Source organism: Haliotis cracherodii, unplaced genomic scaffold (assembly GCF_022045235.1).
Source record: "Haliotis cracherodii isolate W230 unplaced genomic scaffold, xgHalCrac1.p SCAF_12, whole genome shotgun sequence".
Lineage (NCBI taxonomy): Eukaryota > Metazoa > Mollusca > Gastropoda > Lepetellida > Haliotidae > Haliotis > Haliotis cracherodii.
In genome coordinates this window covers 17,114,659-17,258,837 of record NW_027266267.1, presented here as the reverse complement: position 1 = coordinate 17,258,837, position 144,179 = coordinate 17,114,659, and the positions used below count along the sequence as shown (strand labels likewise).

The window sequence follows — 144,179 nt, the reverse complement described above, 5'->3', positions numbered from 1 at the left end:
TCTACTGTGTTATACTTACAGTATACAGGCCGTGTAATGGGGGTCTGGTGATGTTCATGTATTATATACCACTCCAAGTAACACTCTCTACTGTGTTATACTTACAGTATACAGTCAGAGTAATGGGGGTCTGGTGATGTCCATGTATCATATACCACTCCAAGTAACACTCTCTACTGTGTTATACTTACAGAATACAGTCAGAGTAATGGGGGTCTGGTGATGTCCATGTATTATATACCACTCCAAGTAACACTCTCTACTGTGTTATACTTACAGTATACAGTCAGTGTAATGGAGGTCTGGTGTTGTCGATGTATTATATACCACCCCAAGTAACACTCTCTACTGTGTTATACTTACAGTATACAGTCAGAGTAATGGGGGTCTGGTGTTGTCGATGTATTATATACCACCCCAAGTAACACTCTCTACTGTGATATACTTACAGTATACAGTCAGAGTAATGGGGGTCTGGTGTTGTCGATGTATTATATACCACCCCAAGTAACACTCTCTACTGTGATATACTTACAGTATACAGTCAGTGTAATGGGGGTCTGGTGATGTCCATGTATTATATACCACTCCAAGTAACACTCTCTACTGTGTTATACTTACAATATACAGTCAGTGTAATGGGGGTCTGGTGATGCCAATGTATTATATACCATTCCAACTAACACTCTCTACTGTGTTATACTTACAGTATACAGGCCGTGTAATGGGGGTCTGGTGATGCCAATGTATTATATACCACTCCAAGTAACACTCTCTACTGTGTTATACTTACAGTATACAGTCAGTGTAATGGGGGTCTGGTGATGTCCATGTATTATATACCACTCCAAGTAACACTCTCTACTGTGTTATACTTACAGTATACAGGCCGTGTAATGGGGGTCTGGTGATGTTCATGTATTATATACCACTCCAAGTAACACTCTCTACTGTGTTATACTTACAGTATACAGTCAGAGTAATGGGGGTCTGGTGATGTCCATGTATCATATACCACTCCAAGTAACACTCTCTACTGTGTTATACTTACAGAATACAGTCAGAGTAATGGGGGTCTGGTGATGTCCATGTATTATATACCACTCCAAGTAACACTCTCTACTGTGTTATACTTACAGTATACAGTCAGTGTAATGGAGGTCTGGTGATGTCCATGTATTATATACCACTCCAAGTAACACTCTCTACTGTGTTATACTTACTGTATACAGTCAGTGTAATGGGGGTCTGGTGATGTCCATGTATTATATACCACTCCAAGTAACACTCTCTACTGTGTTATACTTACAGTATACAGTCAGTGTAATGGGGGTCTGGTGATGCCAATGTATTATATACCATTCCAACTAACACTCTCTACTGTGTTATACTTACAGTATACAGGCCGTGTAATGGGGGTCTGGTGATGCCAATGTATTATATACCACTCCAAGTAACACTCTCTACTGTGTTATACTTACAGTATACAGTCAGTGTAATGGGGGTCTGGTGATGTCCATGTATTATATACCACTCCAAGTAACACTCTCTACTGTGATATACTTACAGTATACAGTCAGTGTAATGGGGGTCTGGTGATGTCCATGTATTATATACCACTCCAAGTAACACTCTCTACTGTGTTATACTTACAGTATACAGTCAGAGTAATGGGGGTCTGGTGATGTCCATGTAATACCAAGCACTCCAATTAACACTCTATACTGTGTTATACTTTCGGTATACAGTCAGAGTAATGGAGGTCTGGTGTTGTCGATGTATTATATACCACCCCAAGTAACACTCTCTACTGTGATATCCAACTCACGTTTGGGTATCTGAATATTTCTGAGTGGAGTTTTCTTCAGGTTTAACAAGCTGACAATAGATGTTTTAACGTCTTACACGCTCGGGCTCACACAATTAAAGTATTTTGCTCGTGTCCCTGACGGTGCTCGCCTCAACCCTCCAGTTCTGTTCAATACATACATATGCTCAGTGATGTTACCTGGTGGCCCATTTACCCTGAATACTGACTTTCCCCGGGGGTGGCTGTGCAGGAGTTATTACGCATTCAGCCGTTGACAGTCTCCCTGAATTAAACTGCTTCAACATGGCTTTCGCAAAGTTTATTCATGGAAGTCGTCAGACCCCCTTTACGAAATAGACAGTTACCGTTCATCGTGCTTGTTGGTGTATTTCTCATTGCACACTTGTGAAAATCCATATGACATTTACTGCAGCTGTTCAAGTATTAGATCAATGCAACACCTAGTGTTTAATACCAGCTTGTCAAATAAAATGTGCCACTTTGAACATGAATGACATAACATTCTATTCAGCGCTGAATAAACTTTATTTAATCATATTTTAGTTTAACGAGGAAAACTACATATAATGAATGGACTACAAATATACACATTGTCGTTTATTGTGCGTATGTATGAAGTAGTTTATATTCACAGTAAGTCCTTTGAAAGAGACCAGCCATACGTCATAGGGTGAGACCTGGGATTGTTTCCCTGCCTGGGTACAATGTGCGAGTCAATGATTTGTATCATGTCCCCCGCCAGTTTATACTCACTCACCCAAACACCCACCCCACCACCCAAGTACCGACCACCCGAGAGCTTACTGAATATAACGGGAGCACGCTAAACAACCACAACATATATTAGCCGATAACGTCAAGACCGACATAACAGTTTCTAAAGTATGTCAATAAGAAAGGCTTAGTAATGTGTCAGCTGCATGCTAATGCAAAACTACAGAAGATAGGCACAACAGCATAATGTCTAACTTGTGCTTCACTGCTTGCTGCAGTGTTTGAACGCTTTCATGGAGAGATATGGCTGTATGGGAGAAAGCGATTTAATGCCGTGCTCTCTGATATCAGGAAATGTTATAGTGGGTCGGTTTATGAATATTTGTTAACAACTGAGCAAATCTTATTGCCCTATGGACCAGAAGAATAAGGAACATTAATCTGACAGGACGTGATATAACAGAAATACTGTTCAAAGCGGCGTTTGGCCTAACTCGCTCACTCTACAGAAAGCTCTTTAACCAATGTTCATGTTGTCAGGGATTTCACAAACTTGACCGGGAACGAGCTGACAATGTGACTGAATATGACTTACAATTAATGAATATTTCGGAAACATATCCGGCCAATACCACTAAAAAGTAGTCAAACATTTTGCCTTTCGTTTCCTTGGTAAAGTCATTTCTGTAAAAGTCACAGCACAACTGTCTGAAAAGCTGAAAGTGTGTCGCACTAGGCATGTCATCTATTGTCTGATATTTAATAGTATGTAATTGATATTACCGAAAACCAGTTGTCAGTAGTTAAGATAAAATCCCCCCCCCCCCCCCCCCCTAAAATTATCCTTTTGCTAACATCTTTGGGTATAATTTCATACACCATATGACACAGGCTAGAGGGAAGCTCGACATTATAACTAGTTTTTCCCTTTTTGAAATTATATCCTACCTCTTCTTTACACATTAATCAGGAAAATGTAATATCATGGGTTAATGGCTAAATTACAATCAATTTTCGGTATTCTCATATATCTTCAACTGTGAGTGATGTTGTTTGTGTGACTACCCCCTGTTCAGTGTCGACTGCTGGGCTGAAATGAAACAAAGATGCAACCAAATGAGTATGCATCTAAAAGATGCGATTATCAAACACACCCAAAACTTAATAACTGGTTTACATACCTAAGGGTTTATATCCCGTGATAATATATATATAAATATGTAATTCCAGTTGTGTTTCTGTAGTTATACACATTTACACATAAAGACAGGGATATGGGATTAGTCATCAAAATGATGAACATCTATTTTGGGATAATGACTTGTATTTTTTGTTAACATGATCTGAATCCTGGCACGCCAAAGGGACATAATCTATTTAATTGCGACAATATTTACAACTGGGTTATTGGCAGGGGTCATTTCCAAACTGAACGGTCAACAAAGAAATCGGAATATACAGAACTTGGAATCAGTAAATAGACACAATATCAATGAAAAATTAACAAATTATATTGACACACACAATTTTAAGTCACAATTGGTCAGATATGTGGCAGTAGCAATAAGTAACAAGTCCAATAATAAATGTCAATGCCCTCACGAATGTCCAGTATTTGTCACCAAATGTCTTGAAAGAGGTACGTGCCTCGTTCTTAAATCTGGAAACAGTGATGGAAGCTGGTCGGAAGTCGGAGTTTTCAGATAGGTAGCCCGCCCGGACAAGCGCTACAGACGCAGTCGTGGTCGTAGAAGACTTTGAATAGCCCGCGTCTCACTCCAGAGCCATTCTTCTAGAAACTGTCATATGACGAAATCTCTCGAACGGCGTATTCTTCTGTTTGTCCACTGCTACAATGGAGTGATCAGATGTGTTACGGTATTTGTAGCACGTCATCAGTGCACTTAATAATATTGTCTTTTTGAATTAATGAGTTACTGAGTACATTCTAAGCATAGGTTTATCATTATATTTCACAGCTGCTTGGTAAATACAGATATGAATGCCTTTTCTGTATAATATTATCATACGAAACCCTACTGTGAGTAAAAGGCAAGTGTCTGGGTGCCTGCTTCAGCCTGTGCTCTTATTCCAGTCCATGCAGCTCCACTGTCTGGGGACTCGGGAACATCTGAACGGATATAAAGACATGTTAAAAACAAGAAACCACCTGAAGATCAATGTTCTTAAGTAATGATGCAATTTCATTTTCCAAAAGCACTACTATTGTTCACGCCTGAATGAATGTATTTTTTACGAAAATATATCACAAATATATCTAACAAAATCTTGATGATCTACATGTTTATGAATTCATTATGGAAGTTTGGCTCATGTCAAGAGAGATCATTTTCATCTGATATCTTGACTTCCACCTTACATGTTATGTCCTTCTTCAGTGACACTGTTTTGTTTCCTTTGTTTAGCCACACACTGGACAAAAGGGGATTTTACCCCTCATACGTTCCTATACAAAACGTAAATATTGAATGGAATATGAAACAACTTGGTTTTAGTACCACATATTCATGTCCATAGTGTTCCTATTTTATTTTACAAGTGGACACATATAAATAATAAACTAGTGATTTCTGAAGCGGAAAAATTAGGTTGTATTGATCCTACTTTAGTCACAAGTATCGCAAGCAGCCCATGTGACCAACATGGCTATAGGCTGTATTTGTGGTATCATAGTTGCTGTTTCCACTGCTACAATGGAGTGTAGTCAGTTCATGTTCTTCAAGTAAACTGGACATGCTCAACCAGGAACGTCTGCACGTGTTCTCCATGTACAAGGTTGCCATGATAAACATTGTGACGATGCTTCTCATTGCCGAGAGCGGTAAAGTGATGGTGTCTCAGCAGAACCTAGCAATCTAATTTACATCAATCAGATTAAAATATCAGCACGACATCGTGATATGATGAATAGAAATAGAATACAAACAAATAACAATCAAGCAAATATGTAATCAAGCAAGCAGTGCAACGAACTACTGTATTAAGTTAGAAAGCAGTACAGCAGCAGTCAACCAACCAAGCAGCCATCCAACCATCCAAACAATCAACCGTCCAACCAACCGACAAAACACTGAATAATAAAGAAAGAAACAAAATGAGGACGGAACGATTTTAAAAATAAGACAATACACAAAGGAGTTTTTAACATTTGTCAACGACTGGTGATATCCTAGAATATATATACTTACTACTAATATTACATCTAAAAACATAATTTTTTTATTGGTTGCAATTACGATTACAAGTAAAATATGTTACTTTCATTTGTAAATTGAATAGCATTATATTTTCTTAATATGCTTATACCCGAGCTGAGAAGATTATCTCGCACTCACCTTCAGACACTATCCTGACTGTGTAAAACAGTCCCTTGCCTACGCCATTGTCCCCTGTTAACTGATAGTTCCCGAAGTCCTGCTGTTGGAGGTGAGTAAGGTGTAGTCTGGCAGTGACTGAGATGTCGGAGACAGGGCTGGAGGAACCAGTGAGGTCCTGGCTGGTGCTGTTGGCTCTACTCCAGGTGAATGTAGGAAGGGGGTAGGCCAGGACTAACACAGACACGTCAACGTTACCACCCAGTTTAGAGGTGTACTCGAGTTGCTGGGGCATTGTCTCATCAAGTCGAGGAGAACCTGACAAAATGAATCAAAATTGTAAATATAACTGTAACTATGTATGAAACCAGATGGCTTAATCTAAATTTTCAAAACCTAAACACGCAATAGTCCAACTGCATGAGCCTCATCTGTGTCTGGTGCATCTAAGTTCTGTTATGCATGATCGAAGAAAAGAAGTAAACAAACAAGTCAATGCGGCCAAAATCAAGTATCAGGAATTTACATGTTTCAACTACTTATGTTCCTATAGGAAGAAGGAACAGTTTTTATTTAGTTGCTACACATAAGAACATTTCCACAGACTATTGCACCTATTTGCAGTGCAAACGGATGATACCAGGTTTGTGTCATCTCCGAAAGGGATACCCTGCAAAATGATGTCGATCATATTGTCACCTTAGAAAAAGAGTGGGGTCAACTGCAGTATTTGGGTCCCCACTTCGGGGGTTTCCGTAAGGCAACCGCTGCCTTCGGCAGTTTCATTACGGAAGCTGCCGAAAGCAGCTTCGCTTTTATATAAGCGCGCACGCGCAAGCGTGCCGAAATCCGTTAGGAGGCTTTTTTTTAGCAAAAAGGACCCCAAGAATGATCTGGACGTGAAAAGTATGGTCTAAAACTCCGCCCCTGTGGAGGTCGAGAGTTTTACGATAGAAAGTGAAGCCGAATTATTGTACTGTCAACTTCTTGTTGTTTGTGGGCGGGACATAAATGACGTAAGACGTCACGTGTCTGATCATGTGACTTTCCTTATTTGGACTACTACGAAAGCAACTTCGCTCATAACTTTTAAATTCATAAAGTGTGGCTTGTACAAATAAAACAGAGTCGACTTGGCGTACAGTGAAGACATCCTTGCATAGGTATGGGGCGAATGCGGGAATGTATGACAATTATTTTGTTCAAAACATTATCAGAAAAGAAATATTTCAGTTGTTCAATTGATCAGTTTCTAAGTTCACCGGCCGTGTTTACATTTATTAAACTAAGGAAGCAAAATGATCGTTTAAGAAAAAGATGAAAAAGAAGCAGAAAAAGAAATTGAACTAGGTCTAGATGGATCCACATACTTAGGTCCTAGAATCTATATGACAGTCAAAACGAATTCAACGTTTCAAATGATTTGTTTGAATGAGAAAGTATCTATCGATGATCATTTTCCTATGAAAATTCACATGCTTTCATAAATGAAGTTATACCATATTGCGATTTATTTATACCCCCCGTATTTTTCTTTAAAAATGTCATAAAGGTGGGGTTGTACCTGCCTTGAACCCCGCTGTGTTGTCCGCCCAACAAAATATATATGTAACAGAATGAACTTACCGTCGAGCGATTTATTTACCCCCCATTTATACTTTAATATTTCGACAAGGGGGGACAAAACCCCCTTGTACCCCCCGTGCGTTGTCTGTGGAAGAAAATACTGAACTGCAGACAGCGTTCGGTAGAAAAATGGCGGCCAACAAATCCTCTCGCTTCGACCGTAAATAAGGAACTGCGCATGCGTGGAACGTTTTTCATTCGACAACTTCCGTAAACACGTAAAAACGTTCCTTCCGAAGTGGGGACCCAAATACTGCAGTCTACTAAAATTCTGGATTGAGGTAGATACGTTTAAATGTTCTAACATATATGATATATTTCCTATTAAATTATTTTTTAATTTATTTGTGAAATGTGGGGATAAGACATTTAGGCAAAACGTAGGCATCCCCACGGACACCATGTGTGTTCCCCTTCTTGGTGATCTTATTCTTTATGCATATGATGTTCTGCTCATTTAGTTTGGCAAATGAAGACGGAGGAATACGGGAATAGGAATATCATAATCGGATATTTCTCAATAACGGTCAAATAGACAATTCAATGCCACTTATTTGTCCCCTGAACTTGAAACACAAGACACCAAGGAAACCGCCTCATATGTTTCATATTTAGATATATGCATAAATATTCTGAGTGGAAAAAAATCATAAAAGACTGCATGCCAAGAGGGATTAATTAAATTTTACCTGTAAGTCGAGCAATATTCCAGCAGTTCGAGCCTTTGGTGTGTACTTTTCACAATATTTAAGGTTCTATCGAGCATGCTCTTTCTCAGAAAATGTTCACGTCACATGATCAGGGTCACAACATGGAGGGCTTCAGGAAAGGTTGTAAAAAGTTCTATTGTAGACATGTGAAGGACATTTCCAAATTTGAGGCACAAGTGACCAAGCTGATGCAATTCACTATATGGACTTTGTTTTCCTGTGAACAATTGACCTGTCTTTGCATGTGTTTGCGTCGGCTGCCAACCATGCGACATAATACGCCCATCTTTTCGCGAACGCCTGGTATCATCACTATCTGCTAGTGATTCATAAACACATGCTCATGATATAGGCGGAATCGTACAGTCGACTCAGCTTTATGCAGACATTTCTATTGGATATGAAAAGGGTTTTGTTACTTTATTTAAATTATTGAGATACAACACTTGTTGGTTATTGTTTGTATATGTTGTAACAAAAATGAATGTTCTAACTAAACTGAAATATATAATGAGTACTTAAAATAACTCAAGTGAAAACGATTGAATTAGGTGTGAACATCACCATTCAATATATTTATAGTAACATACACCTACTTCATTGTTAGGTAGTGTTTTGATACAATGTTCTGCGACAACATATAAAACGTTGTGACATAATGACGAACTACATAATTATCAGTAAGCCGCGTTAACCGTATTTCTGTGCTGCTCCCCATGAACGATTTTGATATTGATATTGATATTGATTTGTCAATGCACACGCTATACGGTTACATATCAGGCTCTATTTTATCGTCTCAGAGTAATAATAAATCCACAAAGGCTACGTCAACAAGCGGAGAGAGTGCAGGAAATATGCCGTCACCGTCTTCCATCGTTTCCACTTATTATGTTGCAATTAATTAATGTTGTTTTTTTCCCAACAGAGTCTTCGTTATTCATATGACAAGCCAGTCAGAAAATTACAAGACTCCTCAAACAATCCAACATTGACACCGTCACACCCCAAAAACACCACTTGGAAGACAAACATCCAGGTTATAGGAAAACCCAAGTTAACCACCAAACTTCGACAATGTGAAGTACAGCTGTAAAAAACATACGGACAGCATCCCTTAGCACCAAAGGGTCAACTGACAAACAAGACCCCAAAATCCGCCATGTCACATACACATACACAGCAGCAACCCGGCCAAATGAACCAGAAGTTTAGCGCCAGTAGTAGCCACCAACCAAATAATAACACAATCAGGAAACTAACAGAAACGGAAAGCTTCAGCAGTCCATCATCAGAGACTATGATTAGTTTATCCCGTCATACTAGCATGACCAAATCAACTTGAATTACGTACATATTTTTGCTATTGTTACAATACCTAACAAGACATTTTAATTAAAACCATCTCATTGAAACCTTTCTTGTCACCTGATTTGTCACTACTCTGTAACCCTTACGTTTTTGCAGCGAAGCTGAAACATATGTGTATATGTAATTTAACCTAAGCTGAATAGCCTTATTCCAAATTCAGTTGTTTATCTTTTTTTTTATATATTAATATCTGTACCAAAAGAAATAAAAGCTAAAATCTGGATCTCAATCAGATTGCCTTTGATACAACAGATTCAAAATACCTTTTAAAGGCATAGGGAACGTTTACCATATCTGACATAATGGCCTGATGCGACTTTAACATATCTCAAACGTGTCGGGATAGGTTGCATAACTTGAATCAAGATGCATAGAAGGTAATTAGGAGATAAACCTACTGTGTTTCGAAATTTCATATAGTTCCACTGTAGAGTAGAGCAACAACGCTTTGAAAACGGTGCTCTCTTGCAACGCGTATCAACTCATGGTACAAAGGTCTGCAATCTTAGAACATTCCGAAAAGTGGTCAAAGGTAGTTACATATGCAACAATTATTGCTAAAGTTCGAGATTAAAAATCCGACAGTCTTGAGTGTTTCAAAATAAGTGTTCAAAACACATAGTTTTTCAAAAAGAAGTTGACAAATAACCCTCCAAACTTTGTCCAAAGATAGATGTTTTAATTACATCGCAACCTGCCGTGCTCTGTTTGGACTCACCAAGTAATTTCTTTCGAAGAGATGACATTTCTTTGAAATCGAAAATACCATTTCCATTGTTGGGGTGACAGATTGTAGAAATAGTTTGAAAAATGCTAAACGAATATATTTCTACAACAAACTTTATGAATTAACATTCTACTATTTATCTTACATGTGTAAGTCTGATTGGTTGGTGAGCAATTACCCCACAGTGAATAATAAAAAAAATCAAAATAAACGCCTCTCTACCCCGAACATTGATGTGTCAGAACTTGACCTACATCATGGCTACTCACACCTTGCAACTCATAATAGCTGACAATGTTGTTGTTTACATTGTCTCGGACAATTAAGTTACATGAAGCACGGTTAAGGGGCCATTACACCAAACGGCGATCGCTCTGCGCTCCTTCTGCGTCCTAAAATTTGACTAGAGCGCAGTGGGGTCGTCATACTCAAGAAAACTCTCTTTTGGTGTAATCGCTCCTACGACCGTTCTGCCTTCCTTCTGCGACTAAATATGGTACTTTTGTCAATGTCACTGCGTTCCCTGAACGACCTAGGCGTTCACTGTGCGATATTTCTGCGCTCCCTCTGCGTCTCCTCTGCGTCTCCTCTGCGTTCCCTCTGCGTTCCCTCTGCCTCCCCTCTGCCTCCTTATTGCAACTAACTACCGCGCTGCCACCCCTCTACGACCAATGGCGATCGCTCAACGACCTTTCAGCTATGCCTCTGCCTCCTTGGCGATCGCCGAACGACCATTCAGCGATGCTTCTGCCTTCTTGGCGACAGCTGAACATCCTGACTATAAAAGGCTCATCTGCAGACGATTTTTTATCTATGTCAGCTCCTGGTGACACAACTAGTGATGGACAACCAGCGCTTGAAAATTGCTATCATACAAGGTCATCAAGCACTGTTGTTACACCAAATGAGTATTGGTATAATGGAACGCAAACTGAACAGACGAAGAAGGAAAATGAGAACCTGGTGGGTTCGTCCATGGTTGACGCATCAAAGAAGGTTCCAATTCGGACATTATAGCCAATTGTTGCACGAGCTACGTTTGGAGGACGAAGGTTCATTTTTCAATTACCTTAGAATGGAACCAAGAATGTTTGATGAAATACTTCAAAGACTAAGCGCAAGAATATTAAGACAAAATACTAATTACAGAGAAAGTTTGGACCCTGGTCTTAAACTTGCTGTGACTCTCCGATACCTTGCTACAGGAGACAAGTATCCTTCGCTACAATACCAGTATCGTGTATCACGTAGTACTATCTCTGTGTTTGTACCAGAGGTTTGTAGAGCAATCCGAGAAGAGTACAAGAACGAAGTTGTCCAATGTCCAAGAAACCCAATGAGTGGAAGACAGTTGCAGATAACTTTACGAACCGATGGAATGTACCTCATGCATGTGGTGCTATTGATGGAAAACATGTGACCTTGCGATGTTCCCCAAAAAGCTTGTATTATAATTACAAAGGATTCTTTTCTATTGTGCTCCTTGCGTTGGTGGATGCTAACTACAAATTTCTATGGTGTGATGTTGGCGGGTTTGGTTCGATGTCAGATTCCCAGATATTTAATGAATTTGAATTGAAGGAATGTCTTGAAGACGATACAATCAATTTTCCAGTTTCGGAGCCTCTGCCACATGGTGACATGAACATTCCATTCTTCATGCTAAGTGATGACGCATTTGCTCTTAGGACATACATGATAAACCTTACTCTACAAGAGGACTGACTAAAGAGCAGCGTATCTTCAATTACCGTATTTCTCGTGGTAGACGCGTGGTAGAGAATGCTTTCGGCATTTTAGCTCAGCGTTTTCAAGTACTCCTCACAACAATGCAGCTGTTACCAAAATTTGTACAGGATGTTGTAGAAGCATGCATCTGTCTGCACAATTTAATGCGCACGAGATATCCAGCTCTACAAAATGCAGCACTTGATACAGAGGATGAGAATCATAACCTTATTCCTGGAAACTGGCTACAGCTAGTAAACATGTGTGATGTCGATCAAGTAGTCGGTCCCAACTGTGCAACACGAGCAGGAAAACAACAACGAGAGTATCTCAAGTTGTATTTTAACAGTGCAGCTGGATCTGTACTTTGGCTGGAACGCATGATTTGAACATTTATGTGACACTTGGTTTGGAGTTAATCATACTTAACTGATAAATTTTAAATTGGTAGCATTTTGTACATTTGGAAACGGTTGTTATTGTCTTTATTTATTATTTATTTTCTCTGAGTTACCAACATATTCCTCATTTGTTGTTTTTAATGTTATTAAGCAAATTATTAAAACAAATGTGTTGGGAATTAATTTTGTAACAAATGAAACATACTCTTAGAATAAGTGAAGTGAAACATGCTTTAATAAACTTTATTTAATCAGAAAAAGCATAGCAAGCATTGCTATGAACACCCTAATGAAAGTTTACAATAAATTGAACACTGAAATGAATAAAAAGAGAAAATAGAGATATTTGAAGTTCAAATATAATGCTAATTAAATGTAATAAAACAACACCAATTATTGAAGCATCAATACCCATCCGTAGGAACAGTCAACACAATATGTTTCCAGAATGTATATATAATAACATCAGTCGTTAAGCTTTTTTAAAGCAGGCAATATAAATATATTACATACTGTAAAACACGAGGCTTTATGAAGGCAGAGGAGCCGCAGAAAGGAGGCACAGGGATCGCCGAGGACGTACAAGAATCGTTGTGGTCGGCGAATAAAGGCAGAGAAGTCGCAGAGAGGACGCAGAGAGGACGCAGAGAGAAGGCACAAGGTAAACAGGATTACATCACAGATTCACATGAAGACCATTCAGCGACCTCTGTGCGTTCTCTCTGCGACCCCATGGCGATGCCTCTGCCTCCTTTCTACGTTCCTTCTGCCTCCGTTCTGTCTCCCTTGAGCGACTTACATCGACGGCGATCTCACTGCGACTGTTTTAAGCAGGTTCAAAAACTTTTCAGCGACAGTGGCGCTCTTGGCGATGGCTGAGCGTTCCCTCTGCCTCCCTTGTGCGCTCTACGCGACCGTTCTGCGACCCCTCTGCCTTCAACGCCGACCTGGCAAAACTTAAGAACGCAGAACGGTCGCAGAAAGGTCGCCGTCCGGTGTAATGGGGGTATTACAACTCGGTTCTATGATGTGATTCAACATTAACATGTAGATTCACTGGGAATGACCATGCTGGTACAATGTGATTACCAATGAAACTGAACAGCTGCAGACACGAGGAACCTAGCATTGACAATTTCAAGATTTCTCAGATTCAAAGCCAGCCTGTGAAAGCAAGGAGACGGTTGTGGCTCGGAAATAGTGGTTCGTGTATGATTTTCATGAATTACATTGAGTTTGATAAGTTGGACTTCAGTGATGTCGGGACATTGTTTTCATGGCCTTTCGAAGGGACGAGTGTTTTCTGATGGATGTTCAAATTCCAAATCCTTACCGTGGTGGTTGACGGATATGGCAATGAATATCGAACACAAAAAGGTTCGCAAACAACATGTTGTCATAAATAAAGGTTCTTCCAACACATGTTTATTGTGTTATAATTTACTTTCATCGTCCGTTGTTTCAATGACGATCGAAATTACCTATTCCGAGTCTGTTCACTTCGAACATGTCCCTGACAGTTTCATAAACATTTTATTTGTATGCAAAAGATATGCCTTGGTGGAGTCTTGTAATTTCATCACCAAAGCAGTCAGGATTATGGCCTACAACAACATATGGTCGCCAAAAACATCCGATATCAGACTAGCGTATTTCCTCGATTAGACGATATTCCATCTGTTAATTTCGCGACAGCCATCGACTTGGTATGTTTTAGAGACCTGGCTTATATAAGAGTGTAATAGAAGAAATATCGATACATTCCTAGTGGTGGTCGATCAGCAGCCAATTATTTTATGAATCAATATGTAGGCTATCGATGTATTCATGTGCAGGTTTTTTTGTGTGAAAAGACTCACTGTATTTAAAAGAGGTTTCCGAAGCAAAAAGGAAACCCTTTTTTACCAATCAGAATCAAGCATTCTTCAATGGCATGGTAGAAATTACTGATAAATTACAAAATCTCGGATGTTTTGTGAGAAAGAGTATCGCATGGTGATGGTAGCATTCATATTTTTACAATCATTTGTAGACAACTGTAACTGAAAATGAAAAACTCACATTTGACCATCAACTCCATCCTCTGGTTGACAGGTGTCCCGATGTTGTTAGTGGCAGTGCATGAGTAGTTCCCTCTTTGTCTACAGTCTGCTGACTCCAGTCTATATTCTGTTGTCAGGGAGTTATCTGCCCTTGTCAACTCCTCAGTTCCATTTAATAGCCTGATGATTGGCCTTGGATTACTATCAACCTGGCATCTTAAGGTCACTGGATCTGACTCGTTAACTGTCACTAAACCACTGAGGGAGTTGGCTGTAAACTTACTTACAGAGGCTGGATCTGAAACGTTTTTACATCAATATCAATTTGAAAAAAAGTAGAAACTGATACACATCTGGAAATATATGTGTAATGTCAACTCAGTTACTTTCTGGGGTATAGCTAAGTTTACTGATGTCTTTTAATTGTTTGAACACATATTTACAATTGCACTTCGAAAATTGTCGAATAACGTAATAGGAGATATTCACTGAAATATACCACTGTACCAATTACGTGAATACGCATTCTTGTGATTTCTTGTTCTGATTAGTATTGTTAACACTGCAGGAACATACATTTACAATATATCATGTTTAGTGTGAGGTTCAGCAACAAATTACTGCTGCATCAAAATGATTTTTGGCCCACCCCAAAAGTGTACCATATAGCATGTTTCAGAACACGGCACAAGTAACAGAAGTAACTCTTATCAATACTTACATATAGAACGTCTTAACACCACCAACAACGAAACACTATCATGAACAATTGTTCCTAATCACTGGCAAGGTTTGAAACAAATAATAACTTTTTTTAAATACCTCAAATACTACAAAGGATACACACTACTTTGTGCTTGCAAATATTGCGACTTTGGTAATGTCAGATGACTTGAGTGTTGCGTGCAGCTGTACGCCATTTTTAGCAATATTCTGAGTGTGATTGTGTGAGTCGCGAATGCTACAGTTAGAGCAGGAGAAGCTTATACCATAATACCATACTCTGAACATCACAACCACCTCCACAGAATCAGATCTCATTACAGATGTCGCCACACGAGGATTTGCGGTGTTGGTTGCTGTTCACACATATGTCCAGTATTCTAACAATGATACTTCCACTGTACATCCACTGCCATCTCCCTAGACTCAGAGCGTGGCAAAGCTGTCCCCCTACAAGGACTGAGGGTGTTGGTAGCTGTACACACATATGTCCAGTATTCTAACAATGATACTTACACTGTACATCCACTGTCATCTCCCTAGACTCAGAGCGTGGTAAAGCTGTGCCCCCAACAAGGACTGAGGGTGTTGGTAGCTGTACACACATATGTCCAGTATTTTAAAAATGATACTTACACTGTACATCCACTGTCATCTCCCTAGAGTCAGATCTCACCACAGATGTCCCCCAGCAAGGACTGAGTGTGTTAGTAGCTGTACACACATATGTCCCTGCCTGTGATCTCTGTATGTTACTGATGATCAGAGTAGATCCAGTCTGAGGGGTAAAGCTACTGCCATCTTTCCTTGTCCATGTCACAGTTGCTGCAGGTCTGGAGTCCACAGAGCAGGTCACAGTCAGGGTCTGTGTCTCGTTCACAGTTTGGGAGCTGAGGACTGAGACACTTGGTGGATCTGAGAAAAGATAAAAAGAAACGTACACCATATACTTGTGTAAGTAATTGACACTATTCTGTCCCTCTGTCACAGTCTTGGTGGAGGCAGCAACTGACATAGATGGGCTGTCTGGGTTAGAAACACAGTTAAGTAAAAAAACTAAGCCCATGTAAGGAAACATTATAAATTGCTTGTTATACAGTGGGTGAAACATTACAGAATGTTTGTAAACATTAAAAGTGAACACCCCTTTGCTTCGTGCATTGAAAATAAACACCAGGTGTCACAAGCATGCCATCTTTCCTTATTGACAAAGAAATAGTGAGATGCTTCGATCTATTTTCTACCGTCAGGTTATAGTTATATATCTAGTTCCCAACTGCATTGGTATCCTCCTACTCCAAATGTGTTTTATCCATTAGGTATTCAACGAACAGTAGAATCCCTCAAGGCACCTCAAAGTCATTACGCATGACTTCCGAGACGTCAATCATTGCAACCACTGTAATGTAGTTTCATTGGATAAAATGAAGTTCGATCAGCAGCTCGGAACCAGACATCAAAAATATGAATCAAATATTTAAAGAGTTAATACGAGTATGTGATATTGAGATTGTTTGCGTGAAAAATGCCTACTGTTTGTTATCATCCGAACATAATGCCTCCAATACTAATGTTTGGATTTATTTAACACTATACAAAGGAAGATGGTAAAGGCATAGCCAGAAGAAAATGTAAAAAAGTAAAGATGACAAAATCGTAAAATTATTGTTGTAAGAGTAATGGATACTCGAATCACTTCCGTCGGTAACAAATGTCCGTATCATCGGAAATCAGAAGGATTTTAATGCTAATAGTTTTTATTTGATCTCAAAATGTTTGTCCTTATCCGATTGTACATATGACAGCCATATTACCTAATTAACTGTAACCTTATTGTTGCAGGTCTCATGAGAAATAAGACATGCTTCATTGAAGTTGAAACCATGACATGTAATGATGACACAGTCAATACACATTTAATTTTCTTTTGAAAGAAACCATTGTTTTTATTTGCTATAAGTCACAGTGTATGTTATCAACACTCATGGCTAGAACGTCATCCTTGCAATTATATATCTATGTCTGCAAGAATATTTGTCCAAGCTATAGGATCGTGTCTTCAGTTAATACTGTTTAACAGCATACTTCGAATTTAGAATCTCTTTAAGACCAAAACACTGCATATTCGTTGTCTCTGAGACGACTGGGTTAATAGCCAGCTGACATTCTGGGAAACTAGCAACATGGTCATACACATACACGGAACATCCCATGTCACTGATGAAGCAGCTGATACGATGATATCTCAGTTCCCCTGAAAACATGTTGACTAACATACTTACACTGAACCACCAGTGTCACTGGCAAATATGTGGATCCATCGAGGCTATTGCTCCCCTGACAACATGTTGACTAACATACTTACACTGAACCTCCAGTGTCACTGGTGAAGGTGTGGATCCACCGAGGCTATTGCTCCCCTGACAGCATGTTGACTAACACACTTACACTGAAACTCCAGTGTCACTGGTGAAGGTGTGGATCCACCGAGGCTATTGCTCCCCTGACAACATGTTGACTAACATACTTACACTGAACCTCAAGTGTCACTTGCGAAGGTGTGGATCCACCGAGGCTATTGCTCCCCTGACAGGTATAGGATCCTCCAGTGGTGCTGCTGACGGAGCTGATGGTGAACACTGCACCTCTCACTGATTGGATAACAGAACTGTTGTGAGTCCACGTGTATGACGTCACTGCCGGGTTAGCTGCCGTCACCCTACATGTCAGCTGCACATTCTGCTGACCTACATAGACTCTGTGTGGCCGACAGGTGGCGCTCCCTTGTGTCTCTAGAACCACCTCTGCTGGATCTGTGCAGCAATAAACAAGTGACCATCTTACTCACTCATAACAAGAAAACTACCATCGCAAAGTCATTTATAGATGATAAAGGTATGAGAAATATGTGTTATGTAAGATATGTGGATCATCAATAAAATGGCAAACACTATCACATGTCACTCATTGTGTCAAAATAACTTTGAAAAAGAATGTTTGAAAGTCATTGTTCACATTTCAACATGATACATGAGCAAACTGAACCATTTGCCAATACCGTTGAACCTAAAACACAAGGTTAACTGTGTTCTTGATGATTTCAAAGATGTACAAATGGAGAATTGATAAGTATCGTCCAAAACACATATAACCAGAAGTATTGCACAAACGGGACAACAGTGGACATGTGTCCAAAATGAACATATTACAGGTCAAGGTCGTGAGAATCAGAACTCAATCTCGTGCCTACTGCCTTGAACCTCCTGTCAATGGTCGAAATCATAGTACGTGTATTGTTATGTTTGGGTTGTACATTTGGACGTTGCAGAGATCTCATTATTCCAAGAATTACATTACAAGTTGGTACCAAAAGGTGTCACGTTCATGCTTCATGTCTTGTGTTATCCCTCTTGTTGATTGGGTGGTTATTGAAAGACTAAAGCAAATGTTGCACATGTACTGTCACCATCAACAGCAACACTGACTGTCACACTGTCACCAGTGTAGACTATACACTTACACTGAACATCAACACTGACTGTAACACTGTCACCAGTGTAGACTATATACTTACACTGAACATCAACACTGGCTGTAACACTGTCACCAGTTTAGACTATATACTTACACTGAACATCAACACTGACTGTAACACTGTCACCAGTGTAGACTATATACTTACACTGAACATCAACACTGACTGTAACACTGTCACCAGTGTAGACTATATACTTACACTGAACATCAACACTGACTGTAACACTGTCACCAGTGTAGACTATATACTTATACTGAACATCAAAACTGACTGCAACACTGTCACCAGTGTAGACTGTATACTTAAACTGAACATCAACACTGGCTGTAACACTGTCACCAGTGTAGACTATATACTTAAACTGAACCTATTAGTACAGTATGAAATAACATCCGAACTAATAATGAATTATATACTAAGCAAATCGACCGTCATTTACGGCATTTGAAACAAAATGGGAAGTGTTTAGTTCATCTGTGCATGAATATCGACCATACACGAATGTCTGTTCATATTCACAATAGTATGTGTGTGATTCATCAGACATGCATCTTCCTCTCATAAACACTTACAAGAACGAGAGAAACATTGACAAGTTAATTAGTAACACGAAAACCTGGTATACGAGGAAGACAATATTACTTGAAATATCTATATAGCTAAACTATACACAGATCTAAAGTTCAGACAATTGAAGGCCCAGTACATCAACGATTCTGGGTATTTTTAAATCATGCATAAAATATTTTCTATGTATGACGTCACACATTTAGCTTATGTTTGATTCAATTCTCAAACCAAAACAATAGATCCCAGCACAGCGATGCCGCCAACCTAATCACTGCACAGAATAACTGGCTTCTTGTCATGTTTATATCGGAGGCGAATTGAAGAGAAATCTGGGGTGTTTTTCTTATTGATGAGTTACAAAATACTAATTGCCAGCTAGATTACAAAAGACATGCACTGGTCGTATGAAGCCAATCAAATTGCAGGGCAATCTCCTACCCAGAGTTAACTGTGGCCAGCATAGTACCCCTGCCACATAGTCACCTCTTACACAGTCCATTCAAGATATTGCATATTTTTTTCACTTGTTTTCGAGTGAGTGAGTGAGTGAGTGGGTTTTTAACAGTATTCCAGTTATATCACGGCGTGTCAGCTTTATGTGGGAGGAGAGGCCGAAATGATGCAGGTCTCTGACGTTTACCACTTCGGTGAAACCCACGAGCACGGGTTCGGTGCTGACAAACCCAGAAACATAATCGGGGTGAACCGGGATTCGAACCCACAATCATAGGTTTCTGGCGTGCCCAAGGGACGCTACTCTGCACAGCGAATCGCGGCGCCTTAGACGAATTGGCCACTCGTGCCCCCACTTGTTTTTGACTATTCAACACATTTAGATAAACACACATTGTGTATGTCATGAATATGTAATTTTCGTTGAGAAAATATCCTCAAACGTGAAAAACTATTTCTCTTTGCGTATTTATGCTTTTCTACATTTGCTGTACGGCTATTTCCAGTCATCGAAGACCTACGGAGAGAAAGCGATATGGTCGGCTTACTGGCCCTTTACAGAACAGTCCAAATTCTATTAATTGCATTAACAAATGGCTTGTGTATGGTGTGAAAACATTCTTTTCTTAAAGTCTGAAACAGGAGACTGGTCAGTGTTGATTAGATACTCTGTGATTGACAAACTATTTTGTTTAGAAAACAGACATGACCTATTATCTATCTATAACTTTGTAAATTAGCTTATTTCAAAGATCATTGATATGTATTTGCATCAATCTTCATGCATGATCTGCAACAGTGACAAGTTGAATTACTTCAAATAGTAACATATGCCGTTTGGATCCTAGGCTCAGATCTTGAGACACGTTTGGCTTGTAACAGAAAGACTGGTGAATCTGATACAACATTCAGAAGCCAATGTGAAACAGAAGAATGGGTTCACAAAGGAGACAACAGGGGTAGCAGACATACATGGATACGTTTAGAAGCGCATCTGATCTGACATGTCATTATTAACCTGAACTTCAGCAGACACAGGCTCATTTTTCTCTTCAGTATGGTTCATTTCATCAACGAAAAAACAACCTCTACAATGGTCGGTATGGGGAGGAGGGCGAGGAGGAACAAATAACACAAATGATTTTTACATATTCCAGGTGTTGTTGAGGCTCCGGTTGTTGTGGATACTTCTGGTGTTGAAGTTGAAGTTGAATTATCTGAACAGACAGAAAAAAACACTTAATCATTGAAAAATCATTGAGGCTGAAGGATTCTCAACCATGCTAAATTCAACAACATGATACAATATATCCTGCATTCTGTATCAAGTCACAGTATTCTCTCATTATCTACAAACAAACTGTTTTACCAATGTCCTGACTGACATAAACTTAATCATATGCAGTTCATAATGTGTTGGATCATGCATTTTTGTGTTGTCTTTAAACATAATGAACATTCGACGTCAAGTTTGGGAGACATATAAGCAGCTTTATTTTCCTCTGTTGTATCCTCTATGAACAGTTGTACTGAGAAATAGTGTAAAATATATCACAGGTTCTACCTTTGTGTTGGGAATGACCAATTTGTATTCAAATATGAACACAATTCACCAATTAAAAAAATACAAAAGAATATTTAAGATTTTTTTCTATACATTGCAATGAAAAATCTCCGGCAAAGAAAACAGCAGGTAATGAAAGCAAGCAAGTATTTAGAAAAAAACAAATGTGTCATTTCACAACTAGATGCCCATCCAGTGTCACAGTGTTCATTTGAAATATAAAAATAATCTAATCATTATTTTCCTTTGCTAGAAACACATACCTCATTACTAAATAATCTCAAAGTTATAAAACGTAAATACGGCTTGAATGCCGCCAGCTAGCAAAACCATTGGTTGGTGAGTCTTTTGCAGCTCATTACCTAAATTAGCATTTTCAAGCTGCAACTGCATGGGGAAACTCAATCTTTGTCATTACCAAACGGCAGAAAACGTTCATGCACCTACAGATGCCAGTTATGCTCTCATTTGGTCTCCATGTCCAGCTGTGACCTTCTAAGAGGCCTTAGTGACCTTGTGATGTCCACTGATGAACAATTGCCATTATAGTCACAGGTCATTACCATTACAAAGTCTACGTGATGGCAATTACAACTAAACATATTATACAGTGAGAAAGTATTACTGTAGTTATTTGGTCTAGTAAAGACATCGTTCCTTTCATTTTGCTATTTCAGTTTCTTTTCAAAGTTTCAGGAAATTTGTTTCAGTCATTACCGTCACACAAATCCATTACCGTTACCATTTATCATTACCCTTACACACGCTTTTTATGCATTATGTGCTTATACATATCACTTGCATTATGCAATGGATGTTATGTATCAATGAACATTATCCCCACACACTTGTCTGTGCTATTTTCACTGAAACAAACAATGCACTTTTTTACCTAGTTTCCACATAAGCAACTGTGATGGTATCTTCATCTTATTTCAATATATCAAGAGCTTTATAAAAAAAGAGTTAAAATCAAGTAAACTGTTAATCATCAGATATCAGAAGTAGGTTATGTCACTGCAAACAAAAATCGAGACTGAAATAATATTGTCTGCTTATTTTCTGTATTCCAGTTTGTACTCTAGTGGTGTAATGACCAAACTCTACCCTCCTAAAACTTCTACATGTCCAAACTTTGTACATATTGTTGACAACAAACTGCATGCTAATACTGCGACAGAAGTATACAAGTGTGACATGTCTTGACGATTTGGGAGATAGCTGAAACAGATGTAAATACAATAACAAGACTGTATAAAGATTCAGGGTGCAACATCACTCCCCCAAAGACTGTTTGACAAGAGGGATGACTTCAACTTTCCAATTGTCAACTTTCCCTTTATGTTTAGTAATATTTCAGCAGCCCGAGCCTTTGGCATTTACATGTCACACTTTTGGAGACCATTCGAGCTTGCTCATTCTACCAAGATTTCAAAGATCGTCATACGATTCTTGATCAGGAGTCTAGTCGTTGTCTAGTGGTAGAGTGTCCGCCCAGAGAGCATGAGGTCGGGGGTTCGATCCCCTGTTGCGGCATACCAAAAGATGACAAAATATGGTACTTGTTGTTTCCGGTCGGCTCGGAGTCAGCATATTGTGTCTGAGAGGGTTATTCATGTTAAACTGCCACTTGGTGTCTAAGTGTGCTAGCACTATAAAATAGGCATCAGTCCGGATCAGAACAAACACTCACACCTGCTTGCATGTCGCTATATATAGGTACAATACTCTTGGACGCGACGTTAAACCCCATTCACTTCACGTTGCTCAGAAGTTGTTGATCAGGGTTACAACATTCAATCCGTCAGGAAAACTTTCAAAATGTTTGATGGTAGACATTTCCAAATTTGGCGCATCAGTAACAAAAATTATGTCTAAAATATTCCCTTTTTTAACTTGATGTTCATTTGGGTTTTTTTTCAGGTGAACAATTTACTTGCCTTTGCGTGTGTTTTCGGTGGGTAAAGGATACGCTCACCTTTTAGCGAACACTTGGCTTCATGAATATGGAAAGGGTTTTGTCGCTTTTATTCCACAACACCACGTTCTACTGAATTATATTACTCAAAGTTTGCTGAGGATCAAGTTTGATGATATCAAAACATCATCCAACAAATAGTGATTGAAATATCCAGGCACACAATGATCTGGTAACCCCTATAGGACCTCAGTTTCATGATGTCCGATGGGTGCCGCCGGTGGGGCAGAATACTCTCACCTTTTCGCGAACACTTGGTATCATCATGAATTGATAATGATTCGTAAACACATACTCATGCTATAGTCAGAATCAGATATTTCTTATGAATATGGAAAGGATTTTCTCGCTTTTGTTCCACAATACTAGGTTCTACTGACTTATACTACTCAAAGTTTGCTAAGGATTAAGTTTGATTATATCAAAACATCATTCAACAAATAATGATTAAAAAATTATTGGGTAACCTCAATAGGACCCAAATTTCATGATGACCGATGCAATTCCCTATTTTGCCCTCACGGAACGCATTCACTCACATCCCACAAACCCGACATCACAGGCAAGCATGTTTGGATTCGGCTCGGGTACTTTTCACTGATGAATCGAGACTGTTTAGACTTCACAGATCGCCGTAGCCGAGTGTGACGTATACTAATAGAAATGTTTCAGGATTCCAAAGTAGACGAACATAACTGTTATGGAGGGGGTTCAATCATGACTTGGGGTGGGATAAGTGGAGCTGAAAGAAGCGATTTCCAAGTCCTACAGCGGGATATGATGACAGATGTGACATTTTCTGTATGTGTACGTGTGACCGTATGCTGATGCAATCGGATAATGCACTTACCCATCGCAAACTCTACAGGAACTCGGCAATGCCATTACTCATGTGTGGAAGAGTTTTCTCTTGGCAACCATCAAGACACTTACTGGGAGCATGGGCCGATGGTGCCAGGCTTTGATCGCATCACGTGGGTCACATACAAGCTACTGAGAGTGTGTTTTTGGACAATAAATTTGTTTTGATGATTTATTAACGTTTCAGTTTTCGTCAGATACTTTCGTTTTGACGGGTGATCCGACTGATTAATAATCACATTTTGTTTGAAGGCATTGTTCATTAAACATGTCTTCATGCAATATTTCCTTTGGCCCTTTCAACAGATGAACACAAGTCGACGTATTACCTTTTTAAGTGGCGATTCTTGGCAAATTTTGAGTAGCATACTTAAATAAAGCACAGTACGGAAACATCTACAACTACATTCCGATTACTTGCTGTAAACCAGTGTTAATACTTAAGGCATTTGGGAGAGTCCTTTAAGACACGAGGATTAGTGGTTTAGGGTAAAGTGATAAATGCTTGTCATCTGAAGTTAGCGTAAGGCGCTCAGGACATGTGCTGCCGAAGCGCTTGGTAAGGTGAGTTGAGAGATGTGCCTACCCTCTTGATCATATTTGCATCATCGTGTGTGGGCTAGTTGCACTGGATAGGCTATGGGCTGGGGTAGATGTTGTACAGAGTAAAGTTCAGGATATTTATCTGTAAAAATATATATACAAAAAGTGTGCCCAGTTGGTTTACAGATAACACCCGTCACCTATCCTTGATTGAAAAAAAATATTATATTCTTCCCATATCAATTACTACCAAAATAAAAGGGAAAACAGTTTAAACTGTGAGTGATACTGTAAATACATTTAGAACCCCGCTATCTCGAACCTAACAGTTGTAACTTCGAGATGTCCGGACATTCGAGATAATGAGGCATGAACATCCAGAGACCAAGTTACAGTATTATAGATGTATAACAATACGATTGAATACACAATAAATTTAAAACACAGCACGTGCATACGATGACTAATTGAAATGTATTTCACAAGCAATGATCAATTACAATTGTGGCAAATTATGTACAGTGTACATGTAGTACCTATAAGATTGGCATAACAAAGTGAACATGTTTCTCAGTTGTCATAGCAGCAATCAGAATCGAACAACAGCTGAGTGAGTGGCACATCAAGCTTGGATTCACAATCACTGCTTGGATATTGTGAGTAGTGTCACACGGCCTTGATTCCCATAATCCGACTTTGATTGAAACCTTTTGATGTAACCAGGAGGTGCTGCCATATATGTGATTGGATTAAAATGTTAGTACATACATGGTTGAACAAATGGCACTGTACTTTTACAGCGTTGTCAGATATGTGAGGAAAGGTTCTAGATTTACATGTATTTTGGAAAATTGCTAACCGCTATGTGAGATGTGTGAGGAAAGGTATCAGATTTACATGTATTTGGGAGAATTGCTCACCGCTATGTGAGATGTGTGAGGAAAGGTACCAGATTTACATGTATTTTGGAGAATTGCCCACCGCTATGTGAGATGTGTGAGGAAAGGTACCAGATTTACATGTATTTGGGAGAATTGCTAACCGCTATGTGAGATGCTTAATTGTGCTTCTCAAAACTGTTAATGTGGCAAACTTCGAGATAAAGGTACAAACTTTTGTAGTAAAGTCAAAGTTCGAGATAGCGCTCTATTATTTTTTTTCGAATTCGAGATAAGTGGACAAATGTATATGTATTTATATAGTTAGGTGGTCTGGATCAGGGAAGAGGTTCGAAATATCAGTACATTGGTCTAGTGATTTCTGTGGAGATGTTGACACTGTGAGGAAATGATGGCATTTAGGAGCAAGGTCAAAATATGGAATATCGTTTGAGCCAAAACTGAGTAATGGCCATGGGGTTAAATCAAGGTATATGCATATATTCTACAATATAGTCTTATACCAACCTTGGACTAACGTAATACTATAGCTTTCCTTTCCTCCGAAACTACTGTCACATGTCCAAGAAGTTGCAGCCCTTGTCACAGATGCAGCCATGATGTTGAGAGTAAAGCTTGTTCCAGGACAGGCAAGTTCATAATCAGATAGGACTGCTGGGTGGGAAGTTGTACATTTTGCACGCCCCACTTCATATAGATTTGTACCCCTTCTCTATACAATATGAGTCTCTGTGGTAGCACTGGTCTCACAAGCTGCTTCCCTCAGTGACTACAACTCCACAGGATGAGGTGAGGACATAGCTTTGTCCATCTACTGAAATAAATTCTGATTTTAAAAGCGGCGTTAAACCTAACTCACTCACTCACTCACTCACTCACTCTATAGTATACTCGCATACCAACCTTTGACATCCAGATTAATAGGATCACTTTCCTTTCCACCAAAACTACTAACACATGTCCAAATAGTTTTATCCCGTGTCACAGATGCAGCCATGATAGTGAGAGTAAAGCTGGTTCCAGGACAGGCAAGAACATAATCAGATGGGGCTGCTGGGTTAGATGTTGTACATGTTGCACGACCGACTTCATATGGGGCACTTGTACCCGCTGTCCATGCAATAGGAGTCTCTGTAACATCTCCGGTCTCACAAGTTAACACACAGCTGCTTCCCTCAGTGACTACACCTCCACAGGATGACGTGAGGACATAGTTCTGTCCATTCACTGAAAAAACATGGAGAGATCAGAGGCATATCTATTTTTCAAAACAGAAGAACGGTGATTTCTGAACAAATAAAAATGTCAAAGCTGTAACCCTTTGTTTAAGAACGTTTCCACTTAGAATCAAAAGAGGAATGCATAGTGTGAGATGGGATAAGTTTAAACATTTAGGTGCATATGTTACAAATAGTTCAAATGCCTTTAAACTGTATGGCAGTTAGACGTGTTCAGTCTCACTTTTACCAGGTAGTCAAACACCACCTTAACTTCACCAACCTATGATAAACACTGTGTGAGTGGAATGTAGTTGTATGCATCTGGACGTCACAGTAAAACGTCACAATGCATCGCTTTTCACTTAACACATTCATAAGAAGGGATATATTGTGATATCAATAATTGATAGAAACGAGTATTAATATTTTTATACACCAACTTTTATTTATCTTATGATAAACTGTTCGAATGCAAGCTCGGAGGTTCACACAGTGTAACCAGCGCTTTTAAATCGTTCACACTTCAATGAACCCATCCAAACTGACGTTCAATTCTTATAATTTCATACTTTGTAGTTTACTGGTCTCGCCGAGAAATATCGTAACAATGTTTGCTTAAATTTGAAGTCCTCTGGTTTCGCCGAAGAACATTGCAACAATGTTATTTTGTCGGTATTTGCCGGCTCTCGGTCACAAACGTTTCCCAACTCATACTCAGTTACGCAAGGAAAAATATATACAACATAATCCAGAAATATGTCAACATAATTTCATTCTCTGAACAAATTTACAAACAATATTTGGGATAAATCAACTCTTAAAAATAGGTTACAGGAAGGTGAACAAAAATATAAACATGACCTCAAGGCACCGAGGAGAGGTCAACCTTCAAGCGCGGATTTATTTATGACGTCACAGAAGTTTGTAAAGAGGTGCATTCGAGTCGAACGGGAGTATGAGGATGAAATATATGCTTACTGCTGTTGAAAATGACGTTTATGGAGCAGTTGTGGAAAACACCCCAACGCGTGAACCCTCTCATGGCACTAGCAAATTGGGAATATCACCGATTTATGAATGTGTTGCTTGTGTTTGGATAATCGCAAACCAATTTGGACGATGCGAAATGGACTGGTGGGGATTTAACCGAGTGCTCTGAAACTTGCGTGTTTTGTGTTAATTTTCAACGTCAGTGTGTGTTATATTTGGAGTTTGGGATTTGTAGCGTGTGCTGTAATACTTTGCTTAGCTGGTGTTTCTTGTCACCTGAGATGGACCTACTGTATGATCAGCTTCTCGGCCTAGAATGCACGGAGAAGGTCGGTCAACCCAGAAACCGGAATAGTAGATTTCTGATTCCATCAAAGGGATATTTTCTCGTCTCCGATGACCAATCGGTAAAACAGGTAGGCAATTTTTTATTTTTTTATTTTTATTTAATGTTTTATGGTTTCTCAAAACCTTAGATTTTTTTCCGATACGATAGTGAGTGGGGTTTTAGTTTAAGATTAATCAGGAGCAGTCGCCTTTGCTCTGCGTCAGCGGCCACATCTGAGCAGGGTACGACATTGTTTTCATTGTTGCTAGATTCCTGTCATTTCCGTAAACAAGGCATCAAAGTCAATATCGCTCAATAAATCAATTTTGTTAACCTCAGTAATTTTACAGAATTAGTTTTCTTTACTTGCGTTATTAGTATTGAAAGATAGCCATTCCATATCCAAATCACCGTAAGGACAATCCATTTTGTTTCATGTAGCAGCTAGACGACATCAAACACCAGAACCAAAGCATTTATTTATCTATAAGACAGATGAAATGTAAAAAGACCAGGCAAAAATACTAAATTAATTATATTGCTAATAAATGCAGGGATTAAAGAGAAAATAGAAAAATGAGTTGATCGTCAACACAGATCGAGAATTCGGGGAAAACCTGGAAAGTAGTTCCGGCAAAAGTTCACACGATCAACATTTTTTGTCCGTTCACAGGTGTGTGAACTCCAAATAACTGATCACGTGACTACCCCTTCAGCCAATCAGCACGAAAGAAACAGTGTTAACTTCAAAAAATGAAATCATAAGTGTATGAACGACACAATTTGACGTTTATACGTTTTTCACGAGACCGTCCTCTTGAAATGACGTAAACACTGACGGACTACTTCCACATTCCTGGGGGAAACCCTCGGAATTCCTAAGCACGAATACACTCAAAGGCGATGTTTCTGATGGTTTAGGCCCTTTAATCACAAACTCATATATATGGGGTCAAATGAATTTACATCTGATCATGCTAATATCGATTTTTGACTGGTTAAGATATTTTTTCACATGAAAATCCATGACGTGAGTTCATCCTGCAACCACATATATCATGTTTAGTTATGTAAACAACTGATTTCAGCTGAGCTCATTGTTTGTGACAGCGTGACGTTGGTGCACGTACAATGCTGTTGCTGCACGTGCTAGCATATTAATGGGCGTTAGACGAGTTCATTTAAAAAAAATTTGGAAAGGTATCAAATATATACACGAACTTTGATTAATGTGTCTATAAATTTAACAAGACGTTGGTTAACGACCTCAAATTCGGTCTTGGTGAGTGCAGTAAGACCCTAGTATGATAGGTCGCGGAGTACCATCTCGGGCCTATCGTCCATGGGTCTAACCATTTGAACTATCCCCTCCTCACCTCCCACTAACACCTCATTCTCGGTCGTGTAACTGTACATAAATAATCGTGGAATTTGGTATAAACATCAATTGCAGGGGATAATTTACATTCACATTATACAGTGATCTGTCGTATATAGTTCTTTCTACCTGTTCTATGTTGCAGATTTGTGATGTCAAACAAAGATATTTCAAAACAGTATAATACCTACTCATTTATGATGGCGATCTGAAGACAAGAGCTTCAACAAGATGCCAACAGTACAGTCATCTATCCCATAATGTAAATTTGTAGACCTTGACTCTGTAGTGATTGCTGCACTCCTGGCTGCACATGCAACAGAGGTCACAGTTTGACCCAGCATCATGATGAAACTGCTCGCTCCTTTGGTGCCAGGTAAACCGATGTATGCAAATTTGTCATCCCATGCTCAGGCTGTCATAATCGAGGTAAACTACACTGAAGCCACTTTGAGGGATGTGCTCACACGTGTCCAAAATGACTCGAAGATCCAGTTAGATTTCCTTGGTGACAAAAACCAAGACATGATTTTTTACCATGTTTTCCAGCTTGTAGAAGCTGAAGAAGCTGGTAAGTGTTCCACATCACGGCGTCTTGACTCTCAAGGCGGTGAAGCAGTCGGCAGCACTTACTGACGCAGCAGGTATGCAGCTCACAGTGCAATTAAACAGTTTGACAATCTGAGGTTTGGAAACAGAAAGTATGTTACCCCAAACTCAGAAAGAAGGAACACCCAGCCTACAGTCTTCTAACACACTAGAGGAATATGAAGGGGCTACCTTAGATACACGATGTGCAGTCACAAACATTGGCTGGCACCGTATCGTTCCATGATATATACCTTACTATATCACCTATATACATACAATGTGGGTAACAATTTTAGAAATACAATTCAAATGTATTTTTCTGGTCAGAGAGCACTGTATTGAATAAAATTGAGTGGCGCTCCAATTCCGAGAATGTCTTTTGATCCTGCTGCCTGTGCTGGTTGATAGACTCATACATACAAGCGGTAATACACATGTACAATGAGATACTTGGGGAAATCTTGATTCATAAAACTCAACGTTGTTTACTTAAACTCTGTGGGCAAATAACAGCGCTGTGTGAGTCGACGTGCGCCATAATAGTTAAATATACGTATCACAGTGGTAGCGCAGTGGTAACTATACATATTAAACGGAATGCAATTTCTTATGGTAGTTTACCGTGCAAAATCAACATGTATTCGTATCAAGACTTTCTTGCGTGGTTTATTCCCTGTCATTACTGTCCCTTGTCGTGGTTCCGTTTACAAAATGTATCCCATTTCTGGTAGATACAAGTGTATCCATTGATGTTTGCTTGGAAAAGAGAACCAAATCTTTCGTCTCGATCTCGCGCTACACCCTGAAATACAATAAATAGAACACCTTGTGTACTTGTATTTCATAGGACTAGAGATATTTGTTGTAATGACACAAGCGCTATCAGTTGTAGAAATACGTTCATTTTCCAAATGGTAACTGTCACCTCTCGCTTGAAGATTTCCGTAGAGTAGAGTAACAGGACCAATATGTAGGTCACGGGACTACGAGAGACAGTACGCTTTTCACTGCAGTGGCAATAGCGGTGTTACGTCAGACTGAACCTGGCTAATAATAATCCATACACTCTGGAAAGCCATGACATGTTCGAACTTGACTGTTATTTGCAATGAGGCCGCAGCACACGGCATATACTGACTTTTAAAATGAATACACGATAATCAATAGATCCAATGGCGATCTTAATGTAAAAGACAATAGTATCTGAATAGCTCCAGACAGCGTGTGTGGAGAACGTAAATGTTTCCATGATTTTGGGGCAAAATTTAGAGAGTTTACCTAAAGTACTAATATTGGTACTTTGTAATACTTTCAATGATTTTACTAAAATCGTATATGTCTACATATTTCCGTCACAGGTCTTCAGGTATTTACATAGGAATAATACATCAAATTCATCACCAATTCATCTTCTTCAAGCATCCTCCTTACGTTTATCTGGACCGCCTCCGTGGTCTAGAGGTAGAGCGCCTGGAGAGCGGAAAGTCCGGGGTTCGATCCCCGGCCGCATCATACCAAAAGACGTTAAAAGATGGTTCTTGTTGTTTCCCTGTCTGGCGCTCGTCATTAAGGGGATAAAACAAGCAGTGGTCGGATCGTGAGTGGGGTATTCATGTTAAACTGTGGCATGGTATCTCAGTGAGCTAGCACTATAAATCGGCATCAGTCCGGACTAGTACAAGCAGCCACACAAACACACACACGTACATGCAATAAGTGCAATAATCTCTGACGCGACGTTAAACCCCATTTCACCTCACCTCACCTCACCTTACGTTTATCTAAAATAATTTATGTTAAGGAAGAGTGCCAAATGCAAATTAACCCACAATCAGAAAGAATATTTTTTAACAATATTTAACCATTATTATATGTGCCTAATTCATAATGTCCATGAAACAATAGTTAATATACTATTATTTGATTAGATAATGTAGAATTTTTGCCAAAGGGTTTATTTCAGCATATAGCGTCTTCCTTCTTAATTCATCATTGATCATGTCGGTTGCTGTACTTTTCTTAACGGGCAAAACCTATCGTACAAATGTTAATTGAACATATTCTATTTGCTTAATATCTGCAAGCTTGTAACAATATTTGGAGTACCATAGCATCAACTAATTTAAAATATGATGGTACTGACAGGTTGTCACTATGCCCTTTTCACTATGTATAATAGACCAAATGAGTTGCTTTTTTCTACCAGTGTTTCCTTGCATTTGGAAATACATTGAGTCTATGTAATATTATTCAAAGACATTTATATTGGTCAATATATTCATGTTTTGTTCAATTAATATTAAAGTCTTTTTTCGTATCCCTTTTCGATCCACCAAATATCACAACTTCACTCTTACGTGTATATTTATTCTAAGCTTCCGTGTATTAAAATACAGTCGAACCTCGTTATCTCGAACACAGTTTTATCAAACCTATCTCGAACCTATTCTCCAGTCCCGACTGCCTTGCTTTATCTCTATCATGTCTCGTTATTTCTAATGTCTGGATGTCTCAAAGCTACAACACGGTCCCGTTAGGGTCGAGATAACAGGGTTCGGTCATATGCATGAAACCTTTCTCACTCATGTTGTGAAGACCATCTAAATAATCAAGTTTTCTTTCAGTGAGACAGAAAATGTCAGATGAACTTATTGTGTATTTTACAAACTCAGTACAGTGGCGTTGATATTTTAGCCCACACACATTAGCAAAGTAAGTCCGTTGACCCATGTAACACCCTAGTCTTCCCGGGTGAGGCGACAGAACCTATTTTTCTTGGCTGGAGGTTTTGTTAGTGAGGATTCATTCGTGGGGCTGCGCCACAAGGTTATGTTCCCTTTTCAAGGTCCACTAGAGTATCATTGATGAAGAGTATTGTGTTTAAAGGGGGACTGGTAGTACCAAATGTAGATGTCGATGTTAGCTTAGGATAACCACATTGTTTTGCTGTACTTTAATCTTGTTGATCAAGTTGTTTCGTGTCAGTTGTTGATGTTGTTTTCATAAATTTCATCAGCTCATCATCGAGCTGCTTTTATTACGTTCTTCTACGTCAAGGCAACCGAGCGGTAGTTGCGCCGCCATTTTGGAAGAGTGTACATGTACTTGAACACTCATCAAATACACATCGGCAATGAATGACTTTTACCGCAGTCATTCTGGGTTAAATGCAGAGCGTAACGTGACTTCATAGCGTATTCCAGAGGTCAGCTTGTGGCATATCATTTTGTGTAGACATACAGATGGGCATTGTTGCACTTAAGTTGTCAAATACAACCAGGTGTTTCTCACAGCCTCGTCATGTTAGTGTCACGGTTTGTTTGATACCAAATTCTTTTCAAACCTGATCTGTCGTTGCAGTCCATTGTAAGTAAAAGTCGCATTATTAAATGTGGCATTGAAATGAAGTTCACAATGCATAAATGCCCTGGTGTAAACAACCATGAACATATGTAGCTGCGCACACCACCTGATATTTGAATATCGACAGAAAATGTTTTATGTCCTACTAACTGCACCTGTCACCCACACGCACATCAGATAACGATTGATGTGACGGGGCTAAAGAGGAGAATGTGATCATACGACGACCGGTAACTAATTAAATTCATATCAGCAATGAAAACCTTCAAATATTCACAAAGGACGTTTGCAAGCGGGCACTTTAGTATTAATAGCCCATGTCAGCCTGTATGTTATGGGCAGGGCCATTAATGGGCGACATTTATATTTTGAGATGTTGATACAGTTTTTTCTTCCTTAGTGTGTACCCATGAAAACAGCAATGTTGAATTTTGGAAATACCCTTGACCTTGGCCACAGCATGGGGCGTTCCTGAACAAATGGGTTTCCAGAATTAAAATAATGTTATGAACCTATATAATATATTTCATCTTTGGATTAACAATATAATGCCTATTGAATATAGTTCAAGTTAGGGGCAAAAGGAGACAACAGCATTGCAGGAGATACACACGGAAATGTTAGGTATATTCAGGAATACACCAAATACACCAGGGGCTGTGAATGATGCAAACGTAATAGCAGAAACTGTTAATAAATACCATGGGCCACTAGATCGTGGCTTTAAAATAATGCTAAGCATTGGATCTGCAATCAGCCACTGACCGTTAAGTGAGTGAGTTAAAGTTTAACGTCACATCGGCAATATTTCAGCAATATTGTGACGAAACAAAATTTGACATTAACAATATATATCAAACTGTATAAAATTTTGCCGACGAAGGGCAGTATAATAAGTACAATATCACAGATTTACATAAAGCTATTTAGAGAGCATGTACAAATATATTATCATTTTACGACACAATGTAAAAAAGGGCTATAGATCGCCAGCATCTGAAGGTAGATCATCACTTTTGCTTTCCTGCATGGACCCCAGTTGGATTTACATCAGCCCTCCAGTTTTTGGCGATGGCTGACATTAGCCACACATTGAAATAACACATATGCTACGATTAAAAAACGTGGTAGAAATAAATATACTTTGAAAGACTTAGTCTTACATACCCTTTCAGGGCGACAATAATTTTACACAACTTTAACCCCTTCGAGGATATAGCCACTTACAATCTGAATTACTGATTCATACAAGCAATTATATAAGTTATGTATCTATTTACAAAATATATCAATCAAAATTTATGAATGAATTCGATTTCCTTTAAAAAAACAAAGAATTAAATCAGTACTTACATCAGTAAAAAGGTCCTTCATAGCTGAAAACTTATCCCTTGTGATGGAAAAATCAATACAGTGATTCTTTCATCACAAGGGATGCAGAATGGAGGATCCTCACCTTTTAATATATATTCCTGAGAATGGCGAATACGATATCGTCGTAAAATGACCTCTTCAAATCTGGACTGACAACCCATGTAGGTGTAACCGGTATCTGTTTTTATTGCATGTAATTTATTTACACCCACTTGGGTGTCCCACTTCTTCTGCATTAGATCTCTGATGTAACGTCTAATTACAGGTTTATAGCCACAGATCTGCTGAGAGCTGCCTTAGCAGCAGCACTTCTGTTTCTAACGATCCCTACTGGGCAACTAACAAAGGACGAAAATTGGCCAGGAGCAAGATTATTGTGTAATTCAGTTATTTCAAGTAAAACTGGATCCTGACACGACATAAATTTTATTGCTTGAAAACAGGACAACTTAGAAAAAAAAATCCTTATGTTTTAGACTGGCTATTTATATAGTCTAGAGCAGTTAATATGGCCTTTGATTCTGCTGTAAAAACTGTCATCTGGTAATCAACAGCACCTCCATCCTTGGATCCATCTGTAAATATTGTAAGTGTTATATTCGCTTCTTAACTGATTATATTCGTGTTGATATTGTAGTTGATTAGTGTCAGATTTCTTTAGTTTAGATAATATACGATCCACCCGTGGCGTCACCAGTTGCCAAGGAGAAGAAAGCAGGCGGAAAGGAGATACATTTTCAAGTACATTTTTTGCAGCAGAAATGAAAGGTTTAATTCTGATTCCTAGTGATGGAATAAGGGATGACTTTTTAATGAAACATGCCTCATAAAGAGGATTAAAAACGCAGGTGTAAGCTTGATTAGACTTATTTGCATATCATTTAATTATGCATTGTAAAGATAGTTTATACCGCGCTGTTTAAGAGAAGGTTCATCAGCCCAAATGTATAAACTGTCAACATTAGTTCTGAACGTTCTGAAATTTCCAAGACAGAGTCTAAAGGCTTAAGGTTGCTTTTACCGGCTCCACCATAGATGATAGAGCCATCGTCGAGTTTAGAACGGACAAGTGATCGATATAAGTAAAGTCTGATCTCCTCCCCACTTGGAATTAGAAATTACTTTTAATAAATCTAGTGCCATTAGACATTTAGTTTTCAAATATTTAACATGTGGTAAGAAAGTGAGGTGATGATCAAACATTATTCCTTAAAATTTGGCTTCTTTTACGACTTTAATTGGAGTTCCACCTAGTTAATCTGGGTCACTATGTGGTTTATATTTTCAACAAAACTGAATACAATCAGTTTTAAATTTAGAAAACGTAAAGCCATTCTGCTCTGCCCAAACATTGATTTTATTAAGACAAAGTTGCAACTGTCCCTCGATCGTGTCATATTGTTACCTCGACATGATAAATCGAATTCTTTATTCAGTTCAGTACAGGCCTCAGGCCCTTTGTGACTGTTGCCATGAATATGCCATACATTTTGTACAATGTGTTCTCTCTTCTTTACTGTGATGCAGATATTTAGTGATATTAATAATCAGCTTTGTGTTTGTTGTAGATAAAAGAATATTAAACTTATGGACATTTGGGTGTAAATAATATTTTGAAGGAATATAGAGATGGCGTAGGTGAGTGTATGCAGGGCCCACTAGCAGGAAATGAAAAACCTTTTCTATTAGGCCAACTTGACATAGTTTGCAAAATCTTATTAAGTTTTCTACCAGTTTCTATTTCCAGCCAGTGTGCAACCTTGACATACATGACCGGAATTTACTCACGGTTACACAATACAAATATTCTTCACACTTCAATGTTAATTTAAAATGAGAATTTAAGGTCATTTTGGAGCTATTACATAAACTTCTATGCCATAATTGTTGAAAATTATCTTTCAAACGTTGAAATAACATCGAAGTTAATACCTGTACGTTACCAGGTGATCGTGATAACCAAACAAGACGGAATCGGAATGGAAATGATGTTGTTCTAATATTAGTAACCCAATTTTTCTTTCCTTGACTATCGTATAAATCCATCATTTCATAACACTTTTTAGGTAAGCGGGTACCTGGCATACACATTAAACGTAGCCAATATTTAAAAGCTCTCATCACTGCATTGATATGTAAGGGCAATCTGCCAAATTCACCCAATACATCGCTACTTGATGTACATTGTTTAACATTCAATAACCATTTACACGCATATAAATGAACTTTCTCAACTTCTTCTATTTTATGGATTGCCCATATTTCTGACCCACACAGTAACATAAGTGATATCTTGGAGTCAAACAATCTGAAAAGAAATTTTGGAGAATAAGGTTGTAAACAATTAATGCTTTTTAATAGGTTGATTACTACCATTTTAGCTTGAACTGTTATGTTGCTTAAAGCTTGTGTCCATGAAAGCCTGCTGCTAAAAAACAAACCTAAATATTTATACCCTTGTGTGACTTCCACAAGTTGTCCATTCAGATACCATTTTTCACTTTTTTTCAGCAGCCCACCTTTCTGAAAAACTACAATTTCAGTTTTTTCAATATTAACAGGCATACTCCAGTCCACACAATATTTATCTAAGATAGATAGATCCTTCTGTAGTCTCCCAATAGTATCTGAAATTAAAATCAAATCATCTGCTAAGAGGAATAATATAACTTGTATAATATCAGGGTGTATCTGTACTCCATATAGCTGCTCCTGTTCCATTGTGTGTACAATTTCATTTATGAAAAATTGAAATAAGAAGGGGCTTAAGACGCAACCTTGTCTAACTCGTAAATTACATTGAAATTGGTTTGACAACAGGTTGTTACTTCTGACACATGACTTGACATTACCATAAATTTTGTACATCTTTGTGCTAACACCGTACTTTCCAAATACTTTCTACAAATAAGAACGACGAACAGAGTCAAGCGCCTTTGAGACGTCTATAAAGGCTATAACTTACGACCAGACATACCTAAATATCTTTGAATAATAGCATTTAAAATAAATAGATTGTCAATTGTCGAGTGTCCTCGTCTAAAGCCAGATTGACATTCTGATATTTTGTCATACATATCTGCCCAAAAAGCTAATCTATTATTTAATATACTTGTGAACACTTTAGACAAAATACTCAATAAACTAATAGCTCTATAGTCATCTTTGATTAATCTTGAACCTTTTTATATGTAATGGGATAATAACACCTGTATCCCAATCTTTTGGAAAAAAAACACTATCAAAGATACAATTGAAAATTATCTCAACATGAGGGACAATGTTAGGTGGTGCAAACTTCAGGTATTCTGGGAGAATATTGTCCATACCAGGTGATTAAGAGTTTTTGAGAGAATTAATACTGTCAATAATTTCATCTTTTGTGATTGGTCCATTCAGGATGTCGCAGGAGATTTCCTTGCTTTCTATTATTAGTGGTTCAGCTTTGTCGTTTAAGAAATCACTATCTTCTTCAATGGTAGATTGATTAAATAAATGTTCAAAGTATCCCATTCATTCTTTTGGATCTATGGGATTATAGTTACTTTTCGTATTCTGCAAGTCCTTGATATTCTTCCAGAATGACTTTGAATCAGTAGTTTGCTCCAGTGTGGTAACGTACGTTTACTGTTCATGTAATCCCCTTGTTTTTTCTACAAATAGACTTATATTCATTCCTAATTTGATGGTATTTCAGCAAATCTTCATTGTTTTTAGTTTTTCAAAATGTTTAAGTGCACGACAACGTTCGTGTTTCATTAACAGACAGTCATCATCATGCCACGGGTTTCTTGTTTTACAAATACGTTGATGATTGTTATTATTAGTTTTTTAACATACATGCTGCTGAAAGAATTGCCTCTGTAAACGTTGATACACTCTTGTCTATGTCAGTAAGAGCTTTTAAACTGGCTTTTTCAAGATTCGTTGCAATTTCGGGTGATTCCATATTATGTATGAACTGTTCCTGCTTGTTATCCACCCAGGTGTATCGTACACGGCGGTGTGTTGATTCTGTTTCCGCGGAGCATTTTGCCACAGGCGTTGTCATAGTTACAGGTAGATGTAGTGAGTCACATCGAGGCACAGCCTCAAAATCACATATATGATAAAAGAAGTCAGATGAGCATACAACATAATCTATGGTACTACAACCATTAGGGCTGACATAAGTATACTCTGCTATTTGGTTATCCGCACCTAGTCTACCATTCACTATGTGAATGTCTAATACTAAGCACAACTCAAGTAGACTTGTTCCATACATGTTGACTACTTTATCGCAGGAATATCTTGGTAGGCAGAACCTTGGAAAATAATCTGAGTAACACCCATTATTATCAAGGAATGGGAAAATGTCATCTTCTAAATAATCTACTTTTTCGCCTGTTCTTGCATTAAGGTCTCCCATCAATATGTTATAATAAAATCGTCAACAAATAACGACCCATCAACAGAGTCATTCAAAACCTTAGCTAAACTATTTATCTTTATACTAAACAACGTCACTGATACGATGCTACCTTGGGGGGCACCTTGATCTCGATCGTAAAAATCTGACAAGGTGGATCCCACACATACCTGGAAATGTCTATTTGTTAAAAACTGTCATTTAAAATTAGGCAAATGGCCTCTCATCCCCATCCCTTGAAGATCCTTTGAAATTCCATATTTCCAGGTCGTATTGTACGCTTTTTTTCTAAATCGAAAAATATAGATATGGTGTGTTGCTTATTGATGATAGCAATTTTAACAAATGATTCTAATCTAACTAAATGGTCAATAGTACTTCTATTTTTCCTAAAACCGCATGAATATTTGTTATGAGATCATGTGTTTCTAATTACAATATTAATCTATTACTGATCATTCTTTCCATGGTCTTACAAACACATATAGTAAGCAATATTGGCCCATAACGTGAAGGATCAGTGTGATCCCAGCCATGTTTTGGTATTGGAACAGCATTCGCGCATGACGAAGGGAAATTACCAGTTGTCCAGATATTATCAAATATATTTAATAGTGTTTCTAAACAGGAGTAAATGTTTAAGTACCTGATATAGGATATTATCTGCACCTGTAGCAGTATCATGAGCTTGCAGTATTAAGTTTGTAAATGGAACAAACTTCATTGTAATTTTCACCATTATCACTGTTAAAATTAATTTTCTTTCTGGTTTTAAAATTTCTGAAATTTAGGTACATAATTTGATGATGAGTAATGTTTAGCTAATGTTTCTCCTAATTTATTGGCTATATCAGAGTTATCAGTTAATAAGGTGTCACCCTCTTTAAGATGGTGAACAACAGATTTGGAACCTTTAACTTTTATTCTTTGCACCATATTCCAAACCTTAGACATTGGTGTTCGTGAATTTATTTTAGAAACATTGAGTTTGTTTGAACGTACGACGTGCTTTTGCATTTAAAATTTTGAATTTATTTAAATTGTGGACAGTTGGATGATGGCGGAAATACTTCTCCGCCTTTTCCCTAGCTTTCCTGGCTTGTTTACAATTGGTGTTAAAACATGGTTTACGTGTATGTGGATTTTTAGAGGACTTTGGTATACATTCGTCTGCAGTTTCATGTAAAACGTCAGGAAACACTTGAATAAGATCACAACAGCACTGAAAACTTCAGGTTTTAGTTTATGTGAACATAATGTCTGAAATAGAGACCAGCTTTCCTTGGAAACAATCCATTTCGTTAAAGGTGGAATATCAGATGGATTTAGTGCTTGAATAACAATAGGGAAATGCATATGGTCACTTCCACAAAGGTCATTGTGGACTGACCATTTAAATTCTTTGAGTAGGTTAGAATCGGTTAGAAATTTAGAGTGGAATCGGTTCCAGTTGCAGGATGGAGATAAGTGTTGGAGTCCTCATTAAATGCACAGATCATTATTAGAGATGAAATTCACAAGTATTTTACCTTTCTTATAAGTGTTTGTGCCACCACATAGTGGGATGTGGCCATTTAGTTCACCCATGATTACACAGGGTTAAGGTAGTTCATCATAGAGAGCTTGAAGATCTGACAGCCTGAGAGCTGATGAAGGCGGCATGTACAGTGAACACAGAGTAAAAGCAACGTGCAAAGTAATTCGAACTGCAACGGCCTGGATATGAGTTTTAAGTGTAACAGGGCTCTGGATAACATTATGCCTCACAATGATTGAAGAACCTCCAGTGGCCCTATCACCCAGGGGAGAAAAATAATGACATGCATTGAACTGACGTACGTTATTTTTTTTTTGTCTGTTTTAGATAAGTCTCCTGCTGCTTGTTTCAAATCTTGCATTAAAAGCTGCAATTATTTCAAATTTACCCTAACTCCTCTACAATTCCATTGTAAAATACTATCAGAAGAAACTATTTCTTTGGTGGATTGACTGGGGATCTACTCCTCACCTTCCTAGGGGGCGACAAGCTCTCTAGGGATCCAAACTTGTTTTCAGACCCTTTGGGGGCTCTGCCACTTTGACAAGATTTTGCTCAAGATTTGATCTTGGTCTTCAGATTTGAGTCTAGTTACACTAACACCGAAGAAACGTAACCGTGCTTCATATAAAGTGGTGAAAATGTAATTGTTGGTGATTCGTCTGATAAATGTTCTATCATAACAAATTCATTGACGAAACAGAGAGACACGCTTTTAACGAAGGATGGTGTAGCAACTCAATCAACACTGCCAATTCCAGTTGTGACGACTATTTTCGTTGATACAGGCGAGGTAGCGGCGAAGAAATTAAGACACCCGTGATTCAAAACAGCCTGGGGGATGTTGTTCCTGATGTCAACGAAAGATTGGCCCAACTGAGCTAGCGTTACCGGCTGGTTCTGTCCCTGTCGTAGGCGTCGTTTCATGTTCTATGCGGGAGAGGTCTGATGAACAAGCCGGCCATGGCAGTACAGGCATGTAATGCTGCCTCAAAAGGACCCTTACATCATTTACAACATATCCTGCTGCAGCCTGATGTTATATCTCACAAAGAGTAGATGTCGAAGGATGTCGCCCCGGTAGCGTACATCATTCAAATTGCCATTAACAACGATGCGTTTTGTTCTCCAATGAGTTGTCATGCCACCCCATAACATTTACACTTCCACCCCTGAACTGACGAAAATTGAGCGATAATAGAGTTGTCCAGAAAAAAACTGGACCCGTCTGTGAACAGTATACTATATTGTCTTCTGAACCGGAGTTACTGTCAACACCAAGCTGTGCGGACCTGATGGTGACGCTGAAGCAAAATTAGTTGTATCACTGGACCTCGAGGCCGGATGCTATGCTCCCCCCACTACTTGCGTACTGTTCTGCCAAATATTTATCTGATTCCAGGTAGTGACCAAGACGTTAATGTGGTATTTCGGTATCGATTCCGTAGATGGACCAACAGAATATGGTTGTCTTGTTGACATGACCTCACACATGGATGTGGCAAGCCACAGTGTTGCCTGCTGTAAATAACTCCTCCAAAGAGATGATATTGTGTTTCATTGAACATGAAATTATCTGCCATCTTCGTTCTGCGACATACCTGCTTACAACATACCCAAGGGGCGTCAACGTTGATTTTCAGCAAGTCATATCATTACGTAAGCGGTATCTACGGTGAAGCAAAGGCGTTTATTACGAACACTTCATAAGAAAACAATCATTGTATGCTGTTCACAAAAACACTAACGTGAGCATCATGCAAACACGCAAACAGCAATTGTGGGCGCCGTGCGTGAACATGCATGTACAACTTGTGAATCATGACCTTAAAGTCGAAGAGATGTTCATGAATATGTCATGAAATGTGCATTATTTCATTGAAAAACTTATTTTTACTGATCTTTATAAGAAGCACAGTTACTTTTTCCCCCGTGTATCTACATGTGTTGTATGATAATTCCAAGGCATGATATACAAAGAAGTCAGTCACAAAACAAGTTTGGGTAAGCCTCGGATCTCGACCATATGGACGTCAAACAAGGTGACACATCGCTTCCCAAGTGCTTCACTGTGATAACTGTTAATGCTCTACATAGTTTCCAATGACAAAACTACCAGGTGTTATTTGTTTGACAAAGTTGCAAATTTAAAGGGAAACAACTCTTCGAAGCATAGTAAGACATTAATCACTTCTGCAGCTGAATATATCATGCCTCCATAGGTTGGTTAAGTGTGTAAGAGAAGAAATTAACGCCGCGATGAGTTATATGGAAGCTTTGCACGATTCAATTTCGAATATTTATTCATATTTGTGTATTTGTGTACGTTTTGATTGTCCAAGTAATGACGATTGTTTGTCACAAAAACCTGGGTCCCTGAAACCGTACACACTGCTGCACCACATGACGTGACGTCAGGAGACGATGCATACGAAGCGTCGACAACGTCATTGAAGGTATGCGGTCCTTGAATATCACATTTCATACTTGTGAGATATTTACACAATGACATATTGCTTCAATGACCCATGTCAAAGTTCACTGCCTTCACTATTGCTAGTTGAGACTTATCTGATATAACTTGCGTGTCGCTATTAACTGAAAAGGCTTGATTCATATGTGAATGTATACAGCGTTGCTTACTGGAAGCTGGCAGACACATGGGATCTCATCCTGTACATATAGTGGTGTCTGAACACACCAGATAGGACAGATATGTGCAGGAAAAGGTTTTAATCGGTAACAAGAACCACAGAACGAGTTTGGGTGGATAAATTGGAACCTTTACATTTAAATCAAAATATCAACGATGTTTATGTTAACAAATACACGCATAACAATAAACTCTTATGTGTGACTTACGTTGCAGTGAATCTAGCGAATAGCAGGCCATGGACTCAAAATAAGGGTAGAGTGAAGCCCACCTCACATTTAAATCCTATTTTCTAGTACTTTTCTTTTGTTAAAAAGAGTATGTTTGGAATTGTATTAAGGGTGAATGTGAAGTGAATGTACACATGTAGATGTTATATAGTTATGACAAGATAGGTGCCTCTAGATGACTTCATCACCAGCCATTTGATAAATATTTCCACCGCCTTGCTACTTGCCTGTCTTATTCACTCTAAAGCTGTCGGAAAAAGTCTGCCTTGTCAAAGTTAATACTAACCCACTTACAAATGGAAAACCGCTCTGTTGGCAAAAGTGACAGATATTACTTCAGGTATATTTACAGTTGCTCACATGCTCACTAAAAACATAAAAAAACAAGTTATTGTTTTATTCAAGACAAGTGAAACCATAATAAATCCAACCTTGGTTGTAAATGTAAGCACTTGGAAATAATATGTAAGTAACTAAAGATACGAATAATTTTTTATAACATTGTTACAGTTACTCTTACGTGTATACGTTTGCAAAATGTGCATAAAGATTTACATCCGTTATTAGTATAAACAAGTATAAAGTTAGTAGTAAAATCATCACAGGAAAACCTGAGAGACTGGCACAGATGGCGCACTAATGTCATACAGTGTACAATAGAAGAGTCACGCGTTGACCTGTCCTGCTTTTGTGCCTGTGCCAATCATTAAGCTCAGGAGTTATGTAGTTATGGATTGGGGATTGATGCCCAAAGCGACGTGCCACCTACCATGCATATACAGACTTAACCTCAATGAAGTCAATGTCAAACAATGGAATCAAGTAATTTAAATGTCGCATCATTAATTCCGTATCTTAATGATCACTGCTGTGTCCAAATTGATTGCAGCTCTTTATTAGTTTGGCAGTAATCCGGTGCACGGGCAGACAGGACAAGCGTTACGGCGTCGCATTCGACTCACGTGACCCAGGAGCCCCGGACACATTTTATGGTGGATGCTAACCAGTGTCTTCTAAATAAAGGCTGTATCTTCAGTGAAACTTATGTTTTATTATTGATCCCTTATGGCCAGATTGTGACCTTATTAAGCCAAACGAAACAGTATCTCCTTTCTTTCACAAATAACATCCTACTCAGCATTATTTGTTAACTGAGGAAAAATCATGAAACCATTATGTTTGCTTTGTATGTTCTTTTACTTAGATCCAGTTAATTATACATAATTCTTGGGCGGTGGGGTAGCCTGGTGGTTGAAGCGTTCGCTCGTCTCTCCGAAGACCGTGGTTCGATTCCCCATATTGGTACATGTCTAGTGTCCCCAGCCGTGATATTGCTGGAATATTGCTAAACGCGGCGGAAAACCATACACTTTCACTCACTCACTAAATAATTCCTTTGATTACTAGTACTAGAACATTTATAAATTGTATGCAAATAAAAATGAAAAATATATATGTAATCCAGTATGATAAATGTAAGATGTTAGTAAGTGAAACTTTTCAGTGCATTTATTCATTAGCCTATACATTAGTTAAGCTGACTTGCAAATACTGGTCGATAATCCAGTGTAGACGTGATATGATCATTCGTGATACAAATTAATGGAGTAAATGTGAGTAACAAGAAACTGACAGGCTTTGATCATCGGAGCGTGAGACCTACGCTTCACTGAATATCTATAGTACGCTTTTACTGAATGTCGAATTATAGCTTTGTATTCAAGGCCCCGTCACTGAAGCGGGTTGACAGTACTGAACAGGCCATTCAACTAATATGTCAGTTCCTTTGTTGGGTTATAGTAGCACGGGACATCTATTATATTTACACGGACATAACTTGACATCTGGGTACATTATGAAGTGTGTTGACAGTACTGAGTCGGATCATGTCATCCACACACGGGAGAATACACGACGAGATATTTGTTTGACGGAGTGCAGCTGGGACAGAAACCACAAATGTTGTATGAAGCAACAAAGATGTCATTATTGCTTTATGTAAAGGATATCGAACGAATACTTCAACGTGTGGTTCAACATCGTATTCAGTGCAATCCCCCTGAACAGCCTATTCAACTAACCTGTCAGTTCCATTGTAGGGTTATAGTAGCACAGGATATGTATTACATTCACACGGACATAACTTGACATATGGGTACATTATGATACTTCAATGTGTTCAGGTGCTGAGAGGGATTACTGATGTATACAATGTATACTTCCACTTAAATATGAATTGGTTACAGTTGTTCATGGTTCACCCTTACTTCAAGTCTGTACTAACTTATGAAGATAGACGCTATTACTCAATCTCTGGCTTACAGTGTGAGGTCTAGTGGCATAGATCCAATGGGTGAATATTCTTACAACCTGTGTAAGTCAGGTAATCATTTTAACAAAAACGGACATGTCCATTGATTTAAAAATATTTTATTTACAAGGAAAAGGATTTGGCACAAGTTTTCACAACTTACGCAGACCTCTCCAAACCTTTACATGGGTAGCAGTATAAAGTAACAACATTGAAATATGTAAATAAGACAGAGTATATAGAAACAGAGAGAAGCAGCAAGAACGGGGTTTTGTATGTACATAAATCTATTGGTGTGGTTGATATACATATGGACAGAGTGAAACAACTTACATGTTCGTTGTAGCCGAGATGGGAGGTCCCATTTAACAATATTGACACACCAGCGACTAGTTTGGTCCTACACATTTCAGTTATATAATTGAATATGATTGTTCTTGCAGGTAGATAAAACTGACATTCGATTAAGTAGTGATAATCGATTTCACACGGATTACTAGAGAGACTGTTACAGTTCGATGTCGCCAGAATTATTTCATTCTGCCAGATGGTCATTTCTTGTGTATAACAAGCCTTTAATAAACTCACTATTATCAACTGCTCATGTATTATGTTGAACTGAAGTTTCTCCCAATCTTATTTTGCATTTGCTTGGATTTGTAAAAAAATATTCTACATTGCAAGGAACGTTATTGCGGGTGAATATTGAGGTGAATAGATAAATGTAGGGTGTCATCACATGTCACGTGGTTATGTGTTGATGGATTGCGGTAATAATCTTTTGGAACTTCAGTATTCATCCGTTAAATGTTTCGTCCTCCTGTCCTACAGTTGTTTGAAAAGTCCACCCTGTCACCTACTGTAGCACCGCTCTTATCCACTGAGCATAGTGTCCCAAGTTATTGGATGAATGAGTGAGGTAGGGAGGGTGGATAAAGAGATTGACATGAATAAAATGCAACATAAAATGGAGTGATAGAGTGATAAATGGAATAAAATAATTCAGGAGAAGGATGGAAAATCTTTCTGATTGGCTGAGGGGTCTCTAACTCAAACATGTCGGAAAAAGCAGACGCTCGTTGTTTGCTAGATAAACCACCAGGGACTCACAAAAATCAGTAGTTTGGGAACATTTCGGGTTGTCAGTAACATTTGAAGATCGAATCAAACACGTGTTCAAAGATGAAACGTGCTGTCGCGTGTGTCACGCATGGTTGAAATACAGGGGCAGCACAGCACGACAAACATGACAACACACATACGCCGCCTTCACCCAAATATGGACACTAGTGGTGCTACACGTTTAGGAAAAAGACAAAGCCTGTAACTAACTTTACTAAATCCCAAACGGATTTTAACATGAATGATCAGTCACACCCAGCTGGTCAACTTCGTTCACCAGAGGCTTTCAAAACCAAATTGCCGGCAATGTCATCACATGCCCGAGGCATTACTAGGAGTATCGGCATGTATCTCTTGATATGAGACCAGATTCTGTAGTGGAGAAAGTTGGATTCAGAAATCTGCTGCAAACATTAGAGCCCAGATACGAAAGTCCATGTAGGACTTTTACTTTTATGTCTGTCTAATGGCATTTCAAAATACTGCAGAATTTTGAGTGTTTGAAATGTCGATGAAACGTGTTCAGTGTTTGAAAAAAAATCTTTTATTTGGATTCCTTTTATTTGTATCATGTATCATACATGATCAGAAGTTTTGTGACATAATTTTTTTTAGTGACAGTCATCTCCTCATACACTGTTCTGTTGGTTGCAATAATTGTTTTTAATTGTTTTGTGTGCCTTTGGCTTTATACATGAAAATAGCAAATCATTAGTTACTGGACTGGTACATTTAGTATTTACTCCTACTATCTAGTCACAACTCACAAACATGAAGGACTGTTACTGTTGTGTTTGCTAGCCATTACATGGAAAGTTTAATTCATTTACCTCTTGTCTTCTCTTGTCACTATGTGTATCGTAGCGTATCTCGATACGCATTGAATCGTGATGTAAGTATCGAGATACGTATCATATCGTGACCTACTTGTATCGTTGCAGCCCTATTAATTTATCTTAAACTGGTTGTGACAGGCTGTCTTCTACGAAACGCAAAGGGCGTTTCAGAAGAACGTTAAAAAGGTGAATAACTAATTTGTATATTTGCTTGGCTGAAGCAGTCTGTCTCGAGGAGCTTGTACATTTATGCTTTCAGTATCATATTTTCTTGTCTGGCTCAATGCGTTTCATCCTGTTGTTGATGCATTGACGTAGGTCGGATCTGAAACAATAAGGGAGGAAATAAGACCAGTTACACATTCTTGTTCCAACATCAAACATCAAACGACGAGGGACTGCAACTGAGGGACTGCAGTGCACACGTCCCAAACCATCTGCAGGTCAACAGATAAGCGATCAGAGTAGCTAGTGGTATGACCGAACTCCACATGGTTGACTCCTGAAGTAATCCTTCATAACATACACTTCTTCACACTGATAAACATAAATGTAGATGTAATGTATCTGCTTAACATGCCACAAAACGTCCTTTTGTATACAAGAGAACCACCAGGTTACACAGCAATGGGCAAACAATTAATAGAAAGTAGATTGGAAAAGATGTTCAACCTTTCACATTCCTGTCCGTACTTTCATACGTATGTAGCGCCACTGTTTCGTAGGTGGTTTGAGATCTCTCCTGTGGACCTTTGTACTCCGGCTCATGTGGCACACGACCTGCTTAACATGCAGATTAATTAAAGTCCATACAAATGATCAAATCAGCTCTTACATTCATTCAGGGCGATTACACAGTTATCTAGTTTGAAACACATGTCCACCAATTGACATGTAAACCTAGGTGATAGTGAAATCTGTATCATGTGTTGGTTGGCAGAACAAACAATACATGCTCCTTTAATAGCTGATATGGAATATTCGATTGCTTGTGTATGATTTGATTGCTGTCATCTGATTTGTAATCAAAGACAATTTTAGTCTCCAACACAAAGATATGTTTATTTTACATCAAGCTCAGAAATGATTGTACTGTGGTACTCAATCATGCTTATTGTCACTTGACAGGTTCACCAAATGTTCCTGTAATCCATTAACTCACCTTTATTGTTTTCGTAGATCTTCAACTGGGAATATGGCTGGGAGGCGCACTCCTCAAACCTGGCATACTGATTAAGATCCTGGATACCTGCAATGTTTTAGACAGAATACAACACAACATTGTTTCCTGCGTCAAAGGCCACAGGCCTACAGGACATAACATTATACAATATCTGTGTTGCTTGACACAAATCAGAAAATACATTTCACACAAGTACTGACGGGTATAACTTAAAGGTATGAAATACAATGTCTATAGTTTGGCTTTTGGTATTGGTAACATTTTCAAAACATTCCAAGCATTGCTTATTTTAACATCGAAGGTGACTTAATAATTTCATTAAAGCGACAAAAGTGAAACATACAAGTAAAATATGAAACTCACAATCAACATAATCATAACAAAATATAGAACAAAGCAACTGACATTCTCTATCAACACCAGATCTATGACCAGGTTCTACCCGTGAAGATCCGGGGTAGAATAGGTCTTCAGCAACCCATTCTTGCCGTAAAAGGCGACTATGCTTGTCGTAAAAGACGACTTACGGGATCGGGTAGTCAGGCTCGCTGACTTGGTTGATGCATGTCATCGATCCCAATTGCGTGGATGTTCATGCTGTAAATCACTGGATTGTCTGGTCCAGACTCGATTATTTACAGACCGCCGTCATATGGCTGGAATATTGCTGAGTGCGGCGTTAAACAACAAACAAACAAACAAACAAATCAGGCTCAATCTTTAAATTATGGCAACCTCATAATCTGGATAATGATTGCCGATAGAGAACCATTCCAATGTTAGTTAGATACATTTCTACGTTTACAATAGATTTGTATGTATAGTAGGCGTATAATCTGGATGTTGGAGTGTCAAGTGATACTCTCCATTGTTAAAGAGTTAACATCCTTTAAGTATTGTTTAAATTCCATTAACAATATTCATTTATTGAATAATCCAAACATAGCGAAGTCCATATTTAAATAACACGTCCTTAATGTAGGTGATCCATGGCGTTCTGTTCTCACTCTCCAGTCCATATAACATAAGGTACGTTTTGTTGGGAAGTCTATTGTTATCCATGATGATCAGCTTAGCCCAAAAGGTGATTCACTATGAAAGATATGACACATATTTAAAGTGTTTCTGCCACAATCCCCACAAACAAATGCAATATTAGCAGTTTTGGGTAAATACAAAATTTTCTTGAAAAACTTGGTTTGGACTTGTCTCCAATCTGCGATATGTATTTCCAGTCGACCTTATTTAGATTTTGAAGTTTCAAGATCATTTGGCATACTTTCTCTGCTTGTATTGAGGTTGCCCTTGTCAGTACAGCTTAGGGTGTAAACATTATTCCAATATATTGGTAATGAGAGAATCTGTATTCCTTTATATAACTACTTTTTTAATTTCTTAAATATTATTTCATTCCGAAACAAAACAGTCTGAGGCATCACGATGTTCTTCAACAAGATAAAACAGCAACTTTATCTGTATCGTGGCAGGAAGGACATCAATCTGATTTCATTCACATGTTGTGGGTGCTGATTTCGAGACTTTGGTAGTAAGTCTATGTCATGTCCTACCTGCATGGCTGCATAGTGCAAAACATTAATGAAAATACCAGAATAATGATCTTACCTGAGTTCTGAGTATTGCCAGTTGGTTGTTCCCGAATGTCTCTGAAGGGAAAATAAAGAGAATACAAACGAAACATTTCATCAAACAATTGAATATGATTGTTGACTTGATTCTTAAGCATAATATTAATAACTTCCATTGATACAATGTTTTCTTGGTGCATTCTTTAAGTTTCTGCAAAGACAAAACAAATTGAAAGTGTATTGTACAACTTACCTGTCTTGAATCTGAGCAGCAGGTTTACCTGTAGCAAATAATACAAACCATCAGTATCACAACTGAAGTCACCAGGAAACATTCCTCAATGAAGATCAATACACTTTACATATTGGACCCGTTTAAATAGTAGACTGGTAATTGTAAGTGCATAGTTATGGATGATCATTTCAATGTTTAATAGTATAAATAATTGACAGTGAGATAACACCTGCCTCTGACTGACGAACGATTCTATCGCCACTAGTTTAATTATTCAGGAGCTACAAGTGGCACAACCACGCTGTGGCTTAAAGAGGTTGCTTTCTCTTTGTCATAAATACTTGATGGTTGATGGCGGCAATGTGTGGCCTAATTATCTGGGCAGGTTTGCTTCATCAGGCGTGACAGAAACATGGTATCGAATCCCTATTCTCCCTGATAATGTTTCACTGAAATATCGGATAACTGCAGAAAAACCTACATCGATGTTCACTTTACCTCGATCATGTGTTGACAATACGTGACGTCTTCTAAGATAGATCAGTGCTGCTCCCATCACTATGATAACAATGATACATATCCCCAGCCCTACACCAAGGCCAATTCCAAGTGATGACCCCGACAAACCAGACTTGTCTGGATTACCTGGTCATAGATAAATATAAACAGATACGTTAACTTCTCTATTACATTGCAAGTTAGATATTAATTAGATATTGTTAAGTTTAGATATTGTTAACCATGTGTGTATCAGTGACATTTTACTTTCCCCTGAATCTCACTTTTATTTCATGGTGCTTGTCATATATTTAGACCACTGAGGTTCCATTGTGAATATCGTGCAGTACACACCTGACTCGATTTACAAACACTACTCTGACTTGGTAAAGTCATGTAAAACATTTTCAAGTCTTATATTATACTATACAACTAATATGTTTAATATCTCATATTTACATTTTGTTTCCCATGACTCGACCTGTGTGAAGGGCCCCTCGTTGTTCTGCTCCCTGGTATTCCTGGCCATCACCTTGAACTCATACCGAGTTCCTGACTGGAGACCTGTGACGTCAGCGTATACGTATCCCCCGGGGTTGTCCTCATACTCCTGCATCTTCCACTCCCCTGACGTCTCCACTCTGTAGTGCAGGAGAAATGTCTGTGTGTAATCTCCACCAGGGTAGTTAGACTTCCATCTCAGCAGGACGCTGGTCACCGTGGTGTTGACAACCCTAAACTCCAGGGGAACCAACGGAGGTCCTAGGTTTAGAAAAAAAAATTGTCATTAAAAATATGTAAGCGGTATTTCTTATGTGTGAACACAAAAGTCCACAGTTCGATCATCACATGAACATTTCAACAGTCACAATCACAACAACGTCATCGCTATTATCTGCAGCTAGCCGGCTATCCTTGCCAGTATTAATACCACCTACAATTTCACTCACACTCAATATACTTATAAACCCTTAAGTCAAACAAACAAGTTTATCCATTGAATAAAGTTATCTGCAAAAGCACTAATGAAACCAATTGCAAGGTTAAAACAAAAACAATCTATTTACGTATGCGTTTATACAGCAAGTTCGATGATTCGCACTGACGAAAGTCAATAGAATTTGGTGTAGTCACAGTTACAGGACATTAGTTGAAATGTAATGGGAAAATTGGTTTAAATAGCCACATCATTATTAAGACGCTTCATCCAGTTACGAACATAAATGTAAATGTTAGAATTAAGAATTCGTTCTTCTGGAACTTAATGTCCTCCATGTCGTTGATTTCCTTTCGAAAAATCCTGATTGTGTACAAACTTTGCTTATCCAAAATGTCATCACAGTTATCTGTGGAGTTTCATGACAGTAAAAATATTAGCCTTAAATTTGAGTGAAAAGCATGAGTCAAATATAAAACCAAAAAACAGGAATACCCCAAGTTAACCTCCGATCATTAACAACCATCTAGGTAGTTATCACCCATGATTTTGAGGGGCGTGGTTACCTCTGATCTAGTTATTGTTTTGATTAATTACCTTCTGCTCACTTTCTAACAAGGTATTATACGTGTGATTTTTTATATGAACAAAACTTTCGCTTGTCACATAGAATCCCAAGGTTCAATTCCCCACATGGGTACAATGTGTCAAGCCCCTTTCTGTTGTCCCCTGCCATGAAATCGTTGGAATATTGCTAAAAGCATCGTAAGACCATACTCCCTCACTGACAACATAAAGAATACAGTTTCTACCTGCCACTGTCAAGTGGACCTGTGAGGAGTTACAGCCCACTACATTACACACAGTGACTGTGTAGACGCCGATGTCCTGTTCCTTGAAGTTCTGGATCACCAGAGACACACTGAAGCCAGCATGCTGCACCTCCTTATTGTTCTTCCTCAGCGTCACCTGACTTGACCTGACTGAGCCTGGTCTGTTGACGGGAGTGTCCAGCTGTCCAAATGTCCAGTTATAGGATGTGTAGTTCAGGTCACTGTTGTAGAAACTCTGGACCAACGTTGTGTCTGTTCCTACTTCAGCGCCGAATCTTTGTTTGGAATCATCAGTGAACTTTGGACGTGCTGGAACAGGAAACCAATGAAGCCTCAAAATCAATACATAGAGGTTATCATGCTTGTGTGTTTGGGGATGGTAAATATCCTGTATTAGGAATAAACGTTGTATTTAGCGATCCTTGGATACAGGATATTTACCATCCCCATCCCCAAACACATTCAATTCTGTGCTTGAAAATCGCTTTCTATCTCTCACAAACATTACCGAAACATTGCAAGTTTTCCTGGAATGCGCGCATTAATATTTATTTCATCACAGGGTAAGTGATGTGTCAGTCGGACAGTGACAGTAGCCAATATAGTTCCAACATACCTCTCACATTGACACGGACTCTTTTCCTCTGTACTAACAAATCATTCCTGTCTGTGACTGTGTTGTCCACTCTACACACATACACAAAGTACATCTACCTCTAACATTGACACTGACTCTCTTCCTCTGTACTAACAAATCATTCCTGTCTGTGACTGTGTTGTCCACTCTACACACATACACAAAGTACATCTACCTCTAACTCTGACACTGACTCTCTTACTCTGTACTAAGACATCATTCCTGTCTGTGACTGTGTTGTCTACACTCATACACAAAGTACACCTACCTCTAACATTGACACTGACTCTCTTCCTCTGTACTAACAAATCATTCCTGTCTGTGACTGTGTTGTCCACTCTACACACATACACAAAGTACATCTACCTCTAACACTGACACTGACTCTCTTACTCTGTACTAAGACATCATTCCTGTCTGTGACTGTGTTGTCTACACTCATATACAAAGTACACCTACCTCTAACATTAACGCGGACTCTCTTCCTCTGTACTAACACATCATTCCTGTCTGTGACTGTGTTGTCTACACTCATACACAAAGTACACCTACCTCTAACATTGACACTGACTCTCTTCCTCTGTACTAACACATCATTCCTGTATGTGACTGTGTTGTCTACTCTACACTCATACACAAAGTACACCTACCTCTAACATTGACACTGACTCTCTTCCTCTGTACTAACACATCATTCCTGTCTGTGACTGTGTTGTTCACTCTACACTCATACACAAAGTACACCTACCTCTAACACTGACACTGGCTCTCTTCCTCTGTACTAACACATCATTCCTGCCTGTGACTGTGTTGTCCACTCTACACTCATACACTCCTGTGTCCAGGTAGGTGGCAGCACCAACACTCCATGTGTAGTCACCTCCACTCGGTGTTCCAGCTCGGCTGTCAACTGATGTATTTCCCCAGTACTGAATGAAACTACTGAAGGTGTATGAGGCAGGACGACCTCTAGCTTCACACTTCAACGTCAGTGGCTGTCCCTCTGTGATGTCCACAGGGCTGAAGGTAATGTCAGGAGCATCTAGGGGAAACAACAGTTAGCTGATAATCATACAAGCCATGCTCAGTTACAAAAACAAATTGCAATCCATAGGCTTTCCATACTCGTCAGATTTATCTGGAATTACATTTGTGTCCTAAATGCATCACATGTATTAAACTTTGCATTTGGAGATTCGAACAGAAGCTTTCAACTTGATGATGTCATAAACTGAACGATACTATTTTGTGAAGGTAGTGAATTGTTCCCCTTAGGCACAGCTGTACAGATAAACACAATGGCCAAACGATTGGGTGGGTGAGATTGCAACGATAATAATGTTCTTATAATTACACCCATTCTGAATATTAAAATTGATGTAAATACCTTGCAGAGACACATTCATAAGCCATATCCCCTATAATTGTTTGGGTATTTGCTTGTACCAGCCTTAAACATGGGTCAAATAATACTTCTTCCCTACAGATAAGGAAACTGTCTAGTTTTAAGTATTTGATTAAATACAGTAATAAATTCATTTCTTCCCATAATTATTTAAATTTACATCTTTACTTGATCTTCGAGATTCAAAAGTATCGCCAGGATAATCATGAATACCATCCTGTATAAAATCAATACAGTAAACTACGTTTATAACGAACACGCTTATAACGAACTGGCAGCTATATCAAACTGTTTTATTTTTTGTCCCGGCCATTTGCTGTATATATGCTGTATATGTGATTATAACGAACTATGGATATAACAAACTAAAATTTGGGGTCCCGTTAAGTTCGATATAACCGTAGTTTACAGTCATTGTCATTTGGGATATAACTCAATCAATCATGTCTTCTGTGAGGAGAATATCACAGTTTGGGTGATCAGTTGAGATAATATGAATGCTCAATTCCATCGTAATTATTCTTTTGATAGATTGGGAAGCATTCTGGCAATATGTACCGCTATGTGAAAAACAAAGTTATATCACTTTCCCACTTCCATCGACTGCTCTTTACAAGCAAATCCATTGTTCAAAATTATGTCAATGTCCAGACTTGTATCCTTCTAAAATTCAGTACAACTCAATGAGAAATGTCATAACACCTCTATAGAGTATTTTGTTTTCCCTCTCAAACAATTTCCAGTTTCATACCCTTTTTAGAAATCATGAAACTCATTCGGTATTTTTACAAAAGATTCACAAAAGGCAGTAATGTCATAGACCATGGTCTTTTCTTCACACGATTGTTTTCACTTTGGTGATTGGGAGTGACCTCCCCCTGATCTGCTCTATTTCTGGGTCCAAACAAAAGACACGTGGGCCCCACCCCATCTGTTGTTGGAGAAATTGACATCTCTGGTCCTCGCGTGATCGTTTCATTTTGACCATAGTCTTTGTCTCTCTGTCACATTTTAAACACTTTGTTGTCGATTATCAACTGATTGAGCCTTGCTTTTAGTCGTTTCCCTGCCTTTTGTGCTTCAGAAAACCAATGTAATATGTCTGTTTTCTCTGATGTGACGGGGAAATCCTCAGTCACTCGGTACTGTGTGTCCTGTTGCACATTCTTAGCCTCTCTGAAAATGGTACTTTTGTCAGTGGTGGTGACGACCTTTATGACAATAGGGGAGTCATTATTTTCGCATACATGTGATGGGCTCTGTCGATGATAATGCTACATGCATCAGGCATTTCAAGTGACCCTGATAAAAAGTCACAAATATTTCCTTCATATTGTTCCCTAGTTTCACCTAATTGATATTCCATGAAAAGTAAGATTGTTTCTTCTATATCAACATTCCGAATCATCCAGTCTATCGCTCATCTCTGTTAACTGGTTTTAGTTAAAATTTTGTTTGTTTTCAGTTCTCAATACACTTGAACTTCGGACGCCATGTTGTCAACTTGGTTGTTCAAAGCTTAACAGTATTGAGTCTGGGTGTCAATAACTAGTACCTCATGTGAGTTTTTGTCTGTTGTATTTATCCTGACTGAACCAGTTGGATCAACTGAAAGCGTAGCTTGTTGCTGTCGTGTGACGGGACCCGTTGCTGGGCGTAGGTTGGCGGGCATGCTCAGCATAAATAGGTATGTTTATTTATTGACTGGTTGACAGATCCACCAATGACTTCAAGTTTTGAGAGAAAATATCTGTAAATCAACTAATAAATAATTGAAGGCCTAAAGAGACTCAAACACATAGAAAAGTAGGTTGTGTGAAGAGTCAGATGTTTCCTTGATTTGTTTGGCTGAATGAAATATCCAATTTGGGCTCTGTATTGAGCTAAATATATACCTGTTGTCACAGCTTGTAACCCTGTATGTTAATAAACATCCTATTCCCCCTTGTCTCTTGATGTAGCCCAACACTGTTGCATCTCAAGACAATTCCCGGAGATTGCTTTTGTATGGTTGCCATAACCCCTGAACTGTTGGGCTGTTCATATGGGCTCCCCAGCCAGAGTTTAATGTATCCCTAAAAACATTGGTGTTCATGTACTGAAAGTACAAATGAAATGCCTCTTTAAGATGTTTTCCACCAAATGAGATACTTCATTAATATTGGTGGACAAAATATATCAGATATCCAACCTCGATGACCATACTAAGTTCCTTCATAATATTATGTCACAATGTTGGTGGAATATGTAGAATAAGAGAGGCGGAACAAGACAGAGATGCCGATTCGGCAGTGCTAAACGTTTGCCAAGAGCAGGAATTGTGTATTGTCTATGAAGCAGTAGACTGGTAAGGTCCTGACGACCTTTGTTTTTATGCAATGAATTAATTAGTCATTCGACCCTTGATGAAGCAGGACCAAGTGATAAAATGAAGGAAAATGGAAAGTTTGAAACACCCACATGCTATTATGGCCTCTATTCGAAAACAATGGCATTTTTTGTAGCCAATCGAGCAAAACAGACCTAACTTTGACATTCTGTCATCACGAGTCTTGAGTCGTAGAAGGGCAACCTTAACCAACTCGGTTCATTTCAATAAAAAATATATAAGGGTCTTCATAAAAAAAATAGTCTCGTCCCTCAAATTTTGATGAGATAAATTCAAGTATAGCATCGAGTGTACATGAATTTAAGTAGATTTTAGTTTTCTACTGAAAGTTACGTGAACTATTTTCTCAACTCATACCATATCTAATACAAAATAATCTTCGCCTTTTTGCGACCTGTGGAGCGAGTCGTTTAAGTTACAGTTACATATTATTCCACAGGACTGTAGTCAGTTACAGCGGAAATATAACCTTCTTTCCAACAGTGTGAAGGTTCTTGAACTGGAGAGTCTTATTACCCACAAGCCAAACTTTCTGCTTTAAGCAGAGACTTCTTATGAATATGGAGAGGTTTTTTTCAGTTTAAATTGTTATTAAAAAGGCTCAACAGGTATCCTAAATCAGCAGTCTATGTAACAGGAACAGTTTTGGGAACCAAGGCCTGGGCTGACCACATCATGAGCTATGAGAACAATCATGCCGTCCATGTCCTCGATTTTCCAAAGAACTCTTTCAAGAACAGGCCAAAGACAAAGCATATGTGAAGAACCCTGTTCAATCCATGGACAACACGTCCACTTGAAGAGTGAGTGACTGAGTTTGGATTAACGTTGCGTTGAACAGTATTCCAGTTATATCCAGTTATATTCCAGTCAGCTGAATGTGGGAGGAAAGCCCGAAGTGTTGCAGGTCTCAGACGAGCACGGGTATGGTGCTAACAAACGTAGATTCATAATCGGGGCGAACCGGGATTCGAACACACAATCATAGGTTTCTGGCATGCGCAAGGGACGCAGCTCTGCACAGCGAATCGCGGCGCCTTAGACGACTGGGCCACCCGTGCCCCCTTCCACTTGAAGAGCTTAAGGTGAACATTCAGCACTGGGCTGACATACACAGGGACCTTGATGTTGAGGCATGTGGTGAACGAGTCCAGATGAGGTCTGTCCCACAATGACATTATCCATTTAAATACCTCTGGATGGAGTGACCACAGCGGGATAAGCTATAGGCCAAGATGTTGACAGTGCCTAGAATGTGGTGGGCGTCCATTCTGCCATGGATCAAATCAACCAAGGCGAATAAAAATGCACCATCCTCTCTCATCGAGGAATGAACCAGTAATGTTGCAGGGAAAGGCACTAGTGTGGCCAGTGTTGATGACCGCTTTGAATACGTGCCAGCCTGAATGGGATGAAGGTGAAGTCGCCCCGGGTAAGTCCTGTCTTGTACTGACATCAGATTTCCGAGCAGTGACATCCACTAGCGAAGAGTGTGGTTGGATCGACCATCCGCATCATGTTGAGATAAAGATCCTCTGCTGGACAAAGAATTCCACTGTGAAACTGGAATATTGGCGCCTATATAGATGATAGCCTGTTCTGGGTTGAGTTCTGAGTTGGTTGCTTGAATCAGAAATCACTTTCAGATCGATGATCATGCACAAATCGGTGGTGTTTTCCTTGAGTACAAGACTGGAGAATAGATAGAACTGCTGGTCGGATGGAAATGGAGCTTTTTTCCTTCCAGAACCACACGTGTTAGGCTTGGGTTAATTTACAGAAGGCAAGAATCTAAGTCCATAGAAATAGCCAGGTCGACAGGGTTTGGTCTAGGGGTACCTGACAGTTAGTAGCGGTCAATACCGTGGAAGTGTCTTCCTCCCAGCAGATCGTAATCAGGTTGTCAGTAACCATCCCGAGGACCCATGTAGGGTTGTGAGCGCGGAAGTGTGTCCAGTATCTACACCCATTCCTTGCATAAAGGCATAAAGTTTTTTTGGGGGAAGGAACATTTCTTGGATGATTCCAGGCTTAAGAGACATAGCTCCGGGCATTGGCTGCCGAGATTATTGTGGATTGCTCAATCCCATATGTGGTGTCCTGACACACGTCTATCAGGTCTTGTTGAGTGTTTCATTAAACAGAAGAGGCATTTATCCATGACAGTCTTCCTAGTCCTAATCTTCGATGTACTCCATGTTTTCCTTGGTAATCAACATTAGAGGTCCCATGTAAGTGTTGGGAAATGGCTCTATGCCCTGTCTTCCATCATCAGCCATGGAAATCTGACACTACTCAAGAACATCGCCCTCAATGTCCTATCCGAGTTCTGGTGGACTTCAACCATATATCCAAAGGCCTATGACCCATTCCAGTAGTTGAGTTACCTCCCATCATCAGATCGAGACGATCCTGGACGTCACATTATGAGTGACGTGGATCCAAGCTGCCTGCATCAGATCCAATCATCCAAGTCACCCAGCCATGATACTTGCTCCCCTAACGTGGCCACCCAGCTGGCAGAACTTTCTTAGTCTGCTGAGGTTGAGTCTGTTCTGTCAGATTGGTAGCATCTCCACCGAGATCACGTCCACATGTCTGCATGGCCTGCTGGTCTTTCAGTAACTCCTTCAAAAGACTCACTGACAGATGAGGCATGGCTTCTATCTGGGGTGGAGCGATGCTGGAGGAAACTGTGAAATGCTCACATGTGGTACCCGGTACATGTCGGTGGAGGAGACGCCATCTTGTTACACACAACCCGTTTACCACCTTAGAAATTAAAACCCTTAAATAAACTAATTCTCTTCAACTGAAATTCCAAACTTTATAACAGTGTGAAAACAACCAACTTTCATGGTATGATATTTTTGTTGTTAAGGGAGGCACACACAGGAACGAAGTGAAGACTTACTGTCTGTGCTTGCTCAGTGGTTGAGGAAGGGAGGTATAATTAGTATCACAACTGGCTGACGCTGAAGAGGACTGTTGAAAATCTAAATTGGCATTCTAGAAGTTGGCAAATAAGTAAAACAAAGGTACATCTTTATGGATAACAACTTCTAGTTTATTGTGTATAGAGATTTTATAGTGTGATGACAGATAAAATATATGATTTCTGGCACTGATGTCATAAAGGTTTTATATTCATAAGAATAATCTATGTTGCTTTAACTACTGTGATATACACAGACACTATCGTTACTCACAGTTAACAATGACACTGACAGTAGATGTCCCCTGTAGACATCTATGTTGCTTTAACTACTGTGGTATACACAGACACATCGTTACTCACAGTTAACAATGACCCTGACAGTAGATGTCTCCTGTAGACCAGCACACACACTGCCTGTGTTGACTTTCCCAGTACAGACGTACTCCCCGTCATCAGATCTGTTCAGGTCAGCTTTCATCACACTGCTCCCTTGTATGGTGGAATTGTTGAAGGTCCAGGAGATGACAGCATTGTCAGGGTTACCATCAGCTGAACACATGAGAGACAAGCTCTGTCCTTCCTTCCTGGTCTGTGTGTCAGCAGGAGTTATTGTTGGTACTCCCATATCTGAAGGGTTAATAGTGTTTCTCAGTATTGGCTTTCTCAATAAACATACACATAGAATATGGTCAAGGGTACAAAGACATTCAATGACCTCTCACACCCAAATATTGTCTTTGTCAGAGTAAGTGAGTGAATGAGATAGCACAGTTCAATCACAGTTGCCTGGCCCTTTCTTGGTATGTCTGTTGGGGTACAAAGACACATATTTTCTACCACTCAAACCTCAAACAATATAACATTTGTCATAAATAAAAGAATAAGGATCTCTTTTGTTTCTTATTTGAAAATGAAAGCAGTAAGTAATGTTATACAGGAAAGATGTATCTGATAGATAGACATTATACCTCATACACAATAAATGTTCATTCTAATATATTACCATCATCAAAACAACCTCTAATGAAAGTCATGTTGCTTCCTAAACTGATTAATTTGTGACTGTATTAAACTTAATTGTTTGATGGGCATTTCTAAAAAGTTGATGGATGAAGTTGTTATCCATAAAAAAGTGTTAACTTCATCATTAAATTCGACGTTTAGAAAACAATTATCATTTGACTAGTAGATGTTACAAATATTAAACAAGAAAGGAATTATCCACTTGTATCATTCTCTAAATGAAATATTTCCCAATCTTAAACATTCAAAATAACCAATCTCACAGTATACACTGAGTTGCCATGCATCTGACTGTGGACGTGAGAACCCGCCTCTGTCTGTGTAGGTGTTACCAGCAGCACATCTGATGTCAGCTCCGTTGTCAGCCTTCACTGGAGAGAACGTGTAGGAGCTGCCTGTGTGGACTGCTGCGGTGTTCTTGGTCCAGTAGAAGGTGGCCGGAGGGTTGCCAGGGTAAGGAGATGAAGAACAGGTCAGTGATGTGGACCTTCCTTCACACAGAGTACCAGGTCTGGTTATGTTGGGTTTGTCAGGTGGATCTGTAATAAACATTTACATTGCCGGGGTCATGGGACGAGGAACAGGTCAGTGATGTGGAATTCCCTTCACACAGAGTACCAGGGATGGTTATGTTGGGTTTGTCAGGTGGATCTGTAATAAACATTTACATTGCCGAGGTCATGGGATGAGGAACAGGTCAGTGATGTGGAACTTCCTTCACACGGATTACCAGGGTTGGTTTGGCTGGTTAATTTGTTATAAGTAATAGTTATGTGGTTCTGTTACATATGTTCATTCACCAAACCATCCCTGTGGCTCTGTTAGACTGGGCCAACATACACCAAACCTCTAGTGTATCGCTATTAGACTGGGTCAACTTACACTAAACCTCTAATGTATCGCTATTAGACTGGGTCAACTTACACCAAACCTCTAGTGTATCTCTGTTAGACTGGGTCAACTTACACCAAACCTCTAATGTATCGCTATTAGACTGAGTCAACTTACACCAAACCTCTAGGATATCGCTATTAGACTGGGCCAACTTACACCAAACCTCTAATGTATCTCTATTAGACTGGGTCAACTTACACCAAACATCTAATGAACCGCTATAAGACTGGGTCAACTTACACCAAACCTCTAGTGTATCTCTATAAGACTGGGTCAACTTACACCAAACCTCTAGGGTATCGCTATTAGACTAGGTCAACTTAGACCAAACCTCTAGTGTATTGCTATTAGACTGGGTCAACTTACACCAAACCTCTAGTGTATCGCTATTAGACTAGGTCAACTTACACCAAACCTCAAGTGTATCGCTATTAGATTGGGTCAACTTACACTAAACCTCTAATGTATCTCTATTAGACTGAGTCAACTTACACCAACCCTCTAATGTATCTCTATTAGACTGAGTCAACTTACACCAAACCTCTAGTGTATCTCTTTTAGACTGAGTCAACTTACACCAAACCCCTAATGTGGCTCTGTTACACTGGGTCAACTTACACCAAACCTCTAGTGTATCTCTTTTAGACTGGGTCAACTTACACCAAACCTCTAGTGTATCGCTATTAGACTGGGTCTACTTACACCAAACCTCTAATGTATCTCTATTAGACTGGGTCTACTTACACCAAACCTCTAATGTATCTCTATTGGACTGGGTCTACTCACACCAAACCTCTTATGTATCTCTATTAGATTGGGTCAACTTAGACCAAACCTCTAGTGTATCGCTATTAGACTGGGTCAACTTACACTAAACCTCTAATGTATCGCTATTAGACTGGGTCAACTTACACCAAACCTCTAATGTATCGCTATTAGACTGAGTCAACTTACACCAAACCCCTAATGTATCGCTATTAGACTGGGTCTACTTACACCAAACCTCTAATGTATCTCTATTAGACTGGGTCAACTTACACCAAACCTCTAGTGTATCTCTATTAGACTGGGTCTACTCACACCAAACCTCTTATGTATCTCTATTAGATTGGGTCAACTTACACCAAACCTCCCATGTGGCTCTGTTACACTGGGTCAACTTACATCAAACCTCTAGTGTATCTCTATTAGACTGGGTCAACTTACACCAAACCTCCAGTGTTGCTCTGTTAGACTGTGGGGATGTCAGACCGTTGATGTTTTCAGCCTGACAGTGAATGCTCCTCCCCTGGTCAGTCTTACTGACAGTGAATGTGACGGAGCTTGTTGTCTTCACCAGGACACCAGATGTCGTCTCTGTGCTGACTGTAGGAGTGGTTCCTGATGGCAAGGTCACCCAGGTCACAGTAGATGTGGGGAAACTGGCTGATGTCACGCAGATCAAAGTCAAGGATTGACCTGTAGCTTGTCCTATTGTTACATGATCAGAGCTGATGTTTGTCAGTGTCACAGAGGTCACTGGGACTGTAAGAAGTGAAGACATTGAAATCAAATCATAGTCATAGTTAAACAAATCTAACGCATAAATTCAAAATGACTGTCAAATATAGTGAGTAGAGAAGATACTGATCATGATGGCATAGATAAAATCTATATAAGTCTTATTGGGACCCTCAAAGGAAACACATAAGTGTCAAAGTTATAACTTTACTGTCATTAGTGTAATTCAGATCGGCCCTGTCAGAAGGATGATTTTAATAACCTTACAATCCCAGCTGAAGTCTACTCACCAGGTAACATAAAACATGAAAATGCATCTTCGCCTCAACATACTTTCCAAAACATTATCCAAAGATATTGTGATCTTTTTTTGTGATTGTTTAGTCACAATGATAAGGCTTCGTTCTGTAAACCATAGTCTGAGGTAGTTCTAATAGTGTAGTTACAGACCATAACATTCAGCAAGTGCTCTACTCACCAGGGAACTGTATTGTATTTGACGTGACAGACTTTGTGTACGTGGGCAGGTCAAAGGAGTCATGTTCCACACTGACAGTGAGAGACACCTGTCTGTTGTAGAGACTGGCTGTGTTTCCTGGTAGAGACAGAGTGTCGGTTGTCTGGACCTGGCCTGATGGACATGATCCCTGGGAGGAAGATGTACTGCTGGGAGGGACGCCACTCACACCCTGTAAACATAAAACAGTAGTTAGAGAGACTGGCTGTGTTTTTCTTGGTAGAGACAGAGTGTTGGTTGTCTGGACCTGGCCTGGTGGACATGATCCCTGGGAGGAAGATGTACTGCTGGGACGTACACCACTCTCACCCTGTAAACACAAAACAGTAGTTGGAGAGACTGGCTGTGTTTCCTGGTAGAGACAGAGTGTTGCTTGTCTGGCCCTGACCTGGTGGACATGATCCCTGGGAGGAAACACAAAACAGGCTGTATGGTCCGAGATGGCTGATATACTGTCTGATTTGATGGTATATACTGTTGTGTTATTTGATTCTGGCAATTCAGCAACTGACCCACACTATCAACTGGTAAAACGTCCAAATCCTCTCCAAACTCCTAAATGACTTCCCAGGAAACAATAATCACAACCTATGTAAACTTATCCTGTTTAAATGGCTTCATGTCTCATTGGCTTCCACCTCGTGTGATTCTCTGCCCACCATGTTGTTACAGTATTATTCGTCTGTTGTCATAACTTTGCCTACTCATGTTATCCCACTCATGTATACAATTGTTGTTACTGTTTACCCTCTACTGTTTATCCTCCAACTACTATATATATTCTGAACCATGATCTTCAGTCTGGACGTCCATATCTTTGTTCACTTCCGTCATGAACGGATACAACATGCTCTCGGGGACGAATGTTAATCAAAATATTCAAACACAACCCGGAGAAATCTTCAAAAGCCATCTATCAACCGCTGGGATCGATCAAAGTACACACAGTGGGATCGGACAATAAGGCTTCATCGGACTGGGCCTCCTCTCCCACCCCCCTCCGAGCGCCTCCTCTCCCACCCCCCTCCGAGCGCCTCCCCACAGACGCCATAGCTCTACTCACGAGTAGCGGCTCCTTTGTTCTCAGCTAAGTTCCATCTACCTGTCTCCCCATTACTGCATGTCTTTACTCCCTTGGTTCCAAATTTATTGTGTTCTCGCTGTTTGGAATTGTTCATAGTCTGTCTCCACTATGTCTACACTCACATCTACATCACCCCACTTAAAATCACTTTTCACCACACCTGACAGCTAAACAACCAAAAGGAAACAATCCCCCGAGCAAACAAAACGCCCAATACACTCATCTGCAGACACAGATCAAAGAATTAAAAAATGATTGTCCCAAAAAACACCCCAAAACAACCTCCTCACATATTGCTGGTATTTTTCAGAACATCCACAGCTGTAAATGACACTTGCTCAATCAACTAATTCCGTCTACAAAAAGCGATCTTCACACTCAAATATGTACACAACTGCGACAGAGGATCAAGGTCACCTTCCCCTCACAAGACACTCTCAATCACGCACGCAATAATTGACGGTTCAACTATTATATTGCAGGTACCTGAATGGCTAACACAAAAACAGGGAACACAAGAAGACAAAGCAGAATACATACACGTAGCAAACAAACTACCATCCCAACCCGGAAATCACAGACTTTAAAAACATCAACAACCGCACACCAACCTCAGGTGTGTCCCTGTGGTCAATGTGAATAACCCCTTGTTTTTGTGTTAGCCATTTAGGTACCTGCTAGTTTTCCTCACCTTCAAGTCCACTACATTACCTACACATAAAGATACAAAGAAAATCCAACCGTACCCACAATCATTACCCTCCCCCACCAGCCTCCGCACTCCCACAAATCCAACAAATACTCATCCCACTGTGGTCAGCCATTCCGAATCCACCCAACCAAACAGACAGGAGAAACCGATACCCTAACCGATCCCCCCCCCCCCCCCCCCCCTTCCTCTGGCATTCTCCTTAAAAAGAAAACACGGCCAAGAAAGTCCATTCACTGGACCAGGTATCCACCCTTTACCACAAATCTTTTCAAAACATTCAGGCAGCCCTTAAGGCATTAAAGTAAACACACCACACCATCTACCACCTTCTAAATTAAGCCCCAACACCACATACCTTTCTTAGAAGATTTAGAAATCCTGTCAAAATGTATAGGACCATATACCCTATACGCACAATTTCAATGCACACCACCCACTGTGGGGCCCCAAAAACTACTACATGATTGGATGGATACCAACGAACTCATTTGCGTAATCTACAACCAACCCACTAGCCAACCCTACCAGCCACCTTCAATCATCAACGCCTAACTTAAATCAAAGCTGGGATGTTCTTTCAAGATCAAGATGTTTTATTGTACTTAAGGCTTCCGGCCCACATACAAAACAAGAGTACAAAGAGATAATATAGGGATGTGCTGCATACAATACAGCTGTGAAGACAATGTTACAAAGTGGGTGTACACAATGATTTTACTAAGTGACTTCACGATACTATAAGAATCTTGCGCCGAGAAAGTGCATGATGAACAAATATTGACCTAATAAGCAGCCTTGCTTCAAACCAGGCGGACAATTTAAAAGGTCTGTTAACTAACCATCACACTGAACACATGCTCTTACATTTGTGTACATACCTTTTAACATTTGAAGCATTTTACCATTCATGCCTGTATTTTGCAAACAAAGCAGTTTATGTCGATTGACAGAATCAAACGCTTTCTTAAAGTCAACAAATGCTACATAAAGCTTCCTCTTACGCCTTAATAGATATTTCTGAACAACAGCATAAAGTGTAAACATGTGGTCAGTAGTGGAATAATGTTTTCGAAAACCAGCTTGCGTTTCCGGAATTTTGGCTCTCATATTTGCCTAAAGCGTAAGTCTCTTAATTAAAATACATGTAAAGACTTTACCAAGTGTAGTATTCAGGGCGATTTTTCTATAGTTATCTGGATAATTAGTATCACCCTTTTTGTGGAGAGGTACAATTATAGCTTTCGACCACATATTAGGAAAACGGCCATTTGAATATATCTTATTAAAATATTTTGACAAAAACGGCGGTATAACTTCTTTACAACATTTAAGCATTTCAACAAGAAGTTTATCTAGTCCCTGGACTTTCCATTCTTCAGAGAATACATTGCATCAATAATTTCCTCAACAGTGATATTGGCATCAATATCAGTATAATGCTCATGATAACATATATATGTGTCTGTATCAGAACTGGTTCTCAAACATATCAGCAATATGAAATTAACCATTCGGTGGGTTTAATTTTGGAATTTGTATATGACTCTGAGATGATCGTTCGAATCTCTTTTCAAATATTTTTAGGGTTACCGAGAGATTTGCATGAATTACCAACTTTATGTTGCCGAACTAGAAATGTATACCTCCGACATGTTTGCTCATATTTATTCCTAACAGTACAATATTAGCTTTCTGGAATGTTCATTTCTATGTTCTAAACTGTCGAAGTGCACTCCAGGAGGCACATTTAGCAGATCTACATTAAATATTTAATATTATTCTATTGTGTGTATTGTGGATATTTGAAATTAGTTTTACAAAATCGTTCAGAGTTTTATCTTCATTTTCATCAACGTCTAACAACAGACGATCTGACAACATAGTAGATCCTAAACTATCTAAAAACTGAACACTGAAGCTATCATTTCAAATGTACTTAACATAATGTACATTACTAATTCCCTGCTGCTGGTCTTCTGCGTCATCGCCATATTTAAAAACTGAGTTCCAGAGGAAAACAATCAGACTCTAATCTTTCACCAACATTCAACACAAATATGTGTGAAAAGAAATAAACAGAGCAGATGAAGTAATCGTTAACACTGCTGCCCTGGCTACTGATGTACGTATATTCACCATTAGTGTCACCCTCCATTCGACCGTTCGCAATACAGAAGTCAAACACATCGCATAAGCTTAACAACGTGCGACCGAATCTGTTAATAATGGTATCTTGTGAAGTTCTATCCTAAAATGGCCGGTAGGTATCCTCGGGAAAAGGATCACCTCTATTCTGTATGCTGTCTGGGTTAAAGTCTCTATAGTTATTCTTATCACCACAACGAGCGTTCATGTCTCCACACAACACAACATGACAATCTGATACATCGGGTAATAAATCAGATAAAACCAACTCCAGCTGGTTTATAGCACACGTTGATGACGTATTATCATAATAAGTAGATCCTTGTGGAGGAATATATACACAAACTAGAACAACGTCAAAATCAATTTTAAGAATATTTGTTGATAGCCTGAGACAAACAACAGTATCTAAGTTGGTTTGCATAACGGTGCAAAAAACATCAATAGCTTGCTTAATACAGACACAAACACCACCGCAACATCGACCGTATTTATATATTTTGATAGCAGGTGAATAAAAACTTACAAATCCAGGTAACCAACTATTTAGAACTTCGTTGGACAAAAACGTTTCAACTAGACATACAATTCAAATGTTTGTAAATAATTTAGAAAGTGAAGATCTGAAAGTTTGCTGGAGAATCCATTTATGTTGTAAGTTAATAGACGAAGAAATATGGATTCTTTTACAGTGTTGTGAATTTCACGACATACATTCAGCTCCTACTGAAAAAGGCCTTGGCCGCTGTCCTAGCTGGCTGGTCCATCAATTCGATGTTCATTCAGATACCTGGGGCAGCGACCACTGCCCCTTCAAAATTACTATCTCAACTATACAGAATATTCCAAATTCAATCCCACCAAACCCAAACCCATGGTGGAGCTCAGAAATTATTCAATCAAGGAAACTCAGGAAAATAGCACTAAATAAAGTTCAGCGCGATATCTCTAGACCCCATTTGGCAAGACAAAACTAAGAAATTCAACAAAAGAACTCATAAGAGCAGCCAAAAGAGAACATTTGGAACCTTTCACCAGCACTTTGAGAATTAGCAAACAAACAAAACAAAAATATGGAAATAATACAAAGCTATAAAAGGAACTTCCAAAACATTTTCCGCCCCCCAAAATCCTAACTTAAATGGAAACAAAGAAAAGGCTAATGTCATGCCTGTTCACTTCTCGGCCTCAAGCAGCTCCGCCAGTCACACTAAACACATGCAAAATACAATTAAGAATCACCCCAACTACACATCCTTACCACCCCACACCCATCTACCATTTAACAAATTTATCAACCTATTTATCCGGAACTATACCTAAAACATGGGAATCTGCCCTAGTAGTACCGGTTCTCAAACCAGGGAAACCCCCCCAATAAACCATATTCCTACAACCCAATTTCGTTAACTTCTCACATCAGTAAAATAATGGAATCAATCATTAATAACAGACTTTATTCAAAATTTCTTCCAATAATCTCCTTAATCTCCATATAAAAAGTCAAAATTGCCAAATATTGTAGTATTCAAAATTGTAAATCCACAAAGATAATAACCCTTTTCAATAAACCTGTCATAAAATGCCGCACTTTTACCAATTGATACTTTCAGATAAAATATTACATAGAATCCATAGCGGCCAACTTGAATTAAATGAAAACTTGCACAGCCAAAACAGAAGCCACATCCAAACTGCACACATTGCCAACACAACAGAAGATTTAAATCACATATTCACTGCCCCCAATACAAACAACAATTTGAATTATACCAATCCCTCCCTCCACAATACAAAAACATCACACTGCCACTACAACCATCTAATACAACAGCTATATATGCACAAATATCCAAATTTGTTAAAAATACAAACCAATCCTAAACAAATTACCAGCCCTAAAACTAAATCTACACTTCGGATTCGGATCGGTATCAAAATTCTTATCGCGGAGACTTTTATCCGACGTCCACGCGCAAAATTGCCCCATCCATACTAACTAACAGTAAGACTTTTTTATGCAGCCTCTCAATCAATGACCAGGCCACTGCTAACCGGCCACCAGCCACCGACACTACACGCCTGTTTATCTATTATTTCCAACTATTACTTATTTATCTAAAACCGTCTGGCCCAGACTGCGACAACGCCAACGGCTGAAGCAGTCGTAAAATCCCCAAATCTGATCTGAAACCAATTATACAAGGCGATCTCTTGCATCAAGATAAACATATGTACAGTTCCCACCTGTTGATATCTCCATGTGATGACGGCGGCAGGGGCAGCACACGGAGTCGTCACTGTGACGGAGATGGTGTTCTGTGGTGTCACGGAGGACGGGAGAGAAGTCAGTTGTGGAGAGAATGTCACAGAGCTCCAGTCCAGGACAGCTGGTAAGAAGGAATGATGCCATTAACATTCAGGTTCAGATCTATAAACTACATCAAAGTCAATCAAGAATAGAATCTACCCAGGACCACACTGTACGGCCGCCCTGAATACTTCACCATCTGACTAGAACTTTTGAAACTGATATTACAACTAAGACAATGATTAATAAATATAAACATCCGAGTCTATGTGATAACAATGTATATGTATGAGACATAATGTACACTTGTTCTGATAGCCTAGATTCGTGGAACTGAGACCGGGGATGAGTTGAGGTTAACACTGTTGTGACCAGTTTGCCAGGTATATCATGCTGTGTGTAAGTTTAACGTGAATGAACTTGTTTTCTGTTCATTTGTGCTGTACGTTTGTAAAGTTTTGAGTGATGTCCCTGACTAGTATATACAAAACATTTGGGCTGATTGTGGGAGGTTCGTAAACAGTGTAAAAATAGCTTCGAAATGTTCGCCGTTCTCACAAATATGTTCATCATCTTTCCCACATACGAATTTTAACGTCAATTTAAGTTACGACCCGTTGTCTACTCTCTAATTGTATTTATTTACAAATCAGTTCTTGTGCCTAGTTTAATTGTCGCCATTAACCAACATGCGATTCAAACACATCAAACCCACCTGCAAACTGTGACAATGTGATGATATTTGACACTGTGGTACCATCAATACATCTCCATTTCCCGCTGTCTCTGGTGGAATCTGGTGATGCGATGTCAAGAGTCAGGATCCTGGATGTACTGTCCAGGCTCACAGAGTATCCTGCGACAGGAGAAGAACAGCTGCCTGATGATGAGCAGCCTCCCTGGACATGAATAACACCCTTATAGAAGCGGGTTGTTTTACTGATAGAAGCATCTAGTGTACAGGTGATGCTGAAACTGACACCCTCCACAGGAACACGTCTGTTGGTGGCAAGAACTGGAGCTGACTCTGAAACAAGATGTTTGTAGGTTGCATGTTTCACATGTTGTAAGTAAGTCAGTGCGTGGTTTATGCTGTATCGCTGCGTTCAGTTATGTGGAAGAAAGTGATGTGGGTTTTCAGTGTTTTCCACCTTGGTGAGATTCAGGATCTCGCATAGGTGGCTGAAAACCTATTGACATATTCAGGGTGCATCTGAGATTCACATTAACAATCAAAGATTTCTGACACGTTTAGATCTCACCACCTAAGCAAAGGGTAACCGGGTCATCTCCAGTGACAACCGCCGTCATATACTGTAAGATTGCTGAGTGCGGCGTTAAACATCAAATAAACAAACAAACAAACAATCCGGTGACAAGCTATGTCACTGACTTAAAGGACGTATCGGGACATTATCCATCAGTATCAGCAGTGGAATAAACCCATGAAACTGCCATGTACTCATATCAAAGAGAAACGATTGATCAGTCCACATGCATAGGCAGGGATGTTAGCAGTTCACTTGAGCGTAGCTCACGTGTTGAATATTGTATGAATAAATAATTGCAATTTTCCCTAATTCAACGTTATAATATACATATCAGAATTCGAAATCTCTAAATTGATACCATATCCACTATTTGATTACAATCTAAACGCGAGTCTGATTATGACAGTGAATTTGACTGACCACACCTCACCTCACATGATCATGAGTTTTCTTGGGTGGCCAAGGGCAGGTTAACAGCTTGCCGTAATAGGCAACTATGCTTGTCGTAAGATGCGACTAACGGGATCGAGTGGTCAGGCTCGCTGACTTGGTTGAAGCATGTCATCGTGCCCCGATTGCGTAGATCGATGCTCACAAAGTCAATCACTTGATTGACTTGTCCAGACTCGTTTATAAGCAGGCCGCAGTCATATAGCTGGAATTTGCGGAATGCGAAGTTAAGAAACAAACAAACAAACTAACTAACCATGATTGGCTCTCCTTGATCATCCAAAAGGTCACAATAATTATTGTATCTCGTTTTTCTCCTGGTTAAAGCGGTCGCTCGTCACGCCGAAGGCCCGGGTTCGATTCCCGACATGGGTACAATGTGTGAATCCCATTTCTGGTGTCTCCTGCCGCGATATTGCTGGAATATTGCTAAAAGCGGTGGAAAACCTTGGACAAAACTTTGGATATCACAGTTAATCTGTTATAATTTTCATTATTGCCATTTGGCGAGGGGAGACACGTTGTTTAATCTACAACGGATATTTAAATGAACAAAATCATTAAACCGCGCTCGTGTCATTGCTCTCGGTATTCAAATAGATTTGCATGTTATGTCGTTCATTTTCAACGTCAGTATTTCAGGGCATGCTCATTCTGTGATATATTTTCATTCTATTTGGGACATGTTGTTTACAAAGTTTCAACTTAAACTTGTGTGCAGCTGCAACAGAACACGTCGTTAGTGTCATGGACCCAGGGCAGGGTAAAATCGCAACACCCGAACGATGGGGCCACCCTGGAATACCAAGGCTCGCTAAAAACAGTGTCTATTCATATCTCCGGATACCACCCAAACACATTCTCGAGGTAATCTCTATGTACCATGGCTACAACATAGGTTAACGACATCAAGTGTTAGCGTGGTTCAGATCATAAGTAGCAGTTTACCTGTACGAAGAATCTGTCCAACGTCCACCAAAATCAGAAGTGAAATGTAATTGAGGTGTCCACAGGTAAACATGGTATAGCTGCAACATTGACAGTTCTACACTCACACATACACAGCGTTGTCATCTGAGAGAACCGTTTACCTGGTATTTTACTTCCGAGTAGCCGACAGAATATGTAGGCCAGTACTAGAGCGAGATATAAATAAGTGCGCACGCCCGACCAACAGATGATATTATTATGTATTGTGCACATACATAATGCAGACCAAGCTGAGCTGTTGTCTGTGAGTAACTTACTGTCTCACACATCTTTCCAAGTTGTACTTAGTGGTTTTGACGCTAGTGTGCTTTGGGATAGTAAATGTCTTGCATCAGGAAATAATCAAGGCCCGCTTAAAAAATATTGTTTATCCCTCATACAGGATATTTACCATTCCCAGTCGCATAAACGTGATAATAGCTTGTAATGTGATGTCATTCATGAATTCCTTACTCTTCAAACCCTATCACACTACTCATTAACGATACCATGCACATGGAACGTGCGCATAAAACATATTATGTAAGAGTGTCAGTGATTATTCAGTTTGACAGTGGCAAAAGTCAATATAGCTTTTTTTACACTGACGTCACTAGGCATACGATGACAAACATCAACCAAGTCGGCGAGCCTGACCCCCCGATCCCTTTAGTATGATATTTACGCAATTGGACAATGTCCTCTGCGTTTGTCTGACATGTCTAATGATTATGGAAATGTTTTACTTACATGAACCACATCGATTTGTATCCTTGTTCCCAGTCATGTTGGATACTTCATATTTGATGATACTCTCAGCAAGGTTACAGTCACATAGTAATCACGCCTTCGCAATGCTGAGATAAACACCCACTTTATTAGCACTGATAATGACAATTATATAACAAATATTGTGGAAATCACCCATACAGTTATAAACAAGAACATATGTCATCTTAAGTTAAAGGATAATCGAAGGCGTCAGACAGTGTTAATTTGTACCAGGGAATCCCTGGTTTTAGGCAAAATCGACAGTGAAAGGCAGTGTTTATTTGTACCGGCGAATCATTGTTTGACACAACATCGGTAGTGAAAGGCAGTGATTATTTGTACCGGGGAGTCACTGTATTACACAGCATCGGTAGTGAAAGGCAGTGTTACTTTTTACCGGCGAATCACTGTTTGACACAACATCAGTAGTGTAAGGCAGTGTCTGGTTGTACTGGCGAATCACTGTTTTGACGCAGCATTATTTCACACTGTGAAGAATCGATAAACGTATTAGCTCAGTAAGTATCATTATGTTTCAGTGTTAAAATGGAAACGATCGTTGCGCTGATTACGTTAGTTCAAGTAAGGCAATGGTCACACTTGTCAACTTTAGATAAGCAACAAATATGCAAAAATATTTGCATAAAGGGTATTTCTGGACCAGGTAATCAGGAAGAATATATTTGATTGTGTGATTGTGTGTAGGGTGTATTTAGAAAGATTAAACATGATCAGGAGTATGAAGTTCTTGTACCTGGAACTGACTTGTGTGAATTCACGCAAGGCAACAATATTATTCATACATACATTATTCCTTTCATTTACAAAAATAACTAGCAAACAATCAATAACTATTTGTCATCGAGGTGGTTCAGCAATTGTCTTCATTCAATCACATTTAGATGTTTTGTTGTCAGAAGGTCAAGTAATAAGTGTGCATTTGTGTACAATCGACGTTTCATTATTTGTGTATATGTTATACGTTAGTGGATGATCAAACAACCCCTCACAATCCTATCATTTTCGAATCGACAAGCTGCCAGTGTAGATAGACACGGGAAGTCATCGGAGAAGGTAATACTAGTTAAATATGTATGCATTGCCTCAACATGTCAGCAAACCCAATGTTCTTCAGGTTAAATTTCCATAAAATAATTTCCCCCATAACAAGCATTGAACTCTCGCTGGAAAGGTCCAAAGGCTGAAATGGCTGAATGTGATAAGAATGCGGCTTTATATTGTTCTGAATTAGGAAATAAAATAGAAATGAGTATAATATATTAAAGAAAAAGACAATGCTAATTCCAATTTCTATTGAAACAAATTACAAGGGTAAAATAATTTTATTCAGAATGTTGCGGATGGGATAGTTGAAAAACCGTCGAACCCACTTCAACACGAGATGACACTGAACAGCCGCCATTGTTTAATCTGGTCACCTTGTTGGTTGATGACATTTCATGCTGTGGATCAGTCGCGTTGTGGCGCCTTGCGATGCACTGTGCTCTCATCCCGAAATGTTGTCTTCTCATGCAGCAAAGCATTGGAAATATGGCGACTGTATGAAAAGTCCAGAACTCCACAGTCCTGTCTTAGAGATGACAAAACTCAGCCACCATACTTTACACCTGAGGAGGCAGCCCAACAAATGCCATGGCAACTTTCACCATTCACAACCCTGGGTGTTATTGGATCGTACACCACAAGTTGAATAGTCTCCACATTGCTTTGTCTGTGCATATGCTAACACCAATACAACACGCTATTAAACCGGTTCCGTGTCACCGACCATAGCTTACAATAGGCACATTCAGGTGACTCGTTCGTGTTCAGAACAGCTACAGGGGCAACAAAAGGTTCACTATCACAGTTGACATTAAATTCAAACGACTGAAGAGATAAGGGGTCCATTATTAGTTGTAATATTATGTCTCCTCTGATAGCCATTCGTTTGACATATGTTAACAGTATTTGAATTTAGCAGTTCAATGACAAACAAAATGTAAGTGATAAAACTTGACAAAAACTTGAGATCACTAAAGGTTGTTGGTGTCCTGGTTATTAAAAGCGTTCTCTCGCTGAAGACCCTTTCGTATTGGGACTCGGTTAAAACATCATTCTTGAAAAAAAATCAACAAATACCCCCCCCCCCCCCCCCCCCCCCACACACACACACACACACACACTCACACACACACACATACACACACACACAAGTAACTAAATGTATAACTCAGAAAAAAAAGGAGATAAAAAAATAGAAAAACCCGAATGCCCACCAGTAAGGATTGTCGAACTGACATTTTGAAACAAAGTGGGTTTTTGCGGCATTTTACAGTAGTTTGTTTGAAGTTGTGAACGGATATTCAGCATATATTAAAGGATGTCCGCTGGAGTGTATAACTGTGCAACAGAGAGTCGACATTTTTCAAGTCGATCTATCATCACAATGAAGCGATGCAGCAATTGATATACTAAACCTGAAATAAGGTCTAATAAAAAGGCAATTAATTTCCTTAAAACCCTTTTTCGAACACCTTGTATTATCGCTATTTCGTTGTGATTTATTCACATATGCTTATGATATACTCGGAATCGTACAATACCCTTTTATGAAAAGGAAGTCATTGCTTGTATTCACTACAAAAGTGAATGGCAAACATCAATTAAACACTATTTATTTATGTGGATCAGTGTTTATTTCCTGTGAGAACTGGAATATATACAAACAAGACTATGAAGGTGCCTCGTTATAACCTCCAGTAAGTACAATTTGTAATAAAATGCAATAATTAATCATATACAACATTAAACCAGGTCAATATGTTCTCATGATTAAGGCAACAACACGCATATAATGTGAACATACAGTCACTTCCGACGTCCATACCAGAAAACCAAACTAACATATAGACCACTACATTATTTGTACGAACAAAGCTAATGGCATACTTCCGTCATTATGTCGTCGTCTTTAGTTCACATCTTGTGACATATAAATATCTTAAATCGACGAAACAACAAGTATTACGCTCAGATGATAAAAAAAATGTAAAGTGAAATAGCAAAACCAGGGCTAGCAGACATGTTTGTAACAAGCAAACTGTTTATCGCCGGTGTCCCGGTATAAACTCTCCCCCGTACAAATTCTCCCCCCCCCCGGAGAACTACTGATGTTACTGATTTCAGAAATCTTATTAATCCTCGCAAACATTCGGTTTTAACACTAACTACGTAAAAACTGTCAACATATCCTAGCCGTTATACTCTGATTTAAAATCTAAAATATATTCCTTAACACAGGCTACGATTTGAAAATGGTATCAGTGTAATACCAGTGGCTAGAATATCATAGTGCAGCCAGGTTTCTGTTAAACATACAACATCATAACTATCTAATTCAGCACTGATTAAATCTACTCTAAAATCTACTAAGACTGCGTACGTTTATATGTATAATCTTTATAAGCAAAGTAACCCAAAATATAGAGAAATATGTATCATCTTCCCGAAATGATTAGCATGTAGAATAGATTCAAAAACACCTGTATTGAACAACATCAACCGGCATCGTCAAAGCAAAGTGTAAATGTAATTGTTACAATGGGGCTGGCGGTGAATATTAATGAAGAACATCTTGTTAAAAAGACACACCGAAACTGATTTGCATAACTGATGACCACAACATATTGCAAAATATCAAAATAGTAAAAATTATACAGTTTAACCTCACACTGAAGAGAAAACAAGAACGATACAGAGAAGTAAAATAGTACGTCATATAGAACTGAGATAAAGTAATCTGTGAAGGAATTCATACGTTATATACAACTTAAAAATATATTATTATGAAAAACGAAAGCAAAGGTGGACCCCCTCCCCCTTCCACACCCTCAAAATCAATAAAAATTTAAAATCAACAAATACCCCCCACACACACACACACATACACACACACACAAGTATCTAAATGTATAACTCAGAAAAAAAAGGAGATAAAAAAATGAATAAAAAAACATAAAAACAAATTAACATTAAAACTATTGGCAACTGCATGGCAAGTATTTATGAAACGACCGGGGGAGGAAATATTCTGGGGGGAGATTTTATTTCGTAGGGTGGGGGAGAGTTTATTTCGAGAGGGGGGGAACTGTACCGGTATAAATTCGCCGGGGGCAGATTTTATTCTGGGGGCGAATATATTTCGTGACATCGGCATCAGTCTTCATGACTCAAGCAAATTTATCCCTGTAGATCAGGCTAGCTCATCGGACAGGATTTCAAACATAATAGACCAAATGCAAGCTTTTACACTTTTATAGGTAGGACGCTATATGGAGTTAAAATGTTGTGCTTTTTTAGATCAATCATAGTTGAATCGCCTCGCAGGTGCTCATCTATTGAACAAACAAGGTACACGTTTACTATACTGATAAGGTATCCCCTCATTGTAAACAAACGTATGAAAAGGTGACATAGAAAATGTATCAAATTTAGCACCAGAAAGTTTGTATCAGCCAATGAAAGCCTATGCATGTGTTAGGGATATAACAGCCTGTTTTGTTATATGCTAATATAATGCAACACAGTTAATATATTAAATAACAGAGGAAAATACTATAAGATAACAGTCACATGTTGACATGGAAAATACGCTATATGAGAGGTAATCAAAAATACCAGTTCACACACTTTGTAGTAGTGTCCAGTGATGGTATCACATTTACTGCTTGTTTACTTGTTCCCTTAGTCAGGATCTGAAACCACATCACATATTTAATAAAATAAAGATCCGAAAAATAATTTCAAAAATTGTCACCAGTCAAACGATTATAGAGTAAAGGAATTGTACATCAGGACACAGGAAGAAACATAGTGTGTTTAAAAAAACACTTAAATCACTTCTTGTGTAAAAAAAATTATGTGAGCATTCACACCTTTCAGAGGTATATATATTCTAAATTGTAATTACCTTGAGATTGAGCGCCGCTCTTCTGATATGGCGATACGCTATTGACTCGTAAGATACTGGGGGAGCTTCAGTCATGTCTTCGTATGTACTTGTTTCTGCTTTTGCCTAGACTGAAAATATTACTTGTAATCCATTTCCATAGAACAAACACTAATGTTATATGCCCGTCTAAAAAGTAACACAACGTTTAATAGCACACCGATGATCTTGCAGTACCTTCACTGAGCTCGAGTTTACGACTGAGAACTGCTATAGTATATATAATGTCAAAGTATCCCTATACCGTTTGTATTCTTATAAATCTTTAATTGTGTGTAATGTTCCTATTCAGACGCCTCTTTATCCATGCTTGAGTACTGAGTTGGACTGTTGATTTAATCTGTAACAAATCAATATGAACATATAATATCAGTATCAGCTTGAGTCGGTACAGGCATATTCGTGACCAAAACAATCTATCTGAACATCTGTTTTCAACCTACCCAAGGATGAATACCCTGTGTTTTCCATTTCTTCAGTTTCGGGATTCCTGGTTCTTCAAAATGAAAGTGAGGTCGGTTTATGACAATTAATAATGGAAACATCTTTAATATATGATTTTTGTAAAGGATATTTACCGTATTACAGAGGAAATTATTTGAAAATGTTTTATTCATACATTTAGTCTACCTATTGTGTGAAGCAGTTCCTGAAAAAAAGAGAATTCATTATAGTGTACTCTGTCATCCACACATTACAAATGTCAACTTGGGTATGTGGAAAAAATTGCAAAGGGAGAATATGACATGTGTAACGCTAATGACTTAATATAACAAACGTACTGAATAGAAGCAGTTACTGGTGCACAACCGTTTATACTATGCTGTCATTAATTCGATATACATTCCAAAACTGCGTGCGTTCAGTTTGAGTCAGTAATGATTTAGATTCGTGGGTAATTTTTACTCCTACGCTTATCATTCATGTTTAGCAAGTGACGTCGCTTTTAATAGAACACCTCTTCTAAAAATATTGCCTCACCACCTTTTCATTGTACTTGGAATACTGTTTTAAGGTAACATGAGATTTAACAACATTCCTTTCAAGACGTTTCCAAACCTGAACCCCTTCCTATAGAGGACAGTCAGAGCTAGTCCTTCAATCAGCAAGGTGAGGAGGACGGTTTCTATTGTGCTTCCTGCTATTACACCGGTGAAGTCATTTTCGGCATTGAGCGGTTGTGGGTTTGTGGGACCTGCACCTCAAATACCGGACCACATGAAATAAGGATCTATTGCATGTTTACTGAACACAGAGTTTTGCATTTTGTCCATGCTAAGTGCTTGATGAAGGTGCCATTTACATCGATGCTTCTAAAATCCGACCTGAAGATAATGCATGCTAAGATATATGTATATCTAGTAATATATATATCTATGTAAACTATAACATTAAGCTACTGCACCACAATGAGAAAGGATAACTTGCAGTAAGAAGCCTGTTGACATATATCATAAGGTTGTTATCAGACAGGCGATCGTAAACTTGAAGATGTGAAGTCAATGGATCCCCACCAATACCAATCCTTCGTCAATCTATAGTGGCTGATTCGTGTTATATCATTTTTACCAATTGTTTGACAAATGTGTGACAGGCGTAACAGGTGTAATTGACATTAATTTTTATGGATTCGTGGCAATACTGTCAATTCGTGGCATGACCATAATGTTCAGGCGCTCAGACAGGCTTAAAACGCCATACATATCTTAATGAGGGGGAATAAACCTTTGTACCTATCACTCCCTCCATAAAACAGTTAGATATACTCACAAATGACATTGAAGTTCCTCATATCAGAGGTTGTATCCTCTATACTGCCACGCCCCCAGACACTGACACTGTTGACTGCTCTGACTCCTACTGACAGTGAAGGAGAGAGTAGATGTCCTGGTCTGACCACTGTCGCTGACCGATGCTGATCCAGTGCCCAGACAGGACCACGTGATAGTAGCTAGAGGATTCCCTCCTGTCACCGAGCATCTGCTAGCCTCTGGGTCTCCTTGAAACATCAGAGTTTGACATTTTGTGAAGGAAGGATAGACCGGTGGTGGGTCTGAAACAAGAACAGTGATATAAATTGTAAATAAGAATGAATAAAACATGGATGTAATAGTGGAGAACATGACAATATCACTCTGCTCACCCCTATGTCTACAATGATCTTGAACCTTCACATGTGCTTCAAGTGTAAATCTGAACTGCTATGAATACATTAGGAACACTTATGAACACGCACAACTGACATACAGTGATGCAAAACCAGTCTGGGTTGCTGATGTTCTGGTGTTTCTGACCTGACACCTCACAGCAGTCTTGTCTTTATTTGGGCTGAAGGTGACGGTTTGGGACCATCATGTAGAAGATCCTGTCACAGTCCCTGTGCCGCCACCTACAGGTGTTCCATCAATGTAGTCCCAGGTGAAGGTCAGGTTTGGATAAGCGGTGACAGTACAGGTCAAGGTCAGGTCTAAAGCTACAGTGTTGTCTGGCTTTGCCACATCAACCTGCTCTGGTCCGACTGCAATACAGTACAGTTACCTGTGAAATCAGTGTTATCTGAACGGCTAACTGTATCTGTAGTACTGCTCTGACAATATGCCATATCCAATATAGTATGATTATAACCCACATGGACGTCTACATCTATTACTATTCATCGTAATGCGGTCGCATGAAGGAATTTATCTCCTTAATATTGGATTGATTCACTTCAAGCTGACGAAAATACTAACTTTTTCACCTATGATATGTTGTCTTCAGTGCAATATTTCTGGACTAAATGACTGCCTGACTGCATACAACTGGAGCCGCTCAGTGAGACAATTAAGCTATGGCATGAATATGACAGTAGTTATTGACTGATTGACTGATATTACATGAATGTGATATACGAATATGTGACATCAGAGAGTTACTCACACCACAATCCCACCCGGGCACTGTCAGACTGTACTGGGGAGGGGGTGTGGATGTTGGTGGCTGTACAGTAGACTGTGTGGCCCGGGTCACTCCTGACAGGGATGATGGTCACGATACTTGTTATCTGGACGACACCTGACTGGGATATGTGACCACTGGATATCCCTCTTGCCAAACGGGACTCTGTTCTTGAACCTCAGCAGCGCCCACTTCCTGGTTGGCGGATGTGATGGTTGTGGGAAACACACTGCTGACAGCAACTACACAGAAAGTTAATTAATCATAACTAATGTATATATCTGTCAACCCAATACCAATATATCAAAGGCATAAAAGTAACTCTCCACAATATTTATGACGTGTAGGGGACATAATTATTATATTACGTACTGTCAAGATAGGAATAGGTAGAGTTGCTGGTAGTCTGTGTGTTGGATGCCTGGCAGTAGTACAGGGAGTTCCTACTGGTGCCTGTCAGCTGGTAGTTGATGGTGTGTCTCTGCCGTACACGGCGTTGTTGATGGTGAGGGTGTGGTTGGTGGAGCTGGGGCAGGAGGTGGTGTAGTCAGCCGGGAAATATGGAGAGCTGCAGCTACCCTGACTTACTCTGTATGATGTAGTGCCATTTTGCCACCCTATAGTTGTATGTGAAGCTTCTCCTGTGTAACACATCAGTGTACAGCTTCGCCCTGCCTGCACAGAACCTCCACATGATGACGTCAGCTGATAGTTCTGGACAGTAAGTGAAAGAGTAGTAAATATGTTTTGAGATGTTACATCGAGGTTCACAGAACGATGTCTAACCCGATGTTCCATGATATGGGCATAATCGTTATGCTTGTAAGCTACTTGAAGACTTGCGAACAAAATCAGAATGGCAATAAAGGACTATTATAGGCAAAAATATTTGCACTCCGCTTTTCCACTTATCTGACTGATTAACTGCTTTTATTTCTTCTGACGTCTCATTCATGCACGATTCGGAGCAACATGTGGTTCAGTTGTCTACGATACCCCAATTCGCTTTGCAGATTTGCCCCTTTGCCGTGTAAGAAACATATGATCGTGGTTTCGAATACCAGTTCACCCTCATTATATTTCCACGAGCTCATTCTGCATAATTATATACAAATCTTGCTATCCCGTTTCATTTTGATAAATAAAGCAAGCCATTTGGACCTGACAAACCTAACCCTTTCTACGTAACACTATTGTCATTGTTGTATATATTTTTATGCTTTATGTTCATAACTATTAAACCACATGTATATACCACATTCTTTATTTTCAACATGCGGAGGTAGATGCATATAACTACAGGCCTGGCTGACATATACGTGCAATCTACTTCCTTTTTTTGTTTTCAGTAACTGCATGTGTGGGAACTGAGTGGGAGATTCATTTCCTTTCCCTTGATGCAATAACATTAACACATACAAAGCACAAGCAGTCAGATACGTGTCCTTACCCTAGTGTTTGTGACATATGTCCACCAAGAGAGCTCCAACTGTGAGGATGAGACGGCTGTACAGCATGGCCATGTCGGCAGTGTGTGAAACTAGATCGTTTGTAGGAAATACATACTGGCGTTGAACTACAGTCTATATATACACCCGGCTTGCATGAACGGGCTAATGTAGACATAATATAGTTCTTAGTCTGTATTTGTTCAGAATATCTATATATTCACGGTATGATTTATGTTATTCAGACGTGTACCCATTTAACTAGGTCGTGTGTAACACATAGCAGATATTGTCACTTGGTAATAGTGTGAAGTTACTCATTGTATTAGTCTGTGTAGACATGAAATAGTTCTCAGTTTGTTATTCATTCAGAATTTCTGGATATTCATTGCATGGTAACTCAAACGACTTTGACGACCACGCAACAAACCAGCAGATATTGGTGCTGGGACACGGTGCATACGTATTGATTGCATGTGTCTGTGTCGACGTGTTACAGACGAGTACCCATGAATGTTATAACCAAGAAGGTGGGGAAGATATACTGCTGTGCGGCGCCAGGCAACAAACTCGCAGGTATTGGTGCTGGGGCACAGTGTATACGTATTGATTGTAGGTGTCTGTGTCGACGTGTTACAGACGAGTACCCATTAATGTTATAACCAAGAAGGTTGGGAAGATGTACTGCTGTGGGGTGCCAGGCAACAAACAAACGATTACTTTGTTTCAGCAAATTATGTGAGTCACTCGTGCTACCGGTCGATCACTAATATTCAGTAATCACTTTAAATAATTTTCCACTGCTATTTTGCCTTTTACGCCTTGTGGAATCTGTGTCTGCAGATAATCTGGGGTGGACGTTTTATACTATGCTATTCTTCATTACTCATCTCCAAAGAGACACGTATAGTTTTCAAGACATCAGCCCGGAATGTTGTTCCAGGAAGGAGAACAAACTGTGTCAGTTACACATGTTCACGTAAATGAATAAATAAACAAATAAACAAACACACAAACAAGCAAACAAATCGATACAGTTTAGTCTATGTATTCATACTCTGGTTTTTGAACAAGTGAAATGTGTAATCTTGAGCATCTGGCCACTGAAATCATTTTCAGACTGACACTGGATATATGTTATGAAACAACATAGCAATGCCGACCTTAAGAGGTTACTCGAGTATATGGAGTTACCCAACACGTGGACCCACTGAACACATTACAAACTTTGTTACATATTTTTCTTGTCATGGTTAGCATAGGTCACAAAACGGAATGATTGATTTCTATAAACTGACATGCAGCTTGTGCATTAGAACTGTCGCCTGGGTTTGTGGTAAATATTGTAAATTTACAGAAGCAATATTGTTCACATGTGAGCTTAATTCAAAATAGTTATTCAGTTTTCATAATCTCGGGAAAGCAGGAAAAGAGCACTTGTTTGTTTCATAATCAATATCATATTTCTGAAATCAATGAAGTTATATTCGTTTTTTTCCCTCCTCGGAGACCGCCTCCGTGATCTAGTGGTAGAGCGTCCGCCCGGAGAGCGGAAGGTCCGGGGTTCGATCCCCGGCCGCGTCATACCAAAAGACGTTAAAAGATGGTACTTGTTGTTACCCTGTCTGGCGCTCGGCATTAAGGGGCTAAAACAAGGACTGGTCGGCTCGGAGTCAGTATACTGTGTCTGAGTGGGGTATTCATGTTAAACTGCGGCATGGTATCTCAGTGAGCTAGCACTATAAATCGACATCAGTCCGGACAAACACACACACGTACATGCATGTCGCTATATAAGTGCAATAATCTTGGACGCGACGTTAAACCCAATTTCACCTCACCTCACCCTCCTCGGATGTTTCAGCTGAAGATAATTGGAAAACACGTCTGTCATCACAAACACAAAATTACAGCCACGATTATTTGGCAATGGGGCAACCAATATAAAGTCTCCTTTAGAATCGTCCTCTTCGCAGTCATCCTCATTCGAGCCTTCTATCTTTTCTAGATCTATATGTGACAATAAACCACTCATCAATGATTTAGTCCTTATATTCACAAAGCCAATGGCCCCACAGTGCATGTTGCTGTTGTTGATTTTGTCGTTTGTCTGACTTGGGAACAAAGCCATCCAAATGTTATATCCCACCTACAGATTATAACATCCCAACATTGAAGAAGAAATCAATGTTTCCAACACACACCACAGTTTTAGTAATGTGCCTTGTAACCACATCGACTGATAAAGAGGCAGTTTATAGCAATGTAAACATCACAGTGAGAGTTGTGGTAGGCATTGTCACTCGTGTGATATTCGTGTGTTTTTTTGTTCTGCCTCAGTGATCTAGTGATCAGAAGGACTTCCCAGAGAGTGGAAGGTCTGTGGTTCGATCCCTTGTCGCGTCATACCAAAATGTCGCGTCATACCAAAAAACTTTAAAAAATTGAATTTGTTGTTACCCTGCTTGGTGCTCGGCATTTAAAGATAAAACAAGTCCTTGTCGGTGGCTCAGAGGCAGGATACTGTTTCTGAGTGGGGAATCCATGTTAACACGACGCAGTGCATCTCAGTGGGCTGTCAATGGCGGTCTGCAGTTATGACTTGTACAAACAAGTATACACGTACACACTCACTCACGCACCCACGCACACACGCACATGCTTAAACACGCACACACGCTCACACACGCTCACACACGTACACACACACTCAAATGCACGTCGCTAAATAAGGGCAATACAATTGCGACGTTGAACACCAGTTCACATCACCTCACCTCCCCAATAAGGTGAAGAGTTTATCATAATATTGCAGTCCTGGCATCTGGTTCAGTGATGACAATATCTGACTTTATACGACTGTATATATGTTAAAAACAAAACCTGGCTGATCAGGTTTCCTCATTTCGGTTCAGCAACAAATGCTGCTTCGCACCAAATAATAGAAACAGGTTAAAGTTCAAGAAATATGACATCAGCAATGTTTCCATTATGTTAACGTGATCATCAAAGCGTTTTGTTAAATTATTTTGAAAATATATTTATTTGCTATGTGACATATTCAGTGGCAAAGGCGATACATATATAGACATGAGTATGGGCTTCTTTACCTTACTCGCAATGGTCAACGTTTGGCTTGTGTAACTGTGCTTTTATCGAGCAAACATGAAACATTGTATTGAAAACGTGTAGTGGTGAGGTGAAATGGGGTTTAACGTCGCGTCCAAGATTATTGCACTTTTATAGCGACGTGCATGTGTAAGTGTGGCTGCTTGTACTAGTCCGGACTGATGCCGATTTATATTGCTAGCTCACTGAGATACCATGCCGCAGTTTAACATGAATATCCAACTCAGACACAGTATACTGACTCCGAGCCGAACAGTCCTTGTTTTAGCCCCTTAATGCCGAGCGCCAGACAGGGTAACAACAAGTACCATCTTTTCGTATGACGCGGCAAGAGACCGAACCCCGGCCCTTCGTCTTCCCGGGCGGACGCTCTACCACAAGACCACGGAGGCGGTCTGAAAACGTGAAGTGAGTAATAATGATGTTTTGTTGTTGGATTGTTGTTTAACGCCGCACTCAGCAATATTCAAGTTATATAACGACGGTCTGTAAATAATCGAGACTAAACCAGATAATCCAGTGATGACATCATGAGCACCGATCTAACCAACTCAGCGTCATGCCTGATCCCGTTAGACGCTTTTTATGACAAACGTAATTGCCTTTTACAGCAGGCACGGGTTGCTGAAGACTTATTCTACCCCAGATCTTCACGGGCAATGTCCATGGCAATGACATACGATTCCAACCAGCAAGAGTGTTTCATGTTTTGGTTACCTTGAGAATGTGCCCCAGTGTTCTGGTAAAGAGATGGTTTGATGGACTCATAGGTCACAGGGGGAGACTCTGTCATGCCTTCATAGGTGCTTGCAACAGCTGCAGCATCCGCTGAAGATATAATTCATTACGTATTTCAACAACAAATCCAAATCACAACTACCATCTTCTAACTAGCACTTTAATATTACCTTCACTTGAATGCTTAAACTTAAACAGTATTGAGTAAAAATGCAAAATCTATATCCACCTTTTGTATTCTCATAAATCTTCAACTGTGAATACGGTTGTTTTTCTGATTCCTCCAAATCTGAATACTGGACTGGACCATTTGTTTGATCTGATTACAGTACAAAAGAGTTCCATATATAATGGTAATTTCAGCAAAAGGGAACCACCCAGTACCTTGTACATACCTAATGATGAATACCCTCTGTTGTCCATTTCTACAGTGTCAGGATTCCTGCTGCTGCAAAAATAATAGGTCGATTTCTAAAAACACATAATGTGATGGAGCGATTAACTTCAGCATGTGATATACGTTTTCAGTTGTCTTGTTATAACTCTTTACCTTATTTACTATTTTCACATGTTCCGTACGTTGTTATCTTTAACTTTGACATTTATAATACCTTTTTCGTAATGCAGTTTCTGGAAAACAAAAATAGCCACATGGTACATAATGTTAAACACACATCACACATGGCATAAAAAAACTCGTCATTCATAAAGGAAACCTACAGCGGCAATCATTTTACAATGGAATGTTAACTGTATACCTGTCAGAACATGTCCGAGCCTAGGCCTGTAGCCCTTTCTGTACAGTACTATCAGAACAATTCCCCCGATGAGCAGGGTAAGAAGAAGGGTTCCTACGGTGGATCCTGCTATCATCCCTGTATACGAACATTGAGTTTCGAGTTTTTGCTGATTTGGTGGATCTACAATGTAAAAAAATCATATCAGACGAAGTGCTTATCCGCGTATGACATTCTAAACGGGTGAAAGGGTATTCGTTTCCAGTTTCCTACTTTCAAACAAACAAATTGGTGATTGGTGGGTAAGCGCACATAATTCATAGGTTCGAATCTGAACATATGTGTTAACGTGATGTCTTGTATTTTTTATACTGACATTGCTAAAAGATATGTAGGTCACAACTTATTGCCTCGAACCCACATACACATGTTCACATTGAATGAATAGAACCCTTGAAAACTGCATTAGATATAAGGAACATTACTTAAAGTACTTCAAAATAAGAAATAATTCCAGTATGAAAAGGACGAGTTAAATTTTCAACATAAACAGGGAAAAAGTAAAACTTCCAAATACAGCATATGCTTGTATATTAAATTCTTTCTTTATGGTGATGAGTTGTTAATTACATTTAACTGATAATCAGATTAAACAATTTGTGATTCCACTTGAGTGACACATACCTCCAGCAGTCCTAGTTTCTACAAATACATATCTGTTAGAATCCACATAGTCATTTCTAGCATGTAGTCGGAATATGTGAATATCTCCCGGTGTAAGACCAGTCACTTCCACCACCATCATCTTGCCGGTGTCTGCATAGGTCTTGAAGACAGTCCAAATTCTTGTAGAAAGCTTGAGATGCTCAAGCAGAAACGTCTGAGGGTGTCCACCATTGAAACCGGGCAGCCATGATAACCATACCGACGACATTGTTGCATTGCCAAGATCTCTAAACTGTGTAGGTGTCTGAGGTGGCCCTTACAACAAATTAATATAAAAAAGGAATGCTATCATAGTTTTCTCAGAGAATGTTGTAATGTTAAGCTCTTCATTTCAAGATGCAATGGTGAAACAACAGTCAGAGAAAGGTATTGAAACATATGAACGAGTGCATCCTGAAATAGTGAATGATAAATCACAATATCGCGGCTCACCTTCAGACACTATGCTGACTGTGTATGCCACTGACCCACCTACATCATTGTCCACTGTAAGACTGTAGTCCCCTAAGTCCTGTTGTTTGATGTTCGTAAGGTGTAGTCTGGCAGTGACCGAGATGTCAGACAAATGGCTGGAGGAACCAGTGAGGTCCTGGCTGGTGCTGGTGGTTCTACTCCAGGTTGATGTAGGAAGGGGGTAGGCCAGGACTGACACAGAAACGTTCACGTTACCACCAAGTCTAGATGCGTATTTGACTTGATTGGCAACTGTCTCATCTAGTCGAGGAGAACCTGGTTAAATGTAGACAACATATTTAATGGCTCTGGAACAAATAATCTCCGTTTAGGGAAGAATATTATGAAGACCAAATGTAGGGAGTATGTAGAATTATTCATCAGGACACTTTCGTTGTCACTTAAACTTTGCAGTATCAACATGAGAGACATGATAACACAAATATACATGCATACCGTAGGCCTACCATTTACTCAACAGTGTTATTATCATAGACAAAGTTGTGACATACACCATCAATGAAAATCATCACAACACTACCATCCGTACAGAATATCCAAACAAAGGTTACATTTGACCAGAAACTCCACCCTCTGTCTGACAGGTGCCCCGATGTCGTTAGTGGCAGTACAGGAGTAGTTCCCTCTTTGTCTACAGTCTGCTGACTCCAGTCTGTATTCTGCTGTCAGGGAGTTATCTGCCCTTGTCAACTCCTCTGTTCCATTCAGTAACCTGATGACTGACCTTGGGTTACTATCAACATAGCATCTCAAGGTCACTGGATCTGACTCGTTAACAGTCACTGAACCACTGTGAAAGTTGGCAGTAAACATACTTACAGTGGCTTGATCTGAAAATATAACAGCGTGAAAATCTATGGTTCGCTTTACAATTATGAAGATAATGCACAAAGTATTTTTACTTTACACTATGCTAAAGGATTGGGATGTGTAGACTATATACTATTACTGAACATCAACACTGACTATAACAATGTCACCAGTGTAGACTATATACTTACACTGAACATCAACACTGACTGAAACACTGTCACTACTCCCATGTGTATTAGAAGGCTGACATCTGTAGGAGCCTGTCTTAGATCTGTCAGCTTGTCCCTTGAGCATGGCTCCACTGCTGACAGTTGTTCCATTGTGTAACCATCTGTAGCTACATCCGGGTCTGCAGAGGGCGGAGCACGTGATTGATGGAAGAGCCTGGTGTTCTGTCACAGTGTAGGAGGAGGTGGAGGGGGTCAGGGAGATCTGGTAGGGCCCGTCTGGAATACATGCTGCCGTGACACTGATACCGTGATACAATATATAATTATACCTCTAATAAGACACAAGAGGAAAACAATGATGAGTTGATGATATTCAGAAAATCACTTTGAAAACTGTAAGACAACACATCATGTATTTAATAGCAGCATGTACATGAACGAGCGATTGTTTAAACGTTCCACGGTTTGGTGTGACTATCGAAATATAATTGTTCAGCATGATAAATACATACTCTGTTCATCATATGTTCATGGTTATGACGTTTGTGTCTGTTTTGTGTCTGACCGGCTGTGGGACAAAAAGAAACAGTATTGGGAAACTTGACAGCGGTCTGCTTCCGATGTAATTACAAAAAATCTAATTATCCTATGGTACTGGCAAATGGTCAAGCTCCCTTGGAGTCTGTGATTCAACTGAAATTCGGAAAGCATGAATTTGTGAATATTAAAATAATTTGCTTTAATAGAGTTTTGCTTCCTGCTGAAAACTCCACCAATCCAAGGGCGGTCGATTAGCCTAGTAGTCAAAGAGTTCGCTCGTCACGTCAAAGACCCAGGTTCGATTCCCGATATGAGTACAATGTGTGAAGCCCATTTCTGGTGTCCCCCGCCGTCATATTGCTGGAATATTGCTAAAAACGCCGTAAAACCATACTCACTCACTCCACCGATCCATATATTAAGAATTCAATACCATGACATGGAAAATGTTTTGTGTTTTTGATCACGAGGAAGGTGCAGGTAAGAAGTCTCACGCAATATGGCATATTAATTAAAACTTTAATATGTATATACAGAATATTATTGAGTCTACCCCGATAGTTGCTATTTTCCTTACTAGTGTATTTCAAAATGAATCCATCGTGCAGCATCGAGTTTGAAAGTGGTATCTAACGGGGGAGGGTTTTGTGGCATATTTATAACTTAAACTTTGTAAATTCTAAGTTGAAAAGAAACGTCCCTGGTATAAGGGTGGCGTGTGAATATATATACAACTGTCGTAAGTGATGACTTGATAATGGGCGCTTCTCTCAAATTGCAACCTTGAAATATGTAGTGCAAAGCTTTCTCCGAGATCGATTGTAAGAAATGATAAGATCCAGATTATGTATAAACGTTAATAATAACATCAACACTAACATCACCAAGTGAGAGACATCGGCAGTGAACAGGAAAATGTAGCTGCATAGTATCAAACTCGGTTATGTGTATGCGACATCAGTCAATCACGTTTGTCATGTTGCCCATGCGATTGTACACGAGTCAGCAGGTAGTTTAGAAGTTATGAGGTGAGGTGTCATGTGGTTTACGTCGTGTCCAGGAATATAACAGTTATAAAACGACGTGCATGCACGTGTGTCTGTGTGTGTCTGGCTCATTGTACTAGTCCGGACAAATGCCGAGTATGTTGTGCTGGTCAACTGAGATGCAGCAATTTAACATGAATACTCCACTCAGACACAGTATACTGGCCCTGAGCCAACCAGTCCTTGTTTTAGCCCCTAAATGCCGAGCGCCTGGCATGGTACTGTTTTTTAATATATTTTTGTGTGACGCGGTCTTCCGATCTCTGGCGGACGTTATGTCCACTGCACCATAGAAGCGATATTTTTAGTAATGGAATTGATTGTAATTATTGTTTGGCATCAAAAAACAACGGTGCACTAAGACAGGGGATTGCATTGGTTGACATTTCTAGCTGTCAATTTTGCCCTTAGGGACTACTTCTTATTTGCAAAATAAAGTTGAAAGAAGTAAGTACGATGAATGTTGTGTTGATTGTTTGATATAACGTGTTCTTTATTAGTGATGCTCTGAAGCGTTATTTAACAACAATCCTTGTAATACTGCAATAAAAAGTATATGCAATAGATGCCAGGCGACTGAAAAATCCAACCGACGAAATCAAATATATATGTAAACAATGCAGCGAATTTTGAGATGAATGCACTGTATGCCTTGTTTCGTGAATGTTAATAGTTTCTTTCTGGAGTAGGTTATCATCTGAAACGATCAGCTGATGACTACAAATAGTCCGGACATGGTGTTTTAATACCATGAGCAATACAACTATTTGTTTATTTAAACGGTAATATCCCCGAAGGGTATATAATTAATATATATTACTTAACATTGAACAAAATGTTACTTTATAAACATCTTCATAATAGCTCAACCCAAGGTACGACACATCAGGGGAAACATCTAGCCTGTGTAGGTGAGTCATTTCTTGTTGACTATAACATTTCATAAAAGTGAGTCTGTATACCCTTTCGATGTAGATATTATATATATTCATATACTTATTTATTTGGGAGCCCTTCGATATAAACAAAGCTTGTGAAATAACTCATCTCATTCAGCTAGTTATTTCAACAATTCAGCGAGTGATGAGAGTAAAGTGTTCAGTGTGGAAGACTGTTTGATGTTTCTTGAACATCGGAAGGGTATTTCGGGAGTAGATTAGTAGTAGATCAGAGTAAAAGTAGGAGAAGTGTACAGATTCACAGTGTTAGCGACGCCTCCATTCGAATAACCATCTGATGACAAGGAATAGACTCATCATGACTTTTTAACAGTGGGTGAGTAACAAATTAATTTAGTAGATCCATTAACTACCAATGTCATGCGCACAGCCAGACAATATGTCAGTAGCTAATGTCACTGACCCTCCCTTCCGGTTTCGTCGAAGAAAGTACTTCTAAATGTAGTTAATTTTATTTTATTATTGCATGTTTTATAACTGTTCATATTGACAATTGATGATTGAACCTTACATAAATCAGTAGTGTGAGACATTTATAAGTAACGTGTTTACAGTACTTACACTGAGGCTCCATGTTGTACCCCTGGCTCCACTCGGACTCCGGACCCTGACTCTCTCTGGCTCTACATCTGTAGCTGTGACTGTCCCGGGACCTCACTGCGAAGGTTTAGGGAGAACCAGGGGAGGTAACTGTGATGTTAGTGTTGTCACGCTGCCATGTGTATGTCAAGGTCAGGCCATGGTCAGCTGGGACAGTGGTAGAGGTGGAGCTGCACGTCAAGGTCACTTGCCGGTTGTAGACAGGAGTTGTGGACACTGGACGGTCAGGAGTGGTGGGCTTGCCTTTCAAAAGACGTCATGTGTAATTTAGGAGCTTGTATACAGCTTAATATATATAATGACAATAGTGGCATGAGTGGTTGGATGAATGCTTAAGTGTGGCTTGGCCATGTTAGCAATCTTAACACCAGCTATGGATGGATAACAATCTTCATATTAACAAATTGTAATGAATCATAATGAAGTCTTATCATCCACTCTTAAAGATAAGCATTCGTGAGAAGGTTGCGTCTTCTACACATTTAACCATCTCATGAATCTAAAAGAACTAGTGTGACGTCAAGGACGATGGCTACATGCTCAACATTGATGTTGACCATCTCATATGGTTATATACTTTCAACAACAAAATAACGAGTCTTTAAGACGAATTATAATTGATTGACAAGACTACAATTACTCGTCTTCATCAGACACGATGTTGAGTTGGATCAAATCAACAGATAAGATACAATAACAATCTTTAATGTGCTAAAGCCTTTTCTGTTGTGTGTTCAAATGTTGTGTCACGAGGGTTGAAATTGCGATACACATCAAGTACTGAGACATATTTACATGACATTAACCCAAAAAGGTTTAGATAATGTCTTTAATGGAATAAATAATATTCTTGCTCAACTGGACACATGTAACATTAAGTTTTATACAGTTCTAATACATCTGTTTATCCTATCAGTGCAAATAAATCAGTTTTAACTTCTTGTACATTTATTTTGTGTATATGTACATGCAACAAACATCATTAACCTGTATTTGAAGAAGTTTAACAACATTAGGACAGATTAGATTTTCCCTATTAGTATGTTAAGTCTTTATTTATGTATTAATTTAAAGGCACTGTTTCAGTTCTGTCTTATCAATACATTGAGCCCTTGTTTGCAGGCATGAACAGAACTATACTGGACATGCGTTACGGATATGGTTCGAGTTAGTGAAGCTAGTGAATGTCATTATTTGAAATGGATGTCTAGTTGGCGCATGTGTAAACGACTCTGCTTTATGCAGATATTCTATTGGAAATGGAAAGGGTTTTGTCGCTTTATTTATATGACTCAAAATACAGGATCAACAAACTACTATCAGATGCAAAATACAGCCTGAAAGTTACAATGGATCCATAAATAAGAGAATGAAAATACAATAAAACTATGCAGTAGATTTGTTATACATGTAAACCTTATCCGAATATTCGTACTACGCGCACTTGTATTTTCTGCGATGCTGTAGCAAGTAGATTCTTAAAACCCGCGTTTATGATTAATGCATAAGCTCAACATTTGCCTTGCAGAAAGTAGGTCCGTAAACTCTCAATTGGTTACAGATAATGAACAGTTGGAACAATGGAGTGACGTCACAGATGTATTTTAATTTGGGCTCCAAACCACCGTAGCAACTATATACACTAGACAACTTTCCCGAAATCACGTCACCTCTTCTTTTATAAAAAAATACCAAGTACAAAACACGGCCATGAAATCCCACCATTTATGAAAAACGAGTCCACTATGAGTAGTGTCTACAATTTCGGCTTAACATTTATTGGATCTTAAGGAAGCGAAGTTTTGCAGAAATGTATTTCTATGGAGTTTTACTAATTGTTATGCCTAGGAAACGAAAATGGTCCATGACTATATCTATACCACAGAGTCAACCATTATGCACCTTTCATATCGCTCGACCTGATACCACCCGTTCATACAAATAATGATTTCGTAATAGCCTATATCGATAAAGACACAAGGTGATGTCCATGTTGCAAAAGAACGCACATGTATTTATTAGTTTTGTAAGGATGCACATTCATACACATTATTCAGTTCTGAATACACACGGGTTTTCAAAATCATTCAGTAAAAAAAATTGGATATTACCACCCATTATATCACAACATTACTTTTCCGGCTATGCGCTAAATGCAAATGTAACCACGTGACTGAACCCGGCCTTCGCGTGGAGGTTTTAACCACAAGGCTACCCAACCGTATCATTATTAGAGACAAGGAATGCAGGTATTGTCACAGAATAACAACTCTTTCATTCACAACAACAAAGCTGTTTATTTCACCAATGGAGGATATCCTGTTATCCCGGTGTGACCACTGTCTCAATGACTGAGAGTTCTATACCTAATTCATAAACACGGACGTGTATGTTTACATTACATTAGACCCGTAAAAGGCGACTATGTAAATGGCGACTAACGGGATCAGGTGGTCAGGCTCGCTGACTTGGTTGATACATGTCATCGATCCCAATTGCGTGGATCGATGCTCATGATGTCAATCACTAGATTGTCTGGTCCAGACTCGATTATTTTACAGACCGCCGTCATATAGCTGGAATATTGCTGAGTGCGGCGTAAAAGAAACAGACAAACAAAGCATTACATTCTTATTTAATACACAGCTTTATCTCTTCTCTGAATATGTATATGGAGAATAAGGAGGACTAAACTATGTGTACAAAACGTCAACTTATGAAAAACTAAGTAGCCACTCACCCAGGACAACAAGTTTCTGTCCACAGTTCTGTATCACAGTAGCAGTCCCTCCAGCCCCACACATATATGTCCCTGCATCAGATGTCTGGATGTTGCTGAGGGTGAAGGTGACATTCCTGGCTGCTATGTCCCCCTGGTACACCAGTCTGTCTGTGAAGTTGATGAATATCCCAGTACCTGTCACTATGAACACAGCAGCACCAGCAGGACTGATAGCAAAGAAACTATTCCCTGTCCCAAGACCAACCTGTGGAATCTCCCAGCTGAACCTGGCTGTGTCAGACACTGCAGACAACACTGGACTGGCACTGGGTGCACCTGACACAACACCTGCCGGAAACGATATGTGGATATGTAGTATATAGCATGAGGTATGACCATACATTACCCCAAGTAGAAACATGTTCTGAATTACATGTGATAATGATTAAAGGAAGATAATCCATTTATTTCAAGTATATAAAGTAATATAAGTATATTGTAAAATATACAGTCATTACACATGTGGGTGATATGACAGATTTACTTGCAATCACATATAATACAGTTGCAGTAGTTATCTTCATTATGCTTGTTGTCTGGAACCTTGGTGAGATCTGGAATGTAGGTTCATCATGTCTCAGGCATTTGGATACTGATTTAATACATTTGGTATCTATGAGATATGCGTATGAGAGAAGGATCACGTTACTGTCTTACCAGCTGTCTATTTTTGTCGATGATGATAGTAAGTGTGATAATAGTCGTTAATGTGGTAGACGGTATGACAGTAAATACGCATTTCACACTGAACGCTGATGGATGATTTAGATGAATATATGCGTATTAACTTCATAAACATCAACACGATAGAATGTGTGATCATAGCATTAACTGTACTAAAACAATCATTTATTAAACATTAGGGTGATATACGCTCACATGACATATGTTTTATATCACATACATATCTTGACTTCGAAACCATGATCAATGGATCCTGGCATGCCTAAGAAAGGCCGCCCTATGACTGAAGGAAAGACAATCACCCTGATAATATGAGCATACATACTGGTACAAGGCATCAGTTAAGGGATAAGTTTGAATATCATCAACACTCTCTGCTTTTCCGACGTCAAATGAAACAAAAGTATTATTTCTCGCCTTTAAAAATATTTCCATTGGGACATATACATGCTATAAACATCAACAACCGGAAAATGTCACCCTCCATCTATATGTCCAGCTTCACCAGCGCACTCGCGCATCTTGCCATAGTGGTGTAATCAGGAGTGCGCGCCTTTAGCATTACGGACAAAGGGACACAACTCTGCATAGCCTTTAGATGACACATACAATCCCATTTATGTCAGTGTGTGTTCAGTATCTAGATTGTACCTGTAAAGATATGTGTTTTAATCAACCCTTCACGTACAGATAATTGACACACAGGTATAATGTATAAACAAATACAGGCCAGGTCAAAGTACACGAGTATGTAGAGATATTGTGGGTTATTCCCAGATACGTTATGTCATGTATGTTCAACATGGTGATACAAATATACATAAACAAATAAGATGGCATGGGATAAGGTTAGAAATATATACTTTAAACATACCTGCTGAGACTTCAATCGGTCAGACACAATTCGTTGCTGCAGTCGTAGTGTGTGACCGGGTAGCTCAACACCGAAGTAATATACAAGGCCGTGTTTAGAACTGCTCAGAACTGTGTTTTGATTATTTCAGGGCCTTTCAATTTGTCAAGCCTGAAATTATGCAACCCTTTGACGTTTATTTCTTCGGTGAATCCCACGTGCTGACAAACCAAGAAACATAAACATGGATATGGATTCGGACCCACGATCGTTGTGTTCTGTCACGCCTATTTACGCCTCTGTATATAGTGAGTGGTGACTTGCACCAGCATCTGTCGAGATATTCAGAGGCGATGTATGGTATATGTGTATGATATGCCGTCTTTTAGCAGTGCAAACACAGTTCCGATAGAGTACAGCTCAGTTATCGCGTCAATATAGACGTTCAGTATACTTCTATTTAATCACAGAAAAAACAGAAAAGTTTATGAAAATAAAAATAACGGTTCGAGACTCGTAACATGCTCTGTCAAAGCAACATACAACATGGTAAACATTTATATTTTTCCAATAACTAATGAAATTGATTATTGTCTACTTTCTTGTGTTGTTAAGTACCTTGGATCTAAATTCAATCGATAGGTAACGACATGTGTTCGAGCAAATGACGACATTTTATTCGCATTAATGTGTTCAGTAGCAGCAACGAACAATATTGTTCATTTTTTAAACAACCTTCGACAGTGATTATATGTGCTGTGTTGCAGCTTTGACAGAATTAAACATTTAGCCACTGCTTATTATTAACAGGAAAGTTTTACTGATGTAGTGTTTGGTCCGTTATCCACGTTAAACAAATCTGTATAATGATCGTTATCTCTTGTTCTATTTGGGATATTTCTTTCTGATCTCACCAGTGCATTATTGCTATTTGAAGTGTTATCATTATCTCTGTTCTCCTTCATGGTATACAGATGAAACATTGCCAGTGCGACAATGAAATGTAATTCACTTACAGACTCCTACCCTTGCATGAAAACACAGTTCTGGCCTAATCATTTACAAGCGATTAGGGGCAGTGGGGTAGCCTTGTGGTTAAAGCGTTTGCTCGTCACGCGGAAGACCCGGTTCGATGCCCCGCATGTGTACAATGTGTGAAGCCCATATCTGGGCCGGTATCTGTCCCCCGCCGTGATATTGCTGAAATATTGCTAAAAGCGTAAAACCATGCTCACTCACTACAAGCGATTGCAGGTAGCCACAAAACCACAGTAAAGCACATCCACTTGTTATTCATTTAATATATTGGTAGCATATCACAAAACATTATTTACACGCGAAAATGAGTTGAACACACCAAGAACCATGGAACAAAGCAAAGCGTGCGTGACGGTTCATCATTACCAGGTGCATAACTAAATTACAGGTGTGAACATGACCATGGAAGGGGTATGCCTGCAAATACATTTACACTTGGATAAATGGGCTAATCGGTGCAATGATTACCATCAATCATATTTTTACTAGCTCGCACCAAATTACTTTGCCATTGTGGTAAATGTCAATTAATGATATATTTCAATTTCAGACAGTATTTTAATTTCACACGTAACGTTCTGTTACATTATTAATAATTAAATAAATAAATGCAGCAAAGAGGGTTGACAGTCAGGCTGGTTAGGCTCATCATCAGCTCAGGATCCTTGCCTCCTCTACATGCAGCCCAGACAGCTCGGAAAAGCTGCCCATTCGAACCCAACCAGAACAGTTCGGAGAATGTGAAGACTCCCCAACACTGCAGCCTTCTGCGTTACCAACATGGTCAGAAGGGCTGTATTCCTGGCAGCAAGTCCCGGGTAGTCTTCTTATGTCAGTCAACAGATCATGAGGTACCAAACCTAAGGCACCGAGAACAATGGGGAGTCGGACAACTTGGTACTTGGGATGCAAGTGTGACATTTCGAAAGCGAGGTCCGCATACTTGTCATGTTTTTCCTTTCATCTTGTCAGTCACATTAGTGTCGAAAGGGACAGAAAATGTATCTATATATATGATTTCATTGGATTTATCCAAAAGGACAAGATCAGGTTATTTGGCCTGGATACGTCTGAGGCTGTATAGGGGCCTATTACAAATAATTTAATATTTATCATTTTCCATGACGCCCTCAACATATTCTTGGTTGTACCATGGACGAACCTCTGTGTCAAAAGCACAAACATGGCGAATACGGTAATAAAAGGATCGAGCCACGCCGCCAAGTCGCTTAAGAAACTGTTCCAATATGCCAATCGTATGTGCAGCCACTCTCCTGAACACATGTGTAGCACCGCCAACAGCAAGGAACTCATTGCCATGTAGTCTGACATGCTAATCGTATGTGCAGCCACTCACCTGAACACATGTGTAGCACCGCGAACAGCAAGGAACTCATTGCCATGTAGTCTGACATGCTAATCGTATGTGCAGCCACTCACCTGAACACACGTGTAGCACCGCCAACAGCAAGGAACTCATTGCCATGTAGTCTGACATGCCTGGTATGGGAGTAATAAGATGATTCAGTTATAATTCAGGGTTGATTATTAAAAGCAAAAAAAGTAATGAGTATATGTGATAAGTAAATGTAGTAAAGTGACAAAGTAATTGTTAGATTGTAGAAGTTGTTGCTCTTAACTAAATTGTATGAAACTATCTGTTGTAGGAGAGGCAAATAATTCTGAGAAACTTGCGTTTGTATGTAATTTACTCCTTTACTTTTCAGACGCAATACAATGTTACTGGAAACTCTAACATGGATGCGTGTGTCGTCGTTACACGTTAATGTGACAGCAGTAGGAAACACACAAGAGTTTTATTATCCAACTGCAAAAAAACTTTCGTGAAAATATGTTTTCTGTATTGAAACCTGTGTGTCACATTTATGTGTCGATATGTACATTGTGTTAACAGTCATACACGGTATCATGTCGACAATAACGTCTACACTGTCAACACCATTGTCCCGGTTACGTTATCAATGATGTATTGAGCGTGAAATCTCGTGTTTGGATTGCTATGAACGAGCTAATCTTGAACCTTTTCGATAAAAATGACTGTTTCTAACAAACCATAGTTTGTTTATGTTTACATGACTCATACCAGATTTATGCAAGTGGTGTTTTACTGCATTCTCAGCAATAGTACTTCTCTGTGACATAAATAGGAATTATTAGTGTCTGACTGTTCAAAGCGGCGTTAAAATCTCTATCTATACGTTGTCGATGTATTCCTCATGGTACGGCCATTAGAGAATTTGTATTGGCAACTCACACTGAAAGCTTCCCGTTAGCTTCCTCACAGCTTGGTCACTATTATTTAAATATCCTATGTATCTATGAGTTGGGTATATACAGCAGATAGTGTACAATGTACATAAACCTACCGGTGACCCACATAAAAGTGATATCAGATCTACAGCTTATATCCTGCTGGCACCTCCAGCAGTATATCAACAGACAACAGTATATCAACAGACAGCAGTATATCAACAGACAACAGTATATCAACAGACAACAGTATATCAACAGACAAGCTATGTATCTATGAGTTAGGTATATACAGCAGATACTGTACAATGAACATAAACCTATCGGTGACCCGCATAAAAGTGATATCAGATCTACAGCTTATATCCTGCCTGCAGTTTCCAGCAGTATATCAACAGACAAGCTTTGTAATCTATGCGTCTGAAGATTGTGACCCAGCGTTATAACAAAAACCCGTGGCTGACATGTCACTGGGGGACTGTATGCTGTAGTGTTTGAATTGCCACTTGTTATATTACTTCCTGTTAGCAGTCGTAACGCGATCAACCACAACAACCGTCGGTAGGTAGAATAACGTGAATTAGTGAAGGTTTAACGGCGTAATCGGTCGCTGTGCATGCATCGTAGCTCGATCAGCATGTCGTATTCCTTTCCGGGTCGTGAGTTAGCCTTCGCATGAAAGACTCACCGATGAACGTTGAATGAGTTCAAGATCCGCCGTGATGAAGATTCTTGGTGTGTGTGCGTCATCCCATTCCTGTCTACGAACTGCGTGCAAATCCCTTTTATGGTTTTACCATTTCTGGTGTTGTTGGGTTAATGTTCATATTGTCTAAATATTGTTGTAATCGCTGTTATGCCTTTTTGTAATCTATCTACAATGAGATAAAAGCACTTCACTAAAATTACTAGCTTTCACCCCGTGATGCAACTAGAATACTGTTCAGAGAGTTAAACCAACCTCACTCACTCACTCATCCGTCATGGGGCCGTCACACCATGACGTTCTGGTCAGCGTTCTATGACGTTTGAGGAAACGTCACAGCAAAAAAAATGCAGTTTCCGGTATCCGGATACCTGCCGGATACCACCGGACACTTACCCAAAACGCGTCCGGGTATCCGGTGGCAGATACCAGGCCGGATACCAGATCCGTGGTATCCGGCATGGACACCTCACCTGAAAGTATGCCACCTGGAATCCGGGTGTCCGGCACTGGATACCTCACCGGATACCTCAATCTGGGTGTCCAAGGATCCGGCACCGGATACCAAGGATCCGGCACCGGATACCTCATTCTGAGTTTCCAAAAACATGTCACAATTTGGGGGTGCATTTTGTTCAATTAAGTGTGAAACACCTAAATATATATTGGAAACTAACCATGAAAATTGAACATTGCTGAAGGAATCCGGCAGGTATCCGGATGCAATTTTTCGAGATGTCTTAATCCTGGTAAATGATGTTAGCCTGGGCATATCAGATAGCTGTAGTAACATTCTGTGTCATTTTAGTTGTAAATATCCCCTTAAAGTTGAGATCTATGGGCATGTACTTTTGGAGAAGACAATTTTTTCAATCTTTTTAGATGTTAAGCTGTTTAATGAACAAACATCAGTTCTAATACATGTATGATGATACCCTTAAATTTCATGTTCAGACTTCCAGATTGTTCTGAGTGAAAGTATAAACTCATCGACTGTGTGCTCACTTTGGCCTTTGGTCCTAGTGAGATGATAATATGATCATTTGTAAAGGTACAAGTACTTGTTACGAGCATACCAGCTTCATTTAAGTTTTGAAACACAATATGCCTCACTCTGAGGGTGACATGTACCAGATTTCATCACACTACAGAGAGCTGTTCCTCAGTTACTGTGAACATTTTTACTGAAAGACATTGAAAGCTAATTTGACCTTCAATATCAGTTGCGACTATTTCAAAAACAATTGTAAATTGCTTCATTCAGTATAACATTGACAAACATATGACAATGATATACAACTATATGTATAAGAGTTATTTAGACTTCTGCAGGAAAAGGCACATTAGAGAACAAGAGTCATCAGAAAGATGACATAACCCCCCGGCAGCTGTCTGTAAAGTAACCACTAGTAAATGTGCAATTCTGTATGTAATGAGTCAACAGTTTAAAGTTCTTTAAGAAGCATACATTGTTTATCCACAAAAGATCCACCATGGTCGCATCCATATGAATGCCAAGTTTCGATCAAATACATTGAATGGTTTTCGAATTCTGCCCCAGAAACGAACCTCATCCCCAATTGAATCTATGTCCAACTTCATTCCATAAAAATTTAAAAAAATAAAAATTAGAAAAATCCCAAAATATCAAAAGGCATCACTTCAGTATGTGCCTGATAGCTTTGCCAAGTTTCGATCAAATACACTGAATGGTTTTTGAATTCTGCCCCGGAAACGAACCCCATCCCCAATTGAGTCTATGTCCAACGTCATTCCATAAAAAAAATAAAATAATTTTTTTTAGAAAAATCCCAAAATATCGAAAGGCACCACTTCAGTATGTGCCTGATAGATTTGCCAAGTTTCGATCAAATACACTGAATGGTTTGGGAATCCTTCCCCTGGAAAAGGAAATGATTACGGATGGACGGACGGACAGACAGACTGGCTGATCGCTACATCACCCCGTATTATATGCCGGGGGGATAAAAAGTAAGTGTATGACCTGTTGCCAACTTCTATCCCTGCCCTAAGGAAGAGTTTGGCCATTAACAATTTTTTTGTCTGGCTATGACATTGACCTTTGACATAGCAGATCAATGTGTTATTCCAAAGATGTCCAAGCAATGCATGGTTTCATCCGATAACTATGGCTATCAAAGTGAGGCAAAATATTGGAAAATCCCCATTTACACACCTGGCTAAAGAAACATAAACAACAAACAAATTATCAATTTCTTTTATTTATATGCCTATATCACACACTGAACATTGTTCACATGATGGTTCCTGATGCAGTATGCAATTTCCTCCTATTCTTCAATACTCATAACAGAGTGGGATAACTGTTCGCTTGAAAGCATAAGCAGACCATGCTCACCAGTTCAGAGTTACTTGCCCTCAAATATCCTTTCCCTTCTATATTGCCATGGAAAAACAGGAACCAGGATGAGGGGAGGCCAGATCGGCTCTATCCCTGTTGCATTGTGTTAGTAGAATTGTGAAAATTCTATTTGGTGTTTGGGTCCACATTTATAGACAAGTAGTCGCAAACATCATTCCTTTCAAGTGATTACCACATGGCCAAAGACAATAATTTCTTCAACGTCCTTGAAGGGTCCCACTCCGACTTGGCATTGGCTGGTCTTCTCACATTAGCCAGACCAGCCTGTGTGAGTGTGTCCCAGTGTCAATTGGGATATAACTTCTTGGTAGGCCCCCATTGAAATAACAGGATTCTCCTCATCACTGTCTGCCTATCACTTCTGATATCTGGAAGGGTCCTTCCAGACTGTCAACCAGTCATCCGGGTATCTCAAGCTGGACTTCAGTTTCTGCAAAATTATGTATAAAGATTGTAGCAATAAAAAAGAATCGTTGCAACATGTACTTACAGATAAAAGGCAGCAAATTCACTTAATTTATCGTCTTTGAGTTTTGTTATATACCAAACATTTGAGATATATATTGTTCCATGCTGATGAGTTGAAACAATCATTAACTGACATCTCTTAAAAATGCTTGCCATACAAGCCAAAGTAATAGATGAGGTAGCAAGTGGGCTCATTGATCGCTCGTAATCGTACCCAATAACGTGGGATGTTGTCCATAACAGTCATCATCGGTGCGTCTTGATCGAGCTCATAACTGGTTTGCCTAGTTGAGATTTGAGATTTGATTATTTATAATCCTTGTCATTTAGCTGAACTATTGTTGGATGTGGTGTTAAATGAGTGAAATGGGAAGAAAGCCCGAAGTGATGCAGGTCTTACATGTTTACCACTTTGATGAAACCCACAAGCAAGTGTATGATGCTACCCTCGATTCAAACCCACGACCATTGGTTTCTGTCAAGCCCAAGAGATGCAACTATGCACAGCAAGTTGTGGTGCCTTTGATGATTAGGCCATCCATGCCAACAGGTGATAAAGAACAAGCAAACTGAAGAAATATTTGCAGAATAGCTACATGAACATGATGAACCAAACAGAATAATTTCAAATATTTACCACTCACTGCTACTCTTCTCTTGTTCCTCATTGCTTCCCTTTTTCCATTGATGCTGTGCAGATGACTGACTCATTCATTTATCCAGACATTCTGCAAAAATAAGTAGCATTCACATTACAGAAATATATTATTTAATTATGAAGCTTATACAAAACAAGGACATAACAGTGTAATTATAAAAATATGTTAAGCGTAAAAAAAGTAAAGTCTTTGGTGGCCATTATTGTAAATTATAGTCTGTATTAGCATCCCACAAAAGTTTAGAGTTAATAATCGTTCCTAGATCTTTATACATTTCTTCATTATCTATAAAAAGCCGATCTAATTTGGATCATCTTGTTTTGACCACAAATCCATTACGCCCCTTATGCAAATCCTTGTCGTCATAACAAACAGTTGACCATAATACTAAAAAAAGGACCCTTGGCGTTTACAGTAAAGTATGTAGAGCAGGAAAATATCTAAATCAATCCATTCCATAAGATCTCTGCACGGAAATCATAAGGTCACGAAGCCCTGCTACGTACCTGGCATCCGCATTTGCTGCCAATCGCCTTTCCAAATACTGTTGACTTCCGCGTTGTGGATGGCTCAGAGGAACTTCGGCCGGCATTTCCGTGGTGGAGGTGAATGAGAACAATCTATCGATACACGAGGTAAGCTTATCGTAATCAAGCATCACGGTGTATATCTATACACGAGGTTTGTTTACGTCCATGTTCTAAAATGGCGCCCTGGACCGCAGGGGAATATGGGTAAATTGGCTTGTTCCGGGTTAACACAAAGCTGGGCCCCCGTCTCTAATATCACAATATTGTTTGGCGCAAGTTGACGACGCGCATAGGGAGCCGGGAACTAGTTTAACACGACATAAGCTGGTTCCCGGCTCTCTATGCGCGTCGTCAACTTGCGCCAAGTTATATTAGAGACGAGGCCCAGCTTATACACTGAACACAATCGGTCATTTCGTCAAAACTGGCCAAATATTGAGATTGCAGCTGAGGTAATGCTGGCAGCTGAAGTGACACATTAAGGTAAGGAATATGTGAATATTACAATGATCACGTATTAAAGTAATTTACCACATGTAAGCCTGTCACATGTGACACATTAACTTTCATAACCAACATGTAAGTAAATGTATCAGGATATAATTATATTTTTATATAACAAGTAGCCTGTCTATCATATGTTAGTATATGCTTATGTATATAATGAAGAAATATGTTTACTTTAACTGGATAATTTGTATGCTAATGTGACTCACTGTCTTATTTCATATACTCCCTTTACTCTGTGAGATGATTAATAGCCTCAACATATTTTTCCAGATGTGAAGAATCAAGAACAGCTTTAATGACAGGGAAGTTTTGCATCAGAGATCATCGTGAAGTGGAAGATAAGACATTTTAAGGGTATGAACATTTTCACTTGAACTAGCTGAACAATAACCATGATGACAACTTTATCATGGGGGAATTTTGGGTGGTGGGGTAGCCTAGTGGTTGAAGCGTTCACTCTTCGTGCTGAAGACCCATGCAGGTTTGATTCCTGCCACAAAGCTGCGATATTGCTGAGTGTGGCGTTAAACATCAAACAAAGCTAACAGCCCCATACATACTCACATGGGGATTCCAGGTTGAAGTTAGTCCCCATCAACATGATCAACCTATGCTAGTTGTAAGAGATAACTTAATGGATCGGCTGATCAGGCTCGCTGACTTGGTTGATCCATGTCATTGTATCCCAATTGTGTGGATGGATGCTCATGATGTCAATCACTGGATAGTCTGGTCCAGACTTGATTATTTACAGACCGCCGTCATTTAGCTGGAATATGGCTGAGTGCAGAGTTAAACAACAAACACCAACATGATTCTACAACCTGCTCTTGTGGATACCATTTTGAGGATCCTACACATAACTTCTTTTCGGGTCTTAACTATTGCAATATGTTCTACTACATGTGTTTTAAACATATATTTATTTCATTGGCTTATCTAAATGATGCTCAAATACAAAATAATTATTAATAAAATACTAATTCTATACTATTGCAAACTATCAGTTGAGCAATAATGTAATCATCTGATTATAATTAGATAATGAAGGAGAAGTCCATATTGATTAAATCTACCAGATTCTGAGATAAATGCACGTATTGATTGATTTATTTCAATGTTTTCCTGTACATAATTTTCAACAATTCCATATAAAGCTTTCTTATATCCATGCTGTATAATAATACCTATTATTTCTAATAATAGCATAATTTGGACACACAAATAAGTAATGAATGGTATTTTTATAACAGGTGCCACACGTGCGGGATAGGTCATTTCACATGAATCTTTTTTATGTGAATTTAAATCACTACAAGCTGATCTGAGTCCTGAAAGGATATGCCTTCGATTCTGTGAAAATGGAAATGCTTAAACATCTCCCAATATTAACCATGCTATTACAGAATCTGTTCACTTGTTTGTGTATGTAAAATATTTTTTCAACGATTACATCCATCTAATGATTGTTTGTATGTGTGCTGTGCCAGTAGAGGTATATATGTACAAGCATGTGCATACGCGTATAAAAATTATGTATGTTTGGCTAGGTACCAGTATATGAATTAGTTGTTTTGTGCGACTTGTATATTAGCATCATCATAGTTTCAACAGACAGTTTATGTATATCAAATGTTAAATGTCTTTGTAGGGAGAATTGCATATCAAAACTGTCATTATTTTATTACTTATGAGTAGAACTTTTTAAGTATCTGGCAAGATACATTTCCTTGGTCCACAGAAACATGTTACTAGTAAACTGTAAACTGACTTGTCAGTGTGGTTGGAAACTAACTAAGCCGTCACTACTCAATTAAGTAATTAACAGATAATTGCAAGTGATAATACCCACCTGACACTAATTGCCCTGTTAATCCCTAATCCACCATGAGTTGACATTGAGTTCATCTTGCTAATGAGCTGTTGTGAGCGTAACAAGATGATAAACATCAAAGGTGGGGCAGGCTTTGATCAAGTGTTCTGTAGAAGAGATTATGTCATTTGTTTAATGTTTATTTAGGATTAGCTACATCCCTTGATCCTACCAAGACCATACTTGAGATTATCAGACAGTTTGTCTGGATACAACCTGATGTCTCAACTGTACTTATTGGATTCTGCCTTGTAGCAAACTATGTGTGTGACAAGGACTTTGACCACTCTGTGCAGATGCATAACAATGCACTTGGGGTATGATTCAATTATGTCACACAAGTCAAAGATGGGTTCCACTGTATTTAGAAACAGACGATAGATGCAATACTGTGTAACTTTATAACAATCAAACGAGTATTCAAATAGGAATACACATATATTTACAAAAAGCCTTGAAAAGTTCCAAAACCAAATAGAACTACTTAAATTATGATTACACTTGACCAATATATTTGGCAGCTTTTCCCGTTATTGTTAATCTTAATTAAAGATAGGATAAATGATAAAAATATGATAATGATTTTACTCATGACTAATCATGGGCGGATACAGCTTTTTTACAGCTATTTATTGTCTTTGGTGGAAATTTATACAGAAATAAAGATTTATTTTCGAAATAAAAAGTGGGGTGCGCACCACAGCAACCCCCCCTCTGTATCCGCCCATGCTATTGCCAGCAGCCGAAATAAGGTCCCCCAAATGTAATATACATAGTTTTTAGTCGATTGTTCAGGTGGTTCTTTTCAGTTGATTTTTTGTATCAGTGTCTATTTTGGCCTACCAATTAATGGTAGATATTAATCATCAATAATAAGTGAGATAATTATTTTCAATGTGGCTCCCATTGCAACTGAAGCAAGGAACGATTCAAATTAAGCCTGATTCAGCTGCTACATTTATATGTCCTTGCTTCTCTAATCAGTAATTCAATCAGTTGTATAGTGACTTGATATTTGGAGAAAATATCTGTTGTATGAAATCCTAATGTTACTTACTTTTGTATTTGAGATGATATTTGTATTTGGTAGCCTAGTGGGTAATGCGTTCTCCGAAGCACTGGGTTCTGTTCCCCACATGGGTACTGTGTGAAAAGCCCATTTCTGGTGTCCCCGCAGATATATTGCTGGAATATTGCTAAAAGCTGTGTGGAACTATACTAACTTGCACACTCATTATATAATATTTTGAGATCACTTACATTACTTGTGTGATTGAAAGTTTTGATAATTATGAATACCGTATTCGACAGAATAAGCGCCCAGGGCACTCTCAAAATTTCCTGCTTTATGCTGGCAGCCTGAAATGTTAATGTACGACAAATATATTTTTCCAGAATGAAATTCCCCATAATTAAGGGTGCATATCACACACGAATGAGTATTATATGCAAATAAATAAGTCTTGTATACATTGATCAATTGGAAAGGGTGCTATTTGGGATTGTTAACGAGACAATATATTAGCAAATATTCCCGTGGGCGCTTATTAGAGCGAGGCGCTTATTACATCAAATACGGTAGTTCTGTTTTATGTATAAGAACCTATTTTATGCAATTTGCATTGCCTTGTTTAACCTTCCTTATGTTTTGATGTAATGCAAACATTTGAGAAAAAATCAGTTGAGCCTGCCTTATGGCACTACAGGAATTGTTTTCAGAAGATCAATTACAATTTTGTATTTTCTGTAAAATTTACTGTTTGCTATGGCTTTTTTACATTGATTAACATGGTTTGGTTAACAGTTGCTTGATAAACTGTCATTACCTTACTCATTGAGAAACCAACTTTTTACCCTTTGTCAATATATGTGTGTTTCTTATATTTTTGATAACAAGATCTTAAAGATGTTATAAATTGTTTCAGGCACCTGGATTTCACAATGACACCAGATCAGACAAGTCATACAAAGGACTCTCAGGGTGATGAATAATCCTCCCCAGAACAACTAGCAGGTTCACCTCAGAAAGTGATGATTCTGAATGACTAATGCCACATCAGTGTGATTCTGTAGGTTGTTTTATTACGACATTAATCAAGTCTAAAGGAATTAATACCACAGCAGTGAGACTATGTTTATGTGGTGTACACTGACGCTGACTATACAAATCTGAATGACTTTTGTGGTTTACTGCACAAACATAATTGACTTTAGATATTCTTCTCCCTTGAAATTCTTCTGAGATTTGACCGATTTGTTTATTTAGAAAATGGCATTGAAGCATCTGTTTCTGTTTTTGAATGTTCTTGCAAACACCTTTGGTTACTGAACCAATGAAATGTCATAAAATCAATAAATATGATTTGTTATCTTAACAAATTTTTTTGTTTTGCTTCTTTAAAGAAATATGATATTGATCATTCATAACATAGGTGCTAACATATATCAAATATACTAATGCCCTGAATGTTTTCCAACAATTAATACAGCTCACTGAATGAAGTTTTTAGTTCCATGTCAGTAGAAAAATTACATTGATGTTTTTATGTACCGGTACTTTATTAGGTGTTTTCTGTGGATGCACCCATTTGGGTTAATGATATTCTGTTTCAAACTTCAATGAAACTCGTCTGTCAAGATGTAACAAGTACTGATACAGTTCCAAAATAATCTTTTAATCTCACCAGGAACAAAGGCCCAAGTGAGCACATAGCCAATGACTTTCATTTGTTTTGTCAGAGTGAATATGGTGTCATGTCACTTTATGAGCAAAATTCCAACAATATCATGATGGGTGACACCAAGCAATGTACCGATGTGGTGAATCGAGCGCTTCAACCACGAGAAGCTAGAACAAACTGGGAATATGAAGATGAAATGTAAGGATACCATCATACCAGGACTGAATGCTTTTCATTTAATACGCTGAACATCTAAAATGAAATATATATGAATTTGAAAAATGTTTTCACCAAAAGTACCTGCCCATAGATCTCAACTTTAAGGGGATATTTACAACCAAAATAACACAGAATATTACTACAGCTATCTGCTATGCCCAGGCTAACATTATTTACTAGGAGAAAGACATCTCGAAAAATTGCATCCGGATACCTGCCGGATACCTGCCGGATACCTTCAGCAATGTTCAATTTTCATGGTTAGTTTCCAATATATTTTTAGGTGTTTCACACTTAATTGAACAAAATGCACCCCCCAAATTGTGACATGTTTTTGGAAACTCAGAATGAGGTATCCGGTGCCGGATCCCTGGACACCCAGATTGAGGTATCCGGTGAGGTATCCGGTGCCGGATACCCGGATTCCAGGTGGCATACTTTCAGGTGAGGTGTCCATGCCGGATACCACGGATCTGGTATCCGGCAAGGTTTCTGCCACCGGATACCCGGACGCGTTTTGGGTAAGTGTCCGGTGGTATCCGGCAGGTATCCGGATACCGGAAACTGCATTTTTTTTGCTGTGCGTTGGTAGTCGCCCATGGTCGCTGGGATAGCGCCAGAAGAGCGTTGTGTGAACGCTAGTGAACGTCGGTGATCGCCGGGAATCGGCGGAGAACGCTGGGCCGGAAAAAAAGTTTTGAACATGCACAAAAGTTCTCACTGAGACCAGCCTTCTTCAACGTTTAATTTTAAACGCTGAAGAACGTTTAAGAACGTTCGTGGAACGTTTTACTAACGTTCGCCGAGCGTTGCACGCGTTCGGCTATCGTTAGTCAGTCGTTACTCTAGCGTTACTTGGTTGTTACTAATCGTTTGCTTTGCATTGAACGACTCAGTGGCGACCTGTCAACGACCACTGAACGGTCCCCTAGCGCACGCAGCGTGTGACTAAAAATAACACGCCAGCAAGACGCTATTCTGTCGTTATTCACACGTTAGTCACACGCTCAACACGCTCGTCTAACGTTGACAAATCGTTCGTCGCGCGCCAGTGGCACGTTAGCACATGTAATGGTTTTCGGGGGTATCTTACTTGGTCGCTGTTACACGCTTCTCGTGCGTTAGACACACGCTAGTCATGCGTTAGGCACACGTTAATCACACGCCAGATGTGTCATCCTCATTATAGAACGCTCAAAAATTGAACGATTGAAATGTTCAGAGAACGTTGACCAGAACGTCATGGTGTGACGGCCCCTTAAGACTGAATCAGACAGTGGTCATGTGTTACACGATGTCCTCTTCAAACAACATTAATGCTCGCTAGTGTAACACACGTCCCGCATACATGTTATGTTCCCTCATAGTATACAGGCCTTGTCATGGGGACTCACTCACTAGATTATTGTCACTGTGGATTATCACGTACTACTCCAGTGTAGTGACATCACACCAGTATATCTACTGTGTATAGTACTTACAGTATACAGGCCTTGTCATGGGGACTCACTCACTAGACTGTTGTCACTGTGGATTATCACGTACTACTCCAGTCACACAAGTATATCTACTTTGTATAATACTTACAGTATACAGGCCTTGTCAAGGGGACTCTAGACTGTTGTCACCGTGGATTATCATGTTCTACCCAAGTGTAGTGACATCACACAAGTATATCTACTGTGTATAGTACTTACAGTATATAGTCAGAGTAATGGGGGTCTGGTGATGTCCATGTATTATATACCACTCCAAGTAACACTCTCTACTGTGCATAATACTTACAGTATATAGTCAGAGTAATGGGGGTCTGGTGATGTCCATGTATCATATACCACTCCAAGCAACACTCTCTACTGTGTATAATACTTACAGTATACAGTCAGAGTAATGGGGGTCTGGTGATGTCTATGTATTATATACCACTCCAAGTAACACTCTCTACTGTGCATAATACTTACAGTATATAGTCAGAGTAATGGGGGTCTGGTGATGTCCATGTATCATATACCACTCCAAGCAACACTCTCTACTGTGTATAATACTTACAGTATACAGTCAGAGTAATGGGGGTCTGGTGATGTCCATGTATTATATACCACTCCAAGTAACACTCTCTACTGTGCATAATACTTACAGTATATAGTCAGAGTAATGGGGGTCTGGTGATGTCCATGTATCATATACCACTCCAAGTAACACTCTCTACTGTGTTATACTTACAGTATACAGTCAGAGTAATGTTGGTCTGGTGATGTCCATGTATTATATACCACTCCAAGTAACACTCTCTACTGTGTTATACTTACAGTATACATGCCGTGTAATGGGGGTCTGGTGATGACCATGTATTATATACCACTCCAATTAACACTCTCTACTGTGTTATACTTACAGTATACAGTCAGAGTAATGGGGGTCTGGTGATGTCCATGTATCATATACCACTCCAATTAACACTCTCTACTGTGTTTTACTTACAGTATACAGTCAGAGTTATGAGGGTCTGGTGATGTCGATGTATTATATACCACCCCAAGTAACACTCTCTACTGTGATATCCAACTCACGTTTGGGTATCTGAATATTTCTGAGTGGAGTTTTCTTCAGGTTTAACAAGCTGACAATAGATGTTTTAACGTCTTACACGCTCGGGCTCACACAATTAAAGTATTTTGCTCGTGTCCCTGACGGTGCTTGCCTCAACCCTCCATTTCTGTTCAATACATACATATGCTCAGTGATGTTACCTGGTGGCCCATTTACCCTGAATACTTACTTTCCCCGGGGGTGGCTGTGCAGGAGTTATTACGCATTCAGCCGTTGACAGTCTCCCTGAATTAAACTGCTTCAACATGACTTTCGCAAAGTTTATTCATGGAAGTCGTCAGACCCCCTTTACGAAATAGACAGTTACCGTTCATCGTGCTTGTTGGTGTATTTCTCATTGCACACTTGTGAAAATCCATATGACATTTACTGCAGCTGTTCAAGTATTAGATCAATGCAACACCTAGTGTTTAATACCAGCTTGTCAAATAAAATGTGCCACTTTGAACATGAATGACATAACATTCTATTCAGCGCTGAATAAACTTTATTTAATCATATTTTAGTTTAACGAGGAAAACTACATAAAATGTATGGAATACAAATATACACATTGTCGTTTATTGTGCGTATGTATGAAGTAGTTTATATTCACAGTAAGTCCTTTGAAAGAGACCAGCCATACGTCATAGAGTGAGACCTGGGATTGTTTCCCTGCCTGGGTACAATGTGCGAGTCACTGATTTGTATCATGTCCCCCGCCAGTTTATACTCACTCACCCAAACACCCACCCCACCACCCAAGTACCGACCACCCGAGAGCTTACTGATTATAACGGGAGCACGCTAAACAACCACAACATATATTAGCCGATAACGTCAAGACCGACATAACAGTTTCTAAAGTATGTCAATAAGAAAGGCTTAGTAATGTGTCAGCTGCATGCTAATGCAGAACTACAGAAGATAGGCACAACAGCATAATGTCTAACTTGTGCTTCACTGCTTGCTGCAGTGTTTGAACGCTTTCATGGAGAGATATGGCTGTATGGGAGAAAGCGATTTAATGCCGTGCTCTCTGATATCAGGAAATGTTATAGTGGGTCGGTTTATGAATATTTGTTAACAACTGAGCAAATCTTATTGCCCTATGAACCAGAAGAATAAGGAACATTAATCTGACAGGACGTGATATAACAGAAATACTGTTCAAAGCGGCGTTTGGCCTAACTCGCTCACTCTACAGAAAGCTCTTTAACCAATGTTCATGTTGTCAGGGATTTCACAAACTTGACCGGGAACGAGCTGACAATGTGACTGAATATGACTTACAATTAATGAATATTTCGGAAACATATCCGGCCAATACCACTAAAAAGTAGTCAAACATTTTGCCTTTCGTTTCCTTGGTAAAGTCATTTCTGTAAAAGTCACAGCACAACTGTCTGAAAAGCTGAAAGTGTGTCGCACTAGGCATGTCATCTATTGTCTGATATTTAATGGTATGTAATTGATATTACCGAAAACCAGTTGTCAGTAGTTAAGATAAAATCCCCCCCCCCCCCTAAAATTATCCTTTTGCTAACATCTTTGGGTATAATTTCATACACCATATGACACAGGCTAGAGGGAAGCTCGACATTATAACTAGTTTTTCCCTTTTTGAAATTATATCCTACCTCTTCTTTACACAATAATCAGGAAAATGTAATATCATGGGTTAAGGGCTAAATTACAATCAATTTTCGGTATTCTCATATATCTTCAACTGTGAGTGATGTTGTTTGTGTGACTACCCCCTGTTCAGTGTCGACTGCTGGGCTGAAATGAAACAAAGATGCAACCAAATGAGTATGCATCTAAAAGATGCGATTATCAAACACACCCAAAACTTAATAACTGGTTTACATACCTAAGGGTTTATATCCCGTGATAATATATATATATAAATATGTAATTCCAGTTGTGTTTCTGTAGTTATACACATTTACACATAAATACAGGGATATGGGATTAGTCATCAAAATGATGAACATCTATTTTGGGATAATGACGTGTATTTTTGTTAACATGATCTGAATCCTGGCACGCCAAAGGGACATAATCTATTTAATTGCGACAATATTTACAACTGGGTTATTGGCAGGGGTCATTTCCAAACTGAACGGTCAACAAAGAAATCGGAATATACAGAACTTGAAATCAGTAAATAGACACAATATCAATGAAAAATTAACAAATTATATTGACACACACAATTTTAAGTCACAATTGGTCAGATATGTGGCAGTAGCAATAAGTAACAAGTCCAATAATAAATGTCAATGCCCTCACGAATGTCCAGTATTTGTCACCAAATGTCTTGAAAGAGGTACGTGCCTCGTTCTTAAATCTGGAAACAGTGATGGAAGCTGGTCGGAAGTCGGAGTTTTCAGATAGGTAGCCCGCCCGGACAAGCGCTACAGACGCAGTCGTGGTCGTAGAAGACTTTGAATAGCCCGCGTCTCACTCCAGAGGCATTCTTCTAGAAACTGTCATATGACGAAATCTCTCGAACGGCGTATTCTTCTGTTTGTCCACTGCTACAATGGAGTGATCAGATGTGTTACGGTATTTGTAGCACGTCATCAGTGCACTTAATAATATTGTCTTTTTGAATTAATGAGTTACTGAGTACATTCTAAGCATAGGTTTATCATTATATTTCACAGCTGCTTGGTAAATACAGATATGAATGCCTTTTCTGTATAATATTATCATACGAAACCCTACTGTGAGTAAAAGGCAAGTGTCTGGGTGCCTGCTTCAGCCTGTGCTCTTATTCCAGTCCATGCAGCTCCACTGTCTGGGGACTCGGGAACATCTGAACGGATATAAAGACATGTTAAAAACAAGAAACCACCTGAAGATCAATGTTCTTAAGTAATGATGCAATTTCATTTTCCAAAAGCACTACTATTGTTCACGCCTGAATGAATGTATTTTTTACGAAAATATATCACAAATATATCTAACAAAATCTTGATGATCTACATGTTTATGAATTCATTATGGAAGTTTGGCTCATGTCAAGAGAGATCATTTTCATCTGATATCTTGACTTCCACCTTACATGTTATGTCCTTCTTCAGTGACACTGTTTTGTTTCCTTTGTTTAGCCACACACTGGACAAAAGGGGATTTTACCCCTCATACGTTACTATACAAAACGTAAATATCGAATGGAATATGAAACAATTTGGTTTTAGTACCACATATTCATGTCCATAGTGTTCCTATTTTATTTTACAAGTGGACACATATAAATAATAAACTAGTGATTTCTGAAGCGGAAAAATTAGGTTGTATTGATCCTACTTTAGTCACAAGTATCGCAAGCAGCCCATATGATCAACATTGCTATAGGCTGTATTTGTGGTATCATAGTTGCTGTTTCTGTGCAGTCATATTGGGTGATTATATCCTCGGATCAAACCTATCACTTTCACAACCACCACCCTGCCAATAGCCTGTATGTAGTGTAGTCAGTTCATGTTCTTCAAGTAAACTGGACATGCTCAACCAGGAAAGTCTGCACGTGTTCTCCATGTCCAAGGTTGCCATGATAAACATTGTGACAATGCTTCTCATTGCCGAGAGCGGTAAAGTGATGGTGTCTCAGCAGAACCTAGCAATCTAATTTACATCAATCAGATTAAAATATCAGCACGACATCGTGATATGATGAATAGAAATAGAATACAAACAAATAACAATCAAGCAAATATGTAATCAAGCAAGCAGTGCAACGAACTACTGTATTAAGTTAGAAAGCAGTACAGCAGCAGTCAACCAACCAAGCAGCCATCCAACCATCCAAACAATCAACCGTCCAACCAACCGACAAAACACTGAATAATAAAGAAAGAAACAAAATGAGGACGGAACGATTTTAAAAATAAGACAATACACAAAGGAGTTTTTAACATTTGTCAACGACTGGTGATATCCTAGAATATATATACTTACTACTAATATTACATCTAAAAACATAATTTTTTTATTGGTTGCAATTACGATTACAAGTAAAATATGTTACTTTCATTTTTAAATTGAATAGCATTATATTTTCTTAATATGCTTATACCCGAGCTGAAAAGATTATCTCGCACTCACCTTCAGACACTATCCTGACTGTGTAAAACAGTCCCTTGCCTACGCCATTGTCCCCTGTTAACTGATAGTTCCCGAAGTCCTGCTGTTGGAGGTGAGTAAGGTGTAGTCTGGCAGTGACTGAGATGTCAGAGACAGGGCTGGAGGAACCAGTGAGGTCCTGGCTGGTGCTGTTGGCTCTACTCCAGGTGAATGTAGGAAGGGGGTAGGCCAGGACTGACACAGACACGTCAACGTTACCACCCAGTTTAGAGGTGTACTCGAGTTGCTGGGGCATTGTCTCATCAAGTCGAGGAGAACCTGACAAAATGAATCAAAATTGTAAATATAACTGTAACTATGTATGAAACCAGATGGCTTAATCTAAATTTTCAAAACCTAAACACGCAATAGTCCAACTGCATGAGCCTCATCTGTGTCTGGTGCATCTAAGTTCTGTTATGCATGATCGAAGAAAAGAAGTAAACAAACAAGTCAATGCGGCCAAAATCAAGTATCAGGAATTTACATGTTTCAACTACTTATGTTCCTATAGGAAGAAGGAACAGGTTTTATTTAGTTGCTACACATAAGAACATTTCCACAGACTATTGCACCTATTTGCAGTGCAAACGGATGATACCAGGTTTGTGTCATCTCCGAAAGGGAGACCCTGCAAAATGATGTCGATTATATTGTCACCTTAGAAAAAGAGTGGGGTCAACTGCTGTATTTGGGTCCCCACTTCGGGGGTTTCCGTAAGGCAACCGCTGCCTTCGGCAGTTTCATTACGGAAGCTGCCGAAGGCAGCTTCGCTTTTATATAAGCGCGCACGCGCAAGCGTGCCGAAATCCGTTAGGAGGCTTTTTTTTTAGCAAAAAGGACCCCAAGAATGATCTGGACGTGAAAAGTATGGTCTAAAACTCCGCCCCTGTGGAGGTCGAGAGTTTTACGATAGAAAGTGAAGCCGAATTATTGTACTGTCAACTTCTTGTTGTTTGTGGGCGGGACATAAATGACGTAAGACGTCACGTGTCTGATCATGTGACTTTCCTTATTTGGACTACTACGAAAGCAACTTCGCTCATAACTTTTAAATGCATAAAGTGTGGCTTGTACAAATAAAACAGAGTCGACTTGGCGTACAGTGAAGACATCTTTGCATAGGTATGGGAAGAATGCGGGAATGTTTGACAATTATTTTGTTCAAAACATTATCAGAAAAGAAATATTTCAGTTGTTCAATTGATCAGTTTCTAAGTTCACCGGCCGTGTTTACATTTATTAAACTAAGGAAGCAAAATGATCGTTTAAGAAAAAGATGAAAAAGAAGCAGAAAAAGAAATTGAACTAGGTCTAGATGGATCCACATACTTAGGTCCTAGAATCTATATGACAGTCAAAACGAATTCAACGTTTCAAATGATTTGTTTGAATGAGAAAGTATCTATCGATGATCATTTTCCTATGAAAATTCACATGCTTTCATAAATGAAGTTATACCATATTGCGATTTATTTATACCCCCCGTATTTTTCTTTAAAAATGTCATAAAGGTGGGGTTGTACCTGCCTTGAACCCCGCTGTGTTGTCCGCCCAACAAAATATATATGTAACAGAATGAACTTACCGTCGTGCGATTTATTTACCCCCCATTTATACTTTAATATTTCGACAAGGGGGGACAAAACCCCCTTGTACCCCCCGTGCGTTGTCTGTGGAAGAAAATACTCAACTGCAGACAGCGTTCGGTAGAAAAATGGCGGCCAACAAATCCTCTCGCTTCGACCGTAAATAAGGAACTGCGCATGCGTGGAACGTTTTTCATTCGACAACTTCCGTAAACACGTAAAAACGTTCCTTCCGAAGTGGGGACCCAAATACTGCAGTCTACTAAAATTCTGGATTGAGGTAGATACGTTTAAATGTTCTAACATATATGATATATTTCCTATTAAATTATTTTTTAATTTATTTGTGAAATGTGGGGATAAGACATTTAGGCAAAACGTAGGCATCCCCACGGACACCATGTGTGTTCCCCTTCTTTGTGATCTTATTCTTTATGCATATGAAGTTCATTTAGTTTGGCAAATGAAGACGGAGGAATACGGGAATAGGAATATCATAATCGGATATTTCTCAATAACGGTCAAATAGACAATTCAATGCCACTTATTTGTCCCCTGAACTTGAAGACACCAACGAAACCGCCTCATATGTTTCATATTTAGATATATGCATAAATATTCTGAGTGGAAAAAAATCATAAAAGACTGCATGCCAAGAGGGATTAATTAAATTTTACCTGTAAGTCGAGCAATATTCCAGCAGTTCGAGCCTTTGGTGTGTACTTTTCACAATATTTAAGGTTCTATCGAGCATGCTCTTTCTCAGAAAATGCTCACGTCACATGATCAGGGTCACAACATGGAGGGCTTCAGGAAAGGTTGTAAAAAGTTCTATTGTAGACATGTGAAGGACATTTCCAAATTTGAGGCACAAGTGACCAAGCTGATGCAATTCACTATATGGACTTTGTTTTCCTGTGAACAATTGACCTGTCTTTGCATGTGTTTGCGACGGCTGCCAACCATGCGACATAATACGCCCATCTTTTCGCGAACACCTGGTATCATCACTATCTGCTAGTGATTCATAAACACATGCTCATGATATAGGCGGAATCGTATAGTCGACTCTGCTTTATGCAGAAATTTCTATTGGATATGAAAAGGGTTTTGTTACTTTATTTATATTATTGAGATACAACTCTTGTTGGTTAATGTTTGTAAATGTTGTAACAAAAATGAATGTTCTAACTAAACTGAAATATATAATGAGTAGTTAAAATTACTCAAGTGAAAACGATTGAATTAGGTGTGAACATCACCATTCAATATATTTATAGTAACATACACCTACTTCATTGTTAGGTAGTGTTTTGATACAATGTTCTGCGACAACATATAAAACGTTGTGACATAATGACGAACTACATAATTATCAGTAAGCCGCGTTAACCGTATTTCTGTGCTGCTCCCCATGAACGATTTTGATATTGATATTGATATTGATTTGTCAATGCACACGCTATACGGTTACATATCAGGCTCTATTTTATCGTCTCAGAGTAATAATAAATCCACAAAGGCTACGTCAACAAGCGGAGAGAGTGCAGGAAATATGCCGTCACCGTCTTCCATCGTTTCCACTTATTATGTTGCAATTAATTAATGTTGTTTTTTTCCCAACAGCGTCTTCGTTATACATATGACAAGCCAGTCAGAAAATTACAAGACTCCTCAAACAATCCAACATTGACACCGTCACACCCCAAAAACACCACTTGGAAGACAAACATCCAGGTTATAGGAAAACCCAAGTTAACCACCAAACTTCGACAATGTGAAGTACAGCTGTAAAAAACATACGGACAGCATCCCTTAGCACCAAAGGGTCAACTGACAAACAAGACCCCATAATCCGCCATGTCACATACACATACACAGCAACAACCCGGCCAAATGAACCAGAAGTTTAGCGCCAGTAGTAGCCACCAACCAAATAATTACACAATCAGGAAACTAACAGAAACGGAAAGCTTCAGCAGTCCATCATCAGAGACAATGATTAGTTCATCCCGTCATACTAGCATGACCAAATCAACTTGAATTACGTACATATTTTTGCTATTGTTACAATACCTAACAAGACATTTTAATTAAAACCATCTCATTGAAACCTTTCTTGTCACCTGATTTGTCACTACTCTGTAACCCTTACGTTTTTGCAGCGAAGCTGAAACATATGTGTATATGTAATTTAACCTAAGCTGAATAGCCTTAATCCAAATTCAGTTGTTTATCTTTTTTATATATATTAATATCTGTACCAAAAGAAATAAAAGCTAAAATCCGGATCTCAATCAGATTGCCTTTGATACAACAGATTCAAAATACCTTTTAAAGGCATAGGGAACGTTTACCATATCTGACATAATGGCCTGATGCGACTTTAACATATCTCAAACGTGTCGGGATAGGTTGCATAACTTGAATCAAGATGCATAGAAGGTAATTAGGAGATAAACCTACTGTGTTTCGAAATTTCATATAGTTCCACTGTAGAGTAGAGCAACAACGCTTTGAAAACGGTGCTCTCTTGCAACGCGTATCAACTCATGGTACAAAGGTCTGCAATCTTAGAACATTCCGAAAAGTGGTCAAAGGTAGTTACATATGCAACAATTATTGCTAAAGTTCGAGATTAAAAATCCGACAGTCTTGAGTGTTTCAAAATAAGTGTTCAAAACACATAGTTTTTCAAAAAGAAGTTGACAAATAACCCTCCAAACTTTGTCCAAAGATAGATGTTTTAATTACACCTGCCGTGCTCTGTTTGGACTCACCAAGTAATTTCTTTCGAAGAGATGACATTTCTTTGAAATCGAAAATACCATTTCCATTGTTGGGGTGACAGATTGTAGAAATAGTTTGAAAAATGCTAAACGAATATATTTCTACAACAAACTTTATGAATTAACATTCTACTATTTATCTTACATGTGTAAGTCTGATTGGTTGGTTAGCAATTACCCCACAGTGAATAATAAAAAAAATCAAAATAAACGCCTCTCTACCCCGAACATTGATGTGTCAGAACTTGACCTACATCATGGCTACTCACACCTTGCAACTCATAATAGCTGACAATGTTGTTGTTTACATTGTCTCGGACAATTAAGTTACATGAAGCACGGTTAAGGGGCCATTACACCAAACGGCGATCGCTCTGCGCTCCTTCTGCGTCCTAAAATTTGACTAGAGCGCAGTGGGGTCGTCATACTCAAGAAAACTCTCTTTTGGTGTAATCGCTCCTACGACCGTTCTGCCTTCCTTCTGCGACTAAATATGGTACTTTTGTCAATGTCACTGCGTTCCCTGAACGACCTAGGCGTTCACTGTGCGATATTTCTGCGCTCCCTCTGCGTCTCCTCTGCGTTCCCTCTGCGTTCCCTCTGCCTCCCCTCTGCCTCCTTATTGCAACTAACTACCGCGCTGCCACCCCTCTACGACCAATGGCGATCGCTCAACGACCTTTCAGCTATGCCTCTGCCTCCTTGGCGATCGCCGAACGACCATTCAGCGATGCTTCTGCCTTCTTGGCGACAGCTGAACATCCTGACTATAAAAGGCTCATCTGCAGACGATTTTTTATCTATGTCAGCTCCTGGTGATACAACTAGTGATGGACAACCAGCGCTTGAAAATTGCTATCATACAAGGTCATCAAGCACTGTTGTTACACCAAATGAGTATTGGTATAATGGAACGCAAACTGAACAGACGAAGAAGGAAAATGAGAACCTGGTGGGTTCGCCCATGGTTGACGCATCAAAGAAGGTTCCAATTCGGACATTATAGCCAATTGTTGCACGAGCTACGTTTGGAGGACGAAGGTTCATTTTTCAATTACCTTAGAATGGAACCAAGAATGTTTGATGAAATACTTCAAAGAGTAAGCGCAAGAATATTAAGACAAAATACTAATTACAGAGAAAGTTTGGACCCTGGTCTTAAACTTGCTGTGACTCTCCGATACCTTGCTACAGGAGACAAGTATCCTTCGCTACAATACCAGTATCGTGTATCACGTAGCACTATCTCTGTGTTTGTACCTGAGGTTTGTAGAGCAATCCGAGAAGAGTACAAGAACGAAGTTGTCCAATGTCCAAGAAACCCAATGAGTGGAAGACAGTTGCAGATAACTTTACGAACCGATGGAATGTACCCCATGCATGTGGTGCTATTGATGGAAAACATGTGACCTTGCGATGTTCCCCAAAAAGCTTGTATTACAATTACAAGGGATTCTTTTCTATTGTGCTCCTTGCGTTGGTGGATGCTAACTACAAATTTCTATGGTGTGATGTTGGCGGGTTTGGTTCGATGTCAGATTCCCAGATATTTAATGAATTTGAATTGAAGGAATGTCTTGAAGACGATACAATCAATTTTCCAGTTTCGGAGCCTCTGCCACATGATGACATGAACATTCCATTCTTCATGCTAAGTGATGACGCATTTGCTCTTAGGACATATATGATAAACCTTACTCTACAAGAGGACTGACTAAAGAGCAGCGTATCTTCAATTACCGTATTTCTCGTGGTAGACGCGTGGTAGAGAATGCTTTCGGCATTTTAGCTCAGCGTTTTCAAGTATTCCTCACAACAATGCAGCTGTTACCAAAATTTGTACAGGATGTTGTAGAAGCATGCATCTGTCTGCACAATTTAATGCGCACGAGATATCCAGCTCTACAAAATGCAGCACTTGATACAGAGGATGAGAATCATAACCTTATTCCTGGAAACTGGCTACAGCTAGTAAACATGTGTGATGTCGATCAAGTAGTCGGTCCCAACTGTGCAACACGAGCAGGAAAATAACAACGAGAGTATCTCAAGTTGTATTTTAACAGTGCAGCTGGATCTGTACTTTGGCTGGAACGCATGATTTGAACATTAATGTGACACTTGGTTTGGAGTTAATCATACTTAACTGATAAATTTTAAATTGGTAGCATTTTGTACATTTGGAAACGGTTGTTATTGTCTTTATTTATTATTTATTTTCTCTGAGTTACCAACATATTCCTCATTTGTTGTTTTTAATGTTATTAAACAAATTATTAAAACAAATGTGTTGGGAATTAATTTTATAACAAATGAAACATACTCTTAGAATAAGTGAAGTGAAACATGCTTTAATAAACTTTATTTAATCAGAAAAAGCATAGCAAGCATTGCTATGAACACCCTAATGAAAGTTTACAATAAATTGAACACTGAAATGAATAAAAAGAGAAAATAGAGATATTTGAAGTTCAAATATAACGCTAATTAAATGTAATAAAACAACACCAATTATTGAAGCATCAATACCCATCCGTAGGAACAGTCAACACAATATGTTTCCAGAATGTATATATAATAACATCAGTCGTTAAGCTTTTTTAAAGCAGGCAATATAAATATATTACATACTGTAAAACACGAGGCTTTATGAAGGCAGAGGAGCCGCAGAAAGGAGGCACAGGGATCGCCGAGGACGTACAAGAATCGTTGTGGTCGGCGAATAAAGGCAGAGAAGTCGCAGAGAGGACGCAGAGAGGACGCAGAGAGAAGGCGCAAGGTAAACAGGATTACATCACAGAGTCATATGAAGACCATTCAGCGACCTCTGTGCGTTCTCTCTGCGACCATGGCGATGCCTCTGCCTCCTTTCTGCGTTCCCTCTGCCTCCGTTCTGTCTCCCTTGAGCGACTTACATCGACGGCGATCTCACTGCGACTGTTTTAAGCAGGTTCAAAACTTTTCAGCGACAGTGGCGCTCTTGGCGATGGCTGAGCGTTCCCTCTGCCTCCCTTGTGCGCTCTACGCGACCGTTCTGCGACCCCTCTGCCTTCAACGCCGACCTGGCAAAACTTAAGAACGCAGAACGGTCGCAGAAAGGTCGCCGTCCGGTGTAATGGGGGTATTACAACTCGGTTCTATGATGTGATTCAACATTAACATGTAGATTCACTTGGAATGACCATGCTGGTACAATGTGATTACCAATGAAACTGAGTAGGACTGAACAGCTGCAGACACGAGGAACCTAGCATTGACAATTTCAAGATTTCTCAGATTCAAAGCCAGCCTGTGAAAGCAAGGAGACGGTTGTGGCTCGGAAATAGTGGTTCGTGTATGATTTTCATGAATTACATTGAGTTTGATAAGTTGGACTTCAGTGATGTCGGGACATTGTTTTCATGGCCTTTCGAAGGGACGAGTGTTTTCTGATGGATGTTCAAATTCCAAATCCTTACCGTGGTGGTTGACGGATATGGCAATGAATATCGAACACAAAAAGGTTCGCAAACAACATGTCATAAATAAAGTTTCTTCCAACACATGTTTATTGTGTTATAATTTACTTTCATCGTCCGTTGTTTCAATGACGATCGAAATTACCTATTCCGAGTCTGTTCACTTCGAACATGTCCCTGACAGTTTCATAAACATTTTATTTGTATGCAAAAGATATGCCTTGGTGGAGTCTTGTAATTTCCTCACCAAAGCAGTCAGGATTATGGCCTACAACAACATATGGTCGCCAAAAAACATCCGATATCAGACTAGCGTATTTCCTCGATTAGACGATATTCCATCTGTTAATTTCGCGACAGCCATTGACTTGGTATGTTTTAGAGACCTGGCTTATATAAGAGTGTAATAGAAGAAATATCGATACATTTTACAGATCCTAGTGGTGGTCAATCAGCAGCCAATTATTTTATGAATCAATATGTAGGCTATCGATGTATTCATGTGCAGGTTTTTTTGTGTGAAAAGACTCACTGTATTTAAAAGAGGTTTCCGAAGCAAAAAGGAAACCCTTTTTTACCAATCAGAATCAAGCATTCTTCAATGGCATGGTAGAAATTACTGATAAATTACAAAATCTTGGATGTTTTGTGAGAAAGAGTATCGCATGGTGATGGTGGCATTCATATTTTTACAATCATTTGTAGACAACTGTAACTGAAAATGAAAAACTCACATTTGACCATCAACTCCATCCTCAGGTTGACAGGTGTCCCGATGTTGTTAGTGGCAGTGCATGAGTAGTTCCCTCTTTGTCTACAGTCTGCTGACTCCAGTCTATATTCTGTTGTCAGGGAGTTATCTGCCCTTGTCAACTCCTCAGTTCCATTTAATAGCCTGATGATTGGCCTTGGATTACTATCAACCTGGCATCTTAAGGTCACTGGATCTGACTCGTTAACTGTCACTAAACCACTGAGGGAGTTGGCTGTAAACATACTTACAGAGGCTGGATCTGAAACGTTTTTACATCAATATCAATTTGAAAAAAAGTAGAAACTGATACACATCTGGAAATATATGTGTAATGTCAACTCAGTTACTTTCTGGGGTATACCTAAGTTTACTGATGTCTTTTAATTGTTTGAACACATATTTACAATTGCACTTCGAAAATTGTCGAATAACGTAATAGGAGATATTCACTGAAATATACCACTGTACCAATTACGTGAATACGCATTCTTGTGATTTCTTGTTCTGATTAGTATTGTTAACACTGCAGGGACATACATTTACAATATATCATGTTTAGTGTGAGGTTCAGCAACAAATTACTGCTGCATCAAAATGATTTTTGGCCCACCCCAAAAGTGTACCATATAGCATGTTTCAGAACACGGCACAAGTAACAGAAGTAACTCTTAGCAATACTTACATATAGAACGTCTTAACACCACCAACAAAAAACACTATCATGAACAATTGTTCCTAATCACTGGCAAGGTTTGAAACAAATAATAACTTTTTTTAAATACCTCAAATACTACAAAGGATACACACTACTTTGTGCTTGCAAATATTGCGACTTTGGTAATGTCAGATGACTTGAGTGTTGCGTGCAGCTGTACGCCACTTTTAGCAATATTCTGAGTGTGATTGTGTGAGTCGCGAATGCTACAGTTAGAGCAGGAGAAGCTTATACCATAATACCATACTCTGAACATCACAACCACCTCCACAGAATCAGATCTCATTACAGATGTCGCCACACGAGGACTTGCGGTGTTGGTTGCTGTTCACACATATGTCCAGTATTCTAACAATGATACTTCCACTGTACATCCACTGCCATCTCCCTAGACTCAGAGCGTGGCAAAGCTGTCCCCCTACAAGGACTGAGGGTGTTGGTAGCTGTACACACATATGTCCAGTATTCTAACAATGATACTTCCACTGTACATCCACTGCCATCTCCCTAGACTCAGAGCGTGGCAAAGCTGTCCCCCTACAAGGACTGAGGGTGTTGGTAGCTGTACACACATATGTCCAGTATTCTAACAATGATACTTACACTGTACATCCACTGTCATCTCCCTAGACTCAGAGCGTGGTAAAGCTGTGCCCCCAACAAGGACTGAGGGTGTTGGTAGCTGTACACACATATGTCCAGTATTTTAAAAATGATACTTACACTGTACATCCACTGTCACCTCCACAGAGTCAGATCTCATTACAGATGTCCCCACACAAGGACTGAGGGTGTTGGTAGCTGTACACACATATGCCCCTGCCTGTGATCTCTGTATGTTACTGATGGTCAGAGTAGATCCAGTCTGAGGGGTAAAGCTGCTGCTATTTGTCCGTGTCCATGTCACAGTTGCTGCAGGTTTGGAGTCCACAGAGCAGGTCACATTCAGGGTCTGTGTCTCGTTCACAGTTTGGGAGCTGCGAACTGAGACACTTGGTTGATCTGAGGAAAGATATAAAGAAACGTACACCATATACTTGTGTAAGTAATTGACACTATTCTGTCCCTCTGTCACAGTCTTGGTGGAGGCAGCAACTGACATAGATGGGCTGTCTGGGTTAGAAACACAGTTAAGTAAAAAACTAAGCCCATGTAAGGAAACATTATAAACTGCTTGTTATACAGTGGGTGAAACATTACAGAATGTTTGTAAACATTAAAAGTGAACACCCCTTTGCTTCGTGCATTGAAAATAAACACCAGGTGTCACAAGCATGCCATCTTTCCTTATTGACAAAGAAATAGTGAGATGCTTCGATCTATTTTCTACCGTCAGGTTATAGTTATATATCTAGTTCCCAACTGCATTGGTATCCTCCTACTCCAAATGTGTTTTATCCATTAGGTATTCAACGAACAGTAGAATCCCTCAAGGCACCTCAAAGTCATTACGCATGACTTCCGAGACGTCAATCATTGCAACCACTGTAATGTAGTTTCATTGGATAAAATGAAGTTCGATCAGCAGCTCGGAACCAGACATCAAAAATATGAATCAAATATTTAAAGAGTTAATACGAGTATGTGATATTGAGATTGTTTGCGTGAAAAATGCCTACTGTTTGTTATCATCCGAACATAATGCCTCCAATACTAATGTTTGGATTTATTTAACACTATACAAAGGAAGATGGTAAAGGCATAGCCAGAAGAAAATGTAAAAAAGTAAAGATGACAAAATCGTAAAATTATTGTTGTAAGAGTAATGGATACTCGAATCACTTCCGTCGGTAACAAATGTACGTATCATCGGAAATCAGAAGGATTTTAATGCTAATAGTTTGTATTTGATCTCAAAATGTTTGTCCTTATCCGATTGTACATATGACAGCCATATTACCTAATTAACTGTAACCTTATTGTTGCAGGTCTCATGAGAAATAAGACATGCTTCATTGAAGTTGAAACCATGACATGTAATGATGACACAGTCAATACACATTTAATTTTCTTTTGAAAGAAACCATTGTTTTTATTTGCTATAAGTCACAGTGTATGTTATCAACACTCATGGCTAGAACGTCATCCTTGCAATTATATATCTATGTCTGCAAGAATATTTGTCCAAGCTATAGGATCGTGTCTTCAGTTAATACTGTTTAACAGCATACTTCGAATTTAGAATCTCTTTAAGACCAAAACACTGCATATTCGTTGTCTCTGAGATGACTGGGTTAATAGCCAGCTGACATTCTGGGAAACTAGCAACATGGTCATACACATACACGGAACATCCAGTGTCACTGATGAAGCAGCTGATACGATGATATCTCAGTTCCCCTGAAAACATGTTGACTAACATACTTACACTGAACCACCAGTGTCACTGGCAAAGATGTGGATCCACCGAGGCTATTGCTCCCCTGACAACATGTTGACTAACATACTTACACTGAACATCCAGTGTCACTGGTGAAGGTGTGGATCCACCGAGGCTATTGCTCCCCTGACAGCATGTTGACTAACACACTTACACTGAACCACCAGTGTCACTGGCAAAGATGTGGATCCATCGAGGCTATTGCTCCCCTGACAACATGTTGACTAACACACTTACACTGAAACTCCAGTGTCACTGGTGAAGGTGTGGATCCACCAAGGCTATTGCTCCCCTGACAACATGTTGACTAACACACTTACACTGAACCTCCAGTGTCACTGGTGAAGGTGTGGATCCACCGAGGCTATTGCTCCCCTGACAACATGTTGACTAACACACTTACACTGAACCTCAAGTGTCACTTGCGAAGGTGTGGATCCACCGAGGCTATTGTTCCCCTGACAGGTATAGGATCCTCCAGTGGTCCTGCTGACGGAGCTGATGGTGAGCACTGCACCTCTCACTGATTGGATAACAGAACTGTTGTGAGTCCACGTGTATGACGTCACTGCCGGGTTAGCTGCCGTCACCCTACATGTCAGCTGCACATTCTGCTGACCTACATAGACTCTGTGTGGCCGACAGGTGGCGCTCCCTTGTGTCTCTAGAACCACCTCTGCTGGATCTGTGCAGCAATAAACAAGTGACCATCTTACACACTCATAACAAGAAAACTACCATCGCAAAGTCATTTATAGATGACAAAGGTATGAGAAATATGTGTTATGTAAGATATGTGGATCATCAATAAAATGGCAAACACTATCACATGTCACTCATTGTGTCAAAATAACTTTGAAAAAGAATGTTTGAAAGTCATTGTTCACATTTCAACATGATACATGAGCAAACTGAACCATTTGCCAATACCGTTGAACCTAAAACACAAGGTTAACTGTGTTCTTGATGATTTCAAAGATGTACAAATGGAGAATTGATAAGTATCGTCCAAAACACAGAAGTATTGCACAAACGGGACAACAGTGGATATGTGTCCAAAATGAACATATTACAGGTCAAGGTCGTGAGAATGAGAACTCAATCTCGTGCCTACTGCCTTGAACTTCCTGTCAATGGTCGAAATCATAGTACGTGTATTGTTATGTTTGGGTTGTACATTTGGACGTTGCAGAGATCTCATTATTCCAAGAATTACATTACAAGTTGGTACCAAAAGGTGTCACGTTCATGCTTCATGTCTTGTGTTATCCCTCTTGTTGATTGGGTGGTTATTGAAAGACTAAAGCAAATGTTGCACATGTACTGTCACCATCAACAGCAACACTGACTGTCACACTGTCACCAGTGTAGACTATACACTTACACTGAACATCAACACTGACTGTAACACTGTCACCAGTGTAGACTATATACTTACACTGAACATCAACACTGGCTGTAACACTGTCACCAGTGTAGACTATATACTTACACTGAACATCAACACTGACTGTCACACTGTCACCAGTGTAGACTATACACTTACACTGAACATCAATACTGACTGTAACACTGTCACCAGTGTAGACTATATACTTACACTGAACATCAACACTGGCTGTAACACTGTCACCAGTGTAGACTATATACTTACACTGAACATCAACACTGGCTGTAACACTGTCACCAGTGTAGACTATATACTTACACTGAACATCAACACTGACTGTAACACTGTCACCAGTGTAGACTATATACTTACACTGAACATCAACACTGGCTGTAACACTGTCACCAGTTTAGACTATATACTTACACTGAACATCAACACTGACTGTAACACTGTCACCAGTGTAGACTATATACTTACACTGAACATCAACACTGACTGTAACACTGTCACCAGTGTAGATTACATACTTACACTGAACATCAACACTGACTGTAACACTGTCACCAGTGTGGACTATATACTTACACTGAACATCAACACTGGCTGTAACACTGTCACCAGTGTAGACTATATACTTACACTGAACATCAACACTGACTGTAACACTGTCACCAGTGTAGACTATATACTTACACTGAACATCAACACTGACTGTAACACTGTCACCAGTTTAGACTATATACTTACACTGAACATCAACACTGACTGTAACACTGTCACCAGTGTAGACTATATACTTATACTGAACATCAAAACTGACTGCAACACTGTCACCAGTGTAGACGGTGTACTTAAACTGAACATCAACACTGGCTGTAACACTGTCACCAGTGTAGACTATATACTTAAACTGAACCTATTAGTACAGTATGAAATAACATCCGAACTAATAATGAATTATATACTAAGCAAATCGACCGTCATTTACGGCATTTGAAACAAAATGGCAAGTGTTTAGTTCATCTGTGCATGAATATCGACCATACACGAATGTCTGTTCATATTCACAATAGTATGTGTGTGATTCATCAGACATGCATCTTCCTCTCATAAACACTTACAAGAACGAGAGAAACATTGACAAGTTAATTAGTAACACGAAAACCTGGTATACGAGGAAGACAATATTACTTGAAATATCTATATAGCTAAACTATACAAAGATCTAAAGTTCAGACAATTAAAGGCCAAGTACATCAACGATTCTGTGTGTTTTTAAATCATGCATAAAATAATTTCTATGTAAGACGTCACACATTTAGCTTATGCGTGATTCAATTCTCAAACAAAAACAATAGATCACAGCACAGCGATGCCGCCAACCCAATCACTGCACCGAATAACTGGCTTCTTGTCATGTTTATATCGGAGGCAAATTGAAGAGAAATCTGGGGTGTTTTTTCTTATTGATGAGTTACAGAATACTAATTGCCAGCTAGATTACAAAAGACATGCACTGGTCGTATGAAGCCAGTCACGTTGCAGGGCAATCTCCGACCCAGAGTTACCTGTGGCCAGCCTTGTACCTCTGCCACATATTCACCTCTTACACAGTCCATTCAAGATATTGCATATATTTTCACTTGTTTTCTAGTGAGTGAGTGAGTGAGTGAGTGAGTGAGTGAGCTTTTAACAGTATTCCAGTTATATCACGGCGTGTCAGCTTAATGTGGGAGGAGAGGACGAAGTGATGCAGGTCTCAGACGTTTACCACTTCGGTGAAACCCACGAGCACGGGTATGGTGCTGACAAATCTAGAAACATAATCGGAGCGAACCGGGATTAGAACGAACACTCATAGGTTTCTAGCGTGCCCAAGGGACGCAACTCTGCACAGCGAATCGCGGCGCCTTAGACGACTTGGCCACCCTTGACCCCACTTGTTTTTGACTAGTCAACACATTTAGAAGTTTGGGAGACATATAAGCAGCTTTATTTTCCTCTGTTGTATCATCTATGTACAGTTGTACTGTGAAATAGTGTAAAATATACCACAGGTTCTACACTCGTGTTGGGAATGACCAATTTGTATTCAAATATGAACACAATTCACCAATTAAAAAATACACAAGAATATTTAAGGCTTTTTTCTATACATTGCAATGAAAAATCTCCGGCAAGAAAACAGCAGGTAATAAAAGCAAGTAAGTATTTAGAAAAAAACAAATTTGTCAGTTCAAGTAAGTAAGAGGCCCATCCAGTGTCACAGTGTTTATTTGAAATATTGAAAGAAACTTATCATTATTTTCCTTTGCTAGAAACATATACCTTATTACTAAATAATCTCAAAGTTATAAAAAGTAAATACGGCTTGAATGCTGCCAGCTAGTGAAACCATTGTGGTTGGTGAGTCTTTTGCAGCTCATTACCTAAATTAGCATTTTCAAGCTGCAAATGCATGGGTAAACTTAATCTTTGTCATAACCAAACGACAGAAAACTTTCATGCTTCTACAAAGGCAAGTTATGCTGTCATGTTGTCTCCATGTTCATCAGTGGCCTTCCAAGAGACACAAGTGACCTTGTGATGTCCACTGATGAACAATTGTCATTATAGTCACAGGTCATTACCATTACAAAGTCTACGTGATGGTTATTACAACTAAACATATTATACAGTAAGAAAGTATAACTGTAGTTTTTTTGTCTAGTAAAGACATCGTTCCTTTTATTTTGCTATTTCAGCTTCTTTTCAAAGTTTCAGGAACTTTGTGTCAGTCATTACCGTCACACAAATCCATTACCGTTACCATTTGTCATTACCCTTACACACGCTTTCTATGCAGTTTGTTCTTATACATATCACTTGTATTATGCAATGGATGTTATGTATCAATGAACATTATCCCCACACACTTGTCTGTGATATTTTCACTAAAACAAACAATGTACTTTTTTACCTAGTTTCCACATAAGCAACCGTGATGGTATCTTCTTGGTATTATTTCAATATATTAAGAGCTTTATAAAAAAGAGTTAAACTTTGCGCACTGTTAATCATCAGATATCAGAAGTAGTTTATGTCACTACAAACAAAAAGCGGGTTGGAAATAATATTGTCTGCTTATTTTCTGTATTCCAGTTGGTACTCTAGTGGTGAAATGACCAACATCTACCCTCCTAAAACTTCTACATGCCCAAACTTTGTACAGATTGTTGACAACAAACTGCATGCTAATACTGCGACAGAAGTGTACAAGTGTGACATGTCTTGACGATTTTGGAGATAGCTGAAACAGTTATGAACAAAGTAACATGACTGTATAAAGATTCAGGGCGCAATATCGCTCTCCCAAAGACTGTTTGACAAGAGGGATGACTTCAACTTTCCAATTGCCAGCTTTCCCTTTATGTTTAGTAATATTCCAGAAGCTCGAGCCTTTGGCATTTACATGTCACACTTTTGGAGACACAATCGAGCTTGCTCATTCTACCAAGATTTCAAAGATCGTCATACGACTCTTGATCGGGAGTCTAGTCGTGGTCTAGTGTAAGAGCGTCCGCCCAGGGAGCATTAGGTCGGGGGTTCGATCCCCGGTTGCGTCATACCAAAAGATGGCAAAATATGGTACTTGTTGTTTCCTTGTTTGGCGCTTGGCATTAAGTGGCTAAAACAAGGACCGGTCGGCTCGGAGTCAGTATATTGTGTCTGAGAGGGTTCTTCAAGTTAAACTGCCACTTGGTGTCTTAGTGTGCTAGGACTATAAAATCGGCATCAGTCCGGACCAGAACAAACAGACACGCACACTCACACCTGCTTGCATGTCGCTATATAGGTACAATACTCTTGTACGCGACGTTAAACCCAATTCACTTCACGTTGCTCAGAAATTGTTGATCAGGGTTACAACATTCAATCCGCCAGGAAAACTTTCAAAATGTTTGATGGTAGACATTTCCAAATTTGGCGCATCAGTAACAAAAATTATGTCTAAAATATTCCCTATATTTTAACTTGATGTTCATTTGGGTTTTTTCAGGTGAACAATTTGCTTGCCTTTGCGTGTGTTTTCGGTGGGTAAAGGATACGCTCACCTTTTAGCGAACACTTGGCTTCATGAATATGGAAAGGGTTTTGTCGCTTTTATTCCACAACACCACGTTCTACTGAATTATACTACTCAAAGCTTGCTGAGGATCAAGTTTGATGATATCAAAACATCATACAACAAATACTGATTGAAATATCCAGGTACACAATGATTTGGTAACCCGTATAGGACCTCAATTTCATGATGTCTGATGGGTGCCGCTGCTGGGGGCAGAATACTCTCACCTTTTCGCGGACACTTGGTATCATCATAAATTGATAATGATTCGTAAACACATACTCATGATATTGTCAAAATCAGATATTTCTTATGAATATGGAAAGGATTTTCTCGCTTTTGTTCCACAATACTAGGTTCTACTGACTTATACTACTCAAAGTTTGCTAAGGATTACGTTTGATTATATCAAAACATCATCCAACAAATAATGATTGAAAAATTATTGGGTAACCCCAATAGGACCCCAATTTCATGATGTCCGATGCAATTCCCTATTTTGCCCTCACGGAGCGCATTCACTCACATCCCACAAACCCGACATCACAGGTGGGCATGTTTGGATTCGGCTCGGGTACTTTTCACTGATGAATCGAGACTGTTTAGACTTCACAGATCGCCGTAGCCGAGTGTGACGTAGACAAATAGAAATGTTTCAGGATTCCAAAGTAGACGAACATAACTGTTATGGAGGGGGTTCAGTCATGACTTGGGGGTGGGATAAGGGGAGCTGAAAGAAGCGATTTCCATGTCCTACAGCGGGATATAATGACAGATGTGACATTTTCTGTATGTGTACGAGTGACCGTATGCTGATGCAATCGGACAATGCACTGACCCATCGCAAACTCTACAGGAACTCGGCAATGCCATTACTCATGTGTGGAAGAGTTTTCTCTTGGCAACCATCAAGAGACTTACTGGAAACATGGGCCGATGGTGCCAGGCTGTGATCGCATCACGTGGGTCACATACAAGCTACTAAGAGTTGTGTTTTTGGACAATAAATTTGGCCCTTTCAACAGATGAACACAAGTGGACGTATTTCCTTTTTAAGTGGCGATTATTGGCAAATTTTGAGTAGCATACTTAAATAAAGCACAATAGGGAAACATCTACAACTACATTCCGATTACTTGCTGTAAACCAGTGTTATTACTTAAGGCATTGGGGAGAGTCCTTTAAGACACAAGGATTAGTGGTTTGGGGTAAAGTGATAAATACTTGTCATCTGAAGTTAGCGTAAGGCGCTCAGGACATGTGCTGCCGAAGCGCTGGGTAAGGTGAGTTGAGAGATGTGCCTACCCTCTTGATCATATTTGCATCATCGTGTGGGGGCTAGTTGCAATGGATAGGCTATGGGCTGGGCTAGATGTTGTATAGAGTAAAGTTCAGGAAATTTATCTGTAAAAAAACACTCACATGAAGTGTGCCCAGTTGGTTTACAGATAACACCCGTCAACTATCCTTAATTGAAAACCATATTATATTCTTCCCATATCAATTACTACCAAAATAAAAGGGGAAACAGTTTAAACTGTGAGTGAAACTGTAAATACATTTAGAACCCCGCTATCTCGAACTTAGCAGGATCGTGTTGTAACTTCGAGATGTCCGGACATTCGAGATAATGAGGCATGAACATCCAGAGATCAAGTAACAGTATTGTAGATGTATAACAATGCGATTGCATACACAATAAATTTAAAACACAGCATGTGCATACGATGACTTATTGACTGGCATTGGCATAACAAAGTATACAGGTTTCTCAGTTGTCATAGCAGCAATCAGAATCGAACAACAGCTGAGTGAGTGGCACATCAAGCTTGGATTCACAATCACTGCTTGAATATTGTGAGTAGTGTCACACAGCTTTGATTCCCATAATCCGACTTATTTGATTGAAACTTTTTGATGTAACCAGGAGGTGCTGCCATATATGTGATTGGATTAAAATGTAAGTACATACATGGTTGAACAAATGGCACTGTACTTTTACAGCGTTGTCAGATATGTGAGGAAAGGTTCTAGATTTACATGTATTTTGGAGAATTGCTAACCGCTATGTGAGATGCTTAATTGTGCTTCTCAAAACTGTTAATGTGGCAAACTTCGAGATAAAGGTACATGTACAAACTTCTATAGTAAAGTCAAAGTTCGAGATAGCGCTCCATATTTTTATTTCGAATTCGAGATAAGTGGACAAATGTATGTGTATTTATTTAGTTAGGCGGTCTGGACCAGAGAAGAGGTTCGAAATATCAGTACATTGGTCTAGTGATTTCTGTGGAGATGTTGACACTGTGAGGAAATGATGGCATTTAGGAGCAAGGTCAAAATATGGAATATCTTTTGAGCCAAAACTGAGTAATGGCCATGGGGTTAAATCAAGGTATATGCATATATTCTACAATATAGTCTTATACCAACCTTGGACTAACGTAATACTATAGCTTTCCTTTCCTCCGAAACTACTGTCACATGTCCAAGAAGTTGCATCCCTTGTCACAGATGCAGCCATGATGTTGAGAGTAAAGCTTGTTCCAGGACAGGCAAGTTCATAATCAGATGGGACTGCTGGGTGGGAAGTTGTACATGTTGCACGACCCACTTCATATAGATTTGTACCCCTTCTCCATACAATATGAGTCTCTGTGGTAGCACTGGTCTCACAAGTTAAAACACAGCTGCTTCCCTCAGTGACTACACCTCCACAGGATGAGGGGAGGACATAGCTTTGTCCATCTACTGAAATAAATTCTGATTTTAAAAGCGGCATTAAACCCAACTCATTCACTCACTCTATAATCTACTCTCATACCAACCTTGGACATCCAGATTAATAGCATTGCTTTCCTTTCCACCAAATGGAGAATCACATGCCCATGTAATTATATCCCGTGCCACAGATGCAGCCGTGATAGTGAGAGTAAAGCTGGTTCCCGGACAGGCAAGGACATAATCAGATGGGACTGAAGGGATGGATGTTGTACATGATGCACGATCCACTTCATAAATGGCACTTGTACTCGGTGTCCATGCAATAGGAGTCTCTGTGACATCCCCGGTCTCACAAGTTAACACACAGCTGCTCCCCTCAGCGACTACACCTCCACAGGATGACGTGAGAACATAGCTCTGTCCATTCACTGAAAAAACATGGAGAGATCAGAGGCATATCTATTTTTCAAAACAGAAGAACAGTGATTTCTGAACAAATAAAAATGACAAAGCTGTAACCCTTTGTTTAAGCACGTTTCCACTTAGAATCAAAAGAGGAATGCATAGCGTGAGATGGGTGTTGAATGTAGTTGTGTGCATGTGGACGTCACATTAAACAGTCACAATGCATCGCTTTTCACTTAACACATTCATAAGAAGGGATATATTGTGATATCAATAATTGATAGAAACGAGTATTAAGTAGTATTAATATTTTTATACACCAACTTGTATTTATCTTATGATAAACTGTTTAAATGCAAGCTCGGAGGTTCACACAGTGTAACCAGCGCTTTTAAATCGTTTTTAAATGAACCCATCCAAACTGACGTTCAATTCTTATAATTTCATACTTTGTAGTTTACTGGTCTCGCCGAGAAATATCGTAACAATGTTTGCTTAAATTTGAAGTCCTCTGGTTTCGCCGAAGAACATTGCAACAATGTTATTTTGTCGGTATTTGTCGGTCACAAACGTTTCCCCACTCATACTCAGTTACGTAAGGAAAAATAGTTCTTTGAATATATACAACATAATCAAGAAATATGTCAACATAATTTCATTCTCTGAACAAATTTACAAACAATATTTGGGATAAATGAACGCTAAGAAATAGGTTACAGGAAGGTGAACCAAAATATAAACATGACCTCAAGGCACCGAGGCGAGGTCAACCTTCAAGCGCGGATTTATATACGACGTCACATAAGTTTGTAAAGAGGTGCATTTCGAGTCGAACGGGAGCATGAGGATGAAATTTATACTTACTGCTGTTGAAAATGACGTTTATGGAACAGTTGTGGAAAACATCCCGACGCGTGAACCCTCTCATGGCACTAGCAAATTGGGAATATCACCGATTTATGAATGTGTTGCTTGTGTTTGGATAATCGCAAACCAATTTGGACGATGTGGAATAGACTGGTGGGGATTGAATCAAGTGCTCTGAAACTTGTGTGTTTTGTGTTAATTTTCAACGTCAGTGTGTGTTAGATTTGGAGTTTGGAATTTGTCGCGTGTGCTGTAATACTTTGCTTAGCTGGTGTTTCTTGTCACCTGAGATGGACCTACTTTATCATCAGCTTCTCGGCCAAGAATGCACGGAGAAGGTCGGCCAACCCAGAAACCGGAATAGTAGATTTCTGAATCCGTCTACGGATAATTTCTCGTCTCCGATGACCAATCGGTAAAACAGGTAGGCATTTTTTTATTTTTTTATTTTTATTTTATGTTTTATGGTTTCTCAAAACCTTAGATTTTTTTCCGATACGATAGTGAATCGGGTTTTAGTTTAAGATTAATCAGGAGCAGTCGCCTTTGCTCTGTGTCAGCGGCCACATCTGAGCAGGGTACTACATTGTTTTCATTGTTTCTAGATTCCTGTCATTTCCGAAAACAAGGCATCAAAGTCAATATCGCTCAATAAATCAATTTTGTTAACCTCAGTAATTTTACAGAATTAATTTTCTTTACTTGCGTTATTAGTATTGAAAGATAGCCATTCCATATGCAAATCACCGTAAGGACAATCCATTTTGTTTCATGTAGCAGCTAGACGACATCAAACACCAGAACCAAAGCATTTATTTATTTATAAGACAGATGAAGTGTTACAAGACCAGGCAAAAATACTAAATTAATTATATTGCTAATCAATGCAGGGGTTAAAGAGAAATAGAAAAATTGATCGTTAACACCGATCGAGAATTCGGGGAAAACCCGGAAAGTAGCTCTGGCAAAAGTTCACAGATCAATTTCACCCCAAAAGTTCACATCGTGTGAACTTTTTTTGTCCGTTCACAGGTGTGTGAACTCCAAATAACAGATCACGTGACTACCCCTTCAGCCAATCAGCACGAAAGAAACAGTGTAAACTTCAAAGTATGAAATCATAAGTGTATGAACGACACAATTTGACGTTTCTACGTTTTTCACGAGACTGTCCTCTTGAAATGACATAAACACTGACGGACTATTTCCACATTCCTGGGGGAAACCCTTGGATTTCCCAAGCACGAATACACTCAAAAGCGCTGTTTCTGATGATTTAGACCCTTTCATCTCGAACACATATATATGTGGTCCAATTAATTCGCATCTAATCATGCTAATATCGATTTTTGACTGGTTAAGATATTTTTTCCCATGAAAATCCATGGCGTGAGTTCATCCTGCAACCAGATATATCAAGTTTAGTTATGGAAACCACTGATTTCAGCTGAGCTCATTGTTTGTGACAGCGTGACGTTGGTGCACGTACAATGCTGTTGCTGCACGTGCTAGTATATTAATGGGCGTTAGACGAGTTCTTTTTAAAAAGTTGGGAAAGGTATTAAATATATACAACAAATTTGATTAATGTGTGTATACATTTAACAATACGTTGGTTAACGACCTCAAATTCGGTCTTGGTGAGTGTAGTAAGACCCTAGTATGATAGGTCGTGGAGTACCATCTCGGGCCTATCAGCCATGGGTCTAACCATTTGAACTATCCCCTCCTCACCCCCCACTAACACCTCATTCTCGGTCGTGTACCTGTACATAAATACTCGAGGTATTTGGTTTAAACATCAATTGCAGAGGATAATTTACATTCACATTATACAGTGATGTGTGGTATTAGGTTCTTTTTACCTGTTCTGTGTTGCAGATTTGTGATGTCAAACAAAGATATCTCAAAACAGTATAATACCTACTCATTTATGATGGCGATCTGAAGACAAGAGCTTCAACCAAATGCCAACAGTACAGTCGCCTATCCCATAATGTAACTTTGTAGACCTTGACTCTGTAGTGATTGCTGCACCCCTGGCTGAACATGCAACAGAGGTCACAGTTTGACCCAGCATCATGATGAAACTGCTCGCTCCTTTGGTGCCAGGTAAACTGGTGTATGCAAATTTGTCATCCCATGCTCAGGCTGTCGTGACGAGGTAAACTACACTGAAGCCATTTTGCGGGATGTGCTCACACGTGTCCAAAATGACTCCAAGATCCAGTTAGATTTCCTTGGTGACAAAAACCAAGACATGATTTTTGACCATTTTTTCCAGCTTGTAGAAGCTGAAGAAGCTGGTAAGTGTTCCACATCACGGCTTCTTGACTCTCAAGGCGCTGAAGCAGTCGGCAGCATTTACTGACGCAGCAGGTATGCAGCTCACAGTGAAATTAAACAGTTTGACAATCTGAGGTTTGGAAACGGAAAGTATGTTACCCCAAACTCAGAAAGAAGGAATACCCAGCCTACAGTCTTCTAACACACCAGAGGAATATGAAGGGGCAAACTTTGATACACGATGTGCAGTCACAAACTTTGGCTGGCACCGTATCGTTCCATGATATATACCTAACTGTATCACCTATATGCATACAATGTGGGTAACATGTTTAGAAATACAATTCAAATGTATTTTTCTGGTCAGAGAGCACCGTATTGAATAGTATTGAAAATGAGTGGCGCTCCAATTCCGAGAATGTCTTTTGATCCTTCTGCCTGTGCTGGTTGATAGACTCATACATACAAGCGGTAATACGCATGTACAATGAGATACTGGGGGAAATCCTGATTCATAAAACTCAACGTTGTTTACTTAAACTCTGTGGGCAAATAACAGCGCTGTGTGAGTCGACGTGCGCCATAGTAGTTAAATATACGTATCACAGTGGTAGCGCGGTGGTAACTATACGTGTATGGTAGTTCACGTGCAAAAGTATACATGTATTCGTATCAAGACTTTCTTGCGTGGTTTATTCCCTGTCATTACTGTCCCTTGTCGTGGTTCCGTTTACAGAATGTATCCCATTTCTGGTAGACACAAGTGTATCCATTGATGTTGGCTTGGAAAAGAGAACCAAATCTTTCGTCTCGATCTCGCGCTACACCCCTGAAATACAATAAATAGAACACCTTGTGTACGTTACTGTTGTACCTGTAGTCTGTGCCGATAACGGCCCCAACAGCGATACTCCAGTACTCGATAGGTAACATATACTTCGACAGTAACACCTATCAATTGTACTTGTACTAACTTACTTACCGACTAGAGATGTTTGTTGTAATGATACAAGCGCTATCAGTTGTAGAAATACGTTCATTTTCCAAATGGTAACTGTCACCTCTCGCTTGAAGATTTCCGTAGAGTAGAGTAACAGGACCAATATGTAGGTCACGGGACTACGCGAGACCGTACGCTTTTCACCGCAGTGGCAATAGCGGTGTTACGTCAGACTGAACCTGGCTAATAATAATCCATACACTCTTGAAAGCCATGACATGTTCGAACTTGACTGTTATTTGCAATCAGGCCGCAGCACACGGCATATATTGACTTTTAAAATAAATACACGATAATCAATAGATCCAATGGCGATCTTAATGTAAAAGCCAATAGTATCTGAATAGCTCCAGACAGCGTGTGTGGAGAACGTAAATGTTTTAATGATTTTGGGGCAAAATTTAGAGAGTTTACCTAAAGTACTAATATTGGTACTTTGAAATACTTTCATAGATTTTACTAAAATCGTATATGTCTACATATCTTTAGGTATTTACATAGGAATAATACATCAAATTCATCACCAATTCATCTTCTTCAAGTATCCTCCTTACGTTTATCTGGACCGCCTCCGTGGTCTAGAGGTAGAGCGCCTGGAGAGCGGAAAGTCTGGGGTTCGATCCCCGGCCGCATCATACCAAAAGACGTTAAAAGATGGTACTTGTTGTTTCCCTGTCTGGCGCTCGTCATTAAGGGGATAAAACAAGGAGTGGTCGGCTCATGAGTTGGGTATTCATGTTAAACTGTGGCATGGTATCTCAGTGAGCTAGCACTATAAATCGGCATCAGTCCGGACTAGTACAAGCAGCCACACAAACACACACACGTACATGCAATAAGTGCAATAACCTCGGACGCGACGTTAAACCCCATTTCACCTCACCTCACCTTACGTTTATCTAAAATAATTTATGTTAAGGAAGAGTGCCAAATGCAAATTAACCCACATCCAGAAAGAACATTTTTTAACAATATTTAACCATTATTATATGTGCCTTATTCATAATGTCCATGAAACAATAGTTAATATACTATTATTTGATTAGATAATGTAGAATTTTTGCCAAAGGGTTTATTTCAGCATATAGCGTCTTCCTTCTTAATTCATCATTGATCATGTCGGTTGCTGTACTTTTCTTAACGGGCAAAACCTATCGTACAAATGTTAATTGAACATATTCTATTTGCTTAATATCTGCAAGCTTGTAACAATATTTGGAGTACCATAGCATCAACTAATTTAAAATATGATGGTACTGATAGGTTGTCACTATGCCCTTTTCACTATGTATAATAGACCAAATGAGTTGCTTTTTTCTACCAGTGTTTCTTTGCATTTGGAAATATATTGAGTCTATGTAATATTATTCAAAGATATTTATATTGGTCAATATATTCATGTTTTGTTCAATTAATATTGAAGTCTTTTTTCGTATCCCTTTTCGTTCCACAAAATATCACAACTTTACTCTTACGTGTATTTTTATTCTAAGCTTCCGTGTATTAAAATATAGTCGAACCTCGTTATCTCGAACACAGTTTTATCAAATGTGCCGATATCTCGAACCTATTCTCCAGTCCCGACTGCCTTATTATATCTCTATCATGTCTCGTTATTTCTAATGTCTGGATATCTCAAAGTTACAACACGGTCCCGTTAGGGTCGAGATAACAGGGTTCGGTCATATGCATGAAACCTTTCTCACTCATATTGTGAAGACCATCTAAATAATCAA

General features: G+C 39.2%; 1 protein-coding gene, 2 long non-coding RNA genes and 5 pseudogenes across 4 annotated transcripts; 3 read left to right on the top strand and 5 right to left on the bottom strand.

The window, feature by feature from the left end:
- Positions 1 to 11,389: 11,389 nt before the first annotated feature.
- Positions 11,390 to 12,431, top strand: LOC139457111 (putative nuclease HARBI1; annotated as a pseudogene).
- Positions 12,432 to 48,248: 35,817 nt separating this feature from the next.
- LOC139457110 (uncharacterized) lies at positions 48,249 to 83,717 on the bottom strand (annotated as a pseudogene).
- Positions 71,948 to 83,509, bottom strand: LOC139457991 (uncharacterized; annotated as a pseudogene).
- Positions 83,718 to 87,408: 3,691 nt separating the features above from the next.
- On the bottom strand, positions 87,409 to 96,895 carry LOC139457108 (protein turtle-like; annotated as a pseudogene).
- A 6,875-nt stretch (positions 96,896 to 103,770) lies between these two features.
- Positions 103,771 to 108,725, bottom strand: LOC139457598 (uncharacterized). 2 transcript variants are annotated; one of them, XR_011652610.1, is made up of 4 exons: positions 108,332 to 108,725; positions 105,946 to 106,059; positions 105,418 to 105,508; positions 103,771 to 104,742 (listed from the first exon to the last, which is right to left on the bottom strand). It is a non-coding gene; the product is annotated as an uncharacterized lncRNA (long non-coding RNA). The 2 variants fall into 2 exon arrangements; XR_011652609.1 differs by lacking the exon at positions 108,332 to 108,725 and having other exon boundaries at positions 105,946 to 106,145.
- On the top strand, positions 106,317 to 110,718 carry LOC139457597 (uncharacterized). Its single transcript, XR_011652608.1, has 3 exons — positions 106,317 to 106,452; positions 106,750 to 106,833; positions 110,278 to 110,718. It is a non-coding gene; the product is annotated as an uncharacterized lncRNA (long non-coding RNA).
- A 12,699-nt stretch (positions 110,719 to 123,417) lies between these two features.
- On the top strand, positions 123,418 to 124,387 carry LOC139457107 (putative nuclease HARBI1; annotated as a pseudogene).
- Positions 124,388 to 124,768: 381 nt separating this feature from the next.
- On the bottom strand, positions 124,769 to 132,650 carry LOC139457106 (cell adhesion molecule CEACAM5-like). The gene is made up of 7 exons (XM_071238544.1): positions 132,622 to 132,650; positions 131,801 to 131,934; positions 130,064 to 130,345; positions 129,531 to 129,620; positions 128,004 to 128,282; positions 126,546 to 126,824; positions 124,769 to 124,785 (listed from the first exon to the last, which is right to left on the bottom strand). The coding sequence occupies exons 1-7, from the start codon at positions 132,648 to 132,650 to the stop codon at positions 124,769 to 124,771; spliced, it is 1,110 nt and encodes a 369-aa protein (XP_071094645.1).
- Between the last annotated feature and the right edge of the window lie 11,529 nt (positions 132,651 to 144,179).

What these genes read in the sequence shown, in the direction of transcription:
- LOC139457106 (XM_071238544.1), bottom strand. Translation starts at nt 132,650, where the DNA reads ATGTGGCAGAGGTACAAGGCTGGCCACAG. An exon ending in AGTCAGTGTTGATGTTCAGT is followed by an intron (nt 130,346 to 131,800) that starts GTAAGTATATAG and finishes ATTGCTGCACAG; the next exon opens with ATCCAGCAGAGGTGGTTCTA. An exon ending in AGTGACACTTGAGGTTCAGT is followed by an intron (nt 129,621 to 130,063) that starts GTAAGTGTGTTA and finishes ACATGTTTTCAG; the next exon opens with GGGAACTGAGATATCATCGT.